At 34.6% G+C, this 131,344-nt stretch overlaps 8 protein-coding genes, 1 long non-coding RNA gene and 1 pseudogene across 10 annotated transcripts; 7 read left to right on the top strand and 3 right to left on the bottom strand.

Annotated features, from left to right (window-relative positions):
* Positions 1–855: 855 nt before the first annotated feature.
* Positions 856–2,675, bottom strand: LOC122289428 (60S ribosomal protein L24-like). The gene is made up of 5 exons (XM_043096399.1): positions 2,524–2,675; positions 1,800–1,875; positions 1,565–1,666; positions 1,295–1,443; positions 856–1,195 (listed from the first exon to the last, which is right to left on the bottom strand). Exons 1-5 carry the CDS (start codon positions 2,532–2,534, stop codon positions 1,042–1,044), a joined length of 492 nt encoding a protein of 163 aa, XP_042952333.1. The 5' UTR covers positions 2,535–2,675; the 3' UTR covers positions 856–1,041.
* Positions 2,676–6,306: 3,631 nt separating this feature from the next.
* Positions 6,307–18,109, top strand: LOC122289427 (E3 ubiquitin-protein ligase At1g12760-like). The gene is made up of 5 exons (XM_043096397.1): positions 6,307–7,157; positions 8,567–8,689; positions 14,831–14,963; positions 16,952–17,122; positions 17,426–18,109. Exons 1-5 carry the CDS (start codon positions 6,589–6,591, stop codon positions 17,597–17,599), a joined length of 1,170 nt encoding a protein of 389 aa, XP_042952331.1. The 5' UTR covers positions 6,307–6,588; the 3' UTR covers positions 17,600–18,109.
* Positions 18,110–30,323: 12,214 nt separating this feature from the next.
* LOC122288976 (bifunctional UDP-glucose 4-epimerase and UDP-xylose 4-epimerase 1) lies at positions 30,324–33,506 on the bottom strand. The gene is made up of 9 exons (XM_043095820.1): positions 33,040–33,506; positions 32,703–32,752; positions 32,309–32,444; positions 31,909–32,010; positions 31,530–31,757; positions 31,253–31,334; positions 31,016–31,098; positions 30,809–30,900; positions 30,324–30,596 (listed from the first exon to the last, which is right to left on the bottom strand). The coding sequence occupies exons 1-9, from the start codon at positions 33,232–33,234 to the stop codon at positions 30,512–30,514; spliced, it is 1,053 nt and encodes a 350-aa protein (XP_042951754.1). The 5' UTR covers positions 33,235–33,506; the 3' UTR covers positions 30,324–30,511.
* Positions 33,507–36,112: 2,606 nt separating this feature from the next.
* On the bottom strand, positions 36,113–42,869 carry LOC122290209. Of its 2 annotated transcripts, none has more exons than XR_006236328.1 (7): positions 42,592–42,869; positions 42,015–42,151; positions 41,147–41,201; positions 40,757–40,814; positions 40,201–40,295; positions 38,489–38,617; positions 36,113–37,717 (listed from the first exon to the last, which is right to left on the bottom strand). It is a non-coding gene; the product is annotated as an uncharacterized LOC122290209 (long non-coding RNA). The 2 variants fall into 2 exon arrangements; XR_006236327.1 differs by having other exon boundaries at positions 36,113–37,714; positions 42,592–42,867.
* Positions 42,870–54,050: 11,181 nt separating this feature from the next.
* On the top strand, positions 54,051–66,596 carry LOC122289452 (protein P21-like). The gene is made up of 3 exons (XM_043096438.1): positions 54,051–54,457; positions 54,549–54,744; positions 66,146–66,596. Exons 1-3 carry the CDS (start codon positions 54,094–54,096, stop codon positions 66,441–66,443), a joined length of 858 nt encoding a protein of 285 aa, XP_042952372.1. The 5' UTR covers positions 54,051–54,093; the 3' UTR covers positions 66,444–66,596.
* Positions 66,597–78,430: 11,834 nt separating this feature from the next.
* Positions 78,431–79,350, top strand: LOC122288927 (protein P21-like). Its single transcript, XM_043095758.1, has one exon. The coding sequence runs from the start codon at positions 78,457–78,459 to the stop codon at positions 79,138–79,140; it is 684 nt and encodes a 227-aa protein (XP_042951692.1). The 5' UTR covers positions 78,431–78,456; the 3' UTR covers positions 79,141–79,350.
* A 10,509-nt stretch (positions 79,351–89,859) lies between these two features.
* On the top strand, positions 89,860–90,883 carry LOC122290184 (annotated as a pseudogene).
* Positions 90,884–98,225: 7,342 nt separating this feature from the next.
* On the top strand, positions 98,226–99,147 carry LOC122289071 (protein P21-like). The gene has a single exon (XM_043095992.1). The coding sequence runs from the start codon at positions 98,274–98,276 to the stop codon at positions 98,949–98,951; it is 678 nt and encodes a 225-aa protein (XP_042951926.1). The 5' UTR covers positions 98,226–98,273; the 3' UTR covers positions 98,952–99,147.
* A 16,910-nt stretch (positions 99,148–116,057) lies between these two features.
* LOC122289417 (protein P21-like) lies at positions 116,058–117,060 on the top strand. Its single transcript, XM_043096385.1, has one exon. The coding sequence runs from the start codon at positions 116,113–116,115 to the stop codon at positions 116,794–116,796; it is 684 nt and encodes a 227-aa protein (XP_042952319.1). The 5' UTR covers positions 116,058–116,112; the 3' UTR covers positions 116,797–117,060.
* Positions 117,061–129,379: 12,319 nt separating this feature from the next.
* On the top strand, positions 129,380–130,282 carry LOC122288950 (protein P21-like). The gene has a single exon (XM_043095788.1). It carries the CDS (start codon positions 129,433–129,435, stop codon positions 130,114–130,116), a length of 684 nt encoding a protein of 227 aa, XP_042951722.1. The 5' UTR covers positions 129,380–129,432; the 3' UTR covers positions 130,117–130,282.
* Positions 130,283–131,344: the final 1,062 nt, after the last annotated feature.

Here is a 131,344-nt window from a genome sequence, read left to right as displayed (position 1 = left end):
ACAATTTAAAAAAATGAAAAAAAAAAACCTAAATATCAGCCAGTATAGGCTGTTATAATTGGTACAAAACAGATATAATACACAGTATGGTACAGTACGGTATTAAAAATGGTGGTTGAAAAGGCACGAGGCTGCAATTCGATTGAATTTACATAGTTTTTATGGGGCTTTAGTCCACATAAGAAACTTATTGGATATTCAGGTCAGGTTTTATGAATTATAGTAAGTTAAGAGGGTAAATTAAATTTTCTAAAGTCTATTTAAGATGAATTTAAATATATTTAAATATTAAGATAAATTTAGACATATTTATAAAAAATTAACAAATGTAATAAATTTCACATATAAAAAAAGTGTAAAATTGAAAAAGATTATAAATCCTTCGTGTAAAAATATTTTAAATTGAAATAAATTTAATAATTTAAGAGTTGAATTTTTAAATATTAAACTTAACTTAAAATTAAACTAAAATAAATTAATTTCAATTGAATTTAACAACCAAAGGACATAAGGTTCGATCAAATAACACCGGTTTTGCCAGCTCCCACTTGTGTTAGTAACTAGTCGGCAAAACTAAAATGAAATACTTTAGCAAAGGAATTATATAAATTGACATACAAATTTACATAAGTGATATGATACGCTAAATTGTAAAATTATTTTTATTATAAATAATATCTAACTAATTACATAAAATTAAATCAATTTTTAAATTTTGCCTATACTTAATCTCGCGTCTTTAATACTTCACAAACAAAAATCATCCAGGCAAGCTTTAGGGAAGAGGGCAAAAAAAGAACGATCCGCGGAAGCTCACAAAAAAGTAAAATTGAGTCATAGCTGAATACTATGGGATTGCTGAATTTCAAAAATAATAATAATAATAATAATAATTATAGAAGTGCCCTTCTTCCAACGAAATGTCAAGGGAAAAATAATTAAAGCAGCTTTGCCGGCAAGGCAATCGAATCCATACATAAAATGCAGAAAGATGAATACTTGTTATAGGCCTCATAGAAAAAACACGATATAAAAAGGAGATCAACGCTTTCCACCACCACCTCCTAGTTTGGGGCCCTTTGGTGCAGCACCCTTAATGTTACCCTTGCCTTGTGTCTTCTGTGTCTTAGCCGTCAACTCTGCTTTCTTTGCCTTCTTTTCGTCCTTGGTCTTCTTAATCCTCTCTTTGATCTCACTGAAATTTTCGAAAGTTATCAAGCACAGGGGGAGAGAGATAAAACACTAAACCCATTGTGCCAAAATTTAAGTACAATGTAAAGATTGAAACTAATACCGGAGAGCAGCTTCACGTGCAGCATCCCTGACTTCTGGCTTCTCAGCTCGCTTCTTTTGTATGACTTCCAGGGTGGCACCTACAATGGACCTTGAATATGGCTTCTTGGCAGCACGGCGCTTCTTCTTCACAGCCTCAGCAGCGATATCCTATCGAGGAACAAAATCCATATGATTGAATCAATAAGTAGAACATCAAAAGCCTTGCACCCAAGAATCAAAAATAAAATGGTTCAAAAATGTTGGAAGAGGAACATCTCATCAAATTCACCTTCTTATGCTGTTTCCTGTACATGGCTGTCCATGTAAGCTTCGATGGCTTCAGCCGGTTGTGGAAATACCTCTTGCATTTTGAATTGGCAAAGAGAAAAACCTTCAACAATCAACAAAGAGTTTGTTTCAGTACAAATACATCTTAGGAGACAGAAAATTAGAACTGCAAATAAAAGAAATCGAAGATTTAGAACTTAGAAAACCAAAGCTAGAGACCACCAAAATAAACTTGCCTGAGAATCAGAACGGACAAATCTGATACCCTTACCAGGGTATATCTTGGCACCACTGAAGCGGCAAAGTTCAGTCCTAAAATACCAAAATCACATACTGAATCAACACATGTTGAAAGATTTAAAAATGCATCCATAACATACTCGATTGAATAAAAGAATATATTCAATTCATATTAAGTAACCCTCGAATATGAAACAATTAGCATAGGCCACACGAAGTGAACATGAGTCACAACCAACCACCAAGTACAGAAGGCTTCACGGAAATGGGTTTCGTCGGGCAACGCCTTTACAGCACAATTGCAACTTTTGCAAGTCGCTGGCCTCCTCACTGGCCTCCGCAAAAAAGCTACATGATTAAATTAAAAATCGAAAGATCACAAGAAGCCTATCTTTTCTATTTCAGCTTCTATAGCTTGATTCATAAGTGACTTTTCGTTATTAGCATTCCGAAGGAATTTAAAATTTCCGTCCAATTCTTCATTTTCTAGTCCTTTTTATCTAAAGTCAGGAATTAACGGGTTGAATATCCTACAAAGTTTACGCGTATAAGTTTTCTAATTTTCATGTAGAGCTGTTATCGAGTTGTAAAGTTTCATACTTTTCGGATCTGTAGGGTTCAAGGGACATTAAATTTCGTATACAAGACTCATTCATTTGAATAAAACCATGGATAAAATCATAAAAATCAAAATTAGTAGATAGAGCAAGAGAGACGTACTTGAGAACCATGGCGGCAGCTTGACAAACCCCGTTGAGTTGCAGAAACCCTAGCAATAAGTACCAAGCACCAATTTAAAGGGAGAGAATTCTGAAGGGATCAAAACGACGACGGCTTTAGTTGTGGGACCTTTTTAATAGTTTTCCAGTTTTTTGGTAAGAAGAAAAAACCATTTGGGTCTATGGGCACATTTTTATTTCCAAGGAATTCTGAATTCGCTCGAGACCCTTCTTGCCGGGGAAAAATCTTCCAAGCACATTTGTTGCACTAAATCAACTACCGATATTAATATATAAAATATATATTTAATAAAATGATGTAAATTAAAAATAAAAATAATTTTTTTAAGATAAAAAATTTTCTTCTTCTTTTAAATTTTATTTTATATTCTTTAAAATAAAAAATAAAAAATAAAAAAATCATTAGTATCCGAATTGATGTATGAAGTGTGCTTATATCAAGCAAAATTCGCTTGCCAGTAACTTAGGTAATCAAGTCAAATGTATTTTTGTAATGATTTGTAAGTGCTTAAGCGCGTAAGTTCTGTCAGACATTTTTTTTTTAAAAGTAATTTTTTAAAATAAAAATAGGTATAAGTTTTAAATAAACAAATCTCATATAACTATTTTTTTTTTTTTAAAAAGCAAGTTTACTAATGAAACTGTACAGTGACATCTTCAAAAATTGAGCTAATTAACTGCATTTGTAAAGATAAGTGAATGGTCCTCGAATGACTTCGTCAAGCATTTCTAGCATATGTTCTCAACTCACACCATAAGATAGACCAAGTATCTCTTGATCAGATAATCTTGAAAATGGAACAAGAGCACATCTACTCTGAATAGGCTCGGTAATTTTAGAACAAGTATTCCATGCAAAATCATAAATATTTCCGTTGTCCTCCTCAATGGCTTGCTCATGTGCTCCTGATGTCATATGCTTGATTAAGAAAACATCATCAACATAATACAATATCCAAGACTTGCCTTCGGATGGAAAGAAGAAAAAAGAATAAAAGAGTATACATTTTCATATCAGCAACGAATTATAATAATATCGAATACAACAACTTTTTTTCAATGGTCGGAGATTATTGACCAATTTCAAGAAGCAAGATTGGGACTTGCCTATCAACTTCGTCCAAAATTACCATCGACTTGTGGCAACTTGGTTACACGAACTAAACAGCCTAACTTCATCTCATTTTATATCTTAATTATAATTTTTCCAATCTTCCACATAAAATATAATAAATCATTTAATTTTTTTAAATTTTAAAATAAAAATTATATTATAATAATATTTCAATTAATTTTAAACTTTTATCTCATCTGTATAACTAAACGATATCTTTATCTTGCTCCCCACAACACCAATTCCCTCAAACAATGAAACAACATACAATACATCAGATGCCAAACAAAGAGCCTCCTTAAAATTTGGCTCCAAGAGCTCGTGCGCAAGTTCCAGCATGCTCGTGGTTGAGGTTTTTACCAGTTTCAGGAGGCCCCTGAATATATAAACACATATACAGTGAACTGGTGACAAGTTCCTTTGGTTGTCTTGTGCTGGTGCGAAACAACTCTTAGCACAAACTGATGAGTGGCAAATTATACATGTAAAGAGATAGACTAACATGGTAACTCACCTTTTGGCTAAAGATGCAGTCACAAACCTGCAGGAAGTTGTTGATGTTGGTTTTGTTGACCAATGCATCAATTCAGTTGTAATGGCAGATTGCCAGTTGTTGTTTTAATTAATAAAGTATGTGTTTTATTCAAAAAAAAAAAAAAGAAAAATATATTTATAAGGCAAATAATACATTTAATAAAATATTTACATGTTATAATATAATTTTAAAAATAAATTTTAAAATCTTAATGTTAAGCGATGTGGATAATATGGATAATAACTCAACAAAATATTATTATCTTTTTTTTTTCTCATAATTTGGCCCCTCCATATTAAATCAGAACTGCTACATACCCCCGGGGAATAACCCCGCCGCGGCCCCGGGGTTGACGTGGCAATTAAAATAATAATAAAAAATAATAAGCTTAAAACAGAAACAAGCTGCGCGAGGAAGAAAATTATTTTGATGAAACATTGCAGAGAAATCATGAAAAGCAGAGACATCGAACGCCGTCGCTAACGTGCCGTCTTCCATTGCTTAAACCATCTGATTGTTGAGGTCGCCGTCATCACGTACCCATTGCTCTAAGTCGCAACAGGGTGGGTGAGAGATTTAGTCGGCATTTCTTCTGGGTATTTTTTGGGTCTTTATCAGTATTATTGGGTCTTCATCGGCATTTCTCCTGGGTACATATACGATCATTTTCTTGTTTGTGGGTCTTCTTTGATGGATTTCACAGTAGCTAGTCTTTTGTTCTTCTTTAATGGATTTCTTGTTTCTGGGCACACTTCAATGAGAAGTATTAAGTATTTTTATGTTTAGTTTAAGTATCTTTATTTTTATTACAAAAATGTATGTTTTTAGTTCTTGGGATATTGATTGATAGAGATTTTTTTAATAAATAAATTAATCTTCTAGCCATTCGATGGTTTTGGAAATTTGCTGAATAAAGCGAGCACAAACTAAGCAGTGAGTTCCTATGAAGAAGATGAACTCATGGGCTTCACAGTTCACATTATAGTAGAAGCCTACATATCTAGAACCTTGAACTAAAAGCTCCTGAAATACTCTCAAGATTGAAAATGCTACTGAAGTCAATAAACCGTATCAAGATTCAATAAAAACACACCGAAGAAACGGGTCCCTTCCAACTCCAAGGCCTAGACCAACTTATCGACCTCCACAAGAAACTTCCCAGATATTGTCCTCATCCTTAGAAAAATCCCTTCAAGAAAAATCCATAATTTTTTTTTTTGTTCATTCTTTTTCGACAAATTTATGAATCCCATTTCAGAATGTCCTTCACTGAGGCGTTAATTCTATCGTCTTCAATCTCGCGATTTCGGCCCCAATGGGTTAGTCTCTTTACTATTGACCCAGATAAAACAAATCCATGGTTTTTTACTCCACTGGGTTTTGGGTTTTGGATTTTCTTGGTTAATACACAAGAAAATATTGTTCTTTACTCCACTGGCCATGTCCTGCAGCTGGGCGACGGTGAACATACGGCAAGAGGAGGATGGGCAGCTTGCCAAGAAGTTGCTTAATGTAAAAGCTGCTCTGCTTTTTACCAGTAAAAACAGAGTTAATTGGTCATGTTCTGTCTTACCGTGGAGGAGCAGTTGGCATGAAGATCAATGGTAGATGGTTGATTTCAGGCGGTGGTCCATGGCGTTAGCTTCCATGTGTGATGGTGGCATTGGCTTCGCCTGCGGCTGAGGAAGGAAAACGTGGAGGCTACTGGAAAGTTGGCAAGCTCTCGGTGGTTGACATGAGGCTAGGCAGCGAGGTTGTTGTGATGCGACGAAACAACAAGCAAAAAATTGAAGGAGAAGGATGAGAGAATAGGGAGGGATTTTGTACGAAAGAATGCATCATTTTCTTTATGCCACGTAGACGCGAGGCCGCGAAGGGGATATCTTGCGGTTGCATATAGACTTTTCCATATTAAATATTTGAATCTATTTAAATTTATAAATTTAAAATTATAAAATCTATTTTATAACTAGAGCATAGAATGAATAATTGAACGCGTAAATACATTATCGACTTACAAGAGATCCATTCTGATCGTAATAGCTAAGGAATGTCGATTTATGTCGTACCATCTGTTACCGCGGTTGGATAAAACCGTAAGTATCGGAACTACCGTACCCGAGACAAAACAGAACAAAAAACAAAGAAACAGAAACAAAACCCTCTGGAGCATCATCGACATCATCAAATCATTCTAATGTTGATGGCCCTCTCCATTTTCCCAAAGACCTCAAAACAACCCTTTCTTTATTTTCTTCCATTTCTGTAAATAAATCTCATCATTTTTCTTCATCCAAAAGACGAAATTTCCGATTTCGGCATGGGCTGACGACTCGACAAAACGAGTTAGGGTTACAAACTCCTGAAAAAAATCCCAGGCTTTATCCTCCTCACTAATGGCTTCGATAAGGTCCTCCAACCGTTCCTCCTCAAGCTCCGACATCGTCGATACGACGCCGTTGCTCAACAACTCGAGCGGGTCAGGCGATGAGACAAATCCGAGCCGTCGATTTGTTCAGCGGCAGAGCCTGCGCCAGGCAGCTCGGTTTCTGAGGCAAGCCAGCAGCGGCCACCGGATGATGCGAGAGCCGTCGATGCTGGTGCGCGAGACCGCGGCGGAGCAGTTGGAGGAGAGGCAAAGTGACTGGGCGTACTCGAAACCCGTGGTGGTCCTTGACATCATCTGGAACTTCGCCTTCGTGGTAGTTGCTGCAACGGTCATGGTCCTCAGCCGGGACGAGTCGCCAAGCATGCCTCTCAGGCTCTGGATCGTGGGCTACGCTTTGCAATGCGTGCTACACATGGTTTGCGTCTGCGTCGAGTATCGGAAGCGCCAGAGAAGGCGGCGGAGCCGGTTGGCGGCATTTAATTCTGTGGAAAGTGGTGGAAATTTGAGCACGGGGTCGAGAGACGATTCGGGGCAATACGTAACATTGGCGGAGCATCTGGATGAGGACGGCACCGGGTAATTTGGTCTTAGATAAATTTCCAAGTTTTATGGTTAATTTGATTGTTATTTGATAAATTCCTTCCGGTCTCTTGTATTATCTGCGATAGAATACACTATTGAGCTCTTGTATATTTCCTTTGCATTCTGGTTGTGCCCATTGTGCTTTTAATTATTTTTTTTGGCCAAACCACGAAACTTTTCATTTACCCCAAGTTGCGAAATTGAGGCAGTTTATTTATTGGATTATGTGGATGAAAATGTTTTTGGTTATACTTGGAAACTATGGTATACTTGTTTAAACATTCGGCATCCTTCAGCTATCATCATTTCATGATTAATAAACAATATATTATTTTTTTACTTATCTGCCAATCCTATGTTACCACATAAGGAGAAAAAGATTAAAAGGGTGTTTTATTGTCAATATCTTTTGTACACGTAAAAATATTTCTCGATGTATAATTATAAGGGCTGATTATTAGGTAATCCAAAAACACGGATGTGATAGTACTACCTTATGACAAGATACTTTGTCATTAAGATTGCTTATATAGTCATGTGTTTTCAATGACATGGTTTCCAATAATAGGGAACCCCTAGGGTTTGGCTCAAGGGGTAAAGGCCTTGGTCTTGGTGGTATGCTCTCTCTAGGTCTAAGGTTCAAATTCTTGTGGGTGCAAACAATTTCTAGTAGCCATCAAACTGGGGAACTTCCCCTTGAATTACCTATGGTGCACTTGTGGGAAACTTGTGCACCCTCAGGATTAGTCATGACTTTGTTCTCGGACATCCAATGCCAATAAAAATAAATAAATAGGCTGGGAGTTCCTAATAATTACTTCTTCTTTTTTATAAGTAGTTCCTAATAATTACTTAGGTTCGGTTTGGTAAACAAAAATTTTCATCTCAAACTCAAAATTCTCATCTCATCATTACAACTTTTCCAAATCTCCATACAAAATATAATAAATAATTTAACTTTTTCTTAACTTTTTCAAATTCCAAAACAATAATAATATTAAAATATCATATTTTAATATTTCATCTTAAACTTAAAATTTTTATCTCACTTACCAAGCAGAAAAGTAATGTTTACCATATATATATAATTTCTACCACAGACATTTCTGCGTTATGGTTTGCTATGTTGAAATTTAAAGAGACTGTGGTTTTGACATTTTTTCTTGATTTATTTGCTCTTGGATCAGGATTGTGTTGTTTGTGTATGAACTTACATTCACTTATCAAAAAAGTGAATGAACTTATATTTTTGAGATTGCAGAGCACATGCTCGTATTCATAACATCAAATATTATGAGCTTCATCATATTCAGTATTGACTTGTCTATTATTTGATTCTCTATATGGAACATTTCATATGATATTGCACATTATGTACTCATCGGTTTTTCTATCCCTCGCAGAAGTGTTGCAAAGCATCTGGAATCTGCAAACACGATGTTTTCATTTATCTGGTGGATCATTGGATTCTATTGGGTATCTGCAGATGGTCAAGCTTTAGCGCATGGCTCTCCTCAGCTTTACTGGTACTTATTGGCTCTCTCTCTCTCTCTCTCTCTGTGAAGTTGAACCTTTAGGCCCCATTTGGATTGCAAGATCATCCCATCTCATTTCAACATCCAAACACCACAAATACAAACACTTTTCAATTTCAAATCTTCAACTTTTTCATCCAATCATTACCTAATCATTAAAACTTTTTCAAACTTCTAAACAAAACACAATTTTTTTTTTTGATAAGTAAAAGAAGATATATTAGAACAAGAAAAGGGCAAGGCCCGAGTACACAGGGGGTATACAAAGAGCCTTGCTAAAGGCTAAGAGCTGCGAAGGCCAGCATAAAGTTCAGTAAAAGAAGTGCCATTTAGTACAATAGAGGAAGCCCATAAAACTAAAGTATGGTAAAAGAAATCCCTAAAGCCTTCCGGTGAACGCTCCTTATCCTCGAAACAGCGACTATTCCTTTCGTTCCAGGTGCACCACATTTGGCAAAGAGGCACCATTTTCCAAATATCTGCAACCTGCCCTTTGCCCCGGACTCCTCTCCAACAAGCCAACAGATCAATCACCTTTCGAGGCATTACCCATGCCAAGCCTAGTCTTGCGAATATGTCATCCCATAAAACTGTAACTACTTCGCAGTGAAGGAGTAGATGATCCGCTGTCTCACCGTTATGTTTGCACATATAGCACCAATTCGTTAGGTAGAGGCCACGGCTTCTCAGTTTATCAATAGTCAAAATACTCTCATGAGATGCTAGCCATACGAAGAATGCCACTTTTAAGGAGGCCTTAGTCTTCCAAATACACTTCCAAGGGAATGCAGTGTAGGGGTGTGCCGAGAGTGCCTTGTTAAAGGAATGTACTGAGAAACGCTTATTTCCTGTGAGTGACCAAAGCATGTGATCTTCACCATCAGCATGTAAATTCGACGCTTGTAGCGCGCTGTAAAAATCAGCAAAGTCTCCCAATTCCCAGTCTTGTGCATCTCGGGTGAATCTGACTGACCAATGAGTGAAGGTTGAGTTGTTGTCCAAATTGTCAGCAACTGTGGCCTCTTTATCAGACGCGATCCTGTATAGGGATGGAAAAGTGAGCTTCAAAGCAAGCTCGCCGCACCAAGTGTCATGCCAGAAGCTAACTTGGTTGCCCCTTCCTACCACCATTCTGCAGTTAACAAAAAAGGCTTCCCAACCGTTGTGTATGAACTTCCACAAACCTACTCCATAGGCCCCTCTTACTGCGTTGGAACACCAACCCCCCCGTAGGCTTCCATATTTGCTGTCGATAATTCCCTCCAAAGAGCATTTTGTTCCCTGTGGTATCTCCACAGCCATTTACCGAGAAGAGCCTTGTTGAGAATTCTCAAACTGCGGAGCCCAAACCTCCATTAGCCATGGGTGTGCATACTTTTTCCCATTTGATCAAGTGGAATTTTTTTACGTCCTCCGAGCTACCCCATAGGAAGTCGCGAAAGATCTTCTCCAATTTGTGCGCCACACTTGCAGGCAAGGGGAATAGGGAGAGAAAATATGTGGGGAGATTAGATAGAGTGCTCTTAATAAGAGTGACTCTGCCCCCTTTGGATAGGTAGAGTCGCTTCCAACCTGCAAGTTTACGTTCAATTTTCTCGACCACCCCGTCCCACATAGTCTTGGATTTATAAGAGGCCCCCAGAGGGAGACCAAGATATTTCATGGGCAAGGATGACACCTTGCAGCCCAGAAGGTCCGCCAAAGCACTTAGATTATCAACCTCTCCGACTTGTACCATTTCCGATTTTGCAAGATTGACCTTGAGTCCTGAGACGGCTTCGAAACAAAGTAAAATGGCCCTTAGGGAGCGAATCTGATCCGGAACTGGCTCGTAAAAGATCAAAGTGTCGTCAGCAAAAAGAAGATGAGAAATTGAAATGTTACCATGGGTGGGGCTGCCCACTGAGAAACCCGAGATGTAACCACGCTCCACCATTCCATTCAACATTTTGCTTAAGACCTCCATTACTAGGATGAAAAGAAGAGGTGATAAAGGGTCCCCTTGTCGTAGACCCCGGGAGCTATTGAAGAAGCCTTCTGGAGTGCCATTCACCAAAACAGAAAATCTGACGGTTGTGATACAATGTTTCATCCATTGGCACCACCTGTTCCCAAAACCGTACCTGCCAAGTACGTGTAACAAGAAATCCCAGTTTACATGATCAAAAGCTTTCTCCATATCCAACTTGCATAGGATACTTGGAGTACCGGCTTTAACCAGACTTTCCAGGCATTCGTTAGCAATAAGAACGGAATCAAGAATCTGCCTTCCTTTCACAAAGGCGTTTTGGGACTTCGATATGATCTCCCCCATGACTGTGCTCATCCTCTGGGCTAAGACCTTGGAAATGAGTTTGTAGACCCCACCCACCAAACTAATGGGACGAAAATCCTGCACCTCTACCGAGTTTACCCTTTTTGGGATAAGAGCAATAAAGGTGGCGTTGAGACTTTTCTCAAATTTCAAAAAAGAGTGAAATTCGAGAAATACCTTCATAATATCCTCTTTGACGATGTCCCAGCTAGCTTGAAAGAAAGCCATAGGGAAACCATCGGGGCCCGGGGCCTTGTCTTTTACCATCCCTTTTAGGACCTTAAGCACTTCCTCTTCTTCGAACGATCTTTCTAGCCACGTTGCACTTGCTGCATCGATAGAGTCGAAGACAACCCATCTACCTTAGGCCGCCAAGAGTGTTGCTCTTTAAGCAACTGGTCGTAAAAAAGGACAATGTGTTCCTTGATGGCTGTCCTGTTAGAGATAATCCTCCTGTTGGAGTGTAGGACCTCAATGGCGTTGGTTCGTCGATGAGAATTAGCGACACGATGGAAGAATTTGGTACACTTGTCCCCTTCTTTTAGCCAAAGGGCCCGTGATTTTTGTCTACAAGATATCTCCTCCAACAGCGTGATTTTTTCCAATTCAGCTATTACCACCGTTTTCCTTTCTTTCTCATCAGCTGTAAGAGCCCAAGTCGTCTCTTTATCCTCAAAGCATTGCAGTTCCTGAAAAAGAGTGCATCTTTGGTCATTTAGGTTCCCGAAAGTTTCTATGTTCCATGTTTTCAAATCATTTTTTAAGGCTTTAAGTTTTCCGGCTAATACAAAACTGGGGGTGTCCAGAATCTGATAGGAGGACCACCAAGATCTGATTTTGTCCAAAAAACCCTCCGTCTTCAGCCACATATTCTCGAATTTGAAGTATTTACGTCCCTCATGTAGACCCCCACAGTCCAGCATGAGTGGGAAGTGATCTGAGCAAAGCCTGGGAAGGCGTTTCTGACAAAGGGTGGGGAAATGTGTCTCCCACGATGGAGAGACAATAAATCTATCCACGTGAGACCATGCCCTCCCATTAGACCAAGTATAGTCGCCACCCCCTAGGGGAAGGTCAAGCAAGTCCAGCTCAAAAATTAGGGCTGAAAAATCAGTCATGGCTGATCCTGTGTTTGAGTCCCCCGACCTTTCACTCGAGAACCGAGTGGTGTTAAAATCACCTCCAATGCACCAAGGGCCCTCCCACCAACTGCACAAACCAGCAATCTCGTCCCAAAGGAGTTTCCTGTGGTTGTCATTGTTCGGACCATAAATGCCTGCAAAGCCCCATCCGAACCCGTCCTCCAAAGACTTGAAGGAACATGCGACCACGAACTCACCAATGGATTCTTCCACCAACTCAATGACTCTCTTATCCCACATCACAATAATGCCCCCTGATGCGCCCTTTGAGGGCAAGCTAGCCCATCCCGCATAGACACAGCTCCATAAGCTTCTAATGATGCTCCGGTCAACATGCTTCAATTTGGTCTCCTGTAAACAAATGATGTCAGCCTTCCAATCCCGGATTAAGTTCTTCACTCTAAGGCGTTTATTCGGGCTGTTTAAACCCCGAACATTCCATGAAAGGATCTTGGGCTTCATGGATTACCTAAATTCACCCTATCGGTCAACCTTTCCCTACTAGTGCTTCCTTCTCGACCATAGTTTAAGGTGCATGATAGTCTCTTTAATTCCCTTTCTTTTTTGCTGGCGGATCGGAGGGTGTGAGATTGTTCTGCTGCAATGGCTGTGAAGAGAGCTGTCAGTTGGTCCACCAATGCAAGAAATCCCCGCACAGTGGCGAATGTCTTCTACCTTCTTCAACACCCAATCTGTTTGAGGATCTGACCACGGCAATGCTGGTGGCAGGGTACAAATTGGACTGAAATCTTCCCCTTGGTTCCCCTTGTCCTTCCCTTCATTCTCCATATCAGAGAAGGGCACCAAAAGATCTGTCCCTGAAAAAGCCTCCTCTTCTACCTCTACTTCGGAACCAGACTCTTCCTCTACCTCTTCCTCAACGGTGCAGAGGACCCTTGAAGTGTGCTCGGACGTTTCCAACAGAGAGGGGGCTGCGCAAATAGCTGGAAAGGAGTGGGCTTCAAACCGGGAGAGAAGATGGCAGCCCAGGGGTTCCGAAGGCCCAGTCGGAGTTGTCTGTGCAGGCATCAGATTCTCGAAAGCAAGAGGAACGACGGTGACGTCGTTTTCCTCTCCTAACGACACTGTTTGGGGCGAAACGGCCGCCGTCGTGCCCTTAGACCGCGCTTCGTCGGTGCCGGAAGGATCGCCGGAGTCAGACGGCGAGGTTTGTGACGCCGGCAGGGTTGTCGGCAAACGCGACGGCTGGAGATGGCTGCTCGTGCCTGTGGGATGGGCTCGTGGCCGAGTTGAAAGAGACCCGCGAGTTAGGTTGGCGGGTTGTCAGGTCGCCTGCCCAACCCGAGTGGGAGAACCGGATTGTGGCAAGGCCAAAGGCCTTGGGCTTGAGGCCCGAGGTTGTGGGCTCGATGCCCATGGGAGAGCCCGCTGAGAGTTATCTGAAAGGATGGGGAGAGTGGGCTGCAGCTGGGGCCTTTTAACCCTTATCGGGCTTGGGGGCACATTGAGCCCGTGTTCAGCCAAAGGCCCGTTTGGCCGGAATACACTTAAGGCTCCATTAGACTCTCTCTTTTCAGTGTTGACCGAGACCTTCACCCCTATATTATTAAAATCTGCAACGGCTAACAGGAGTGTGGCAGACGCAATCCCCTTGCCCTGTCCCATCGCCATGCTCAGACCCATATCCACTTTATTCATCAGAAAGGCAACTTCTTGTAGGACACAGGAAAGTTTGGCTTTAATATCCCAGAACACCCCCTCTATTTCTCCTAGCTTTGTGCCTCTGTCAGAAGACTCCTCCAAATCCGCCGGGTAGGAATACGGTTTGTCATCTGTCAACTTCACGGCAGAGCTGCACTCTGCCGTTGCACCAGACAAGGCCGCGGCGTAAGAAACCGAGGGCCTGAAACCAGACTCCCCAACCCGATACGTATCCGCAGAAGGCACCGCCGCACGCTCAGCCACCTTTTTGAGGTTGTATGCAAATCCCTCCCATCCGCAACTGTTAACTCCTTCAGGGATGATCAGAGATCCTCTTCTGCTTCCATTAATGAACTCCTCCAGATGAAGGTAGCAGCCCCTAGTGTTGCTTAGGAGATGAAGGGCGAGCACCCCATTACCGGCCCTCATTTTTCTAAAGAAATTCTAACGCCACCTAGTCACGGTGGCTTCCTCCACCATTTTCACCACCCAAGACGCCGCCGCCTTATTGATTAAAAGATAAAAGAGCCATACACCTGTTTTTCTCCAGGATACGAAAGCAGTCAAAACCCACTTTTGAGAAAACAAAAGTTTTGGACTCCACCTTGAATTGCCTAAAGCTCTCCATCTCAAGGGAAGAAAAAGATAGGGGGAGGGGAGAGAGGAGAGGGAAGGGGGAGGGAGTGGAAGGAAAGATGGTAGGGAAAGGAGTCAAACCGGCACTACACAAAACACAAATAATAATTCAACTTTTTCAAATCTCAAAACTAAAATTATATTCTAACAATATTTCAACTTTATAATATTTTTATTTAACTTTTTCTCTCTTCTTTTCCAAGACCCCATAAAACATCTAAACTCAAATCATTTTACTACTATTCACAAATTTCTCATCTCATCTCAACATTCAATTGGGGCCTTAGTTGTAGTTGCATCTTCGTTTTTTTTTTTTTTTTTTTTTTTTTTTTAATGTCCATTTGAATCTTATATTGGACAATCCGATGTGTTGTGCAGGTTATGTATAATTTTCTTGGGTTTTGATGTGTTCTTTGTCGTTTTCTGTGTTGCACTGGCATGTGTCATCGGTATTGCTGTTTGCTGCTGTCTTCCATGTATCATAGCACTTTTATATGCTGTGGCAGACCAGGTACTTTGCATATGCTGCTTTCTTGCCATAAGCACCTTATTTTACCACCTTATACGCTTCTTTAGTTTTTCATCTCACACAAGTTACATATGCTACTAATTTATGTTTGGTTTGCGAATAATATTCAATTCTAGTACCTTACAAGTTACATCAGTTTAATGCGGGATCAAAAATTGAAACCAGAAAGAGAATCATACCCAGAACTTCCAATTGATCGTGTCCTTATTTAATTCTAAGCTCTGATTAAATATTGGTAATGAATGATTGTATCAACACTCACTAAGCATGTTACTTTTGAATCAGAGTAAATGGAGGTTAGATATGAGAAGCCTGCTATGATGGAGTGGATTCTGTAATTATTATCCTGGCAGAGCATCTAAAATCTGTTTATTTTGGTGGGTTGGCAGGGCCGACCCAAATTTTGTTTATGGCAGAAATAAAGAAAAATACTTGATCACCTTGGGAAGGTCTCCAGTTGAGTGGATGAGTACTGTGGTGATAAATAGTCATCCCTGAAAAGATTTTGGTGCTGGTTTGTGGAAATAGGGGGAATGCTAGTCTCTGCCCAAATTTTGGTTTGAGACTCTGGTTTTATTCTGCCACTTGTAGGTTTTTGTCGTATGTTGTTGATTTCTTTTCAAGTGTTTTTGGTTGAGATCTTTGATATTTGACAACTTTTATGGGTGAATATATAGAAATTGTTGTTTGGATCCACTTCTATTCTAGTCCCACTATGAATTGAATATCTACACACTTTAGAAAGCAAGTGGAATCCTCAGGACAGATATGACAGTTATATATGACTGTATTCTTCTTGATGTAGCTAATGAGGGAACATTAACCCAACATAGTTATTTCTGGCCAGGTTTGTGATTTATTTTCATTAGAGCCCAACTTTCCCATATTGAAGGCTTGTTTGGGATTGCAGTGGGAGGTCTAAAAAGTGCGATAGAACGGTTTAAAGTACTTAAGTGAGAAAATTTGTCCGTTTGGTAATTTTAAATCAAAGTATTTCTAAACCAAGAAAAAGTAGAAAACCACATTTCAACAAAAGCATTAAAGTGATGCTTTTTGTACGTTACAAAATGACCCACATTATATTAACATAATGACAAAATGACCCTCAGAAGCACTAAAAGTTTATTTATTTATTTATTTCCAAACAAATATAATATGTTTGAAAGTGCTTTAGACATACGGATTTCAAACAGTAAATAACTTTCTAATAGTAGAGCTTATGACGTTAAGCTCTAAGCTATAAGCCTTAAGTTCAAAGCAATATTTTCCACCATAACCCCAAACATGCATTGAGTAGATTTTAAATGACAAGAAAAACTTTTTCCCCCCGCATGCCATCTTCTTCAAAAACATCTTAAACTAATATTGTTGGGGAGGTTTGGATAGTGAGCTAAGTTAAGATAAGATAAGATGAGAGTTGAAAGTTGAATAAAATATCGTTAGAATATAATTTTTTAATATTATTTTTGTTTTGGATTTGAAAAGGTTGAAATGTTTATTATATTTTATTTGAAAGTTTGGAAAAGTTGTGATGATTAGATGAAATGAGATTAGTTGAGATAGTTTTTAAATTCAAAGGCTTCAGGTAAATGGAGCTTACAGTACATTTTTTGGTTTCACGAGTCATACAGATATGACCCCCTGAACTTTCCAATTTTCTAAAGATAGAGCTCATAGTTTTTTCAGTGTTTATTTTTCATGGAGCTTTTGAAACCCAGTTGCATGAAGGTCCCAACTTCAATAAGTTAATGCAGTTGCCTCACAGGGGGAGGAAGTGTCAGAAACTACAGCTGATTGCCCCATATTTTATGTTTCTTCTGTGGTGTATCACTTGGGATAATACATAACTGTTAGTTCTAAACTTGTGCTTTATGAATAGTGTAACTTCTATTGATGTTCTTCCGCCTGTACCACTTATCTTTTTATTTTTTATTTTTTTATTCTGATCTGATCACCTATACCCAAAACAGGAAGGTGCTACAAGAGAAGATATTGAGCAGCTCTCAAAATACAAATTCCGAAAGATTGGAGATAATGAGAAACTTGCTGGTGATGTACAAGGACTTCATGGAGGAATAATGACTGAATGTGGCACTGATACTGATTCTCCCTCCGAACATGTTCTTTTACCGGAGGATGCAGTATGTAGTTAACTAATTTTTTTTTTTTTTTTTGGGGGGTGGGGGATAACTTTCTTTCTTTTCTTCTCATATTGTCTTATTATTATTGCCATTATTCTCCTTACTATCTTTCTTTTTTGGCAAAATGAAATTTAACATATTCGTTTTTTAGAAACACATGCTACAACCTTTTTCTACAACTAATCAAGCATAATTCATTATAAAGCTGAGTTCTATTCAACATTTTGGTGGTTTATAAGAACCTTGTGCCCACGTTAAGATTGGTTGCATATTTGACATTATGCTAATGACAATTATTTGTAGGAGTGTTGCATCTGCCTCTGTGCTTATGACAATGGGGTTGAGCTTAGAGAACTTCCTTGCGGTCATCATTTCCACTGTGCCTGTGTTGATAAGTGGCTATACATTAATGCTACCTGTCCGCTCTGCAAGTACAATATTTTGAAGAGTAGCAGCCATGCTCAAGAGGAAGTATAGTAGACTTCTCTCTCTCAGGATGTCATGCATGGCATGCCGGCCAGCAATGCGTAGTGTATCTTTATGTGCAGCGTGTCAATAGACTACACAACCTCTTTAAATCCGTTGCTGTTACTGTGGTGGTTTTGTTCTCTGTGTTAGATGTAGTTGCAGGTTTACTTTCGTCATCGTCGTGGCGGTGGTTCAACATTGCAGATCTCTTTGTCCTTGCCTTGGAATCTGTCTGGGAGTGCTCGTGCTCGTCTGCAAGGGTGTTTGCCAATGGATCGATCACCACATTAGTTGTCTTCAAAATCTGTTGGGCGTTTCCTTTCCAAATGTTATTTGTTTGGGGCAAATATACAACTTGATATTTCCTACAGTCAATGGCTCTTCTATGTCCCTATTTACTCGCTTGTTGAGGTTCAGTACCCCCTGATTGAAACGAACTGCGTATTTGAACTCAAAACATTGTAAGAGCTTGTTGGTATTGAGGGTGGTAATAAGAAAAAATTGTCATTGGGAATCTCAGTTTGGGAAGGATCCGTTGGTGTTCAAGGTGATTTCAAGGTAAGTTCTCCAATGCTATAAACTTATCTGGCAAACCTAATTTGATCTGTCCTGATTACGACAATAGAATAATTCTTCTTGATGTGGACTGCTTTGCAAGCCTCACTAAGACGGAAGGGTTTCATTTATAAATGAAATAGAGTTAGGGGTGTCAAATTGTATTAACGGATCATGTTTGTGTCGTGTCAAGGCATGTGTATTATAGTTAATGGGTCAACTCAAATACGACCCGTTAAGGGTTTCGTATCGAAATTCTAAACACTAATACGATCTATTAAGATAATAGGTTGACACTAGGGGTGCTACCCGCCCCATACGGTGCGGGGTAGCCCCCTCCCCCCACCCCGCCTCGCATGGTGCGGGGGTGGGGTTTTCCTCCCCGCCACCCGCCACCGCATCCCCGGGGCAGGGTGCGGGGCGGATTGGGATTTTCACTTCGAATATTAACTATATTTTATTATTTTAAAAAATTATTTTTAGATCTAAAAGTATTAAAAAAAATATTTTTAGATCTAAATTGTAAATTTAAATTTTGTAAATATGACTATAATTTAAAATTTATGTAATTTTTAAATTTGCTAATACATATTTTGTGTAAGTTGTAATGTAATAGTTTTTAAAATATATAGTTTTTAAATTTGCTAATACATAATTTGTGAACAAGTATAACAAATTATAATATATATATTTATATATACACAATTTGTAAAATATAAATATATATTTATATATATAAACATATATTTATGTTTTTGTATATATAAATATTTATGTTTATATATATAATATATATATATATATATAGGTGAGGGGTCCCTGCCCCCTGCCCCCGCTAGGGGGACTAGAATCTAGATGCGGGGCGGTGTACCCCGCCCCGTCGTGCGGGAGCGGGGCGAATGGGGGTGGGGTGCGGAGCCCCGCTGCCCACCCCTAATTGACACGACACGACCCGTTAGTGAATCTTACAAAAAAGTTAACATGACATGATATATTTTAACTCGTTTATATTAATGGACATGAACACATTCTGTTAACTCATTTGACCTGATTAATTTTATATAAATATTAAAATCAGAATGTCTATAAAAAAATATAAAATTAACCACAGTTACAAAATTACAATCCAATAATAAATATATCGAAATTAAAATGAAAATCTCAATAATTTAAGATATGATAAAAAATTAAACAAAATAACAAACTTACAAAGTCATGCATAGTGCATGGTGCATTGTAAATATTAATATTACAATTTCAAATATGATAATACACATACAAATTTAAACCAATTATGAACTCAGAAGATGGTGTAACGTCCTCATTGCTCTTGTTGATGTTTAACTCCATTATATTTTCAGTTAACTTGTCTAAATTTATTTTTTGCGCTCATATAAACCAAATTATCTATAATTTTATTATCCCATAACCAAATCCTTTTGTTTATCCAAAGTCCTCACTATTTACAAATAGCATTATAATATGTGTGAGGATACAAACCAATCATAAAAGTTTTTTGTTCTGTCTTTTTATGTTCTTAGATAGAAAGACAGAAGTGTACTTTTTATTTTCTTAACGGGTCATAACGAGTTGATTCGTTAGTAGCCCGTTAAACAATCATGTCTTAATGGGTCAACTGGTTATTACCTAAATCCAATAAGGCTAAACTCAAACCCGCTTATATCGTGTCGTGTTCGTATTGGGTTAACAGGTCGTGTCACATATTACCACCCATAAACAGAGCGTTTCATCAAAGAGAAATTTATTCCGTACCTCTGATTCCCAGAGCAACCAAGGGGTAAAATCCATTCTTTGATGAAATGTCGCCTGTTGCCCTCTCCCTCTTGTCGTCACCGTCAACATAGTCGTTGTTGTAGCCATCACTTGCACAGCAACCCATTGGCATTGACATCGCCATCTCCTTCCTCAAGAGAGGATCCTCTTCGTCGAGTACCCAATCAGCCCAGGTTGTAATTCCAATCAGCTTCAATTCGAGTACCCAGGTTGCAATTCCAATCAGCTTCAATTCAAGTACCCAGGTTGCAATTCCATCCCCTTCCTCGAGTACCCATTTGGCTTCAAATTCTCTCATATTCTATTTTCAACAGCTTCTCTCTCTCTCTCTCTCTCTCTCTCTCTCTCTCTATGCATCAACACTAATACCAACCTAAAACCCCTTCTGATATTCTTCTCTCTCTGCACATTCCAAGAATAGAGCAACGTCAATGGCTACCAACAAGTTTGCAACCATGTTGCATAGAATCATAATTGTTCTCATCTATGCCATCCTAAAATATATTGGAGCCTGGAAAGAGTAAAACTTCTTATAGAGATCTTTTTGGTGAAGCTCATTCCTCCAAGATTTCCAAATTGGATTATTGCTCAAATTATCGAAAACTTGTCCAATCGCAAGATATGTGCGAGGGTTGCTCATCCCCATCGCAACTTGACTATCTAGAATTGTCAAAGAGGTTTGCTTTTTTTACATGGATGAATAAGATTGGTTTCATTAGTGGTGGCGAAAATGGGGAGGAGAATTTGAAGTGCTCTTACTGTGATGTGAGCTAGGGCAGCAAATTCTACTCTCCTTGTATATTGATTAAGCCTTTTTGGGTGGATTTCGATTACTCCAAGAAACAGAACATGTTATAGAAACACCCGTTGATACTCAAACTAATAAAGGCAATCCTTCAGATTGAAGTAGATCATATTCCGAAATTAATTTTTAGATTTCAGACTAATTTTTTATTTAAAAATAAAAAGTATTCTCGTCAAGTTAATGATAAAATGAGGATAATTTTATCTATTAAAAGAGTCCATTTTGGTGAACCGTACGTGTCACCGCCCATGACAATAATGAATGATGCGGCTTGTCTGAGGAGGTTAAGAAAATGTGAATAAATGCATTTGGAAACACAAATAATGTTCGGGTAGTAATCCAACAAGAGAATGCAAAAGTGAACACATGGCTGAAATTGGATAAAAGTTGAACTAGGAAAAACATTCATTTAGCAAGCCAATCAAACGCAACAGTACACCCCATCAAATCATAAACAACTAAATGGCTGAGAAGTTGTTTTGTCTTTAGTAAAGGGTCAAGCTTTTTCTCGACTAGGGACAAAAGAAAATGACGCCATTGCGCAGCAATCAGACTTCACCCCCAAATCATTGACACGGTATGTTTGGTACCACGCAGAAAAATTATTTTCTTTCACATTTTCCACTCATAAACCACTCAAACATCTTTTCAACTAGGATCTAACTTGTGGTGACACTTGACACACACATAATGCCCTCACACTCACCCATGCGTGTGAACAACGTTGCCGGTATTCCAATTACCGTTCGAGACGTGTCGTTTGTCGGTGACCCCACCGAAGCTACAACACTTTGTCCTGCAACGGAGGCTAAACTTTCTAACTTTATGGCAAGGTTGACAATCCCATGGCATCTTGAACCGTCTCGAACCCGCAGCCGGTAACTCAAGTACCGGACGGGCCCAACCGGCGGCGACCCAATATCGTAGACCGGAATCTGACACCAACCGAGTTGGACCTGACCCACAATGAGCCTCTTGGTGTATAACCGGAGATAAATGGCGGAGTATCTGTTTGCTAAGAAAGTGGCGTCCAGAGGGATACGGAACTTGTCACCCCAGCTGGGGTTGGTCCCTCCTTCATCGTCCACCCTTGTTTTGTACACGCGACACTTCTTCGGACCGGGTGGTACCATGGTGAAGGCGACGAAGGGTCTGATACGGGGTGAAAAGAGAGTAAAAGAAGAGGCCGTTGTCTCCAGTCCCTCCGCTGAAAGCACAACGATCTCCAGGATGAACTGCGGTTGATTTTCTCTCGCCATGTTGGGTTAGTAGCGATCGAGGAGGACGAAAGAGTTATGGATTTATATTAATTACATTTGATGGATTTCTTGGGAATTTCAGAGGTTACTCGCACTGCAGCTTCCCCGTGGAATGGAAATGGAAATGGTCCAGTTGGAAATTTAAACCCAAAGCCTTTGCCTTTTCACGCTTACTAATGAAGTCAATTGGGACGAGGGACATGTGACGACAACATTTAGTTGGGACCTGAGAGTATTGCTTATTTTTCTCAATATTTTGTCGAGCAACATTATTTTAAAGGTTGCTCAAATCGGCTCCGTGTCTGTCTTTTCCCTGCCTATCAACATCATTCATTACAACACTATCACCCAGACAAGTTTTAATATACCAAAAAGCTTCAAGGCATCTTTAACATTTTAAAGTAGCACGGAATGACTCTATTTTATTCATTTTTATTGATAAACACTTTTGAGTTTTAGATATAATATTATAATAAAAGTTAATTTTATCAATTTTTTTTTTATTTTTTACTTAAGTTTTAAATTTTATAACTTTTAATTTTTAAAAAATAAAAACCGAGGGGTGCAAGACTTTTCAGGAGGTTACTCATCTTAATACTACTCTCACCCAAACACGTAATTATAAAATTATGATGGAATCCGATGCATTAGTACGGGTAAAAGAGCAACTTATCACTTTCAACTTACGTCAGATATCCTTTCAAAAAAAAAAAACTTACGTCATATATGGAATAAAAAAAAAAAAACTTACGTCAGATATGCATACGTGATTAGAAATGGTAAGAAAAGTGTGGCTGATTAAACGCCCGTGGCTCATCTTGCACGCGTTATTTTAATAGGCGCTGCATACTTTTCCTTTTGGTCATCATTTTCCACAAAATTGGCGGTATACGTGGATTGTCAGGAGCCTTTTTCTATCCATACGTTAGGAAAATGATAATATTATTATTAAATGAATATATTTGTTAATATATTAATATATTTTATTTTTTTAATAATAAAAAATATTAAAAAAATAAGAAAAGAAAAAACTCATTTCCACTTACGAGGAATGAGCATATTTGGAGACTGAGTGCTTGTAATGTCCCCATGCATTATTACGTTTGCCACGTTTCCTCTGTGATCTTCTTTTTCTATTTTTCATTGGGTCTTAAGATTGCGATCTTCAGGAAATTTCCCTATACTTTCACCCATAAATATATATATATATATATGTGTGTGTGTGTATATATATACGTGTGTGTGTCTTTTTGGCGTCGAGAGAAAATTGTGATAAGAGATAGAACACAAAACAAAGGTCGGCACTCGGATAAAAAGAAAAAATATTTGTACGGTCTTGACTTGATAAATTTTATCAACTCTCTTTAAAAAAAAAAGATAAATTTGATATTAGTAAGAAAAAAAACTGTTTTTTAATAATAAATTCTATTTTGTTTAATGAAAATGTTCGGAACTTACACACTATAAAATTGTATATAATATTATTTTAAATAAATAAAAGATTTTGATCATAATCAACCGTACCAAGCTATATACTCCTTTCACAGAGTAATATTTGTAGCACTTTTTCATCAATTTTAAATACTTTTTTATCTTAAAATAAAAACTAAATTGAATGGATAATGCCATGTCATCAATACTAATAAGATAATGATGTAATATTGAAGGAGAAACATGAGAATCCGATTCGAATTAAATCCAATCCCCAAAGTCTTTTTAAAACAGGATTGAAAAGGAAATGTGTCTCAATTTTACCAAGTCAGAACTAGAACTGGACGTGTGAGCTAAAATAGCCAGCTGTCTTCGGTTTTGTGGGCTAACTGGATTGGTCCAAAAACCGGGTGCTTGACGTGGCAAGCTTTTTATTTTTTCTAGCATGTAGAAAAAAGGCAGGCAAAAGATCCTTTCATTAGATATTGCCCTTCGCAATACTTGGTGTCCACTTTGTGGAACCCATGAGGGAGAAGTTCATGGATTTTTTTAGCGAGAAATAATTTGTATACGCTCCAATGGATAAGATCGGCGTAAGTTGATAGTTAATAGTTATCATTGTGTTTTGTACATTTTTGAATTGGACTCTCATCAAATAAGATGTTATAAATTGATCTGTATAACTATTCTTAGTCATTATAATTGCCTATTTTTAGCCGTTATAATTGACCGTCCATAGTCGTCAATTATGACTGTCTGTAGTTGTCATAATTAATCATTCTTAACTGTTATAATTGACTATTCATAGCCGTCAATTATGACTGTCTGTAGTCGTCATAATTGACCGTCCTTAACCCTCAATTATAACCGCATGTAACCGTCATAATTGATTGTCCTTAACCATCAATTATGATGGCTAAGACCTCATTTGTATTCATATATATATATATACAGATATCTTTCAAGATTTTCAATATTAAATTCTACACATTCTTTCATCTCTCTCTCTCTCTCTCTCTCTCTCTCTCTCTCTCTCTCTCTCTCTCTCTCTCTCTCTCTATATATATATATTAGTTTCATAACAGATATTTGGTTTTGGGCTTATTAAAACCGAAAAAAAAAACACTACAAGACGATGGCAAGGAAGTCTATACTGTTAAAATTAAAATCGTCTTAATGTTTTGTATAAGAGAATTGAAAGTTCAGAGAATCCAACCATTTTTTTGTATCTGAGGGTGGCCTTATATACCTGGTTCCTTGAAATCGACTACACATGCTCAGTGTCGGAAGAATGCATCTCCTTAACAGTTCATACAGTCAGATTTTTTTAATAAGGCATGGCATTCGGCGTAGCATAATTAATACGGCGTGACTCTGTGCCCCCGCTTATCCTGTGGATGCATGTCACAGGCTCTATTTTTCCCATCCGTTAGAAGATCAATGACTCCTTATGATCTGCGTCCAGTTGTCTGCTCAAGGTTACGCGAGGTGGCTTGTTCTTTATTTATGTACATCATGGTGGATTTTCCGTGCAATCAAGGCCCTGTATCGAGTCCTGATGGGTCGGGAGGTCACCCAACTGAGTCGAGCTTACCTTGTTCAAGCCTACCTTCTGGGCATTTGGCCTAAGGGAAAAATATTCTTACATTCATTGTACAAAAAAAAAAAAAAAATGAATTTCACTATGAAAAAGTATTAAAAAAATACTTTTAGAATGAGGCTCACATTTTTACAAAGAAAAATGTTAAATGTACTTGAGAAAAACTTACAAAAAATTTATTTCTCTATATATCGATTATTAATATGCTGAAAATCATGAAATTTGAAATTCAAAATAAAACTAACAAAATGAGTCTTATAAGTACATGTAGTATTAAGCTTTTACAAAAGACCTACACAGAACTTATCTATTTAAAACTTATATCTAACATTATTCTTCTCAATATGGGTTGCAACTTGGAGGCTTTATTTATTTATTTTGGGTGAAATACAAACGAGATTGGTGCATTTATAATTTTTTTTTATAATCAAACATTCGTTTAATATGTATTTAGAAAAGGTTAATTAATTTCCAAATAAGGATGCCAAAAATTGTCATCATCCAATCATGTTACAAGCATTTTCCTGGAATTTATGCAACTTGCTGATGAATTCATGAGGACTTGCAGTCTTGCATGCCCTCTTTGGAAATGAGATCCTTCTAGAGCAAAATGTTAAATTATTTTTTACCATACTAGATAATTAAAAGAGTAATGTCATATAATTTTAAGATAATGAAAGTCTTGTAAATTCTATTCTTTAAAAAAATAACGAGATATATTATTAAAGACATGATTTTTATTATATAAATATCAAATTTATTTATTTTTTTAAATGAATATACGAGACTTACAAAATCTAGAATTCTAAACATCATTTCTCCATATTCATTGCATCCAATACATAGAACACTTGAAAAGGAAAAAAAAAAAAAAAAGTAACTAAGAAAAAACTTAGTAAAAATATTGAAGACGTCAACCAAAGTAAAGTTGAGGGAAGCAAGTTTTCAAAAAATAAAAATAAAAAATAAAATTTTTTTTTGAAGAAAGAATGGACAAGAAAGTTGACTCCTGTGTTTGATAAGTACAAAAGTCGACATTTTTTAGTTGAGGAAACAGCAAATCACTGTCTCAACTGGAAAAAGAATGATTAGAAAAAAAAAGTGCTGGAAGAAGAATAAAGTCACCGACAATTCTTTAGAGAGTGTATACTGATTTGTATTTTTTTAATATTTTATAATTAAGAAATTATTGTTTGAATAAATTTACGAATTTTTTTAATATTTAAAGTCATTTAAAAAATAATTAAAAAAAACACATGAAATATTGCTTGGAAAAAAGTGGATATGTTTTTTTTTTTAATAATACTGAATAGTCAAGAAAGTATATTTTAATGAGTTTATGAAATTTTTTTAAAAATATTTAACGTGACTTTAAAATACTTAAAAAATTATATAAAATAAAAAAATAAAAATTGCCTTGTCGGTCAGAACCGTCGGGAGCCCTAGCAATTGCCTTAGAAAAACTACTATTTTCCCTGAGTAGCGCTTCTCCATTTGACCACTAACATATTTTGATATTTTTATTTTTGGATTATTTTTTTCACATTTTTAATATATTTAAATATTTTAAATGAAATAAAGAAAAACACCAATACGTGCTAAAATTTTTTCCCTTAATTATTAAATAAAAAATAAAATAAAATAATTTTTTTTTGACAAGCGGTCAAATGGAGTGATCACTTTTAAGAGACAAAGTAGTATTTTCTTAGAAAAAAATACTGCTTAGAAGTTAGAGGGAAGAGTAGTGCTAGGCTGCTGCCTACCATTCGGTACCACCTAGCACATTTGAGTTTTTTAATTATTTTTGTTCTTTTTAATATTTTTTAATATAATTAAATATTTTTAAAAGATAAAAAATACACTAAAAATTAATTTATTAATTATGTATATAATTTTTTAATTTTATTTTGTACTTAATTATTAAGAAATTGTCTTTTAGTGTATTGGTGTATTTTTTAAAATTTTTGAAAATATTTAAATATGTAAAAAAAATGAAAAGAAAAAAAAGAAAAAGATAAACTTGCCAAATTATAAGGAGGGAAAGAGAAATAATGTAGACGACCGATTGTTTTAAAGTGTATTATTATTATTATTATTATTTTTTTTTTTACTTTGAACTTTGAAGACTTCTTTTGTGAGATAATATCAAATTCAATAACATTTGAATTTTGATGTTATATTATTTTTAATAATATTTGATTTGTAAGATTTAAATTTTAATATATAAATACTTTAATAGAAATATTCTTCACATCAACTTGAGAATAAAATCTTTATTGATATTATGATAATCATATGATTTGATTTTCATAACAAACAGATTATATATCTTCTTCAAAAGTGTCTATCTCGTATTGTCTTTCTTTCCGTCTCCATTTCTATATTTATATATTGATCAGTTTGAACTCGAGAGAGATGATGAAAGAGAAAGCGATTCAAGATATTTACCCATTTTTTGAGGTAGGGTTCGAAAAATCAATGTTATATGGATATTAAGGGGGAAAAAGAGATCCTAATTAAAAACCATATAATGGAGAAAAATGTGACGCACGCCATAGTTTGACGAAACAAATTAAAGCTCCGTACTTTAATAATATATCCGTAATCTCGTGTCAAAAGTCGACATAAAACTTAAAAATTGAAACCGCTTACCACTATTTGTGTATTTTTGGCTAATGTAACTCATACACTCCTAGCTAGTGTGTCCTCAGATGAAGATCATGTGCACAACTAATACACTCGGGTTAATTTGAACTCAGAAATGAGATGAGATGATTTTAATTAAATATTTAAAAATTAAATAAAATATTGTTAATTTTTTTTAATATTATTATTATTTTAAAATTTAAAAAAATTAAATTGAAATATGAAAAAATTGAATAATTTATTATATTTTATGTAAAAATTTAAAAGATATATAATAATAAGATGAGATTAGATAAAATACCATCTGAATCTAAATGAGCCTATAAATTACTCATGCATCCAAGCAATAGTTATTAGTTAGAACTTGTCCTTGACAAAAAATGATATAAGCGTAAAATGTGTAAGTTTTGTGAAAGTCTTTTATAAAATAATAGTTTACTGTAAAGAAAACTTAAAATAATTATTTTTTTCTTAATAAAACACACTTTTATAAAAAAAAAAAAAATTATATGTTTAAAATTTGTATCTAGATTATTCGCCACTTGACATGTTCTCTTCATGGTCAACTGCTACGGACAACCAGCGTTTGCAACTGCTGTGTAATCGGCTGATTGTATCACTCCAGTATCTGTCAGAAAAAGTAAAAAACATGAAAAATATTTTTTACAGTCGAAAAATACAGTCGACGTACAGTCGTAAAAAAAAAAAAATTAATACGGGACCTACATGAAAAAAAAATTTATAATTTTTTTTATTCATGTAAGTCTTCTTAAATATAAAATAATTTTTTTATAATTTTTTTTATTCATTCTGTACAGTTAACTACACACCACCAACTGTATTTATCGGCTGTATCTAGCAAAGCCCAAAAAAACATTCTGCATTTTCACCTTCTGAGCTATCTGTCCAAAAACTCTCTCCAGAAACTTCTTCATTTTCACCTTCTAGCTCTTCAAGCTCTCTTTGAGCTTCTTGTTTGTGCATGGCAGCGAGCATATTTTCCTGCGTCTACTTTTTCTCCCAACCCAAAGCTCTTACTTTTTCTCCCACCCAATGCGCTTATTTTTTCTCCAATTATTGGGGCAGCAATGGTGATGCATAGTTGTATACGAGCAGAGTGCCAACCCCAAATTCAACCAGTTCACTTGCTGTTATATTCTCCATCTAAATCCAACTATAAAAAAAACAAAAAGACGAAAACAACACGAGATGACGAAAGAAGCAGATTTGTAGTCGTGATTTGTCTTCGCGGGTAGGAGAAAAAGCAGAGGTCTGTGGTCGTCTGGGTAGGAGAAAAATCATAGTTCGTGAGTAGGAGAAAAAGCACAGCTTTTGGGACATGGACACCCATTCTCCATGAATTTCTTTAATTTTCTTTGCATCCAAACACGATAGTCTCCCTCTCATTAAATTTCAAGATCCCGTCTTCTACAAACAATCTATGATGAATACTTATCTTGGGCTCTGCTAATAAATATATTCTTTGAAGTAATATCTTTCACAATGAAGCAGTCCGTGGGAAAGTACAAAATAAATGCAACACTAGGTCCAGAAGCCGCCCAATCTTCCACCATGCAGATCAATATAAAACCTGAGCTTGGGGAAGACGAAGGAACCGTTGTGCTCATTTTTGTTTGAACGATGGAAATGGGAAGATTGAATACGCTGAGACAAAGACCGACTGTGTAGAAGGCGTAAGGGCTTCGTGGGATAGAAATGGCATCGTTTCTAATTTGCCACATCGAACTCGATGCCGCGGGGGTTTCCCCAATCGGTTGCGAGTAGAGTTTTTCTTCACCGATGTTCTATCCCTCGGGACCAATTGAGTGTAAAACCGGTAAGTGACTTTCATTCCTCATGTGTTTTTTAATATTTTTCATTTTTTAAATTTTATTATAATTTTTTCTATTTCAAAATTTTAATTTATTTTTCTAATCATTACTTAAATAAAAAAATTAACAAAATTTTTATAAATTTTAAAACAAAAAATAATCTAAAAAAATTATATTTCTAACAATTTTTCAACTTTATCTATTCATTTTCACAAATTCAAATATAATAATTATTTGTAACAAAAAAATTATTCAAAATTTCATCTATCATTTCTCAAAACCTAGTATCAAACAAATTCTCAAAATTTTCAAATATTTCCAAATAATTTTTATGACCAAACATTACCATTCGACTAAAATAACTTGACCCAAAAGAGTAGTACAAAAAAGTCGAAATAAATGATCTTGTAATTCTAAATGTGAATTTTCAACCTGTTTGTCTCTATATAAATTGTAATCTCACATCCAAGGTCATAACTTTTAGTCATTCTATGGTATAAATGTAGTCGTTTAAAAATATATATATATATATTTATTTATTTATTTTATTGCAAAACTAAGAGCAGGAGAAAAGCAACTATGGACAATATGGAATGATACCAGCTCGTGAGTTCACAGACGCCATTGATCCACAATCAATCACTTTCTGCTTTCCTTCTACCAAAAACCGAAATACCATTGATTTGTTTCCTTGGACAGGATGCAAAGTTCTACCCAATATTTAAGTTACTCGTGAGATTTCAGTGGTTGACAGGAGCAAGGACCAGCATGCCCCCAACTGAAAGGCATGCTGATTCACAAGACAACAATATATATAATGAACGACTTTGGATATTCATTTTCTGTTTTTCTTAAATATGAGTTGCAGAAACAAGTTTACAAATCTTATTTTTCTTGATGGAAAAGGCAGGTAGCTTAAAAAAATGTGGGATGTGGTCGGGTAGAATGTGATCCGAAGGGTTTTTACATCCTTGTATATTACGCACTTAAGCATGCCATTCAGGGTTTGGACTGGTACCCCCATGGATTGTTGCTTGCCCAATTCCATTGGTCCCTGCACATCTCCTCAATACCATATCTCGCCCTGGAAAAAGGCACCAACTTAGTTGCTAATAGACAAACATTATCAGCCATATATCAGGCTTTGTAACTCAGTCCACAGAAATCATAGTACATTCAAGTATGTTATGTTAGAAAGGATCCATCTCATTGTTGAAAGTTGTATCATAGCAAATATGAAAGAATATCAATGTCATGCAACTTGGAATGCATAAGAAGTATAGAATAACCACATACTTCCATCCAAGTTCTTTCTCAGCTTTTTCTGTAGAAGCATAAACAGCCGTAGCATCTCCTGGCCTCCTTGGACATAGTTTGATGGGGATTTTCTGAAGTAAAAAATTCGAGTTTTGCTTAGTGCACAAGTGTGCTTGCAACTAGACTTTTTCAAAAAATTCAGCATGTATTCAATATCTCTGAGAGAGAGAGAGAGAGAACACTCACCTTGCCGGAAGCTTTCTCAAATGCAGTGACCATTTCAAGTACTGATGTACCGCATCCTGTCCCCAAGTTGTAGGCTGTGCAACCTAAGAGAGTAAACTATTGGTTAATTTACTTTTGCCTCACCCAAATGCTAAAATGAGATTCTAATAGTAACCCCAAGATGATGCCTAACAAACAGTTAACATGCAACAGCAGATTCCTTAGCATCTAAATATGTGATTAGGAAGAAATGATTACCGGTATTCTCTGTTGTGAAAAGCTTCCGCAGAGCAACAATGTGTCCATCTGCCAAGTCCATGACATGGATGTAGTCTCGTACCTGTTCATCAGAAACAAAGAAACTTAATAACCAAAAAATAATACTCTGTCATCTCTATTGAAATCCAGTGATGACAGAAAGTCAAACGAGGCTTACAAAGGATTGTAACTGGAATATATAACCATTCATGGTCTAGGTCAAACAGGCCCATCCTATCCAATCCTACTCAAAATTCTTTACTAGAAAATAACATACCGCAGTACCATCCTTTGTTGGATAATCATGGCCATATACGTTAAGTTCAGGCAATCTGCCAACAGCTACTTGTTGTATGTATGGCATGAGATTGTTTGGGATACCCTTTGGGTCTTCACCAATTCTACCACTCTCATGAGCCCCAACAGGGTTGAAGTACCTAAGTAATATAATTCTCCAATCTGGCTCTGCTTTCTGAATATCTCGAGCAATTTCCTCAAGGAAAAGCTAGAAAGATCGAATAAATTGAATGTCAGGTAAATAAAGAACCCATACTCCTCTGATTGCAAGAAATAGCAAATGGGATTACTTAATTAATCTGAAAGGTGATAAAGAAAGAAGTGCCAAAGAAACATTATTAAGGACGCAAAATACGTACCTTAGTCCGTCCATACGGATTCATAGCTTGCAACTCGAAATCCTCAATACAGGGTATTTTTTCAGGTTGGCCATAAACAGTTGCAGATGATGAGAAAACCATCTACATTCCCACATGAAAACATTCTTTGTTTCATTAGGGGCAGAACATGACAACATGTGATGAAATTTATGCAAAAAGGTGCACGTGCAAAAAGTTCACCGGGAGATTAATGCTATAACTACCGAGGGCAGGGAAAAGAACTACACACTGAAGATTACAAACCTTCACAATTTAGCAGTTAGATATCTTATTCACTTCCAGATATACACTATTCCTCTTTGGCATCAAATAATGGGCGCACAGGTATAAGATTAAAAAACAAGACAGATAAGCTCAAGAAATTAAATCTGAGGCGCACCTTTTTGCAATTGTATTTTGCCATAACCTCATAAAGATTGATGGTGCCAACCAGATTGTTGTCAAAATAACGGCGAGGATATGCAACACTCTCCGCGACAGCTTTTAGGCCAGCAAAATGGATCACAGCATCAAATCTGTCTCATACGTTGATACAAGACCCAATGCCAAAAAATTAAGCGACAGTGAATTCACATAACAAACCAAGAAAAGACTCAAATTTCGTTTTCTTCAACAGAAAACGACTCTTAGCAAAATTTTCCCGGAAAGAAAAATTTTATATTTAAAGAGCCATATATCTCTGAAGATATTTTTTTACATTAAATTTTCGAAACCAGGAAATGATGGTGTAAAAGTCTATTAAGAAAAGCGAGAAAAAAAACGCATCTCAGTACCGTGTTTGGGAAAAGAGTTTCTCCAAGTCGTCCTTATTCCTAAGATCACCCTGCAACCACACCACCACGTAGTATTATAATGAAAGCAAGCCAAAACCCCAAACCCACAGTTTGGTTGCCAATAAACCTTTAAAAAATGGATAAAAACACGAATGTACGGTGTACCAATTCATTTGATCCTGATACTACTTAATTGAATTCTAATTTTAGAAATCAAAACCAGCACCAGCATTGGCCAAAAATATCCCACTAATATTGAGTAATTTTTTCCCCTCATTTTCTCAGCTGCAAAAACACGAGAAATTCCAGAGAGTCAAACAGGCGGGAAATGTGGTACCAGATGGAATTCTAGTTGCTGAGAAAGCTGGGGCCCCACCAAATCCCGAACCCTATCAACCGCCTCCTTGACGGAATTGTCGAGATTGTCTATGATGGAAACCCTAAACCCTTCATTGAGAAGCTGGACAACGGTGTGAGAGCCAATGAACCCGGCCCCGCCGGTTACCAAAATAGTTTTCTCCGACGACATCATTTAAGACGCAAACTCACCAAACAGAATATTTTTCTCGAGAAAATGAACAGATCGGAATGGAGCCAATGGAGAGACTTTATAGGAATTTGGATAAGAAGATGCGAGTAAGGGGGAGAGATAGAGAGAGAGACAGCGAAGAAAGCAACGAATCGGGTTGGTTTGGATTCTGCTTTTGGTTAGTTTTGGCCGCTTTAATCGGCGTACTTTATCGTTCCATTGATTAGGCTCAAAAGAGCAAGTAAGACCGTGTGACTGTGACCGGTCAAAAGTACGGAGCAACAATGGATCCTTTTATAGTATCGTTTAGCCACGTTGTCTCTTGCAGCCAGCAGTTTTTCCAATTAATTCCAGATGATATAAGAATAATGATTGGTTCATTACTTCTATATATTTTTTTAATTTAATAATTAAAGAAGTCAATATTAATAAAATTATTTTTTTTTTAAATTTTCTTTAATAATTAAATATGTTTAAAAAATATTTTAAAAAAATAAAAATAAAATTTTAAATAGTAATAAAGCTATCATTATCCATGATATATTAGTTCATGACAGAAAATGAAAGCTAATGTTTTCAGCTCAATTTATTAGCAATTTGGTGTTTTTCATTTAAAGTTATGGCACCTTCTTCCAATCTTCCCCACTTAAAATTATAAATTTTCGCCTATAATAAAAAATATAACTTATCACATTTTGAGAGATAGCATATATTTTTTTAAAAATAAATTATTATATTTTTAAGTTCGTGCATAGAGATCATTATTTATATTATTTAAATTATAAGATTTGATTTAAAATATTTAAATTTTAAAATTTATCTTTTAAATTAAATTATATTATGTAAATATTTTATTAGATGTGTAACCTATCAGCTTATAAATAGATTTTTTGATTTTTTTTTTTCTAATAAGTTGGTGTATTATCTATTTCAAGCAAAACGGTGATAAGAATAAGACTTATTTTAATGTGTTGGGATGTACTTTCTTTTTTAAAAAAAATGGAATCATTCAAGATTGGGTACCTGCAAAACTTTTTTTTTTTTTTGAAAGGGTACCTGCAAAACTTGAACAGTTCAACTGGCTGATCGAACTAAAAGGGTGTAGAAAACGCAAATGTAGCCGCTTCGTTATCCACGAAAACGCACATCTGGGCTGGCTACTCTCACCGACATGCTTCCCGTTCAAAATTTACAACTATGTGAAAGGGCCCAAAAAAGAGAGATGTTCGGTGACTTCGTCTAAGGCCTAGGTTGTCTTGAATTTATTAACCGAGGTATCTGATCAATGACAGATTCGTCAAACAATCAGAATTATGAACTCTTTTTTTTTTTTTTTTCAAAATTATGACCTGCAATAGCCAATATATGTATATATATATATATATATATGGGTCGGGTTACTGTGGTGCCAGCTCTTACCGAGTTTATTTTTTTTAAATTTTTTTAATATTATTTTAATATTTTTAAAAAATAAAAAAATATTTTAATACATTTAAAATCACTTCCTTAATCACTAAAAAAAAAAAAATTAACCAAAGGTCAACTAGAACAATCAACCCCATTCGGCAAACAAGTTTTTCCCTATATATATATCAACAAAGTTTGTATGCTGTCTCCACTTGACTGATCACTCAAAGTGACAGTAGGTCTTTTATTTTTTTATTTTTTATTTTTTAAAATTTTAAAATTTATTTTTTACTTAGTGATTAAAGAATTGATTTAAGTGTATTGGTATTTTTTTTATTTTTTAAAAATATTTAAATCCATTGAAAAAATATAAAAAGAAAAAAAGAAGTGACTAGTGGTCACTTTGAGCGGTGCTGGTCACTTTGAAAGGTGCTACTCAGGCGGTAGAGTAGCACCACTTGGTACAACTCAAATGTACCGTTCAGTATTTTTAATTTTTTTATTTAATAATTAAGAAAATAATTTTTAATGTATTGATGTATTTTTTATTTTTTAAAAATATTTAAAAATATTTAAAAAATATGAAAAATAAATAAATAAATAATTGAATTTGACTGGGATGGCATGCCCAGCGGTTACCGGCATAGTGTATATATATATAGAGAGAGAGAGAGAGAGAGAGAGAGAGAGAGAGAGAGAGAGAGAGGGGAAAAAGAAAAAAAAAAAAACAGCGTAATTTATGGGCAATCAATGGATGGGAAGAAAAGAAATAAACCAAGGGGGTTTCAATGTATTATGAACAATTTAATCTCGTTGAGATTTAGAAAGAATTTTATCTCATCTTATCATATTATTATAATTTTTTTAAATTCTTATATAAAATATAATAAAAAATTCAATATTTTTAAATTTTAAAATAATAATAATATTATAATAATATTTTATTCAACTTTTTAACTTTCATTTAAAATTATCTCATCTCATCTTTAAATCCAAACAAGCTCGTGTCTTTTGATCCATATATATCAGTAGGGGCGGGCTGCTTTACTGGATATTGCTGCATAAAATCACCTTACCTTCTTTTGAAGAAGAGTAATGATACATTTACAATTCATTTTATAATTTTTAATATAATCATATTCTAAAACCAAGATATATATGTAAAGTGATATTACTTTTATACATTACTTTCCAAAAATTTAGTTGTAAAAAAAATTGTAAAAAGTGTTATATGTCTATCATTTTCCTTTGAAGAAATCTACAAGTAATGGCATTCAAACTAATATTAGTCCAGGTGACACTTTTAACAACTGCCTAGTTTTGTAGTCATTATTCACTCGAAGAACAAATGCAACGAATGCCACTTTACATTCATTCCTCTCCATTGAATTAAGTTCCCAAGCATGTGATAGCTTAAGAGGGTATAATATGCACACTAGAAAATCCCTACCAAGAATAATAAAACAATTCAACATCAAAAACTTATAATTGAATTTTTATTCAACCTTCATGGTACAACTCTTGTGATTTAATCACATAGGGGACATTAAGAACAGAAGTTAGGATGAACAACTAGAAACACAGATTTCCAATTTGACACAGATGTAGGGCCGGTAACAAGACGAAGGCATCAATTGATCAAGAGATCTATTGTGCACAATACAGTCACCCCTACCTAACAGAATGTAATTTGATGAGATGATGTTGTGTACATAGAAACAAACTAGGAAAATTTTAATGTGATCAGATCTTAGTTACTCTGTCCCTGGTAATGGAAGTACATCTTTGCAATACAGGTTTTAGGCTCAAGTTTGATAGCCGAGAAATGGGTAAAAATCCAAAGAAAAAGTAATCACTTACAATCCAATCATTTTAAGGTATCAACATTGTATTTGCACCAATATCAGGATTTTGAGATGCACTTGCAGATACTAATTGGCAACATTTAGCAGGGACTGAATCCTTTTCCAAGTCAAATGCATATTCCAGGCATCTCCCTAGAGACACAAAACCAACTGAAGTCTCAGGTCTATGAAAGAAAGAGCTGAAACCCTGCTTCATGTTTAGGAAGTCTGTACTATTGACATCTCGTCCACCACGACTAGAGACTAGATGAGACTCGACGCTCAGGTGTGCAGGTGACATTTGGAATGTTGGCATTACCAGCTTTAGTGGAACTCTTTTTTCCTTATTATTGAAGGTGTATTTTCAAAGGTCATTGCTGAGTTCCGTAATATGGATTCTGGGCTGCTACCAGATGCATACATACCTTGTTGAAGGGAACCTGGAGTAGAATAACAAAATGGAGTCATCGGATGCCTCAAATCATCTGAATTTGGAAATCCACCAGTTTCTATAGCATTAACCAAATCATTCAGCAAAGGTGGCTCAGAAGGTGAGCAGCCATGATTTGTATCTACATCATGCAGCAAATCCCTATGGACTTTGTTTTTAATGTAGACATGGCTCATGTCCTCATCAAGTTCCAACGTTATCGAAGTTGTATATAGGTTGTCAGATTTATTGCCCACTCCTGTATTCATAACACCTAAGGCATAATCCCCTGACCTTTTTGGAGATTCAAATATTTTACCAGCAACAGGAAGAACTTCAACATAATTACAACATGGTTTAGTGTAAGAAGATGCATCAAAGGATCTAGTGATGATACCAGCTGCAGCAGTTCCTGTTCCATCAAATAGTGTCCCATTTAGTGGATCCAATGGTTCACTTTCCCCTCTTTCTGAAATTTCACCAGTTACAGATTTTGCCACTGAACAAATCTCTCTTCCATAAGGATTTCCAAGAACCAAATCTGTAGGACAAGTGTCAACACTGTTCCCCAAACCCATATTGTGATTAAGAGGGAAGATTTTTCCAAACCTCTATCCCTCTACATTAATCTTCATGCATTCAACTTTAGTTTTCGAACTGAAGAAATCTGAAGATGTAGGTTTTGATTCAGGACTGCAGAAACCAGGAGAGATTCATATCCAATCGACAAACATCGCTAGATTGTAAATTGAGTTTCTTCTTCATCGAGCAATTCCAATGATTCTTAATTGCATTGTCCGTCCTGCTGATTTTTACATTAATGAACTATGAGAAGATTATAATGCGTCCATTAAAAGGTATGGATTACTCTATTTGATAATTGCACGCAAACATATGATCTGATAGATGGTACAAATGCACACACACATGCGGCATTTTCCCATTTTTCAATTGAACAAGACAATACTTAATTTTTGCCCAAACATCTGAGTAACAAACATTTAGGAATAAGATTTCATCAATAATCAAATGAGATGAATGTGGTAACTTTTTTGAAGCTTGCTGCAGATGGGGAGCCAAACAACATCATTTGGTAATCCCTACCCAGAAGATAACTCATTCAGTTATTTTTCTCTCTCTGCACCTTATCAATATATTTTGGCAGATACCTGTCTTGCTCAGTCCCTAAACAAGGACAATCTCATATCCAAGAAACCAAAAGGTTACGCTCCCACAAATTTCCAACCCAAACTGGCTAACTTGCAAACAAGAGTCCCTCGCCACACAGAGTTGTTTCAGAAATTTTTTTTGTCATAATTTACTTTTAGCATGACTGCAAAAATTATATAAACTGAATTGTTTCCCTTTGTTAAAGAAATGCGTCCAAAACAGTTTGCTTTCGAAACTCCACAAAATACAGTAAGTCAATCTCAATTGGGATCTTTTGACCGCATTGTTACAATTATATAATAGGTATTCCAAGAATGATACTATTCTATGAGTAGTAATCTATATCGATAAATTGATCTTAGACATAGTAGTAATCTATATCGATAAATTGATCTTAGACACATACCTTCCAGGTAGAAACCTCGCTATTTCTGCCCACCTGTTACCATAGATTTGGTGGTAATTACCAAGAATTGACTCCTCCTCATCCGTCCATGCATCTTTCTTTATATCTGGGTCTAAATGATTGTGCCACCTAAAATATTAATATATAATACTATTAGCTAATACACAACACTACATGCAGACATGCTAGATACTAAACATTTGGCCCATTTAGCTGCTTGTAGACTTGAACTGGGAGATACCATCGTGAAGTTTTTATTACAGTATCTGGAAAACTAACCAATCGCACATGAAAGATATAATGGGAACTTAAGTACAGGAAATATGCACAGCAATTAGAATGCCTTCCAAAACTGATTTCCTAACTAGAAACATACAACACCTACCTTTCTTTGCATTGCTTGTGTTGAGGGAAAAATGAGCGTATTGGCATATTCTTGTGAAAACCTGTGTAAAATAGTGTTGTAACAAGTATTGTGGCGGAAAGGCTTGAAGCGTGCTTGAAGTGTGCCCGTTATTGGTCAGAACACGTGACTTCGCTCGACCCTCGCTCAACAGGGCGCTCGAGCGAACTCAGGCAGATTGCACCGCTCGACACTCGCTCGACATGCAGCTCGAGCGAACTCAAGCAGATTGCACCGCTCGACCCTCGCTCGACACTGAGTTCTAGCGAACCCAGGCAGAGTGAACTGCTCGACCCTCGCTCGACACTGAGCTCGAGCAAACCCAGGCAAAGTGTGTCGCTCGACACTCGCTCGACTCTGAGCTTGAGCGAACTCAGGCAGATTGTGCCACTCGACCTTCGCTCGATACTTCGCTCGAGCCAATGTTCCAGATTTCTTACAATTTAGGGTTTGAAGCGCCTCATTTGATTGGAACTATAAATAGAACAACTTAACCTCTGTTCTAGGCGTGGAGAATCAGAGCAAAAACCCTAAGGGTCTCCAAGAACTTCTTAGAGCAACCTCTCCCCCATTTGGTTGATTCTCTCTTGGATAAACACTTTTCTACCACAAAACACTCAAAATCAACTCTTACTTGAGTCCATTGAAGTGGACATATTTGTTGGCCGGAAGAGTCCGAAGCTGCTATTGATGCAGAGATCAAGAGGTTCTCGTGGGAAGCTATAGGAAAGTCGGAGTTCCGACACTACATGCGTGTAGAGATCGAGTGGGTCACTCGTGGTATTGCAAGCCAAGTTTAGCTACTACAAAAGTTTTGTGAGTGTCTCTAAATTGGTTGTAACAAACTAAAATTTCTATAGTGGATTTGAGGTGGTGTCTTACACCCGGAGTGATTTTAGATTTTGAAGATGTTCTTCAAATGAGTTTTCACTCTGTGATTAAGATCATGTGTTGATTATGTGTGCTATTTGATTTATTTATTAACTGTTTGTTTGACTAATTTTCAAAAGGCCATAGAAATTGGATTACACCTATTCACCCCCCTCTAGGTGTAGTGTTGTGTAGAACCACTGCTTTTTCAGCTTGCCTATACGACCTGATTAGAACTTAGCCATAAGGGACCACCTCTTACAACCATGCTTTTTGACAAACTCTATTATACAGTCATCTTCCTGAAAGTCCCAAGACGAAAAGGAAAAATGGACCATGATCGCATATCAATGACATTGAAAATATAAATGAATTAATTAATTCTTCTCGCCAGCAAAAACATGCTAAAATACTTGATGTTTAATTATTTGATTGGTACCTCCTTTGTCCAAGATCCCTTGACAAGTTTAGGATTCAGAACCTTTTGCCAGTGGTGCAAGCACTAAATATCTGAGCGACCTGGGAGATATGCAGCTGTACAAGAAATTGAAACATTTATATGATCGGCTTGGCAGAAGAAAATGAAAATTTATGCATTCTACTTCTGCATGCATACTATCTCAAAGATATCAATTTATTCAACAATAACATCCATCAAGGAAGTTCCAGCAAACTGGAAATCGACATGGGACACTTTGCACCAAAAAGAATAACCCTAATTACACTTATCCAATGATGAAACAAAGAACTTCAGGAGGATGATTGCAAAACCTCCGATGCTACTAACATGCAGAGTATTCAGGGTCATGAACAGATCAAACCAACTGAAACCAGATGAATAGTCAGTCATGACTATCTCTTATAATATTCTTCCTCATAGATAAATGATTTTTGGCTGGCATCCAAAAAGAAGCAGTAGACTGTAGATAGTGCACTTAAAATACTACAAGCCCAAAGTTGAAAGCAAGGGAAAAGCCTAATATGCATGCCAATACCTATTTTCTTCCAATTCTTTCCATTGTACTTTTTGATTGCTTCAAATAGAACATTATCCTGTCCATCAAAATTCCAATGGTATTTTCGTTAGAAAACCTTTAAAAGCTGCAGAGGGAGAGAGGGAGAGAGAGCAATGATCGGAGTAAGTGCACTCATCAAAAGTATTAAATGCTATGCTCTCGAATCCTAACAACTACTGGCAATGTATTTATAAACCTGCAAACTTTGAATTACAATTCCTCCAAAAAGTGAAAGCCCTGATCTAATATTCTCAAAGTTATTATTACAAAGTTTATATGGATATCTGTAACATCTGACAATATATTTTGCAGACAAAAATAAAAACAAAAAACAAAAAGAAACTTCAACTAGAATATCCGGTGGTTGACCTCTTTTTCTGTCCAGCCTCCTCTTCTTGAACGTTTAGTTGGACCAGTCCGCCTCCTTCAATAACAGAACAACTCACATCAAGATACGAATTGGAGTGATTTCACCCAGAAAAAAGCACATTGATGACTAATAATCAAAATTAATTCCACTATAATGCACTAGTCAAATTAACTTCCTTATCTGCTTTGCATCCCAATGGTTTTTATTGCCTGGCAACAAGCAGACATCCATATCATAAGTTGCTTTGCTTCATTTTACATGTGATAGAAGATAGTCTCCATGCGAAAATCTCTAAACAACAGAATCATGGCCTGACTAGCATTTTTCAAGTTTTGACTATTGCCTCGGGCGTGTTCAATAAAAAGAATTTAATATTCACAATTCAACATCAGAAAATCACTCAAGGAATTTATTCCTAAATGGTATGTGGAAGGAATATTTAGGGCATCAAAGGAATAAGCTCATGTGTTGAATGGCCCAAGTCTGAGACATCGGGGCTGATCTACAAGCCCAAGGATTGACCCTATTGATATGTGTTGGATAATAGAGAATAGATAACACATTCAATTGTCAATCCACTTTATTCGTAGAGTCTCCAGAATAAACTCTGGAAACTAGTTGTTATCACTATCATCACACTCTTATAAATAACACAAAAAGGTAACGTATTCACTGACTCACAAACTTATATTGAGACCACTTCTCTCTAACTTAGACATCGAAATTTCACTAGGCACCCCGTGCAACCCTCTCATTTCATTGCAGGTCATCTGTGCAGTGGTGGTGTGGAATACGTCCTTTAATAGCATGGCAGCTAGATAATCCATTCAGAAATCACTACAAGGAACTATAGTAAGAAAAGCATACCCTACAACAGATCTTCTTCTTAGAACAGGGGTATCAGAATTGCCATCAGATAAGGAAGAACAAGAAGCGACTCTAAATTCTTTATCTGAATCCATAGAAAACTCCTCCTCATTCTAATCTCTACCATGATCTTTCTCCTGAGTCAGTGAGCCAAACACTCAAAATTAAAGCGGGATCTCGAACATCAAACAAACAATCCAGCAGCATGTAAGGAATATGAAAATAAATTACCAAGCAATCCAACTGAAACCTAAAGCAAGACACATTTAACAAAAATTCAGACCAGATTTCTTCGATATAATGTTTGCTTCCCGGGGAAACCGAGTAACCGAAACCGAAAAGCAAGTAAAGCTAAGTTTGAATAATTGACTTCCTCGAGACTCAAAAAAAAAAAAAAAAAAAAACCTAGAAAACGAAAGATTAAAAACTCTCATTTTCCTACGTTTCTCGGAAAGTCGAAACCAAACATCAACCAAAAAAATGGAAAGATAAAGATCATAAACAAGTCCAATTATGAATAGCACAAAGCAGAAATCAACAACATAACGTGATCATGCATAAAAGTGAACAAATCAACCTGAGAGTAGAAAGCTTGAAAAGTCTCTCAGAGCGGTTTCTCCTCCTTAAATGAGACTCCGAATCGGTAACCGTCTTCCGCCAGAGCCAATGAGACACCGGATATATAATAACAAAAGTACAAGAAAAGGAAGTGACAGAAATGCAAGAAGTTCTGAGATGTTAGAATAAAGCAGCGACGTCGTTAAGGAGGAAGCAAGCCACGAAGTAGCAGAGACCGAGGCTCTGAGGCTGATCAGAGAGCCCGTGAATGTGCATGGATACTCATGGAGGAGGTTCTGCCTTTTTAAACTCGCCCCAGGAGCTTCATTATTTGGGATACGGGTCGGTCTGGTCCAGAATCTAGATGCTGGACTCGAATCATGCGAATCATGCTGGGAAGAATCGAGCCTGACCCATAAGCAGGCTTGATTTGATCTGGGCCCTTTAGTTTCAGGCTTGGATAACAAACCCAAAGAAAAATAAGATAAATATATGCATTGGATCACTTTTTGTCTCACTTTCTTTTATCCACCACAGATACAAAGCCTGTTTGCAATTACAAATCCAGACAATACTTTATAGGTCCTTCAAAGTTTTCCAAGCCGAAGAAAAATATTATCCAAATTTTCTAATAATTAAGATTTATGTAAAGAGACGTGTTATAACTATAAAATTTTTTTATAAAAATAAATTTATAAATTGATATGATTTTATATAATAAATTATAATAAAATTTTTTTACAATTTAACATACTATATCAAGTCATATCAATTTGTCAGTTTATTTTTATAAAAAAATTTTATAATTAAAATATTTCTCCTTTATAAAATGTAGAGCATATATAATACAGTAGGTTTTATTGTAAAAAACTTATTTTATTTTTTATGAGATTCACATTTTTATAAAAAAAATTGTACAAAATTTATACATTTCAAACCTGTACCTATCATTGCTTGAGGAAATCAATTAGTGACAGGCAAGCGCACATGCAAGATTGTACAAAATTATTCAGTTCTATTGTGGTAGATCCCTTTTGAGACTATACTAGTGGCATTGATATTCTTGGCCATGGGACCACTGGTTCATGTGTCGGTTCATTCCCCCCGGTAGAGGCGTAATCGGTGGGGACCGGTTTGGAAAGAGTCATTGATTGAAAATTTTGATATATCATTTTCACCGGTAGCTATCAATCTGGTTCGGTTCATGAATATTGTTGCTTAGATGACTAACACAAGAGGGAGGTGAATTGAGTTGTATTAAAAAAATAACAATTATAAATCAAATATATAATATAAAATATAAACAAAATATAAAATAAAAATAAATATAAAGAGTAAGGGTAAGAGAGAAGCAAACTCAGTATGTTAACGAGGTTCGACCCCACTGCCTACGTCCTCGCCTTAAGCTATCCCTTGAGGATTTCCAAATTTACTATTCAATCTCCTTCAGGTGGAGATATAAACCTATTACACTTTTGAACAACACCACTACAAAGGATCCGTGTAGAACACCCTTTACACTTGCAATCACCTTACACATGATGATTCAACTATTCCCCGTGTAGAATACTTTATACACGCACAAGGGTTATACACACCATTTTTCTGATACAAGAGCTGATAGTGGGTAGGTTATCAGAAAACACTCCTCAATGAGTGAAATAAGAACAATACAGCGCAAACCATATCTCTCAAAATGAATAAGGATTAAAGCTCAATGCTTAGAGAAGAGAGAATGAAAGCTTTGAATGAATGTTGTATGCTCTTGGTGTTGTGAATGTGAAACTCCCAAATGATCTATTTATAGGCATATGAGACTTCATATTCAAATTTAAAAAGATTTACATGTTAAAGACAACATCATTCACTTTTTCAAAAAAATCAAACCTAATCTTTTACTTTTGGCATGTGACAAAATGAGCACACTTTCGTTTTTAAAAAATTCAAACCTAATCTTTTACTTTTTGCATATGACAAAAGGAGCACACTTTCTTTTTCAAAAAATTCAAACAAAATCATTTACTTTTTGTATAAGTCTAAAAAAAGCATTAATCACTTTTGAAAATATTCAAATAAAACATGCACATGTGAAAGATGACAATCAATCATCTTTAATATTTTCAAAATTCAACCCTTTAATCAAGGCATACACATATAAAAGATGACAATCAATCATCTTTAATATTTTCAAAATTCAACCTTTTAATCAAGGCATGCACATGTAAAAGATGACAATCAATCATCTTTCAAAATTTTCAAATTTAATTTTTAAAAAAATTTCATGCACATGTGGAAAATGTATTTTAATGTTTTATGATAAAATATTAATTTTGAGCATTAATCCTAATTTCGAATTTTAAGAGATTTACAACATTACTCTATGACTTTAATGTGAACTTGTTTCCTTCTTGCTCATGCTTGGTTTTTTGATGTGCTTGACTCCATTGTGTGGACAACTCGAGCTTGAAACTCCTTTATTCTTTGAATTCATTTGTTATCATCAAAATCCATGTGTAGATTTATAATCACATAAAACTTGAAACCTTGGGTTCAACAATCTCTCCCTTTTTGATAATGACAAATACTTGATAGAATTTGAAACCTGTATTAATACTTAAGCTCTCCCTGAAAATATGCGTTAGTTTTTCAAGCAAAAGTATAAATATAATTCCAAGCATATATAACAAGTTTAGCAATTTAAACAATGTTAATATTCTAGTCTAAAACTTCTCTCCCTTTTGGTATCATTAAAAAGGATCGGCAGCAAGTAAATGGATTGAAAAAAATGATGCATTTAATAGTCAGTGTAGATAGTTGAAAAAGGAGCTGTCCGTGACCCGACAAATGCTGCAAAGTCTCAAGGCCTAATTCTATGAATTTAGTGCGGCTGGAAATTTAAACAATCGCCTGATGTTGTTGACAAACGTGATTGAAGGCTCTGAATTTCTATAAAAAAAATGAGCATTTTCATCTATCGGATGCCAAAAAAAATACATCGCTTCTTGACTTGAGTTCTGTTTTTCCATAACGATAGAATGGCTGAGCAATTCTCTTCCACTAAGGTTCCAGACTTGAATCAAGAACTCTTGACGCATCAATCATCAATCTTCTCTCATGAGGCCGTTAATACCATGATAGGAGCAGAGAACCGTTTTTCTAGTAAGGCTGATTCTGAGATTATTGCAGAATCAAGAATGCTCAGTAGTCAATATGCTGCCTCTGTTACGATCATGTCTCGGAGGTTAATGGCGAGGGTGAGTGAGATTGATCATCTTAACATGCAAATATCTGAGTTACGACAGAAGCTTGCTAATAAGGATAGTGAGAATAAAAAGCTAAAGCAAGAAAACCAAGAGTTGAAAAAATTTGCAAATTGGTATGCTTATGATCTGCAACTACGAATAGAGGAGCTGGAACGAGAAAGGGTTCAGATACAAGGTCAACATCGGTAGATAACAGCAGAGGTTTATCGTTTACTAGAAAAATAGGGACAATCTACTGTTAATCTCGCTGGCTTAGTAAGAAAACATTTGACAATGTGTGTCCAGCATATCTTGTATTTCTTTTGACTAAATAAGATTTGAAGAGACAATAGTTTGTCTTATTCTTTATGCTATCTCTATAAAATCAGTCCTGAAGTTTATCCAATCCGCATCAAGTTTTCTTCTCATCTCTATAACTCATCTGCATTCTTTCAACATTCTCATTTTAAGCCTTCTATTCTTTTCTCAATGGCTCATTCTTCTAACATTTCTGTATATCCATCCATGAGACATTCTGCATCTCAACCTCCTGTCCTTTCTGCAGCTGCCATTGATGCCATGTTGCAGCAGGAAAATAATAATCTGACTAATAAGTTAGATTCTGATGCTATTTATGACTTGGTGAGTCTTGAGACTCGCTACTTTTCCTCTATTGTTGCTTTTTCTCAGCGGCTGCAAGCCAAAAATCATGAAGTTGAAAAACTCAAAGAACAAATTGTTGTACTTCAACGAATTGTTCAAGAGTCTCACACAAGGGAATGAATCATTCGGCAGAAGAATAAATAGTTGAAATTTTTATTAGATTCTTCATTCCGCTTGCCGGTTCCCATGGATAAGAATGACATGATATTGTATGAAGAGAATGAGTGTCTCAAACATGAGGCTAAGAATCTCAAGTTTATGTAAAAATATTTAAAAAATCTATCTCTATTTTTATTGACTTTAGTCTATCTTTTAAGAGATATTCATAGCATGCATCATACCTATTTCTCTTCTGATCATACATAATCTATCTTGATCATACATAATCTATCTTCTGATAAAGGTTTTGTGAAAATATCTGCTAACTGATCGTGTGTGTTTGTGAATTCTAGTACTATATCGCCTTTTTGCACATGATCTCGAAGAAAATGATATCTTATTTCAATATGCTTTGTTCTAGAATGTTGTATTGGGTTCTTTGAAAGATTTATAGTACTTGTATTATCACATTTGATTGGAATGTGATTATACATGAGTTTAAAATCTTCAAATTGTTGCTTCATGTAGAGAACTTGAGCACAACAACTACCTGCAGCAACATATTCTGCCTCAGCAGTAGATAGTGTAACAGAATTTTATTTTTTACTAAATCAGGAAACTAGTGCATAACCTAAGAAATGGCATGCTCCACTAGTGCTTTTTCGATCTATCTTACAGCCAGCATAATCTGCATCTGTGTAGCTGATTAGATCGAAAGATGTGTGCTTAGGGTACCATAACCCTAGGTTAATTGTACCACTAAGATATCTAAAAATGCGCTTAACTGTAATTAAATGTGATTCTTTTGGAGATGATTGAAAGCGTGCACATAAGCACACACTAAACATAATATTTGGTCTACTGGCTGTTAAATATAATAAGCTACCAATCATACCTCGATATATCTTCGAGTCAACTGGCTTACCGGATTCATATTTATCAAGTTTAGTTGATGGGCTCATTGGTGTTCCAATTTCCTTAGCATTTTCCATCCCAAACTTCTTCAGTAATTCCTTAATATATTTTGATTGATTGATGAATGTCACACTTTTTGCTTGCTTAATTTGCAATCCGAGAAAGAATGTAAGTTCTCCCATCATGCTCATCTCAAATTCTTCCTGCATAGTCTTAGCAAAAACTTGACACATATTTTCATTAGTGGTACCAAATATTATATCATCAACATAAATCTGAATCAAAAGAATATCATCATTTTCATATTTAATGAAAAGAGTTGTGTCGATTTTTCCTCTTGAAAAACATTTTTCAATCAAGAAACCACTGAGTCTCTCGTACCAAACTCTAGGAGATTGTTTAAGTCCATATCTTTTATGAGTTTGAAAACATGATTTGGGAAAATATGATTTTCAAAATCTGGAGGTTGCTCAACATATACCTCTTCATTTATAAAACCATTTAAGAAAGCACTTTTAACATCCATTTGAAAAAGTTTGAAATTTTTATAATAAGCATATGCAAGTAGCATTCGAATAGCTTCTAATCTTGCGACATGTGCATATATCTCATCATAATCGATTCATTCTTCTTGATTAAAACCTTGGGCTACAAGTCGAGCTTTATTTCTAGTAATGACTCCGGACTCATCTTTCTTGTTTCTAAAAACCCATTTTGTTCCAATAATAGTATGATTTTTGGGTCTAGGAACAAGTGTCCAAACATCATTTATTTCAAATCCTCTAAGAGAGAAGCAAACTCAGTATATTAACGAGGTTCGGCCCCACTGCCTACGTCCTCGCCTTAAGCTACCCCTTGAGGATTCCTAAATTCACTATTCAACCTCATTCAGGTGGAGATAGAAACCTATTACACCTTTGAACAACATCGCTACAAAGGATCCGTGTAGAACACCATCTACACTTGCAATCACCTTACAAGTGGTGATTCAACTATTCCCCGTCTAGAATACTTTCTACACGCATAAAGGTTATACGCACCATTTTTTCTGATACAAAAGCTGATAGTGGGTAGGTTATCAGAAAACACTCCTCAATGAGTGAAATAAGAACAATACAACGCAAACTATATCTCTCAAAATGAATAAGGATTAAGGCTCAATGCTTAGAGAAGAGAGAATGAAAGCTTTGAATGAATGTTGTATGCTCTTGGTGTTGTGAATGTGAAGCTCTCAAATGATCTATTTATAGGCATATGAGACTTCATATTCAAATTTAAAAAGATTCACATGTCAAAGACAACATCATTCACTTTTTCAAAAAATTCAAATAAAAGGTTCTTCTTTTTCAATTGTCAAAGACAACATCATTCATTTTTTCAAAAAAATCAAACCTAATCTTTTACTTTTTGTATATGACAAAATGAGCACACTTTACTTTTTAAAATTTTCAAACAAAATCATCTACCTTTTGTATAAGTCTAAAAAAGTATCAATCACTTTTGAAAATATTCATATAAAACATGCACATGTGAAAGATGACAATCAATCATCTTTAATATTTTCAAAGTTCAACCCTTTAATCAAGGCATGCACATGCAAAATATGAGAATCAATCATCTTTCAAAATTTTCAAATTTAATTTTCAAAAATATTCATGCACATGTGGAAAATGTATTTTAATGCTTTATGATAAAATATTAATTTTGACCATTAATCCTAATTTCGAATTTTAAGAGATTTACAACATTACTCTATGACTTTAATGTGAACTTGTTTCCTTCTTGCTCATACTTGGTTCTTTGATGTGTTTGATTCCATTGTGTGAACAATTTGAGTTTGAAACTCCTTTATTCTTTGAATTCATTTTTTATCATCAAAATCCATGTGTAGATTTATAATCACATGAAACTTGAAACCTTGGGTTCAACACCCCTCTCTCTCTCATCCTTTCAGCGCCAGCTTTTGTTTTGTCCGAAACCGGAAATTGATCACGCGGCTAACCGATCATCTCCTTTTTTCCTCAATCCCTCATCTCTCCGGTGTGCTTCTGTTTGGGTATGTTTTCTTTCTTCCCTCTATTGTGTTATCCATTTGTTGATTTTGGATTTTTTTTCACTGCTGTGTTTGTCTCGATTGCCGATGACCAATGTGAACGATGAATGTAAATGTGGTAGATCTAGTGATTGGGTGAACTGGGTCTCTCTGTGCTTGGATAGATTTGGTAGATCTAGTGATTGGGTAGATCTGGTAGATTGATAGGCCAATTACAGAGACATTTTTCTTGCCCCATCATTTGTGCAACTATTTTGTTTCAATTTATGTTGTCATTCTTATATTGATATGTTGGTTTAGGGCATAATGCTCAACTGCACCCTTACAAGAAAAATGCTTATTCGTAGTACTTAGGTACGTATATTTGTGACAAAAATGATAATTTATTATGAAAATATTATGGCCTTGTAATTTCCAGTTAGCTTCAATCGTTCACCTATAAGGACATGGAAGGAGAATATATATAGATCATCATGTAGTAATAGCAACAATATTACTTGAAAAAAAAATTCTCGGAGTTAGGCAAACTTTAAGACTATTAGACTTTAAGACTATTCTTTTATCTGCTTTATGTGTTTATCGTTCTTGATCTTTAACATGGTATGTAAAATGGGTTAATAATAATTCTGTTTAGTTTTATGGGATATTTTATATTTTTGCTATATTTTTTTTTTCATTTTCTGTTTATCATGTTCTCTTGATCTTTGCTCTTTAATTTGCAGAGCTTACTGGATATGTGTACTTCTCGAAAAGCAGTCTTTCTTGTGTTGGGTGTTCCTATTATTATTTTGTTTTCTATTATTTTGTTGTCATGCATGTTATTAACTCTATCGAATAAATATTGTGATTGTAAATTGTAATTGTGTATGTAGTTAAATTGGTGTTTTGACTTGTTAATTTGAAATGTTTGAAGTTTTTGAAACTATAGACTTGACAATTTAAAATGTAATAGATTTGGGAATAGAAGATGTTTTCTGTGAAAATTATTTAGGCACGAGATTATGTTGTACTTCTCTTTTGCACATTGACATCATTATATCAATGGACATAGTTATGTGATGATGGATCAGCAGATTAGTATGGGCATCTTTCATTCTCATGAATCTTGCAGTACATGATACATTGTTGAAAATAGTTCTCAAGCATGTTTTTCTTGCTAACATTACGTGAAAATTGCGGAGATTGTGACATGATTTGTAATTGTAGTCTATGATTGGTGATGGGAGTTAGAGATGATTAATTTTGGATAACATGAGCACACAGTCTTGGTCAGTACCATAGACACTCTTTGGCTTCCAGTTACTGATGCCTCTTTTTTGTTGTTTTGAATGCTGGACTGGAAGTTTGGGCGGTATAGTATTACTGACTACTGAGATTTGGAATGGCTGTACCATGCCTTGGGTTGTGAGTGTAGGGAAAAGCAGTAGCCAAACTTCTGATGTTGTTGGTTTTTATGGGAGCTCAAGCTCATATTTTTTAGTTCGCTTTTTGATTGGATGAAAGTTTTGGCATATTATCTTTTTCTGGATTGCAGGTCCTTGGGTTTTACTGTTTTATACCCGTGCATTGTAGACATGCATTTTCTATTTTCTTTTCTGTTTCATGCTATCTTTACTACTAACAAGATCGCTTAATGTTTTCTTAATAAGCAATTAGATCTCTAAATGCTGGGGCTTGGGAAGTGTATAACATGGCAAACTAGCATTTCTTGTGTTTGCTTGTTATTGTTGTGTTTTAATTAGTGCTTTGAGAAGCACAATGGCAACATATTAGTCTTTGAAGGAACATGTGAACATTGGGCTTGAAAAACATTTAGCCTGCATATGCATGTATATTTGCCTTAATCATTGTCAAGTGTCTAAACATGCAGGATGGAGATTTTTGCAGGCTCACTTTCAATAGATTACTTGAAGTTGTTACTTGGTGTGAGATTAAATCATTGATAAAAGACCACGCCAATGATGTTGTAGTTCATATTTTATATTTTGTAGTGTAACGTGTAAATAACAAAATAATGTAATATTTAGTTGGCTTGCATGCATTTTATTTTTTCATTTTTATATATTTTTATTATTATGGAAAATGTTAGTATTATGTTTTTTAGTGATTTAGAAAAGCTGTTCACATAATATAGGCTTTTATAAAAAAGTATGATTTTCAATAATTTTTTTAATTTTTAAAATAAATATAGCAAAATTATGCTTTGCAACATTTTGTATAAATATGGGTTTTTATTAATATTAGATTAGATGTTTGAAGAAAAAATACTAGGCTTTTATTTTTAAAAAAATAAGTTTTAAAAACTGACTTCTATAAGAGGGAGAAGGGGGGAGGAAAAAAAAAAAAAAAAGGGTAAAAGCCAGTACCCGGATTTCCGGATTTTTGAAACCCGGATTCACCCGGGTTTCGGCCCGGGTCCAAAACCGTGTATACCTGAGCTGAAATCTGGACCGGTTTTAACATCCGGGTTTTGGGCCGGATATACCCAGATTTCCGGTCTGAAACCCGGATGAATAATCCTAATCTCTGTCCCGTTTCATTCAAAAAAACCACATCTCGAAACCGATTAGGGCTTGTTTGAATAGTATGATGAGATTAGATGGTTTTAGATAAAAATAGAATAAAATATTAAATATTATTAAAATATTTTTTTTAGATTTGAAAAAATTGAATTGAGATTTGAAAAGTTAAATTGTTAATTATATTTTTAATAAAAATTTAAAAAATTTATAATAATAAGATGAGATAAAATTCTTTTTTAATCTGAATTTTTTTCCATCTGGTTAGTTTTTTAGATCCGGTGTGGTCCTCTTACAGCCCAATGTATCATCCGATTACTTAAATACTTCTTATAGAAAAGAGCAAGGTGAAAGGTGAATCCGCCATTTTTTTTTTTTGGTCTCTCTCTTCGGCTTTTCTTCCTGTGTTTGCTAGAAAATCCACACATCTCATTTTTTTGCCTTCTTCGTCAATCGACTATATATCAGCTTTCACATGATGGCACATGCGCCACATATTCCACTTCTTTACTTTTTTTTTCTTACTTTACTTTGTTTTTCTTTTTCTTTCAATTCATATAATTAATTTATAATTTATTTTTTATTTTTTAATATTAATATTAAGACATTTTATTTTATTGTATAGGCTAATATTTTTACATAAAACTGAAGCTCATTTACTAAATTAGATTCTATTGTTCTATATTAATATTTATTTATTCTAAGATACTCGTACGCATAATAAGATCTCATATAATAGATACTGTTATTTTCTATTAGAAAATACGTCTAATTGAACATATGCATCTGAATATGAGAAACTTAAAAAAGAAGAAGAATAAGAGAAAGAATAAAAAAAAAAAAATTTGAATTGCAAAAAGGATCATTAAATAAATTTGTTACTAGTAGTAAACAAAATATAGCAGAAAATTAGTAAAATATTTATAGATGATCAAGAAATATATCAAAACATAAAAAAACAAATTAAGAAATACAACAAAATGGTTATGGAGATAATGTAACAATACAACAAATCCAACAAAAGAGATATGAGAGTAGTGTTCAAACATGTACTACTACACTTCTTGTTGGAGATATTATCAATTGATCAAAGGGAGATATTAGAAAATTTTGAATATATATATATATATATATAAATTTAACTGACAATTTTGCAACTCAAAAAGCAAGAAGATCAAGAATTTTTAAATGAAAATATATTTTAAACAGAACATTTTTTATGCGTATTTTGTTTATTTATTTCGGGAAGATAATAATATGATGTTTCCACAGTCATACGCACGCAAAATTATTCTTGATCGTACGTGATGCGCAGTATCGTTCACATGACTTGAGATACATATGGCCTTTTGTTTCCAGGCTAACTATTTGTTGACTTGTCTTCGAAACAAGCCAAATATAATTAAATAGGGTGTATACTAACAAGACTTAATAAAAAAGCAAAATAGGGGATTGTATTTTCCATGAAAATAAGTTGTCTCAAAGAACAAACTTGAGTCTTGACTGGGCCAAAAGCGCCGTGGCTCTTACGAAACTGATGACCGGTCGCTATCTCTTCGCAAGCACCCAGCTCAAACCAGTTATTAAGCTTAGCCTATGTATGTAATGACGTATCCTCCCTTCTCAAAATGATCAGCCCTTCCAAAAACCTCTCCATCAATTCCTACTACCTTTATATCACCCTCTGCTTTGCCCTAATCCATGGGGCCAGCTTTATCATAACAAACAATTGCAGTTACACGGTTTGGGCTGCGGCTGTACCCGATGGTGGCATGGAGCTCAACCCAGGGGGTGGAACATGGACCCTTGACGTTAATCCCTTTTTGAAACAAGCCAATGACAAAACAGATTAACAAGACTTTTAATAAAAAAAAAAAAGCAAAATAGAGGATTGCATTTTCCATGAAAATAACATCGGTAGGTCTGTACACCATTCGATCAACAACTAGCACCGAGCTTGCCCTATATAAACCCACCACCTCGCAAGCACGTCCAAGTACTCAAACAAATATATCTTTTCACTCTCCAAAATGATTTTTTACAAGAACTTGTCCACTTTCAGCTTCCTTTACGCTCTCTGCTTTTCCCTTGCCCATGCAGCTACATTTGTCATAACAAACAATTGTCCCTACACGGTTTGGGCTGGGGCTGTACCCGGTGGTGGAATGCGGCTCAACCCAAGGGGTGGAATTTGGAACCTTGATGTTAGTGCAGGCACCAAAGGGGCTCGCATCTGGCCACGAACTGGGTGCAGTTTTGACGAAGCTGGGCGTGGCAGATGCCAAACAGGTGACTGCGATGGGCTTCTCCAATGCCAAGCCTATGGTGCACCCCCAAACACCCTGGCAGAATACGCACTAAACCAAACCGTTCGCTGTGACAATTGGGAAAAAGGTAAATTATTTAATTCTTGTTTCATCCTTTTCTTTTATTCACTTTAGTTTGTTTTTTATTGAAAAAAACAAAGGATTTTAACATTTTCCAGCTACTGCTACTAGAAGAAAATTGTACCCAGCAGCATATTCCATCTCCTTCGAATCGGGTCCTCCCCATGTTGGAATCCTAGCATCGACAATGTGCAACAATGGCGGTCTTCTCCGATGCCAAGCCTTTGGTGCACCCCCAAACACCCTAGCAGAATATGCACAAAACCAGTTTATATACTTGGATTTTTTTAATATTTCCACTTCAAGAAATTTGGCATTTCCCCAAAGAGGCTATTCGTGGGGAAAAATCCATGTTTTGTGGCTAATATTATTTTTCCACAAATTCTACCCGTGGGGCTCTCGTGGCGTATACTTCGCCGCAAATAGTTGTATTTGCCATGATGACTTTAATTGGTGGGGACTCTCTCTTTTTAACCACGACATATTCCATGTCAAAAAATTGTATTCTCGTGCGAAATATTGATTGTAATGGTACACAATTTGGTTGGTAAAAGGGATAATGCCATGACTGAAAACCGTGGCTAATGTGAGGAATTCTCATCATATGTTCTCGTGGTTAAAGGTATCACTTCCACCACACCAACTCATGTGCAATGTAACAATATGCCACCATGGCAACTCCTGGATAGAGCGGTTTCTTCTACCAGTGGGACTCGTGGGTAAAGGAGCAAGCACCAACCACCATGGAACAAGTCCCACCATAGCAACTCATGGGAATATCTATTTTATTCCACTAGAGGAGATCGTGGGTAAAGATGCTAAACACCACCATAGCATGCCTTGTGGGTATAAGTATTAGCCACTACTCATTTGGTGAGAAATAATATATAACTGTTTTCCACTTGATCCCTTGCCCACTATCCATGATAGTGACGGTGGGAATTAGTTAACTGCCATGAGTAGAGCTTGTGGCTACTTAGTCGAATACCAGGCATAAACCGGATGGTTCCCCACAACTCTGAACCCATAGGAACAATGTTTTTTCCATGAAGTGGCCCTGTAGGAGATGTGTATTAAATCAACCCTGCATGACTTTTTCCCCACAACCGAGTTCATATAGAAATCCCATTATTTACATGGAATGGTCCCTGTGGCATCTGCTGATCCAAACATGGTAGTCAACCTAATACTGATTCCCACAATTATTCATGTTACCCATGATGATCGAGATAGCCAGCAAAATTAGAATAAAAGAATCTCACAACCATATAACATAATTCCCATATATATATTGACAACATTCAGGCCTTAGTTCCCATATTCATTGATGGAAATAGAAATTATACATTAATGTCAACTGTAGTGGGAAGGAGAAGAGGGTCATCAGCATGATTACAACTACATACATTTACACAACCAGCTAACAATTCCTGTTCTACATGCATACATTTTCAGGTTCAACTTCCTCCAAATTAAAAACAATCAGCAAAGGTGCAGGATATGATACTCACCGTTGTGTTGTGTTTTTAAAGAGGAATGACTACAGCAACACCCTGTAAAGCCAAAAAAGTTCAGGCATTAAATGACAACCCAAGAATATTTGAGTGCAGACCAAGTTGGAAAGACAGCAACATGCTATATCAAAACTCAGTTAACAATCCAATCAGTTGTAGCTAAATTTAGGTTAATATCATGTGTAACGAAAAAAGTTATAAGTGAGATGGATAAAATGATAACTACTTTCAGATGCCTGAGATGCAATTAGTTAAAGAGCCGTTAGTTTTGGCAATGTACAATTTTGTAAGTGATATCCAAAACTTCAATTGGGAGATGAATTAAGAGAGTGGTCAGTGCTAGCGATAGTGGGATATAGTTTTCTTGGCCAGCAGAAAGGTCATTCATGATAAAGTGTAGAACAAATAACATTTTAACTATGCAACAAAACTGTGATAATAATTGGCATAGACCAATCTAATGACGATATTAAATTGGATACCCCAACTGAGAGCAGTAACCAAACGTATCACTAACATAAATGTTTTATGTTAAAGGAGCCTACTAAGTAAAAAATCTATAAACAACCGTGGTTCATGGAGCAATAATAACAGGCATAAATTGCTGTGGACAACTGTAATTCATTAATTCCCACAAAATTGTGGCCAATTATGAATGATACTAGAACAGTTAGTCGAATACACTCAAATTCTGAAGGTACTGTAACAGCCCGCAAGAAATTCAATTGTAAAATTTCTATTAAGTTTAGGAACCTCGTGAAAACCCCATAAGTTTTCACGAATCCATTAATCGTATAGGTTTTTGTCTAACTACATAGTTAGTGTTATTATTTACTATGGTATCAGAAGTGTGTTTTTGATTATTGGAGATAGTTAGAAGTGTCAAAATGTATTATGATTTGTGCCATTAGATTCGGAGGGTTATTTAAAGTCTTATGGCGCAATAACATTTTTTCATATTTTCGGACAAAACGTCTGTTCAAAACTGTAGATATTATTGGATAAAAAGAAATATCTTGAGGTAATTTTCATGAATATTATTGGGTAAAAATATTTTGAGTTGATTTTTATAGATATTATTAGATAAAAATATCTTAAGTTGATTTTTTGTAGATACTATTGGATAGAATATTATGAGATAATCTTTTATAGATATTTTGGGTAGGAGAAAACTACACTCAACTCTCAAATCCAGCCTCATCTCTTCCATATCTCATCTATAAGTATCTCCAGCCACCTCTTCCCATGAAATTATCTTCATTTACACTTTCCATTGAAAGAATATCAAACACTCTCTCTCGGACAGCTTTTAGGAGGTCTTTTGCATACCCATTTCGAAGATTTTGTAAGTATTTTATCATAAAGTCTCCTTCATATAAGTTGTTCCTTTTTGAGTCTAGTTTACATGGATATCTTATTTTCCCCATTTGAAGATCATTTAGTCAGTCAAATATTATGTAAACTATAGAAAGGTCATTCTGGGAGATAAACTGAAGAATATGTTATAGTTTGGAGTTTTTGACCAAGCTAATGGATAGATATTGGTCCGAAATTTTTATGGAGTATTGTTAACATGTATATGTGACTATTGGTTGAGGATTTTTGCATGATTGAAGGTTTTTATGAAAGATTTTCTTAGATTTAGAAACTTAGAAACTGGAAGAAGAAAAACAGTTTCGGTTTTGAGAAAGTTTAACTCTTTGGTGGTCTAAACCTATTCCAATGACTTTGATAATTTTATTGGAGGATCCTAAGCATCTTATATACATGTTATATTATTATTTTGAAGATATTTAGTGTTAGTTTCAAAGATATGAAATTTTATGCAAAGAGATATTCAAATAAGCCAAAGTGTGGATATTCTTGGCTAAATTTATGTTTTGGTTAATTTCTAACCATGTGATCTTGAATTAGAAGCTTATATATGTTTTAGGACATCTTTTTAAACCATGTGATGGTTTAGTTTGAAAATCATATATTTATAAGTCATAGATCAAGAGATTTATCAAAACTAGTTGAGGAAAAAGTTTCTGTTTTTGGACTAAGTGTAAAACCAAAAACTCCAAATGTTATTTTGTGATTTTGGTGACTTTAGTTTGATGATTTAAAGCATGGTTGATGTTAGGATGATATTATGAATATGTTAGAAGTAAGATTTGACTTTTGAAATTCTTGGAGATGTTTTGATTTAAGGTCAAAACTTGTGATTCAAGTGCTTGGATCTTTTTACAAAAAAAAAAGTTTGGTGTTAATTATTAGCTTTTTCTAAATGGATGTTTTAAGTATGGTTTTGAACTTAGGATTGGAAGATGTTTGTTGCAAAATTTTGGTTTAAGCATGAGTTTTGAAGTTAGAAGGAATTGCAACAAAAATCAAGGGAAATGACCTATGGATGTTTCGGCCATAGTGTGTTCTTCATAATTGTGTTTTATTTTAAATTTTTCTGAGTTGATATTTAAGTTTAGGACAAAATTTACATGAGGAATGTAAATTTTGGAAACTTTTGGAGTTAGTATGCAAAATCCTTAAGTTATGGGTAAAACAGTCATTTTCCCACATGTAGAGAGTAAAATGAAAATTTTACTCTTTAAGTTAGTATTTTCCATATTTCAAATTATTAGTGATTTAGTTCTAACTTTTAGAATCACTAATTACAGTTCCTCGTGATCGCACTTGAAGTTTTATAAGAAAGGCGGAGATCGAGGTAAGTTAGCTTTTAACTTACTAGCAGTCTACTATGTATGTGTGCTATGTAAAGGAACTACAATGTATGTATGTATGTTATCATATATGTCATGCCATGCCAAGTTATCACGTAATTGTCTATTATACAGAATTTATTTTGTCATCAATTTTTATCTGTTACATAATATATTCTGTCATGTATTACTGTACATTACAAGTATGTCATGTTAAATATGTTGTCTATTATATGTTATGCCATGTTACAAAATGTTTCTATCTCAAGTTGGTCATGTATTTCAAGTTATGTTCAAATCACGTTATGTTACGTCAGGGCTCCAGTCTTTTCGTTTTCCAGTCATGTTTCATTTTGAGTACATTCAGTATGTGTAGAATACATGGGGCCACAACAACTGTGGAGTATGTATTTAACTGCATTGTGATGTGTAGAATACATGGGGCCACAACAACTATGGAGTATGTATTTACACGTAGAATACATGGGGCCACAACAACTATGGAGTATGTATTTTTCATGTTAAGTCAAGTTTGTGTAGAAAACATGGGGCCACAACAACTGTGGAGTATGTATTTACACGTAAAATACATGGGGTCACAACAACTGTGGAGTATGTATTTTTCATGTTAAGTCAAGTTTGTGTAGAATACATGGGGCCACAACAACTGTGGAGTATGTATTTACACGTAGAATACATGGGGCCACAACAACTGTGGAGTATGTATTTTTCATGTTAAGTCAAGTTTCAGATCAAGTTCATATCAAGTCAAGTTCAGTTCATGTTTCAATTTAAGTTATGTCAATTATGCTATGTTGTACGTCAAGTTATGCTTTAATTACTTATGAACTTGATTATGCATTTATGCTTTTACTGTCATGCATGCATCATTAGCTTGTGTGGAAGTTTTTTATTAACTTACTGAGATTTGTAATCAAATCTTACTTTGGTAGTCCCAACTACCATTCCCCTCGAATGGTAGATCTTGTTACAGGACCTGAAGGAGAATCAGGAGCTGATTAACTAGACACAGTTGACTAAGCGATGGTGCGACGTCAATGTTAATATAGTAGTTAACGTAAATTACTACTTGTACAATGGAGTTGCATCTTTAGTATTTTTTGGATCATAACCATTTTGGACTAGTGTTGTGATCTACTCAATGGGTCTTTATGTATGAAGTATGTTTTAAGCATTTAGGATATTTTCAATTTGGTGCATAGTATTGCTAAAGAAAAAAAAATTATCCGCTGCGAATATTGCATAATGTTAGATGCATGTTAGGAACATTGCATCTTATATGTCATGAACGGGGGCAGGTAACCTTGTGTTGCATGTCTCGACGCTTAAATGTCCATCCGATCCCAAACGGAATTTGGGGGCGTCACAGATACACCAAACAGTATTGAAGAACTTTTAGAATAACATAAAACCGGTACATTACAAACAATCAAATATAAGCATATGAGATAGAGAATATAGAACTGAGTTCATAATTATGTAAATTAACATAGTGTTGCTAACCTGCTGTATAAAGTGGTTGAAAAAAATATTTTGCTAACCAAAACTAGGTCTGTGTATTTTCAGATTTTTAAACCCAAAAATTTGTAGCATACCACATGGTTAATAGGGGAAAAGAGTTATCATAAACAGGATAGAATCACATTAAGTTAGTCCAACGCCCTTTTTTCACTATCCCCCAAGAAAAAAATGACAAAGACAATCATATGCATGCACAGAGACATTTTTGCTATAACAAAATCTGAAGAGATTACAAACATGATGACAGCCATAAATATTGTTATACTTCTATGCAATAGATAAAGGAAACATGCATGAAAAAGCTAGTTATTTACCGTAATAATCGATAATTAGTACATGGCCATAATTAATACACAATCGTGTGCGTATTCAAACAACCCAATGTCATACCCTTATATTGCCAAACACCAAGCCAAGACCACAGTATATAGTTTACAGTTAACATTTAATAAATAGATATATATATATATATATATATATATATTATCAATGTATATACATGGACAACCATTAATGATGGTGACAGGCTGGCAAACGGCATATAAGGTTTATCAATATTGAAAGTTATAGCAAAGATAATGTACATGCCATGGTGGGGAATGGATGTTCCTTGGTAAATGAGACAAAATTCGGCTGCATCAGTTAACATGCATGGTTGACAAATACCATGCGTAGATACCAATAAGATCACACAGGCTTATGATTTTTACCAAGACCAACAGACATTCTGAGCATCTACAGATGTCGTGTTGCTAAATGTTTGATTAAACTCATATGCATGCATGTTTTCCAGCTTAGCAGTGAAGTTGGACGTAATGTAAAAGCAGAGATGAGGAAGCTCACCTAATATAGGCTATGGAAATTCAGCTTTCTTTTGATTAAAAGAGTGAATGATTGGGACTATTTGGATGAAAAGAGGCAAGATTAATCAAGTGTGGCACAATTGGTCAATTCACAATATGGAAAGACATGGAGGCTCATTGCCTCCCAACTCAAAGAAATATGCACTGTTTTATATAGAACTTGATACTTTGTAAAATTACACAACCAGCTTTCAACTAAAATGCAATAAATTAAACAGGTTATTGTGGTTTAAATATCATACCCAGATGATGTTAGACAGCATTATAAACCTTGTTTGGCATATGTGCCTACCTGTTTTCTCAATTAATGGACTGTTCAGGTTGCTGGGAGCACAGTAAACATTTGACTATGGGATACTGTTGGTAATTAGTAAAAAGTAATGGTACAAATGATTCTTTCCATCAGCCTAGCAAATTCTCTGTAGTTGACATAACATATATTATTAAATACATATTTGGGTTTACACAGGGCTGAAATACTTATTCGAACATCTAAACTTTGAGTTCAAGGGTCTACACTGTTTTCTTGCTGGCCAAAATACTCATGGGAAAAAGTCAGATAAGCCACTATGTAACAGCCCGCTAGAAATTCAATTGTGAAATTTCTATTAACTTTAGGAATCTCGTGAAAAACCCATAAGTTTTCACGAATCCATTAATCGTATAGGTTTTTGTCTAACTACATAGTTAGTGTTATTATTTACTATGGTATCAGAAGTGTATTTTTGATTATTGGAGATAGTTAGAAGTGTCAAAATGTATTATGATTTGTGCCATTAGACTCGGAGGGTTATTTAAAGTCTTATGGCGCAATAACATTTTTTCATATTTTCGGACAAAACGTCTGTTAAAAAACTGTAGATATTATTGGATAAAAAGAAATATCTTGAGGTAATTTTCGTGAATATTATTGGGTAAAAATATTTTGAGTTGATTTTTATAGATATTATTAGATAAAAATATCTTAAGTTGATTTTTGTAGATATTATTGGATAGAATATTATGAGATAATCTTTTATAGATATTTTGGGTAGGAGAAAACCACACTCAACTCTCAACTCCAGCCTTATCACCTCCCTTATCTCGTCCATAAATGTGTCCAGCTAGCACCCATGAACTTATCTTCAATTACTCCTTCTAATAAAAGATTATCAAACACTCTCTCTCGGACAGATTTTAGGAGATCTTTTGCACGCCCATTTCAAAGCTGTTGTAAGTATTTTATCATAAAGTCTCCTTCATATAAGTTGTTCCTTTTTGAGTCTAGTTTACATGGATATCTTATTTGCCCCATTTGAAAATCATTTGGTCAGTCAAATATTATGTAAACTATAAAAAGGTCATTCTGGGAGATAAACTGGAGAATATGTTATAGTTTGGAGTTTTTGACCAAGCTAATGGATAGATATTGGTCCGAAATTTTTATGGAGTATTTTTAACATGTATATGTGACTATTGGTTGAGGATTTTTGCATGATTAAAGGTTTTGATGAAAGGTGTTTTTAGATTTAGAAACTTAGAAACTGGAAGAGGAAAAACAGTTTCTGTTTTGAGAAAATTTAACTCTTTGGTGGTCTAAACCTATTCTAATGACTTTGATAATTTTATTGGAGGATCCTAAACATCTTATATACATGTTATATTATTATTTTGAAGATATTTGATGTTAGTTTTAAAGATATGAAATTTTATGCAAAGAGATATTCAGATAAGCCAAAGTGTGGATATTCTTGGCTAAATTTATGTTTTGGTTAATTTCTAACCATGTGATCTTGAATTAGAAGCTTGTATATGTTTTAGGACATCTTTTTAAACCATGTAATGGTTTGGTTTGAAGATCATATATTTATAAGTCATAGATCAAGAGATTTATCAAAACTAGTTGAGGAAAAAGTTTCTGTTTTTGGACTAAGTGTAAAACCAAAAACTCCAAATGTTATTTTGTGATTTTGGTGACTTTAGTTTGATGATTTAAAGCATGGTTGATGTTAGGATGATATTATGAATATGTTAGAAGTAAGATTTGATTTTTGAAATTCTTGGAGATGTTTTGATTTAAGGTCAAAACTTGTGATTCAAGTGCTTGGATCTTTTTACAAAAAAGTTTGGTGTTGATTATTAGCTTTTTCTAAATGGATGTTTTAAGTATAGTTTTGAACTTAGGATTGGAAGATGTTTGTTGCAAAATTTTGGTTTAAGCATGAGTTTTGAAGTTGGAAGGAATTGCAACAAAAATAAAGGGAAATGGCCTATGGATGTTTCGACCATAGTGTGTTCTTCATAGTTGTGTTTTGTTTTAAATTTTTCTGAGTTAATATTTAAGTTTAGGACAAAATTTACATGAGGAATGTAAATTTTGAAAACTTTTAGAGTTAGTATGCAAAATCCTTAAGTTATGGGTAAAACGGTCATTTTCCCACATATAGAGAGTAAAATGAAAATTTTACTCTTTAAGTTAGTATTTTCCATATTTCAAATTATTAGTGATTTAGTTCTAACTTTTAGAATCACTAATTACAGTTCCTCGTGATCGCACTTGAAGTTTTATAAGAAACGCAGAGATCGAGGTAAGTTAGCTTTTAACTTACTAGCAGTCTACTGTGTATGTGTGCTAAGTAAAGGAACTATAGTGTATGTATCTATGTTATCATATATGTCATGCCATGCCAAGTTATCACGTAATTATCTATTATACAGAATTTATTCTGTCATCAATTTTTATCTGTTACATAATATATTCTGTCATGTATTACTGTACATTACAAGTATGTCATGTTAAATATGTTGTCTATTATATGTTATGCCATGTTACGAAATGTTTCTATCTCAAGTTGGTCATGTATTTCAAGTTATGTTCAAATCAAGTTATGTTACATCAGGGCTCCAGTCCGTTACTTTTCTAATCACGTTTCATCTTGAGTACATTCAGTTTGTGTAGAATACATGGGGCCACAACAACTGTGGAGTATGTATTTAACAGCATTGTGATGTGTAGAATACATGGGGCCACAACAACTGTGGAGTATGTATTTACACGTAGAATACATGGGGCCACAACAACTGTGGAGTATGTATTTTTCATGTTAATTCAAGTTTCAGATCAAGTTCATGTCAAGTCAAGTTCAGTTCATGTTTCAATTTAAGTTATGTCAATTATGCTATGTTGTACGCTAAATTATGCTTTAATGATTTATGAATTTGATTATACATTTATGCTTTTACTGTCATCCATGCATCATTAACATGTGTGGAAGTTTTTTGTTAACTTGCTGAGATTTGAAATCAAATCTCACTGTGGTAGTCCCAACTACCATTCCCCTCGAATGGTAGATCTTGTTACAGGACCTGAAGGAGGATCAGGAGCTGACCAACTAGACACAGTCGATTGAACGACGGTGCGTCGTTAATGTTAATATAGTAGTTAAATTACTACTTGTACGATGGAGTTGCATCTCCAGTACTTTTGGATCATAACTATTTTGGACTAGTGTTGTGATTTTAGTTGTTCAATAGGTTTTTATGTATGGAGTATGTTTTAAGCATTTGGGATATTTTCAATTTGGTGCATAGTATTGCTAAAGAAAAAAAAAATTATCCGCTGCGAATATTGCATATTGTTAGATGCATGTTAGGAACATTGCATCTTATATGTCATGAACGGGGGCAGGTAACCTTGTGTTGCATGTCTCGATGCTTCAAATTTCCGTTCGATCCCAAATGGAATTTGGGGGCGTCACACACTATATCTAAGAAGGTTTCCCATTTAAAACCCAAAATGGGTAAAAATTGTGTTCTAGAACTGAATTTTTCCATTCTATGCATTATGATTAAAGTTCTGAATTAAGATCTCAGTGGAGTAATTAGAAGTGATAGATTTCTTGGCTAAATAAACATGCACAAAAAACTGACCTGAGGCATTACGCCCGGAAAACTGTATAGATATAGTCCGTGTTGGAACCAACTTGTCCCACCTATTACATATACACATATAGCCACATATATATGTGTATATGTAATAATATATATGTATATGTAATAACAAACATGTTATTGCACTTAATGTAAACATGCAAGGTAATTTGGATCAACATCCCTACAGATCTAAGGGAAGACAATGACAATATTTTTTCTCATCCAGTTTATGCATCAGTCTCAACTGCTCCTACCAATCTCAATAGACTTAATACATGTTTCTAGCTCCAAAAACTTCATTAATTTGCTAATTAATGAAGTTTTCCTCGTCTGTAACAAGGAATTCATGAGAGATTTTGGGAAAAAACTGGCCTTTGCAGGGTGAAGACCTCAAGAAGGCTACCGGCAACAGGTGTTTACATAGATTGAAAAATTTAGGACAACTAGGGAATATTTACCACAATTAATTAGCTGATCATGATGGGTTCTTCAAACACGTTTCTAGCATGCGGATAGATCTAGCTAAAAGAAAGGTAATCTAATTTTCGATTTTGCATGAAACCTCGACCTAATTATGTCTATTTGGGGCTAAACAAATACAATTAAAAATTGTGAAGATGAAACCGGGCTCAATCACCAGAGATACTTTAACACAGAGAAGAGTCAGAAATAGGCAAGGGATTTACCAAGGGGAGAGGGAGAGATGCTCGATTTCAAGAAGAGACATAAACGCCTTACTCGTTACTGGCGGTAGTGAGGAACGTACCGGCAACTGTGGGCAGCTCGTGGACGCCGAAGGGGGGCGGCGCAAGGAAACCACCGTCAATTGTATGGACAATCTGAGAGTATTCGACCTTCCACCAAAAATCGCAGGTCCCAACTCGGCGTGTATGTGGTAAACGAAGGAGCAACACATTGACCGTGCGAAAATTTTTTGTTTAATGGCCACTGCTCTAAAAGGTAATTTGCAAAACCTTTTAACACGACAGAGAACTCGTCGTTGAAGGCAACTGTTTGACACGGTTTAATGCTCGCCGCACGGAATCTCGGGACATTTCATTAATTTTATTGCGTTGATGACTTTTTGTGCCATAAGCCATCTATTCCCCACCAGTGGTTGTCATGGGAAGGAAAATCGTGGCTAAATTCGAAATTTCTTGTAGTGATCCCTTGTTGACGGGTTTAATGTTCTCATGAAATTTAGTCTCATCTCTAATGGGTGCACTCGTGGGATAAGTTGTATTGCTGATATCAACGGGCAATGCCCCGATGAGTTGAATGCTCCCGATGGATGTAATAATCCATGCACTGTATTCAAGACCGATCAATACTGTTGCAATTCTGGGAGTTGCGGACTCACAGACTTTTCCAAATTTTTCAAGGATCGTTGTCCCGATGCTTACAGTTACCCTAAGGATGACCAAACCAACACATTTACATGCAATGGTGGGACTAACTACTAGGTTACCTTCTGCCCTTGAAGCAGTGCTGGTGCCATAGATCATTTAGTACTTACCTACGTAGTATTTATGTGATGATGTAATAAAAACTTTAAGGTTGCTTGGTGAGCATACCTTGTCGCGTGCAAAATGCAAATGCCAACCTTCGTACTCAAATATCATGAGGTCGCACTAAAACACATATGCATTTTAGCAAAATATATATTTCCACCAAATTTCATTGCAGGTGAAACGCGCCGGTGCCATAGATCAATTAGTACCTACCTACGTAGATCGTATTAATAATATCTCCACAAAAGACTAAAATATATAAAATAATGTTTCTAAACTCGTTACCATTTTGTAGCTTAACCTAGCTAGCAAGCGCTAAAATTGAACTTTCAACTGTGATCTAAGTCGGTGCTTTTATATATATTTAATTCTTAGCTGTGGTTGAGGAGGAAGCAAGTCATCCATATTGATTAATGCGGATCGAGTAAATGAACGCGTAAATCTTATCCATAAATGGGGCCACAATGGTTACAAGGAATAAAGCAAGTCATGTTGTTTAATGGGAAGTAAATGAACGTGTGACTAATTTGAACTATAAATGGACACACAAGGATAACTTTAGAGATCAAGCTAATTAACTTTTGGTCAGTTAGGTCAAATATTTCTGCTTCCTGATAAATTTGAGCTAGCACTCATTCGATAGTTTTCTTCTTTTTTCCCGAACAAAGATAATATTTTTATTCGAACTTTTTGTTTTCAAAATCTCATAAAATATTTTAAATCAAATGATTTTTAATTCATCTCATTCTGATTTGAATATCTCATTTTTATTCATAAAACATCTCAATTCATTTATCTCTAATGTACAAATGAGGTCAACATCATGGAATGGCCACTGGGGACCCGAAATCAATTACTAGAGTCAGGCAAGCGCGCATGAAAGACCCGAGATCATGACGCGAGCCGAGGTGTCACGGACTTAGAATTTCTTCACTCGACCCGTGCGGCCTTAGGAGGCTTTCTCTCCACAAAGCTCCTAAGTAAGCCTTCTAAAGGACTTAAGACAATAGAGAACAAACTAGAGAGAGAAGATAGAGAGATGCTCTAGAGAACTTGTTTCTCTTATTGCTTGGTGATTTACACAAATGAGAGCCCCTCTATTTATAGTGAACTCTTGGTACAAAGAATGGTTAGGATTGTGATACTTGTCATCAATCCAAGGGTAAAGAACTTTCTAGATCACTACTCTAGAATTGTCTATTAAGCCATTTCTAGAACACTACTCTAGAATTGTCTATAACGCCCCTTCTAGATGACTCTACACAATTCCACAAGATTACAAAGGACTAGGAGGCTTCTAGAAGGTTAGGAAATTCTCTAAAAAAATCTAGGTGGTGACATTCTCCCCCACCAAGTTTCGCGACGTCCTCGACGCGGTGTCTTCATGGAACTTTCGGATGTGATCTTCAAACTGCCACAATGACTCCTTTGGTTCCCAAGTTGTCTCACTTTCGGGCAATCCCTTCCACTTGATCAAGTATTCTTGGCGTGGCATATGACTCTTTCGCCTGATGACACGGTCCGCCAAGATTTCTTCTACTTCTTTGTCGAAAATGGTAGTTATGCCCAATGGTGCACGCTTGGACTCTCCTCGTGTTGGCTCCTCTTCATCACCATGGTAAGGCTTCAAGCAGCTTACATGGAAGACTGGATGAAGTTTGAACTTGGAGGGTAAGTCTAGCTTGTAGGAGACCTTCCCTATTTTCTTGATGATTGGGAATGGTCCCTCATAACGTCATACAAGCCCCTTGTGTAGCTTTCTTGTGAACTTGTGTTGGCTCGACAAGATCTTTACTAACACCAAGTCGCCTATACGATATTCCGTGTGCCTCATTCTCTGATCAGCCCACTTCTTCATCTTCTTGGTTGCTTTGTCTAAGTAGGAATGGGTCACATCCAATTGCTCGTTCCAAGACTTAGCAACCTTGAAGGCTGTCGGACAATTCCCCGCGTAGCTTGTCTCCAATGACTGGGGAGTAAGTGGCTGCTGTCCCATTACAATCTCAAATGGACTTTTGTTTGTGGATTCGCTCCTTTGTAAATTATAGGAGAATTGAGCGACATCCAATAACTTAGCCCAATCGGATTGGTTGGTACTTACAAAGTGCCTCAAGTATAGCTCCAACAAGGCATTCACCCTCTCAGTTTGCCCATCTGTTTGAGGGTGAAAACTGGTAGAGAAATGTAGGGCAGACCCCATAAGCTTGAATAGCCCTGACCAGAACTTTCCTGTGAAGCAAGGGTCTCAATCACTAATGATGCTCCATGGTAAGCCCCAATACTTCACCACATGCTTGAAGAATAATTTTGCAGTTTCTTCAGTTGAGCAATCTTTAGGAGCCGCGATGAAGGTGGCATACTTGGAGAATCGATCTACCACCACAATGAGGGTACCGCAACCCTCGGATTTAGGTAGAGCCACTATAAAATCCATGCTCACACTTTCCCATGGGTGAGAAGGAATGGGTAGTGGTTCTAGTAATCCCGCAGGACTTTGATTCTCCACCTTGTCTTGTTGACACACAAGACAAGTCTTCACGTAGAGTTCCACCTCATCTCTCAATTGAGGCCAATAGTAGGAAGCTTCCAACAAAGCTCGAGTACGTCGTTGGCCCGGATGTCCAGCCCACAAGGAATCATGGCATTCCTTGATAAGGTTCCTCCGTAGGTTTCCCCACTTTGGAACATAGATTCTCCGCCTGATGGTGTAGAGAAGACCGTCCTCTACCCAGAATCTCTTGGTTTTCCCTTCCTTAGCCATGTTCACCAAGTTCTTGGCTAAGGGATCATGCTCCATGCCTTCACGGATCACATCAAGTAGCTTCCCTTGAGCTTGAGTGATAGCAGAGAGTTCACCCTTCCTACTTAGTGCATCAGCAACGAGGTTGGCCTTGCCCGGTTTGTACTCCAAGACAAAGTCAAATTCTGCCAAGAAGTCTTGCCACCTAACTTGCTTTGGGCTTAGTTTCTTCTGACTCTGGAAGTAACTAGTGGCAATGTTGTCTGTCTTGACCACAAAATGGGAGCCAAGCAGATAGTGTCGCCAAACTCTGAGGCAGTGGATGATAGCCGTCATCTCCTTCTCTTGTACGGTGTATCTCCTCTCAGTCTCGTTGAGTTTGCGACTCTCATATGTAATGGGATGTCCCTCTTGCATGAGAACTCCCCCTATGCCAAAATCCGATGCATCCGATTGTACCTCAAAAGGCTTGGTACAATCAGGTAAGGCCAAGACCGGTTCCTCCGTGATGGCTGTCTTCAGATCGTCAAAGGCTTCCTGACACCTTGATGACCACTCCCAGGCCCAGTTCTTCTTGAGCAAGTCGGTGAGGGGGGATGCTCTTGTGGAGTATCCCTTTATAAATCTCCTGTAATAGTTGACAAGCCCAAGGAAGGATCGAAGCTCGGTAACCTTAGTGGGAGGCTCCCACTTCTTGATTGCCTCAATTTTCCCCTCTTCCATGCTGAGTTTTCCACCTTGGATTTTATAGCCAAGGAAATGGACTTCGTTTAGAGCAAATGAGCACTTCTCCTTCTTGACATAGAGTTGGTTTTCCTTTAGGACACGGAAAACAACCCTTAAATGCTCCACATGTTCTTCAAGGGTAGAACTATAGATGACGATATCATCTAAATAGACTACCACAAATTGATCAAGATAGGGATGTAAGATCTTGTTCATGAGCGTGCAGAAGGTAGCTGGAGCATTTGTGAGGCCAAAGGGCATCACTAGGAACTCGTATGCCCCATAGCGAGTTACACAAGTTGTTTTGACTTCATCTCCTTCCGCAATCCTTACTTGATAATATCCTGATCTTAGATCAAGCTTGGAGAAGTATTTTGCATGGCCCAATTGATCAAACAAATCATCAATTAAAGGAATAGGGTATTTGTTTTTTATGGTTACCTTATTTAGAGCCCGGTAGTCAATGCACAGCCGCAAAGACCCATCATGCTTCCTTTGAAACAACACGGGTGCCCCGTATGGTGCCTTGGAGGGTTGGATGAATCCGGCATCAAGTAGCTCCTTAAGTTGCCTCCTTAGTTCTTCAAGCTCTGGAGGTGACATGCGATAAGGGGCTTTGGCGGGTGGTTTGGCGCCGGGTTCCATCTCGATCTGATGATCCACCTCTCTCCTAGGTGGTAGTTGCTTGGGCAACTCGGGAGGCATCACATCCTCATAGTCCCTGAGGACCTTTTGGATCTCCTTGGGTGGAGGGGAGGAAATCTTCACTTCATCCTCCTCCATAGAGGCCAAGTAAGACACCTCTCCCTTCTTCCATCCTTTCTTGAATTGCATGGCGAATAGAAGTTGGGTGGTGTTTGGCTTGGACACGGTGGGTATCATGCATGGACCCCCTTCCAAGATGCACACCGAGTTATAGTGGGGAAGAGACACTACATTGAATTGTCTCAAGAATTCCATCCCCAACACGATATCGAAATCATCCATAGGAGCGACCGAGAAATCCATCGTACCTTTCCACGTGCCAAGTTGTAGCTCCACCCCGTGAGCTACGCCATCAAGGGGTTTGGCTTCAGAATTCACAGTCTTCAGCCATCCTTGACCCTTCTTAAGAGGAATCCCTAGCCGTGTGACCTCTTCCTTCTTAATGAAGTTATGAGAAGCTCCTGAGTCGACCATGGTGTGACTCTTCTTCCCATTAACGAGCACCTCTACAAACATCAAAGACCCATCCTTAGTGGTTGGCTTTGTGCTTGCCTTTAGGGAGTTGAGAAGTTGTAGACACCCCAGGTGCGACTTCTCTTGAACTTCCTTCTCCTCCAACATAGCGTTGAGGGCCTTCCTTTTGGGACAATCTCTAGCCCAATGTGGTCCGTTACAAAGGAAGCAAGCATCCTTTGGCTTCTTGTCCTTAGAGTAGTCCCTCTTGCCCTCCTTTGATGTTGAAGGTTTGTCACCTCGGTCTTTATACTGTGGAGGCTTGAACCCCTTTGCTCCCCCACCCTTAGTGTGATTTTCCTTTGAAGACTTGGGTTTTGAAGAGTTGTCACTCTTATGATACTCAAATTCTTCTAAGGTTTCCGCCACGGTCAGGGCGGTGGAGATGTCGTTGACTGCACGACGCTTGAGTTCTTGAGCCACCCAAGACTTGAGACCATCGGTGAAGTTGAAGAGGAGATCTTCTTCACTCATGTTTGTAATTTGAAGCATGAGGGCAGAAAATTCCTCAACATAGTTGCGGATAGAAGAAGTGTGCTTCAACTCCTTCATTCTCTTCCGCGCATGAATAGCCACATTCTCGGGATAGAATTGCCTCTTGAGTTCTCGCTTGAACTCTTCCCAAGAATCAATAGTGCAAGTACCCTTCTCTATCTCACTATGCTTACGACGCCACCAAGTACCAGCAAGATTAGTAAGATAGAGAGAGGCAGTACGTACCTTGACATGCTCGTCTTGCATGTTCAATGCTTCGAAGTAGCGCTCCATGTGCCACATATAGTTGTCTAATTCTTTGGCATCCCGCTTGCCATCGAACTCTTTCGGTTTGGGGGTATCCACCCTTGGTGTCGCCATCATTCCAGCTCCGACGGCGCCCCCATTAGCCACTGCCCACTTGCATATGGCCCAATCCGCCTTGGTCTCCTCTAGACCGACGCGGTATTCCTCCATTTGCCCATGGAGTTTCGTTAGCTCCCCCAAGACCCGGTCTTGGAAAGCAACGTTCTTAACACGTTGTGCCTCGATGGTGGGGCGGATGGTGCTCAGAATGGACTCCTTGAGCGATTCGGATTGTCCCTCCAATCCTAGCTCCTCCAAACCTTGCTCCACGATGTCAAGTCGGTCCCTGACATCCGCTACCGCCACCTCCATCCCGGTCACCGTGTTGTCGAGGGTGCTCACCTCCCTGTGAGACTGATCTCATTCCTCGATCTTGGCCAATATCTTGGCCATGGCCCTCTCGATGCCATCGAGACGAGACTCCATAGATGAACTTGAGTCCTTCGACCTCTTGCTCTTTCTTGTCTCCTGGACCTCCATGGTGATCTCACTTGGATCTGCCATCCTAACCTGGATAGCTCTGATACCAACTGTCACAGACTTAGAATTTCTTCACTCGACCCGTGCGGCCTTAGGAGGCTTTCTCTCTACAAAGCTCCTAAGTAAGCCTTCTAAAGGACTCAAGACAATAGAGAACAAACTAGAGAAAGAAGATAGAGAGAGATGCTTTAGAGAACTTGTTTCTCTTATTGCTTGGTGATTACACAAATAAGAGCCCCTCTATTTATAGGGAACTCTTGGTATAAGGAATGGTTAGGATTGTGACACTTGTCATCAATCCAAGGGTAAAGAACTTTTTAGATCACTATTCTAGACTTGTCTATTAAGCCCTTTCTAGAACACTACTCTAGAATTGTCTATAACGCCCCTTCTAGATGACTCTACCCAATTCCATAAGATTACAAAGGACTAAGAAGCTTCTAAAAAATTAAGAAATTCTTTAAAAAAATCTAGATGGTGACAGAGGGCTTCGGCCTTTGTACTTATGATACTATTGATGGGCCGATGGCAGTAGAGGGAAAAGTCTCAAAAATTAAGAAATCTACGACAATGGAACAGAATATTTAATTCTAAGGCCCAGCGTCGATCGCGATAATGGGACCTACTTTGGAATAAGAAAATCTTCTCCACCGCACAAAAGCAAAAATTATGCTGGTCTTCTTCGTTCGCTTTCTAGTTCAGAACATTTTTTAAATTTCTTTGTGGTGGTTGATGAGGAAGCAAGTCATGCATATTGATTAATGGGGAGTATATGAACGTGTAAATTTTATCCATAAATGGACCCACGATGGTTACGATGAAGCAAGTCATGTGCATTGATTAATGGGAAGTAAATGAAATTGTAACTTTTATCCATAAATGGACCCCACGAGGTGGCGTTGGACATAATTTAAATTAATTCTAATGGTTAGTTTTAACATAGAGCATTGTTATTCATAAATCTCATACACTATACACTTCATTTTTTTTTTTATTTTTTTCAATTTTTTAAATTTTTTTTAAATTTATTCTTTTTAAACTAATTCAATTTTTCTATTCATTATTCATACACCAAACATTTGATAAAAGAAAAAAAATTAAAAAAATAGATGGTGCGTGATGTATGGGCTTATGTTTAGAATTTTTTTTTAACATATAACCATCAAAGAAAAGATAAGAGATTTGTTAAAAAATATAAAGAAAATTCTAAAAATTATTGATTAATAATAAAATTTAAAATTATGAAGATTTTGTTTTAATAAAAAAATCTAAATTATTGTATCATAAATAAATATAAATAAATAAGAATTCTACTAAAAATTCGGCCAAAATTTAAATCAGAATTACTTTTAAAACTTGAAACTAAATATTTTCTAATAAGGCAAAAATGAGTATAAATATATGATTTAAGGAAAAAAATAACTAATATTACCCTTATACCAAGGAAGATATTAAGCTTTTCCTTTCATATTTGTATATATTCATCTTTTTAAAGTATTATTTCAACGTAATCAATATAGAATTTGGACCGAAATATCCTGTATCAATTTATATTTGCATCACAAGGGTAAGGATCCCCCAATTCCAATAGATATATATATATATATAAATGAACTCGAACAACTTTAGGGTCATGATGGTTTTCTCTATTACCATGTTTGACTATATATGTACGTATATATTTGTTAGAAAAATTAGATCAAAGTACACAGCACAAACAATATTATCTAGTCAGAAATATCTTAGATCTAGTGCAATTGTTTTACAAATTCTCCTATGTTGTTGATCATCCAAAATCTTCACGTATCGATGATGGTATGTGTTATGTTGTAATTTATTAGCGTAACACCTACATATTCCATAACCTAGTTGTCGAGATTAGAGAAAACCTTTTTGAGAGAGTGAGAGAGAGAGAGAGAGAGAGAGAGAGAGAGAGAGAGAGAGAGAGATCGTTTTCTATTTTATTTCATCACACACACATTCTTGCACCACTCTAAGTGTAACCTTCGGCTGGCCATTAAAGAGCCAGCCATCAAGGCTAATGAAGTAGGTTAAGAGCCATTTCATAACCCTCGAGAAAAAGTGAAGGGGTGCTCACTATGGGTGCCCGTTTCTTACAATACCTAAGGCACATAATTAATGTAGCACTGGATTAGAACAAGTACATATTGCATCCATGAGGGCTCGGCACCATGTATTCAAACCCACATATTCATAAGATCATTAGGTTGACCAAGAAAGAAGTGAAAGAAGTATGACTTAATTGTGATGATCTACATTTGAGTTTGACTATCAGAGCTAGTACTCGGCATAGTGAAGATAAATTGACTGCAAGAAAAATGAGTATCTGTCATAGATTATTTACGAAGATAATGATTATTTGTGACGAAATAGACTTATTTTAATATAAAATAATTATTTTTACAGAAAATAGTTAATCACAAATAAATAATTTTCTTATAATGATTTTAGAAACTATCGAAAAGACAATCGGTATTGCCATTCTCTATATACTGTAGATCGATGCATTCAATTAAAACAATCAGAGAGGTGATTGGTCATGGTCTATTTCGGACTCTTAAGTCTCATATCATACCCTTGAAATCGATATCTAAGTACTGCATTCTTTTGTGGATGATGATCATCTAGTGCGTGCAACGCTCTTAGATATCATATATACCGTAACCGTTGAAATCAAACTTGAATTGTGAGCAAATCAAGTTTGCCGAAGTCTAAGATAACGACCTCACGGAACCCAACACTTGTATAATCAGCTACATAAATAGTAAAGTCTACACAAATTTCTTGATCGTCAAAAGTGCATGTAATTATTTTTTAAGATACGTTAAAGGCCGACCGAGTTTGTTTAAACTATAAAATTACATCAAAATGTCTACAAGATTTGTAATATTTGAAAGGTTCAAGCGAGCTTGTAACAAGTGATGGTATATGATTAATTTGTACGTAATATTTCTTTTCAAGTAATATTATTTATAATCGTGAATTATGTAAGTGTCGTGTCGTTATTTTGAAAAAGAGCAAAATTTATTATTAAAAAATTAATTTTTTTTATATGGGTCTCTTATTTATTCATTTTTCTCAAAGAGATTGCCTGATACTTGTGTACTCATAACTGTAAATATAATTTTTTTTTTTTTAAAAAATCTTAATTTTCAAGTACAATGTGAGTTTAGAAAACTTAAAAAAAAAAAAAAAAAAAAAAAAAAAAAAAAAAAAAAAAAGAAAAAGAAAAAAAGGCCCAACGTGACACAAGACGGTGGTTGGACTTAAAGGAAAAAAAAGGCCTCGATGATCTTCTTCTTCCTTGTTTTTTCTTTTTTTATCCAAAAAGCATGTTACAATGTTGAAAAAATATAATTGCAAGCACAATTATGTATTAATCTGTATATCAATATGATGTAATTAGTCAAAAAATAAATTTTATTGAAAACAGTATTAATTTAAATTTTAAATATGAATAAATCAATATTGATACACAGATTAGTACGTAACTGTACTTATATATAACAAAACTCTATAATGTTACATCTACTTGTATTTTAAAAACTGAAAAAGGTACATATTATCCGTACTGTTCCTATATAAAATGTTTGAACTAAAGCCCTACGGGAATTTGACCAATGGGCTATACGGCCCAAACATATCAGCCTTATTATCCTTTTATATAATAAGTTGTAATAAATTTTTTTTACAATTTAACATACTATATCAAGTTATATTAATTTATCAGTTTATTTTTATAAAAAAATTTATAATTAAAATATTTCTCTTTCATAAAATGTAGACCATATATAATACGGTAGATTTTATTGTAAAAAACTTATTTTATTTCTTTTATGAGATTCACATTTTTATAAAAATATTGTACAAAATTTATACATTTCAAACCTGTACGTATCAGTGCTCGAGGAAATCAATTAGTGACAGGCAAGCGCACATGCAAGATTGTACAAAATTATTCAGTTCTATTGTGGTAGATCCCTTTTGAGACTATACTAGTGGCATTGATATTCTTGGCCATGGGACCATTGATTCATGTGTCGGTTCATTCACCCCGGTAGAGGCGGAATCGGTGGGGACCGGTTTGGAAAGAGTCATTGATTGAAAATTTTGATATATCATTTTCACCGGAATAGACCGTAGCTATCAATCCGGTTCGGTTCATGAAATTTTTTTTTATTGAATATATCTATAATGAATGAAATTCAGTGATGTTTTTAATATTTTATATATAGTTAATAAATATTAAATAATTTTATTATATATATAATCAATAGTGATCTCTTGAATGAATTACAAAATTAACTTATATAATTATAATATAAAATAATATTATATATAATATTTAAAAATATATATTCGGTTTCTTTTAAAAAAATCACATCTCAAAACCGATTAGCGCTTGTTTGAATAGTGAGACGAGATTAGATGGTTTTAGATAAAAATTAAACAAAATATTGTTAAAATATTTTTTTTTAAATTTGAAAAAATTGAATTGAGATTCAAAAAAAGTTGAATTGTTAATTATATTTTTTGTAAAAATTTAAAAAATTTATAATATTGAGATGAGACAAGAATTTTTCTTAATCTAAACATTTTTCCATCAGGTCAATTTTTTTGATCCGGTATGGTCCTCTTACAGCCCAATGAATCATCCGATTACTTAAATACTTCTTATAGAAAAGAGCAAGGTGAACGGTGAATCCGCCATTTTATTTTATTTTTTTTGGTCTCTCTCTTCGGCTTTTCTTCCTGTGTTTGCTAGAAAATCCATACATTTCATTTTTTTGCCTTCTTCTTCAATCGACTATATATCAGCTTTCACATGATGGCACATGCGCCACATATTCCACTTCTTTACTTTTTTTCTTACTTTACTTTGTTTTTCTTTTTCTTTCAATTCCTATAATTGATTTATAATTTATTTTTTTGATATTTAATATTAATATTAAGACATTTTATTTTATTGTATAGGCTAATATTTTTACATAAAAGTGAAGCTAATTTACCAAATTAGATTCTATTGTTCTATATTAATATTTATTTATTCGAAGATCCTCGTAGGCATAATAAGATTTCATATAATAGATACTGTTATTTTTTATTAGAAAATATGTCTAATTGAACATATACATCTAAAATGAGAAACTTAAAAAGAAGAAGAAAAAGAAAAAGAATAAAAGAAAATTTGAATTGCAAAAAGGATTATTTAATAAATTTGTTACTAGTAGTAAACAAAATATAGTAAAATAATAGTAAAATATTAATAGATGATCAAGAAATACATCAAAACATGAAAAAAAAAAACAAACTAAACAAATCAAGAAATACAACAAAAGAGATATGAGGATAATGTAACAATACAACAAGTCCAACAAAAGAGATATGAGAGTAGTGTTCAAACATGTACTACTGCACTTCTTGTTGGAGATATTATCAATTAATCAAAGGGAGATATTAGAAAATTTTGAATATATATATATATATATATAAATTTAATTGATAATTTTGCATCTTAAAAAGCAAGAAGATCAATAATTTTTAAATGAAAATATATTTTAAACAGAACATTTTTTATTCGTATTTTGTTTATTTATTTTGGGAAGATAATAATATGAGATGTTTCCATACTCATGCGCACGCAAAATTATTCTCGATCGTACGCCATGAGCAATATCGTTCACATGACTTGAGATATATATGGCCTTTCGTTTCCAGGCTAACTTTTTGTTGACTTGTCTTCGAAACAAGCCGAAGATAATTAAATAGGGTGTCAGATTGAGACTTTAAATAAAACAGCAAAATAGGGGATTGTATTTTCCAAGAAAATAATGTCGGTAGGCCCATACGCAATTCAAGTTTTCAACAACTAGCACCGAGCTTGCCCTATATAAACCCACCAACAAGCCACTAAACCACTATATCTTTTCACTCTTCAAAATGATTCTGATCTCCAAAAACGTATTGTACACTTTCTGTTTCCTTTATGCTCTCTGCTTTTCCCTTGCCCATGCAGCTAGATTTGTCATAACAAATAATTGTCCCTACACGGTTTGGGCTGGGGCTGTACCTGGTGGTGGCATGCAGCTCAACCCACAGGGTGGAACTTGGAACCTTGATGTTGGTGCAGGCACCAAAGGGGCTCGCATCTGGCCACGAACTGGGTGCAATTTCGATGGGGCTGGGCGCGGCAGATGCCAAACCGGTGATTGCGGTGGGCTTCTCCAATGCCAAGCCTATGGTGCACCCCCAAACACCCTAGCAGAATATGCACTAAACCAGTTTAACAATTTGGATTTCTTTGATATCTCACTTGTTGACGGGTTTAATGTTCCCATGGAATTTAGCCCCATCTCTAATGGGTGCACCCGTGGGATAAGATGTACTGCTGATATCAATGGGCAGTGCCCCAATGAGTTGAGGGCTCCCGGTGGATGTAACAATCCATGCACTGTATTTAAGACCGATCAATATTGTTGCAATTCTGGGAGTTGCATGCCAACAAGCTATTCTAGATTTTTCAAGGATCGTTGCCCTGATGCTTACAGTTACCCTAAGGATGACCAAACTAGCACATTTACATGCAATGGTGGGACTAACTACAAGGTTGTGTTCTGCCCTTGATGCAGTGCCCCTCAGAACTAGTACCAACCGACGTATGTAGTATTTATGTGATGATGTAATAAAAGCTTTAAGGTTGCTTGGTGAGCACACCTTGTAGTGTGCAAAATGCAAACGCCAACCTTCGTACTAGAGATGATGATCTCGTAACGTTTCTAAACTAGTTACCATTTTGTAGTTTAACCTATCAAGCGCTAAAATTCAAACTTTCAACTGTGATCTATGTCGGTGCTTCTATATATATTTGATTATTTGTTGTGGTTGATGAGGAAGCAAGTCATGCATATTGATTGATGGGGGGTAAATGAACGTGTAAATTTTATCCATAAATGGACCCGCAATGGTCAACGAGGAAGCAAGTCATGTGCGTTGATTAATGGGAAGTAGATGAACTTGTAACTTTTATCCATAAATCGACCCACAAGGTGACGCCGGACAGAATGCATGGTTAGTTTTAACATAGGATTTAGAGAAGACAAGATATTTGTCTAAAAATATAGAAATTTTTTTGAAAATTATTGATTAATAATAAAATTTGAAATTATGTTTTTTTTAAATAAAAAAATCTAAATTATTAAATGAGAAATAAATACATAAATAAATAAAAATACTATAAAAAATTTGACCAAAATCTAAATCAGAATTATTTTCAAAACTTGAAATTAACTAAATATTTACTAATAAGATAAAAATAAGTATATATATATGATTTAAGAAAAAATAACTAATATTACGTTAGTCTAAAGAAGATATTAATTTCTTTTTATATTTATACAAATTCATCTTCTTAAAATAATATTTCAACATAATCAATACAAAATCTGGACCTTAATACGTGTATTAATTTGGATGATTTGCATCCCAAGGGTAAGGATCCCCCAATTCCAATAGCTATATATAGCAATCAACTCGAACAACTTTAGGGTCATTATGATTTTCCCTGCTACCGTGTTTGACTAAATATGTACATATATATATATATATATATATATATAGAGGAATGCTATACATCATTTTACATCACATATTTTATATATTTAATATTATTATTTATTTATTTATTTATTTTTATTTTTATTAAACTAATTAAATTGTTCTATTTATTATTCATACACTACATATACTACAGGAAATAAGATCTTTTCTGACGACCAAAGTCGTCGAAAATACTACTAAATCTAGTCGCTATTACTTATTACCGGCTATTCATAGTTGCCACATAGTAGCCGCTACTAAAGAGCCAAGTAAAAATTTTTCTGGCTACTTTGAAAATTGCTAGAAATACAGATTATTTCCGACAATAATAATAGCCGCAAATGTAAAAAAATTTTGTCTCAAAAATTTTTGCCAAGATCCATGATCCATGGCCAAATTTATTTCCGGCTATATATTTTTCGCCGGAAATTAAAATTTTCGGCTACTTTTTCAAAGCCGAAAATAGAGTAGGAAGTGGCCAAATTTATTTCAGGCTATATATTTTTTGCCGGAAATATATATTTGCGGCTACTTTTTCAAAATCGAAAATAGAGTTGACGCGTTTGCTGGAAGTGGCCAAAGTTATTTCCGGCTATATGTTTTTTGCTGGAAATAAGAGTTTGCAGCTATTATTTATAGCCGGAAATATATGCTGGCTTGGTTAATTGGCCAAAATTTTATTCCGACGAAAATGTTCGAAACCTGAATATGTTTTTTTGGTTCATACGTTGTTTTTTCATGATATTTATTTCTTTTATGACAGGTACTTGGTTGTTAATAAATTAAAAAATGCTATATTTGGAGAAATTCATTTAGTTAAAGCTTGAAACATCATTCATTTAACCTCAGAGTACAAATTTGAAATTCACCACTGTCATTGTTTTAAGTTTTACATAATTATACCATCCAACATATCACAATGGAATATAAATTTACAAGTGAAATTTTTCCTAGCTGGATTTAACTTTGATTCCATCAATTTTTGACAGCTTCTGAAATGTTTTTGCTCTATATTTCTTGATATCTTGATTCAATCTTGTGAGAAACAAGAACAAAAAATAGATAATGAGGTTTTAGATTTATATTAACTACCATAAACAAAAAAGTTACAGGAATTAAGACCATCACTTTTAGATTATGTTCTTGCAGTAAGAAACAACTAAGCAGTAAGAACCTTTAGATTATGTTCTTCAATAAGTGGGTTTACTTGGGTATAACATATATATATATATATAGACCATATTGTATATAGTTGCCAACCCCAAACATATATGAAATTCTAAGCAGACATAAACCTAATATGAATGGCGAAAGGAGATTAAGCTTACAAGTAAGCTATGAGCACCCCTCAATCATAAAATCACGCTACATGCTACACTCCAAGCAATATTAATTAAAAGCTGGTTTTTGTAAACCTGAATAAGGACACATAGATATAGACATATATATATATATATATATATATAATCAGTCTTATATATATAACAAAATAAGATGTGGATCTTATAAATATTTGACTAACTCAAGAAATATTGTACTTCCTATCAGGCTGTACTATACACAATTAAGATTGCGTAAAACAAACGTTCAGATGGATGATATGGTAAATTGGAGCAATTGAATTATTAGGTACAGTCGTATAAATATTGTAAGGGGGGGTTGCAGTTACTAAATCCATCAAAACAACCCCATTTAAAAAGAAAAATGACAAAAAAAGAATTGATATGAACATTTAGTCTGATCATCTGTGATCATGTCTATATCAAGGGTGATTGAAAAGAATTGCTTGGTGAGTAGGCATGGGCAGGTGAGGATCTATAGGACCAGTAGTTGGTGCAATGGCAATTGCCACGATCAGTTAATGACCTAATTATTTACCAAATCAGATGAAATTTTGTGGGTTTTTGTTTTTCTTGATTTGCCATCACTGCCTGAATCACTCAACTGAAGCCCATTGTCATTTTTTATTTTTATTTTGTGGTATGTGGGAATCACTGGGGATTGTAATTCTGTCAGGCGCATAAAAGCTTCAACTTTTTCGTTTGTTTGTTTGTTTTGGATGGTGCATAAAAGCATGCTACCTACTTTCAGTGATAGTGGTAAGGCCACTAATCCAAATGATTAGTGGCATTTGGATTAAGCCATGCATGCACCTTTTAGTTTTCTTCCTTATCTTGGTCATGATATTCAAGATATCATATATCCCACGGACTGGAAATTCAATTTCTATGATTCGAGCATTCATTCTACAGTAGAGAGATCTCTGTACTAGCATGAGTTAGGTCAACATATTCTCATCCATCAATCAATACTGGCACATGATTACTGAAAGAAAACCTAATCATCGCCGGTAAACATGGTACAAAAGCTTCTAATAGAAGTGATTCAATGCTATTATATATATATATATATATATATGAATAATGATATACTTATCACTCTTTCACCACTATTTTACCATTTTTTTTAATTTTTTTAACATTTTTCTTTTACTTAATAATTAAGCAAGTGACTATCACTAAAATTATATATTTTTTAAATTTTTTCTTAATGGCTAAGGATGTTAAAAAAATATTTAAAATAAAAAAATAAAAAAATAAATACATTATAAGTGATAAAATAGTGATAAAAGAGTAGTAAGTATATCATTACCCTATATGAATATACCAGAATATTACGTACAAGGATACATACGTATATATATTGTGAATAAACAACATACCAATTAAGCTCATTCTGACAAATTAATTCATGATCAGTAATAATTATTAATCCATGCAGTAAGTACTCATGAGATCATGTATATATGGTTAATTTTGTCAGAATAAACAACACCATCCACTTTCAACCACCATGCAGTATATTATACGTACTGAATATGCATATCGTACTGAATATGCAACAACCTCATGTACACACATACATGCTACCTACACTGAAACTTAATAACAAGCAATTGGGAATTAAAAGAACCTATTGTTATTCAATTAGATGGATCTTAAGAGAATGGCGTCAGATTATTATGACTTCTTGGTCTAATACTATTAATTATAGCTAGCCATAGATAAAGCTTGTAAAATGTGGGAAAATAGGACTCGGGTCTGATAAAAAAACTAGTCATCAACCCATTAATTTATGCCTGCATAAATCAAACAACTGGTCGCCTCTACCTTCATAAAGTTGGACTGTTGTGATAATGAAGGTGCAAAAATCGAAAACATGTACGTACAGAAAAAAAAAAAAATACCAGAAACTCGCATGGAAAGAAGATTAAGCTTTAAATCCAACATTAGTCACAAATAGCTAGCTGTTCACAATAGCTTTGAGTTAAGCCAAAAAACGTGACTCTAACAAGCAATGTTATAGAAAAAATGAAAAAAATATATATAATAAATGTGATGTGTGAAGTGTGGGGATAATAAGTATAATTTTTCATATATCTAAGGCACGTAATTAATATACTGCATTAGATCAAGTACGTACTGTCATGCATGCGCGCTCAGCGCCATGCATTAAAACGTATAGATTCATAAGATCATCAGGTTATGTAGAATTTGTAAATGAAACAGAGGATTTGATAAAAAAGAAACTGAACTCATTCTCATTATCAAAAATGCTTAATGGATATATCTGTACAAAAGACTCTATTTATAGACTTGTGATGGATCATTATGACTATACAATTCTTGATATCTGACTGTACAATTCTTGATATTTGGCTAACTTTACTTGCCTACCCTTGTAACTAACTTAACTAACTATATTTAGATGAAGCCTTTTGTTTGGCTTCTCAGGACTTCAATTCTAATTCTTCTATATAACTCTATACATTCCAACACCCCCCCTCAAGATGAGAATGGATGTTAATCATTCCCATCTTGCAAAGAAGATGATGAAAGTTAAGAGATCCGAGAGGTTTGGTTAAGATGTCTGCTAGCTGATGCTTGGAAGGAATATGGATAATCTTGATGAGGCCTTCTTGTAGTTTTTCTCGAACCAAATGGCAATCCAATTGGATATGTTTTGTTCTTTCATGATGAACAGGATTTGAGGCAATATCAGAGGCAGGTTTGCTGTCAGTGTAAAGTAGTGCAGCTTGAGAATGAACTATGTTGAAGTCAGCCAAAAGATAAGCCAGCCATTGAAGTTCACAAGTTGTAGAAGCTAGGGCTCTATATTCAAATTCTGCTGGGATCTACTAACAGTAGGTTGTTTCTTTGACTTCCAAGAGATAAGAGAGTCACCTATGAAAACTGTAAATCCAGTGACACTTCTTCTAGTGTCTAAACAGCCCCCCCAGTCACTATCTGAATAGGCCTTTAGGTGCAAGGTAGATGCTGCAGATAGAAAAATGCCTTGACCTGGTGTAGCCTTTATGTATCTCAGAACCCTTTCAGTAGCTTGAAGGTGCATGGTGCTAGGATTAGACATAAACTGACTAAGTGCTTGTACTGAATAAGCCAGGTCAGGTCTTGTGATTGTGAGGTAGAGTAGTCTGCCAATTAGTTTTCTGTAAGAGGCAGGATCAGATAAAGGAGGAGTAGAGTCATTTGCAGTGAGCTTTAAAGTTGATTCCATAGGAAACGCCACGGGTTTGCAACCAGAGAAGCCACTATCTTGGAGAATATCTAGAGCATACTTTCTTTGACAGAGAGTGATGCCCTTGGCTAATCTAGCCACCTCAATACCCAAGAAATATTTCAACTCACCCAAGTCTTTGATGGTAAAGGAATCATGTAAAAATTTCTTTACAGTAGCTATTTGCTCAAGATTATCAGAGAAAATTATAACATCATCCACATATATCAATAAGGCCATGAAACTAGTTGAAGTTTGTTTTATGAAAAGGCTTGAATCTGACTTGCCTTGAGTAAAACCAAACTGAAGTAAGGATGAAGACAGTTTAGAAAACCACTGTCTTGAGGCCTGTTTCAGACCATATAAGCTCTTTCTGAGTTTGCAAACTCGAGGATCATTAGGGGCTGAAAAACCTGGTGGTAATTGCATGTACACTTCTTCATTCAAGTCACCATGCAAGAAGGCATTATTTACATCAAGTTGATGTAAATGCCATTATTTTATGGCAGCAACAGCAAGTAAGACATGCACAGTTGTCATTTTTGCAACATGAGAGTAAGTGTCAAAAAAATCTAGGCCTTCTTGTTGAGTATACCCATTTGCTACTAATCTAGCTTTGTATCTCTCAACTGTACCATTAGCTTTAAATTTCACACGATATACCCATTTGCAACCTATTGCAATTTTATTTGGAGGTAAAATGGCAAGATCCCAAGTTTTATTAAGTTCAAGAGCTTTTATTTCATCTGCCATAGCAACTTGCCATTGAGGGTGTGGAATGGCTTGTTTGAAAGTTTTGGGCTCAAAGATAGAAGAAACAGCAGAGACAAAAGCTTTGTGGTTAGGAGATAATTTGGAAGTAGAAAGAAAAGAGAGAATAGAATGAGGCTTACCAGGAGAACAACTGGGAGATACTTGAGCTGCTGAAGCAATCTTGGTCATGTTACCACAATAGTAATTCTGCAAATATGTAGGTGGATGCTTAACTCTTTCAGATCTTCTAAGAGTGTTAGTCTCAGTATTAGCAGAAGTATTGGAGGAAATATTTGAGAGAATTGATAGAGAAGAAGTATTTGGGACTGTTGAGTCATAGATTTGAGGAAAATCAGGAAAAACAAAGGATGTATGGATGGTGTTTGGAATAGAAGGAAAGATTGACTCATGGAAGACCACATTTCTAAATACAAAGGTTTTGAGGGTGAGTAGATCAAGAACTTTGTATCCTTTTATATGAGGTGGGTAGCCAAGGAATATACATTTGGAAGCTCTTGGTTGAAACTTGTCTCGATTGCTTGTAATTGTGCTTGCAAAACACAAGCATCCAAAGACTTTGAGATGCTTATAATCTGGTAGTTTTTGAAATAAGAGGTAATATGGGGTCTGGTTATTGAGTATGGAGGAAGGAGTACGACTAATAAGATGTGTGGCAGTTAAGACACAATCTGTCCAGTAAGGCAAAGGTAGTTTTGACTGAAACAAAAGAGCACTAGCTACATTCAATAGATGTTGGTGTTTTCTTTCAACCCTACCATTTTGCTGAGGTGTTTCAACACATGATAATTGATGTATAATGCCATGCTCTTAATAAAAAACAGGCATATTAAGCTCTTGACCATTATCTGTTCTAAGAGTTTGAATGTTTGTGTTAAATTGAGTATGAACATAGGTAATAAAGCTATTGAGTAGAAACCGAGTGTCTGTTTTTGCTTTCATAAGAAACAACCAAGTAAACCTTGTGTAATCATCTATGTTGGTTAGAAAGTATTTATAACCAGAATATGATGTAGTGGAGAAGGGACCCCAAATATCACAATGAACTAATTGAAAAGCTTTATTGGAATAACTGTTTGATACAGGAAATGATAGCTTCTTTTGTCTAGCTAAGGGGCAAATCTCACAGACATGATTGTGAGCAACTTTTATAGAAGAATCAAATGAACTAATGATTTGCATTCTTGCAGATGGAATGTGTCCTAATCGAAAATGCCATACATCAGAATTGATATTACAAGTTTCAGCTAAAGAAGTAGAAGAAATAACAGAATCAGGCATTGTATTGTTTGTTTCAGCAGAGAAGTTTTGTAGATGGTATAGACTAGATTTCTCTTCAGCAAGCCCAATCATCTTCCATTTGCTGAGATCCTGCAGAATACATTTGGATTGAAGAAAGAACAATCCAATTGAATTATCTTTAGTCAATCTTGAAGCTGAAATAAGATTGATATTGAAAGCAGGAACATAAAGGGCATTATGCAGAATTATGTTGGGTGAAAATTTCACATTTACAGTAAAGATAATAGGAACAGATTGACCATTAGGTAAATGAACTGTGGAAGGTGTACTGGGAATAGTAATGGAATAGAAAAGATGAGGGGAACAGATCAAATGATATGTTGCCCCAGTATCAAGAATCCAAGTGGAATGATTCTTTGATGATGAAACTGTGTTACAAGAGAATAAATTACCTGAGGTAGAGGCAACATTAGCTGTTGCAGTAGGATTAATATTTGAGTTTGATAGGCTATTGGTAAGTATAAGTAAATTTTGAATTTGCTCTTGAGAAAAAATCATGTTGGAAATACTTGGATTCTGCTCCAAAGAAGAAACATTGTTAGCAATGGGCAATCTTGGAACAACACCTCCAGATGATGTAGAGAAAGATCTTTTGCCTCGTGGACCCTTCCATCCAGGTGGATAACCAATTAGCTGAAAACACTTGTCTGCAAGGTGGCCAGAATAACCACAATGAGATTATATCACATCTGTTTTTCCTTTTGGCTTTGTGAATCTAACTCCATTTGTTGATGCTTGTCTTGATGGTTGTGCAGCAATCATAGCATGAGAGTTAAGAGTGATGCCAACTGCATTAGTCAAGGATCTTTGGCTTTCTTCTTGAAGCAACAAAGAAAAAACCTTGCTCATGGAAGGTAATGGGGATTGAAGCAATAATTGACTTCTCATGGCTGAGTAAGAATCATGTAAGCCAATTAAGAACTTCATTACATAATCAGATTGTTGACGATCAGTGAGATTCTTTAAAATGTTACATGAACATCTAACCAGATTTCCACACTTATAGGATGGAATAGGACGAAAGCTAATATACTCATCCCATAAAGCCTTGAATTCACTGAAATATTCAGTAACAGATTTTGAGCCTTGAGAAATGGAACTAAGAGACTTTTCTAAAGTGAAAACTCTTGGACCATCACTTCTAAGATATCGGGTTTTGAGTTCTTCCCAAATATCAAATGCACTTGTGAAGTAGAGGAGACTGCCACGAAACTCTTTGGCAATTGAATTCATCAACCATGATAACACCAGATTATTAGCTCTCAGCCAAGCCACTTGAAGGCTAGAATTATCAGGATTAGGTTGAGCCAAGCTTCCATCAATGAAAGCTATCTTGTTCTTCATAGTGAGAGCAATGGAAATAGATCTACTCCATGCAATGCAGTTCTCACTCGTGAAGATTTCAGAAACAAGAAGGGCACCAGGATTGTCAGATGGATGCAGATAATAGTGACTCGATGAATCATCAGAAGGATTTGTCACAGTAGGAGAATTTGCCATAAAACCAGAGGAATTTTCCATAGAAGAAAGCAAGAAAAGATCAAGAAAAAATCAAGAAGAGCAGCGGAAGAATATTTATTTTCTCGATGATACCATGTAGAATTTGTAAATGAAACAGAGGATTTGATAAAAAAGAAACTGAACTCATTCTCATTATCAAAAATGCTTAATGGATATATCTGTACAAAAGACTCTATTTATAAACTTGTGATGGATCATTATGACTATACAATTCTTGATATCTGACTGTACAATTCTTGATATTTGGCCAACTTTATTTGCCTACCCTTGTAACTAACTTAACTAACTATCTTTAGATGAAGCCTTTTGTTTGGCTTCTCGGGACTTCAATTCTAATTCTTCTATGTAACTCTGTACATTCCAACAGGTTGAACAAGAAAGAAGTGAAAGCTGTATCACTTAATTGTGATGATCTTCATTTGAGTTTGACTATCAGAGTCATTCATTTAAAAAAAAATTTATCCCATCTCATCTAATTATTATAATTTTTTTAAAATTTTCATATAAAATAAAATAAATAATTCAACTTTTTTAAATACAAAAATAAAAATAATATTAAAAAATATATTCAAATAATATTTTATTCAACTTTTAATTTTTATATCAATTCATCGAATCTCATCTATAAAAAGAAACGAGTACTCGGCACTGTCAAGATAAATCGACTATAAGAAAAATAAATATTTTTTATAGATTTTTTATGATGATAATAATTATTTGTAACGAAAATAGACTCATTTTAATATAAAATAATTATTTTTACAAAAACTAACTAATTACAAATAAATAATTTTTTTATATTGATTTTAGAAACTGTCGAAAAGACAATTCGTATTACTATTCTCTATATACTGTAGATCGGTGGATTCAATTGAAACTATCGAAGAGACGATTGGTCATGATCTAGTTCATACTCTTAAGTCTTATATCATATCCTTGAAATCGATATCTAAGTACTGCATGCTTTGTGGTAGGGGTGTCAAATCGTGTAAACGGGTTGTGTTTGTATCGTGTCAAAGCATGTATATTATATTATATAGGTCAATCTTAACCCGACCCATTAAGCTTATCGTGTCAAGATCTCAAACCCTAACAAGGCCCATTAGCATAACGGGTCGTGTCGTGTCAATCCATTTTGACCTATTAGTAAATATTATTAAATAGATTAACACGACACAATACAATCTGTTTCAAAATGGGTACATATTATCCATACTGTTCCTATATAAAATGTTTGAACTAAAGCCCTACGGGTAGTTGACCAATGGGCTGGCTGTACGACCCAAACATATCAGCCTCACTGTCCTTTCAAAACAAATTGAAGACCTTACAAAGTATTGCACTATAGCTCAATACAACAATTTTTCTTTTTAAAAACAAAAGAATAATTGTTGTTTTATTTTTCCTATCTGTTGAATTATATCCGAGTAAAGTCCGACCGAGACAAAATAGCTAGACCGAGAAAGTTGCCCAAAAGAACACCTTGAGTCTTGACTGGGCCAAAAGCGTCGTGGCTCTTACGAAACAGATGACCGGTTGCTATCTCTTAGCAAGCACACACAGCTCAAACCACTCATTAAGCTTAGCCTGTGTATGTAATGACGTATCGTCCCTCCTCAAAATGATCAGCCCTTCCAAAAACCTCTCCATCAATTCCTACTACCTTTATATCACCCTCTGCTTTGCCCTAACCCATGGGGCCAGATTTGTCATAACAAACAATTGCAGTTACACAGTTTGGGCTGCGGCTATACCCGGTGGTGGCATGGAGCTCAACCCAGGGGGTGGAACATGGACCATTGACGTTAGTCCCGGAACCACGAGGGGTCGAATCTAGCCGTGAACTGGTTGCAGCTTCAATGGAGCTGGGCATGGCAGATGTCTAACCGGCGACTGTGGCGGCGAAGGTAAGTATAATTTGACCGCCTGAACTTATATATCTTGTTTCAGTATATTTTTCCATTACTTTCTCATTTTTTAGCATTTTCCAGCTAGTGCTGCTCAAAGAAATTTGAACCGAGTAGGTGCATATTCCATCTCACAAGAATCGAGTCATCCCCTTATTGGAATCTTGGGGTTTGCACTATGTGGCGTTGGTGGGCCACTCCAATGCCAAGCCTATGGTGCACCCCCAAATACCTTAGCGGAATATGCACTAAACCAATTTAACAATTTGGATTTCTTTGATATCCCCCTTGTTGATGGGTTTAATGTTCCCATGGAATTTAGTCCCACCTTTAATGGGTGCACCCGTGGGATAAGATGTACTGCCGATATCAATGGGCAGTGCCCCAATGAGTTGAAGGCTCCCGGTGGATGTAATAATCCATGCACTATATTCAAGACCGATCAATATTGTTGCAATTCTGGAAGTTGCAGGCCTACAAACTATTCCAAATTTTTCAAGACTCGTTGCCCTGATGCTTATAGTTACCCGGATGACCAAAACGGGACATTTACATGCAATGGTGGGACTAACTACAAGGTTACCTTCTGCCCTTGAAGAACCGGCATAGGACTAGCTTGCCGTATGAAAATGATGATGTAATGAGAGCTTAAGCTGGCTTATGCTATCCCATGTTGTAATGATATTTCTTTGCTCGGTTTGGATATAAGAGTTTCTATAATTCAACTCATCTCATTTAATTATTATAATTTTTTAAAATTTTAAAAAATATAATAAACAATTCAATTTTTTAAAATTTTAAAATAATAATAATATTATAAAATAATATCCTAATAATATTTTATTCAACTTTCATCTCAACTCACTATCCAAACCTACCTAAATGTATTTGAAAATATGAAATTATTAAGCTGAATTATTTTCCTTCTAGCCATCATTTTTTTCAGGCCTCTCTTTCCTTCATGCTTGCTTCAGTGCTTGTGCTAACTTTCATCCCTATTTTAAGTGCGGCAAGAAATCTATGTAAAAGCAGCAAATGGGCCTAATAAATAAAGGACCTGATCTAATAATTGAAGTTTGTTACTTAATTAAGCATTGCTTGAAACTCGTTATCAGGCATGAGTTGTGCTATATGTAATACTTTTTATTATTTAAAAAAAAATTAAATATTTTTGAGTTTATTATTTATAAATTAATTCAATTCTTCTACTCGTTATTTATATATTAAATAATTAAAAAAATTAAAATAAATATAGGGTGCGGAGTTATATTTAAAATTTTTCATTGAACATTGTTGCCTGCGTGAACTGTCATAAAGATTTCGGGCTCGCTACCAGATTTCTGTGCATGCGTCTGACTATCAATGCAACCGATCGATGATCACACCAAGTCAGCCGCCAAAATAGCCTTCACGAGTCCTGACAGAAAATCTCAGAATTAGTCTTGCCTATACAGTATGAAGTCCAGCCAAACACGCATCAAGGCTGGACTCTTGAAGCTATTTTGACACCCCTACATCCAGCCGAATATCACTCAGAACATCTCCATCATCTCATAATGTTGAACAGCCAAGGTTGTAAGCCGTTTGGTGCAATAATAAAATAAAATATTCTTTCTGTAACTCTATTACTCACGACCAAGAACACGTACTCCCAAATGGAGTGCTCTTGTTCTTATTCCAGATTAATCTCTAGTAAACTTTTAGAAGCAGCTTCGTTTGGAAGATTTTTTTTGCTCTCCATGTAATGCATGGCAAAGGTCTGTAAAGCCAGGAATCATGGTCTACTAGGATCTTACTATTAGGAAACATGGTCTGTTTCGTAGCTTGGTGTTAAAGTTAGGTTTCAGAATCTGTTTTCAAAATTCTGACATCTCTTTGTCAATGGGTTTAATGTTCCTATGGAATTTAGCCACATTTCTAATAGGTGCACTCGTAGGATAAGATGTACTGCTGATATCAACGGCCAGTGTCTCAATACGTTTGATTGAGATTAGAATGGCATATGGCAGATAACAAGGATCCTTGTGTTATGATAAAAGTAGGGCGATATAAACAGCATTTTGTCACTTACGAGCCGTTCGCATATGTCCAAGATCGGACAAAAATTGTTTTAAGAAGTTGATTTTGTGCTCTTGTGGATTGTACTCCCAGGAATCATGGCCTGTTTTGGTAGCTTAGGGTTAAAATTAAGTGCCTAAAATTCTCTTTTCAGACATAATTGACGAGCTCAAATTTTCCACCGAATTGATCATCTACCAATTTTGGCAGGAAAACACAGAAGCAAAGAAATAATCAATCTTACAACAGTTATCTGACTGAAATCTCTCTCTATCTTCCCCCACTATATCTTTTAACCGGATGATACAGAGCTTCAAGCTCTGATTACAAATATTACAAGAGATAAATAGTAAAAGCGTCATGCTAGGGATTTTAACAGTAGATTACTACTGATTATCCCAGACAACTAGCTGCCTTATCCTCCACAGCTCGGCAACCTCACATTTCCTGGGGCCAGGATTGAAGAACTCCGGGATGGTTGATGTCCTGCCTGCATAGACTTTTCTGGTAAATCAAAATGGGATGAAATATCATTTTGGAAAAAGCTGTGTAAGCCAAAATCTGGCAATGCCAAACTACCATCCCTATGTCTGTGCGAGATGTCAAGTTCTTCCTGGAAGCTTCCTTGAACTGCCAAATTATCTTCCACTGGCATTACACCGGCTCGTAAGTGTCTTGAATGCAAATTCTAGGCATGGGTCTGGCCAAGAATCCCCAAAAGGAAAGGCAAGCTGTGGTTCTGGCATTATTTCAGTTTCAGGAAAATGCGGTTTCTCTTTGGGAACACTTCGGACTCAGAAGTTTCTAATAATAAAAATAATTTTAAAATTTGACATATCATAACAAATCACATCAGTTTACCAATTTATTTTTATAAAATCTCTTTATAGTTAAAGTATTTATCTTTCGTAAAATATAGAGCATATATATAAAGGCTTAATGAGCGAGATTCTTATTTATGCTTATGGGTAGTGTTACTATACCCTCTCAATTTTGTTCACTTGGTATGCCCCTAGTGCAAATTGCACTTTTATTTTTTATTTGTTGCCTTTTATTTCAAACATTTTTTTAACTTGTTTAAAAGTTTTTAAAAAATTAAAAATAAATCGCCAATACACTAATGGCCACTTTAAGCACAAAACAATTTCTTTTAAAAAAAATTAAATACATGAACAATCAAAATAAAAAGACAAAATAAGAGAGGATACTAATTATTCTTTTACTAATATATGATCTCTGGCTATAAACCGAGCGAGTAGCACAGTACTCGGCTTGATTATTTGCTAACAGGCTTTCGTTATTCTGGGTTTGATGCTTGCTTAATTAGCAGCTTCTATGCATACTTGACTCTTTATCCTGCTAGCTAGATGAACAAATTATATTCTACGGTACTTTTCTTTAAAGAATTTTTTTACTCATCATTCTTATATTACACACCATATTTATTTTTTTTATTTTATTTTTAATAAAATAAAATATTTCTTCTACTCATAATCTATACACCTAATCCGGGATGGAGAAAAAGAATTTTTCCCTACCCGATCTGAAATCTGGTTTTAGGGATTCCGGTTTAGGTTTTGGTTCCAAGTTTTGGCCTAGATCAAACCCAGGCCGAAACTCGAACCTACCCGGTTCGGGTACCCCGGAACCTTTTTTTTTTTTTTTTAAATGTTTTGAATATTAATGCAAGACTTTTAAATTGATCATTGACCATGAAAATAAATTAATATATATTATATATTTGTGTGTACATTTATATACTAGGAGATAGAAGAAATGGTTGTATATATATATATATGTGACATGCATGTATATATATTGTATGTGCTTTTAACATCTCATGATCAACACGTGAAAACATGCAAAGCATCGAATCGCGGCCTATGCATGCGTGTGAATGTATGCATGCATGGTACATATATATGACTTTGACATCAACATATATAGGGATTCAAGAGGGCTAAAAATAGGACAGTGATAGAGGAGAGATGGATGAATGAGATTTCACGTTCTATGCGAGGAAGGAGAAGGTTTAATACAGTTTGGTGTAAGTACCCAGAAGCCTGCCCCTCCAATATTCCAACATGTTTGGTCTCAAACTATCCCAAGTTAACAAAAAAATAAAAACCGGATTGAACTTGGAATCCGAATTTTTAAAAATTAGAATTTATCCAAGTTTAAAATTTGGATTCCAGTCTGAGTATACCCGAATTCTTAAATTGGAATTTAGATGAAACAGTCTTTTATACACCACATATTTAATAAAGAAAAAAATAAAAAAAATAATAAGAAATCATGTATAATGTATAATATAGGAATGAGAAATAAAAATTTTATTCTCTAAATGAGGTAAAAACCATTGCAGTACTGATATTGAATTTCTTCCGGTCTCTTGACACTTGTCTCTCCAATCCAAACGCGCCCAAAAAGATAAAATAAATATTTATTATGAGTTATTTGTCAAGAATACGACTAATTTCATCTAGAACTAATTCATTCTAACAAATAATAATAATTTTCGTAATAAATAATAGATCGTAAAAATATAAAATATAAAATATTTTTGGCCTTGTGCATTTATTACACCATGATTGCACGAACAACATGCAGCAGCTACATACAGGGATTTATTCCGTTCAGTACTGTCTTATTTCCCCTCAATGCAAAGTAGATTTTATTATAAAAAATATAAAAATCTCATTTTATTTTTTTTATGAGATTCACATTTTTATGAAATGATTATATAAAATTTATACATTTCAACCTTTACCTACATTACTCGAGGAAATCAATTAGGGGCAGGCTGGTGCGCATGCAGGATTCATCCGCCATTACTTTGAGATCATGACGCGAGCCGAGGGCTTTGTGGGGATGCTGAAGCTATGCTGGGAATTATTGGGTTCCATTGTCGTAGATCCCTTTTGAGACTAGACTACTGGCATTGATATTCTAGGCCATAGGACCACTAATTTATGTGTCGGTTAATTCATCTGTAGGGTATAATCGGTCCAGTCCAAAATTTTGGATTCATCATTTTTATTAAATCGGATTGTTAATTATCAGTCCGGTCCATCAAATTTTTTCATGGGCCCTTCTACAGCTACTGCTGGAAGTTTTTGTTAGGTTTAAAAAAAATTTTACATTATTTTTTAATATTTAAAAAAAATAAAAAAATTTATAATAATATTAAATAATTTTTTTCTTAATCACTAAGAAAAAGAAGAAAAAAAAAAAAAAACTGGGATCCCTATCTTTATTCTTTTTTCATTGTATATACTTATAGGTCTGATGATATTAGTCTAGTCAAAAGCTGGTTGGAAGCTAAGCAACAGTACCAACTTTGGAAAAAGGAAAACCCCAATTCCTCAACTGCACCGAAGAAAAAATTGCGGTCTTCTTGGTGGCTCTCTCTCTTCCACTAGCTAGCACAATGCATGGAAGAAGACCTAAAAACTTTAAAAAAACAATTAATAAGAAATTTCTAAAAAGAATTGAAAAAATGAATTATCTCAACTTTTCAAGAGACAACACTGAAAAAAAAAACAATTAAATTATCTCAACTTTAACCTAAAAATAAGCCAAAGAGTCGTGAACAAATGTAAAAAAAAATGTAAATTATTTTCAGAATCGCCTCTGTCTTCAATTAAAAAAGCCAAAAGTAAGAATAATGACAATAAATCAAATGACAAATTTCAAAATAATTTTCAACTGAAAATCTCAAAAACTATATGTTGGTATTTTTTCAATAAATATTAGTTGTAACGTTTGTTTATTGTCCACTAGACTACCAATGGTGTTTTTTGAAATTCTTTTAAGCCATTAAGGTTAGGAGTTATCTTGGATTTATTGTTGATCATTGGTTGCGCTTTGGGTGTTAAAGATAGTTGATAAGAGTTTTAAATAGTTGTGAGCATAGATTAAGTGAGTTTGTAGGTCACATTGAGATGAGTTTGATATGTTTTGGATGTATGAAGTATGTTGAGTTGTTGGCTTTTGAATAGGAAGTTAAAAAATTTGTGAATCTATCAATGATTGATTTTATTAATAATGATGGTGAAATATTGATTTTATTTATATGTTGTATTTATAAACACAATTATTATCATAAATTATTCCCAACACCTTTAAAAATTAATTTTTCACAAGTTTTTGTTTAGAGAAATTTATCTAAATCAAAATTGGTAAGAAATATATAATACCAACTAATTATTCATACAATATTCTCATGCCCCCATTTTGTTCCCAACTTTTGCTATATATTATGATCACAACCTGCAGGTGAGTTATTTCACATTTTTTTCACTCCAAAACTTTATTAATTAAAAATATGTATATTATAATAAATATTTTATTGTAATAAATAATTTTTTCCATGCCAATACTTATTTAATTAAAAATTCCCAAATTATGCCAACATGTTGTTCATTTAAAATTCTTCTAGCATGAAAATTATTTAATTCCAAACTTGTAAAAATAATAATTTTATTTCAATTATGAAGATGATATTCTCATGCTGAGCCTATTATCAATTGTTTTTACTGCCAATATGTTCATAAAAGCGGTAAAAGTCAATATTCGATCTTCTACATCAATAATTATTAAAATTTAATTATTATGAGAATAATAATTTGAATAATTATTATGCGACAGCTAGAGCAACCCAAAGTCAAAATGCTGTTAGGCTCAAAAGTTTAATTCTCATTTTATTGTTAAAAAAGAAAATTAAAAGCCTTTCATTTAAACATCTTAAAATTTAATTATTATAATTTTTTTAAATTTTTAAATAAAATACAAAAACTATTCAAAATTTTTAAATTTTAAAATAAAAAAAGTAGCGCTAAAGCTACCGAAAAAACATCACGAAAAAACCTTCCGAATGCACCTTTTTTTTTCATTTTTTATATTCTTAAATATATTTTTTTTTTTAAATTCACACCATCACTTAAAAAAATTTACTTAATCACTAAGTTGAAATGTTTTTTTTAAAAAAAGAATTCAGTAAAAAACAAAAAGCTCCTGAATTCGGGAGCTTTAACAATTCTAAAATAAAAATTATATTAAAAAATTATATTTTAACAATTTTTAACTTTATAATATTTTTATTATACTTTTTTTTTCTCTTCTCAAAACCTCATAAAATATTTTAAATCAAATCATTTCTAACTCATCTAATTTTAATTTAAATATCTCTTTACTATTCACAAAATATTTCAATTCATTTCATCTTATCTGTTAATTATAAAAATCAGGTCTAAATTAAATCACGGAATGCCGCCGGGGACCCGAAATAAATTATTAGCGGCAGGCGACCGCACATGAAATGACTAAATTCCGCCATTACTTAGAGATCATGACGTGAGTCGAGGGTTTCGGCCTTTGCATGTGCTGATGATATTACGGACGGCGGTACTAGAGGGAAAAGTCTCAAAACTTGAGAAATGATCTACGGCAATGGAGCAGAATATTTAATTCCAAGGCCCAGCATCGATCGCTGCTACATCAGCGCGATCCTAAATATTATAACTTCCTCTTGTATTTAATGGTCTGGTGATATTAAGTCTAGTTAAGGTTGGAATTTCATGCACAAACGCAAAAATTATGCCGGTCTTCTTTGATGGCTTTCTAGAACACAACATTTTTTAAACTTGTTTTTATTTTATATTTTCTAATTGGGAAGATAATAATATATATGAGATTATTGCATTGTTATACGCAAGCTAGCTAGTGAAATTTATTCTCGATCGACCAAATAGATGGTTTTTTTGCTTAGAAAAAAAACAAATAATAATAGATGGTTTTTTTTTCCCTAGCTATTTGTTGACTATTTTCGAAACAAGCCAATGATGAAATAGACTAACAAGACTTTGAATAAAAATACAAACTAGAGGATTGTATTTTCGATGGAAATAACGTCTGAAGGTGTGTACACCATTCAACAACTATAGCACCGAGCTTGCCCTATATAAACCCACCACCTCCCAAGCACCAACTACTCAAAACAAATATATCTTTTCACTCTCCAAAATGATTCTCTCCAAAAACTTGTCCACTTTCTGCTTCCTTTACGCTCTCTGCTTTCCCCTTGCCAATGCAGCTACATTTGTTATAACAAACAATTGTCCCTACACGGTTTGGGCTGGGGCTAAACCTGGTGGTGGTATGCAGCTCAACCCAGGGGGTGGAACTTGGACCTTTGATGTTAACGCAGGCACCACAGGGGCTCGTATTTGGCCAAGGACTGGGTGCAATTTCGATGGGGCTGGGCGTGGCAGCTGCCAGACCGGTGACTGCGGTGGGCTTCTACAATGCCAAGCCTATGGTGCACCCCCAAACACCCTAGCAGAATACGCATTAAACCAGTTTAACAACTTGGATTTCTTTGATATCTCTCTTGTGGATGGGTTTAATGTTCCCATGGAATTTAGTCCCACCTCTAATGGGTGCACTCGTGGGATAAGATGTACTGCTGATATCAACGGGCAGTGCCCCAATGAGTTGAAGGCTCCCGGTGGATGTAACAATCCATGCACTGTATTCAAGACCGATCAATATTGTTGCAATTCTGGAAACTGTGGGCCTACAGAATTTTCTAAATTTTTCAAGGATCGTTGTCCCGATGCTTACAGTTACCCTAAAGATGACCAAACTAGCACATTTACATGCAATGGTGGGACTAACTACAAGGTTGTGTTCTGCCCTTGAAGCAGTGCCCCATAGAACTAGTACCTACCTAGGTACGTAGTATTTATGTGATGATGTAATAAAAGCTTTAAGGTTGCTTGGTGAGCACACCTTGTAGTGTGCAAAACGCAAACGCCAACCTTGGTACTGAGAGATGATGATGTCATAATAATATATCCACGAAAGACTAAATATATAAAATAACGTTTCTAAACTAGTTACCATTTTGTAGCTTAACCTATCAAGCGCTAAAATTCAAACTTTCAACTGTGATCTATGTCGGTGCTTCTATATATATTTGATTATTTGTTGTGGTTGATGAGGAAGCAAGTCATGCATATTGATTAATGTGGGGTAAATAAACGTGTACATCTTATCCATAAATGGACCCACAATGGTTACGAGGAAGCAAGTCATGTGCGTTGATTAATGGGAAGTAAATGAACTTGTAACTTTTATCCATAAATGGACCCCACTTGGTGGCGTTGGACATAATTTAAATTAATTCTAATGGGTAGTTTCAACATATAATCAATACTAAAAGATAAGAGATTTGCTAAAAAATGATGCAAACTATTGAGTTGGCATATCATACACATGAAAATGGAGCTGGACATGCTCATCATATCAAAAAATTAGAAAAAATTCTAAAAATTATTTATTAATAGTAAAATTTGAAATTATGAAGAATATTTTAAAAAATGAAAAAATCTAAATTTTTGTACAAGAAATAAATACATAAATAAATAAATCCTATCAAAAATTTAGCCAAAATCTAAATTAGAATGACTTTCAAAACTTAAAACTAAATATTTACTAATAAAGCAAAAGTGAGCATAAATATATGATTTTAGGAAAAATTATTAATATTGCCCCTAGTCAAAGGAAGATATTAAGCTTTTCCTTCTATATTTGTATAGATTCATCTTTTTAAAATAGTATTTCAGTGCAGTCGATACACAATCTGGATCTAGATACCTTATATCAATTTTGATTTGCATCACATGGTAAGGATCTCCTAATTCCAGTAGCCATATATAGCAATGAACTCAAACAAATTTAGGGTCATGATGATTTTCTCTATTACTATGTTTGACTATATATGTACGTATATGTTGGGGGGATTTTTGCTCAGACCAGACATCAAAGAACTCCCACCGTGCCCAGAAGGCCCAAAAAGCCTGACCTAGGCCTGCAAAGCCCGTCTTGGTCCCGAAAGAGACTCGTGGCTCGCATGGGGTCGGCGTGACTAACCGCGTTAGGATGGGACGTTACATAGGGAGCACGGGAAGCCAAACTAGCAGAAATGGAAGGAAACACTTCAAGGAGAAGAGACGGGCCACAAAGCAGCACCAGGAGACTACGTCGCACTAAATGAATTCACCAGACAACCATGACGCATTAATGATTAAACCCAGAAGGTCATATTGCATTAAAGACTGTATGGCGGAGGGAGGTCTAGGAGGACATCCCTTCCTCCCAGGTCGCAAGGTATGGTCCTCTAGCCCTGGGGCTGGGTATATAAGGATCCCCTAGTCTTCAGATAAAGGGGTCAAAACCCAAATCCTTTCAACTAAGCATTCTTATTAATTGTATCCTTGACTTCCCAAAAACATTAAGGAGCTATTAATGACTTAGGCATCAGAGGCTTCCCAAGCCACCCTTTCATGCCATTTCTTTGTCATCACAAAACCAGAAACAGAAGGCCAGGACCGTTGAGGACCTGGTCCTTGGGTGTATGAAACACCTCGTCAATAGTATATATCTAAGAGTATTGGTAATGGCCATTGTCAAGTCCATAATTTGACTAAAATTAGAGATTTGGGCTAAAGTCAAAATCAATAAAGATAAAGATCCACATTGGATTAGCCATCTTAATGTCAAAATAATAATATAATATTATATATTTTAATAATATATTTTTAATTTTTTTTAAAAAATATTTTATAAATAAACTCTATATATTAATTCAAATGACGAAAAATTATCCAGGCTGTGTTTGTATATTCCGTGTAATTTTGGTTTGCCCCATTGGTTTCGTCATAGCATATTCAAAATTTTAGAATGACATCGACCGCTTTATCCAATCTTGAATAGTCATGTGGTGCCTGCACTCCGAACACTTCCATCACGAGTGATAGAAATGGACCCAGCCTATATACTCAATAAAATATTGTTTAGAAGATGAATAGTGGTGGCCAAATTTGAAGAAATAAATAGAAATATTGTAGCTCAAAGTTCAAGCCATTGAGTTTTGGCTATTCCAATTCAAACCATTTTTGACATAGTTATCTATAATTTGATGAATCATTGGCATTTAGCTAGGCCAATGCTAATAGTCTAAGGAATGCATTAAAACGCACAGATTCATAAGATTATAAGATCATCAAGTTGAACAAGAAAGAAGTGAAAGATGTATGACTTAATTGTGATGATCTTCATTTGAGTTTGACTATCAGAGTTAGTACTCAGCATGGCCAAGATAAATTGACAATGAAAAAAAAATGAGCATTGAAAAAAAAGAAATGATCTTCATTTTAGAATGACATCGACTGCTTTATCCAATCTTGAATAGTCATGTGGTGCCTGCACTTCAAACACTTCCATCACGAGTGATAGAAATGGACCCGGCCTATATTCTCAATAAAATATTATTTAGAAGATGAATAGTGGTGGCCGAATTTGAAGAAATAAATAGAAATATTGTAGCTCAAAGTTCAAGCCATTGAGTTTTGGCTATTCCAATGCAAACCATTTTTGACATAGTTATCTATAATTTGATGAATCATTGGCATTTAGCTAGGTCAATGCTAATAGTCTAAGAAATGCATTAAAACACACAGATTCATAAGATTATAAGATCATCAAGTTGAACAAGAAAGAAGTGAAAGATGTATGACTTAATTGTGATGAACTTCATTTGAGTTTGACTATCAGAGTTAGTACTCAGCATGGCCAAGATAAATTGACTACGAAAAAAAAAATGAGCATCTGTCATAGATTATTTACGACTATAATGATTATTAGTGATGAAAACATATATACTCATTTTAATAGAAAATAACTGATCACAAATAAACATTTTTCTTATCGTGATTTTAGAAACTATTGAAAAGACAATTCGTATTGCCATTCTTTATATACTGTAGATCGGTGCATTCAATTGAAACTATTGAAAAGACAATTGGTCATGGTCTTATATCATATCCTTGAAATTGATATCTAAGTACTGCTTTTTTTGTGGATGATGATCATCTAGTGCATGCAACACTCTTAAATATCATATATACCATGGAAATCTGTAATGTCCGTCTTTGTGGTGAGACCTTTAGAAAATAATTTTAAGAAAAAAGATGAGAATTACCGTTCATTTTAAAATAACTTTTCGTTTCATGCTAGGATACAAAAGACTCAATGTTTATAAAACAAAACGTGTTTCTTAATTTAAAAGGGTTATAGCGGAAAACATTAAACTTTATAAATTAAAATCTTTCATACAAAATGTTATGCCTAGACTTCCGTGCTCTTCCCCTTGGGCCGTATCTGTCCTTATGCATTATGCTCATCTTATCCCTGGGAGAGCACACATAAAACTAAAATGAGTCGATGACTCGTAAGTATTACTTTATACAGTTAAAATATTATAGCATAGGTTTTCAGTCATGCATTCATCATTCCATACATACCATACATAAAACATTCGTTCATTTAAAACATTACGAGGTGGGTTTTTTTCCTTGAAAATGGTTTTTTTTTTTTCGTAAAACATTTCCCCACGCCTTGCTGCCTTCATTTCTTAAAGAGTCTAGCATACATACATTCTCTTATCACTTTTTATTGACCATTGCACACTGTTATGCTTCGTGTGTTAGGGTTAGCGGTCTTTTTTACCTTATTCTGCCTGTGGCCGTGGGTTGGGAGTCCCACAGTCAGAGGGCAGCACTGGGTGCACTACCAGCACCCAGTCCAGTCCTTCAATACCATCATTTGTTCAATCATGGCTATTACGTATTTTCATACAATAAAGCATTCATTCATTCAGTCCTTTCTTTCAGTTCAGTCCTTTTAGTCCTTTCATTCTTCCAACTCGTTTATTTGTAAAAATCATTTAAAAATATGAGTTTAAAACATCATCTTTCGAGGCATCCTTTAAAATGTCAGTTCATGGCATCGTTTAAAACCTCAGTTCATCGGGACATTTTAAAATACTTTCTTCGCATAGTTTAAGACATCGCTTAAAACATAAGGCATAAGCCTAGCATTTCATTTTATAAAAATACGTACAATACTTACTATGTATATCATCCATTTACATGTATACACTTAATACTTTGAGGTGCATTAAAATGGGTTGCCAAGAAGGGACATTACATACTTATACTTGAAAACTTATACCTAGCATGCTTTCGCAAAACATCTTTCATGTTATTTCGTAAAGAAAAGCATTTCATTTTCATTTTCATATCATTTAGAAAACTCTAGAAGAGTATGAACATAATATTTACCTGGACTACATGCCATACTCATTTCATGCATTCTACTCATGTGCGTGTCAGATGGCAACTTACATGCATACATATTACCTTAGCGTCATTCTTTATCTAATGCATAAGCAACTAAACTAGAAATAGAACTACATTTCACATGAAACACTCTCCTTCTATCCCTGTGTTCTTACGTGTTTTTTACTATACTAAAATCTTCGAGATCTACTTACGGTCACTATCTCTTCCAAACTCGGCGTTCTACATCAAGTGCTTATCCACTAAAGTTAACCTCCACAATTCACCTTCAGGTTAAGACACTAAAACATTCATCTTTTTCTTCCTATTAACCACATTCCGACGCATTACTCAGACCAACTAAGTTACACATCCCAATTCTAGACAATACAACCGTCACTACCTTCATGCCTCCTAGCCCCGACTTTATCCTCATTTCCATCCATACACACCACAAGACTTTAAGCTAACTCTAAGGCTTAAGCATCGTGTAACCATTCTTAGGACAAATTACCCATTACATATGATAAATCCGTCTGGCACACGTGTCTCACCAGATGCACAAGTACCCTACTCCCTTATCACCTAAGATCAACATACAGCCTGGTGATCACTTGCTTGTATAAACAAGCGTCATACTCCGATACCAACTTACTTAAACTCGATCAGTAGCACTTTTCTTACTTCTTGAACCTTTTACAAATTCATCCTAACACTTAACATGACAAGACTCCTTTCATGCTACACCTCCATCGCGTTGCATAGTTCGAGACTAATCCCGAGCTACATCGTGACACCTGTCATACCTGTCATTATAACAGAGTCACACCACGACTACTTCAGGATACCGTTCAATAGTTCCCGACACTACACCACATACTCTAAGCTCCTCGGCTACGCCATCTAACTTTCGTGACACATCATCTGGTGTATAATGACTTCCGTATGCGGAGTACACTCCACGTGAACTTCCTTCCATCCACACTATGCCATATACTACAATGACACACGCCACACGGTACATCGCTACACAACATGGAGTATGCACCACGTGTACTCTCTTCACACTATGCTACATCATGTACTATTATGACGCACACCACACTGTACGTCCCTACACGACATGGAGTACACGCACAACACTACGCCACATCACTATTACAACACACACTTTACACCCATATTGTGACGCTCCCAAATTCCGTTTGGGATCGGACGGACATTTGAAGCGTCGAGACATGCAATACAAGGTTACCTGCCCCCGTTCATGACATATAAGATGCAATATTCCTAACATGCATCTAACATTATGCAATATTCGCAGCGGATAATTTTTTTCTTTAGAAATACTATGCACCAAATTAAAAATATCCCAAATACTTAAAACATGCTTCATTTATAAAGATCCATTGAATAATTAAGATTACAGTACTAGTCCAAAATAGTTATGATCCAAAAGTACTGGAGATGCAACTCCATCGTACAAGTAGTAATTTAACTACTATATTAACATTAACGATGCACAGTCATTCAGTTGACTGTGTCTAGTTGGTCAGCTCATGATCCTCTTTCAGATCCTGTAACAGGATCTACCATTCGGGAGAAATGGTAGTTGGAACTACCACAGTGAGATTTGATTACAAATCTCAGCAAGTTAACAAAAAACTTCCACACAGGCTAATGATGCATGGATGATAGTAAAAACATAAATGTATAATCAAATTCATCAGTAATTAAAGCATAAGTTAGCGTACAACATAACATAATTGACATAACTTAAATTGAAACATGAACTGAACTTGACTTGACATGAACTTGATCTGAAACTTGACTTAGCATGAACTTACTCTGAAACTTGAATTAACATGAAAAATACATACTCCATAGTTGTTGTGGCCCCATGTATTCTACGTGTAAATATATACTCCACAGTTGTTGTGGCCCCATGTATTCTACACAAACTTGACTTAACATGAAAAATACATACCCCACAGTTGTTGTGGCCCCATGTATTCTACGTGTAAATACATACTTCACAGTTGTTGTGGCTCCATATATTCTACACAAACTTGACTTAACATGAAAAATACATACTCCACAGTTGTTGTGGCCCTATGTATTCTACGTGAAAATATATACTCCATAATTGTTGTGGCCCCATGTATTCTACACAAACTTGACTTAACATGAAAAATACATACTCCACAGTTGTTGTGGCTCCATGTATTTTATACGTCACAATGTAGTTAAATACATACTCCACAGTTGTTGTGGCCCTATGTATTTTACACAAACTGAATGTACTCAAGATGAAACGTGACTGGAATATGAAAGGACTGAAATCCTGATGTAACATAACGTGACTTGAACATAACTTGAATGACATGACCAACTTGAGATAGAAACATTTCGTAACATGGCATAACATATAATAGACAATATATTTAACATGACATACTTGCAACAATGAATATTACATGACTTGACATACATGTAATAGATGGCATACTTAGCATGACGTACTTGTAATGTACAACAATACATGACAGAACATATTATGTAACAGATAAAAACTGGTGACAGAATAATTTCTGTATAACAGAAAATTACGTAATAACTTGGCATGGCATGACATATATGATAACATACATACATACACTATAGTTCCTTTACTTAGCACACATACAGAGTAGACTGTTAGTAAGTTAAAAACTAACTTACCTCGATCTCCGCGTTTCTTATAAAACCTTAAACGCGATCACGAGGAACTGTAATTAGTGATTCTAAAAGTTAGCATTAAATCACTAATAAATTAAAATATGAAAAATACTAACTTAAAGAGTAAAATTTCCATTTTACTCTCTGCATGTAGGAAAATGACCGTTTTACCCATAACTTAAGGATTTTGCATACTAACTCCAGATGTCACCAAAATTTACATGCCTCATGTAAATTTTATCCTCAACTCAAATATCAATTTAGAGAAATTTAAAACTAATCACAACTATTAAAACTCCATAGGGCCAAAATTCTCATATGCTATTTCCATTGATTTTTGTTTCTAACTTGTTTTGATTAACCTTTTGATCTATGACTTATAAAGATGTGATCTTCAAACCAAACCATCACATGGTTTAAAAAGATGTCCTAAAACATATATAAGCTTCTAATTCAAGATCACATGGTTAAAATTTAACCAAAACATAAATTTAGCCAAGAACATCCACACTTTGGCTTATTTGAATATCTCTTTACATAAAATTTCATATCTTTGAAACTAATATCAAATATATTCAAAATAATAATATAACATGTATATAAGATGATTAGAATCCTCCAATAAAATTATCAAAGTCATTGGAATAGATTTAGACCACCAAAGAGTTAGACTTTCTCAAAACAGAAACTGTTTTTCCTCTTCCAGTTTCTAAGTTTCTAAATCTAAGAAAATCTTTCATCAAAACCTTTAATCATGCAAAAATCCTCAACCAATAGTCATATATACATGTTAACACTACTCCATAAAAATTTCAGACCAATATCTATCCATTAGCTTGGTCAAAAACTCCAAACTATAACATATTCTCCAGTTTATCTCTCAGAATGACCTTTTTATAGTTTACATAATCTTTTACTAACCAAATGATCTTCAAATGGGGAAAATAAGATATCCACGTAAACTAGACTAAAAAAGGAACAACTTATATGAAGGAGATTTTATGATAAAACACTTACAAAAATTTCGAAATGGGCATGCAAAAGAACTCCTAAAAGCTGTCCGAGAGAAAGTGTTTGATATTCTTTGAAAGGAACGTGTAAATGAAGATAAGTTCGTGGATGATGGCTGGAGATACTTATGGACGAGATAAGGAAGATGATAAGGCTGGAGTTGAGAGTTGAGTGTAGTTTTCTTCTACCCAAAATATCTATAAAAGATTATCTCAAAATATTCTATCCAATAATATCTACAAAAATCAGTTTAAGATATTTTCCAAATGTGGAGTAGACTTGGAAGAGTAAGGTGGTTAAAATCTTTCCATGTGTATTTTAAATCTATGTTCTTAAAATATTTTTCAAATGTGTATTTTGCTTAGGTGTCATGATTTCACACCTTGATTTCCTTCACAATTCCATCTAATGGTTTCTCTTTGTGCCAAGTATCTAATACTATTCATTATGTGTGGTTAAGATCTTGTCAAGTGTCCAAATAAAATTTTGCTAACCTAATTTGGACATTTCACACTGTGATTTTGAAAACACTGCGCTTAGTACGTTTACCGAGGTTACTATTCACTCCAAAAATAAACGTAATAAACTTAGTACTGAAAAATCTTAAATATTCAATTAAGCCTAGTGGTGTAGACTATAATGTATTCTGACACTTCTAACTATCTCAAATAATTAAAATCGCATTTCTGGCACCATAGTGAGTGATAACACTAATTATGTTGACAGGCTAAAACCTATGCGATTAGTCGATTCGTGTAAATTTACGGAGTTTTCACGAGATTCTTAAGGTCAAAAGAAATTCCACAATTGAATTTCTAGCGGGCTGTTACACACACTTCACATCACAGTCCACAACACCTCACTATACAGCGAAATCCACAATCAACTAACTAACATTTAACATAAATAATGAGGGATAGAGGGTTAATACGATCGTCGGGGTTAGCCCATGCGTTGCTCATTGTCAAGCATAGTTTGTGGCGTTGGCCAATGGTAGCGGTCACTGTTGTGGCCTTAGAACGGGGCCACTTCAAGTGGACAGATCTAGGGTTTCGGCTACTAGATTTAGGTTGTACGAGGGGGGCCGACATGGTGGGAGTTTATGGGACGGCTAGCACTGCATACAGTGACGGTTAGCCACGTAGAGTGGCTGTTCACAGTGGTTGGGGGCTGTTTGGGCGTACGTGTTGGTGGATCTGAAAGGGGTGGCCATGGGGAGGCTCATGGTGGTCCAGGGTGGTCTCGTGATGGTGCCCAAGGTGGCACATGGTGACTAGAGGCGGTGGATTTGGGCTGCCGTGGTGAGAGATAACCTGTGAGAGAGAGGGAGCTTGATTCAGGTTGTGTGAGGGAGGGAGGAGGTGCTAGGGAGTTCGTGGAACTTGGTGGTGCCTTAAGGAGGTAGTGGGAGGCGTTGTGACGGCGCTAAGCGGCGGTGAGAGATCCCGTTCGTGAAACCCATTTATGGGTTGTGTTCATGTGTGCGACGAAGACGGAGAGGGAGGCTGGGTTTGGTGGAGGGGGTTAACCAGTGACATGGGAAGCCGTCGAGAGATGGCCGGTGGCCTAGATGGCCCTGTACAGAGGAGCAAGGGTGATAAACTTGTGCATTACATGTGTGTGTGTGTGTGATGATTCGATAGAGAGGGAGAGAGTTGCGGCCCGCGGGGAGGGGAGGCCATGGGGATGGTTGTTGGTGAGAGAAGCTGGTCGTGGTGGTTCATCGGTGGTGGCCGTGGCCAAAGGTGGCTAACGGTGGAGGTAGGCTGAGTTGAAGGAGAGAATTGGGTAAGGGGCTTTCCGTTGAGCCGGGAGAAAGGGAGAGGAGAGAGAGAGAGAGAGGGAAAAGGAAAGTGAGGCAAAAGACTAAGGCTAAGGTTTTAATCCAGGCTCTTCATCGTGGGGTTTCCAATCTAATCTAATAGTAAGAATTAAAACACTGATTTGACTTAAAACACTAAGAAGAATTAAGGTAGAATATTATTTAACTAAACTTTAGCTTATAAAATAAAATCTTTCGTCATTAATTAAATGATAAAGTTTTGTTAATTACTTTTAAGAGAATAAAACCATTTAATTAATTTAAAATTTTTAACATAATTTAAATCTCATAATATTTTTAAATGACTAAAATCATTTAATTAAAATGATTTTTTACAATTATAATATTTTTGAAACTCTTTAAAAATATTATAATTGTCTTATTTAAATTTATACTTAGTCTTATAACACTGAAAATATCTCATTTAAAATACTCGTAGCGTTAAAACACCAAGCTAACTTTAGAAATCACTTAATATTTTAAAAAACATGCCATCGAGATTTATAACGCATAACGAGACTCAAGGCCACTAGAAAAAAAAAAAAAATGAGCGGGTTGTTATAAAACCGAACTTAAGTTTGCCGAAGTCTAAGATAAACGAACTAACGGAACCCAACACTTGAGAAAAGTCTAACAGGTACATAATTAGTAAAGTCTACACAAATTTCTTGATCTTGATAAGTGCATGTGCATGTACACACTTTTTATGGTACGTTAAATTAGTTGACCCAGTTTGTTTAAACTATAAAACATCAAAATGTCTACAAGATTTGTAATTTTGATGATATATGATTAATTCGTACGTAATATTTCTTTTTTTTTTTTGCAAAAAAAAAAAAAAAAAAACCTTAATCTCCAAGTACAATGTGAGTTTTGAAAACTTTTATCTGTTTTTTTTTAAAAAGTCCAAATATGACACAAGACCAATTATCCTAAGTGGTTGGACTTAAATGAAAAAAACAGGCCTCAATGATCTTCCTCTTCCTTGTTTTTTTTCAAAAAGCATGTTATAATGTTACATCTACTTGTATTTTAAAAACTAAAAAGGGTACATATTATCCGTACTGTTCCTATATAAAATGTTTGAACTAAAGCCATACGGGAAGTTGACCAATGGGCTGGCTATACGGCCCAAACATATCAGCCTTATTATCCTTTTAAACAAATCGAAGACCTCACAAAGTATTGCACTACAGCCCAATACAACAATTTTTCTTTTTGTTTTATTTTTCCTCTGTTGAATTATCTCCGAGTAAGGTCCGACAGAGACAAAACAGCTAGACCGAGAAAGTTGTCCAAAAGAACAAACTTGAGTCTTGACTGGGCCAAAAGCGTCGTGGCTCTTACGAAATAGATGACCGGTCGCGATCTCTTTGCAAGAACACAGCTCAAACCACTTATTAAGCTTAGCCTGTGTATGTAATGACGTATCGTCCCTTCTCAGAATGATCAGCCTTCCAAAAACCTCTCCATCAATTCATACTACCTTTATATCACCCTCTGCTTTGCCCTAACCCATGCGGCCCGATTTGTCATAACAAACAATTGGTGAAATTATATAATAATAATATAATGAAAATTATAATAAAGTTAAAATTAAAACGAAACCAGTTTAAACTGAGGTACAGAAATCTCACTTTTTTTAAAGAGGTTCAAGTCCTCTGCAGTATACAAAGTCTCAATTTAACCGGTGCAGCAGAACTCCTCTTGACTTGACTGTTCTAGGATATAACAACCCAACTGATCATCGTATAGCCCGAACCAACTTTGTACAAATAATTGAGCCTAAAGCTCCACTCAAAGAACACATCTCTATTGTCTGAAAATTCTCTCAAAAATATATATACAATTTATATATCTTTCTCTTTTTTCCAAAATGAACAACATATTGTTTTTTCGTCCAAAAAATAAATAACATTACTCTAAATTTAAAAAATCTACACTGGACGCCGTGGCTCTTACGAAATAGATGACTTGTCGTGATCTCTTCGCAAGCACAGAGCTCAAACCACTTATTAAGCTTAGCCTATGTATGCAATGATGTATCGTCCCTTCTCAAAATGATCAACCCTTCCAAAAACCTCTTTGTCAATCCCTACTACTTTTATATCACCCTCTGCTTTGCCCTAACCCATGCGGCGAGATTTGTCATAACAAACAGTTGGTGAAATTATACAATAATGTAATGAAAATTACAATAAAGTTAAAATTGAAACGAAGCCAATTTGGACTGAGGCACGAGAATCTCACTTTCTTTAAGGAGATTCAAGCCCTCCGCGGTGTATAAAGTCTCAATTTAACCAGTGCAGCAGAACTCCTCTTAACTTGATTAGTCTAGGATATAACAGTCCAACTAATCATCATATAACCCGAACCAACTTTGCACAAGTAATTGAGCCTAAAGCTCCACTCAAAGAACACATCTCTATTGTCTGAAAAATCTCTTAAAAATATATATACAATTTATATATCTTTCTCTTTTTTCCAAAATGAACAACATACTGTTTTTTCATCCAAAAAAGAAATAACATTACTCTTAATTTAAAAAATCTATACTGGACGCCGTGGCTCCTACGAAATAGATGACCGATCGCAATCTCTTCGCAAGCACGCAGTTCAAACCATTTATTAAGCTTAGCCTGTGTATGTAATGACGTATCGTCCTTTCTCAAAATGATCAACCCTTCCAAAAACCTCTCTATCAATTCCTACTACCTTTATATCACCCTCTGCTTTGCCCTAACCCATGCGGCCAGATTTGTCATAACAAACAGTTGGTGAAATTATACAATAATATAATAAAAATTACAATAAAGTTAAAATTGAAATGTAGCCAGTTTGGACTGAAGCATGAAAATTTCGCTTTCTTTAAAGATATTCATGCCCTCTGTAGTGTACAAAGTTTCAATTTAACCGGTGCAATTGAACTCTTCTTGACTTGACTATTCTAGGATATAACAACCAAACTGATCTTTGTATAACCCAAACCAACTTTGCGCAAGTAATTGAGTCTAAAGCTCCACTCAAAGAACACATTTCTGTTGTCTGAAAATCTCTCAAAAATTTATATACAATTTATATATCTTTCTCTTTTTTCCAAAATGAACAACATACTGTTTTTTCATCCAAACAAGAAATAACATTACTCTTAATTTAAAAACTCTACATTGGACTCTTTTAAAGGAAGATAGACGTTAATAGCAAGAGATTCGCCCACTGGCAATTCAAGAGAATAGAGGTAATAAGGTTTTAGCAATAAAGCTCATAACGACTAATAACTTAAAGAGTTTATAACCGTAGATTTTTCAAAAGGCTCGGCTAAGCAATTGAATAAAAAGTAGGGGTGGGCAACGGGGGCCCGGCCCCCTCTACCCCGCCCAGCCCCCGCATGGGCGGACAGGGTACCTCGCACCACACATGCAGACCCCGCCCCGCATGAAATACACTAAGCGGGGCAGACAGGGCTCAACCCCACCCCGTACTTTATTTTATATTTATAAATATATATTTATATTTTACAAATTGTATATATATAAATATATATTACAATTTGTTATACTTGTTCACAAGAGTCATAAAAGAGTGAGACTTGTTTACAATATTGCAAATGGCATGAGCACCCTAAGCCACCTTATATAGAACTCCAAGACCATACAAAAGTCTTAGTTGAGCAATATGAGACTTACTTCTGGGGGCGGGGTGCAGGATGGAATTTCCATCCCCCGCATATGCGGGGAAAGGATGTCCCCACCCCCATATATGCGGATAACACCCTTAATAAAAAGATAAATAAAATGAATAGTAAATGAGGATACTTTTTAGGGTGAGGCTACTCTGCCGCCTCACCCTTACCGCTGGGCTTACCGCCCAGTGTAAATTTTCTTTTTTTTTATCATTTTTCATTTCACATTTTTTTAATCACTTTCTTAATCATTAAGTAAAAAAAAATATATACCAATACACTTAAAATCACTTTCTTAATCACTAAGTAAAAAAAAACAAAAAAAAAAAAAAATTTGCCAACCGCAAGCGGCAAAATAGCTTTTTCCTACTTTTTATAACCGCAAGCCAATAAAAGCAGCCAACGTCAATATTAAAAGTCAAAGTTAATGGAAGAAAAACAATGGTAATAACCTGTTTGAAAAGAATAGTTTATAAAGAAAAACTAATTATTAAAAAACACCGACATTTTTCCACTATTTTATAATAATAATAAATAATATAAATGAGAAAGATATTTTGAGACAAAGAATGATCATTATGCATTATGAAGATGTGCTTTACAAAATAAGTAATAGTTATCAAAAAAATATTTTAGTAACAAAATAATTATATAAAAATAAATCATAAAATGATATGAATTGATATAATAAATTTGATTATAAAATTATTTTTATTATAAAATAAATCTAATAAATCATGATAATTTATAAATTTACCTTCACGTTATATTTGCTTGTACGTATCAATTGTCTTGCCAAAATAAGAGAAAGGAGACAACCAATAAAAAACAGAGAGAGAGAGAGAGAAGGTGAAACGACGAGATTCAATAATTTTATTTACTTTGGAATAAGAAAATCTTCTTCGTTCTCTTTCTAGAACAAAACATTTTTTAAAGTTATTTTATTTTATATTTTCATGGGAAGATAACATATATGAGGTGTTTGCATTGTTATAGGCAAGCTACCGAACTTTATTCTAGATGAGATGGATCGACGTTCACACTTGACAGATAGTTATGGCCCATTTTTTCCTAGCTATTTCTTGACTAGCTTTCGAAACAAGCCAGTGATAAAAACAGATTAACAAGACTTTTAATAAAAAAAATCAAAAGAGGATTGTATTTTCCATGTAAATAACATCGGTAGGTCTGTACACCATTCAACAACTAGCACCGAGCTTGTCCCATATAAACACACCACCTTGCAAGCACCAAGTACTCAAACAAATATATCTTCTCACTCTCCAAAATGATTCTCTCCAAAAACTTGTCCATGTGTAATCATGGTCCATGCTCTTAATTTCTTACTTTGCTTTCAGCAGACTCTTTCAAACTCCTGGTGGTTTTTTTTTAAAATAAAAAAATTTATTGATTAACGAAGTGACTATTAACGTATTGATATTTTCTTATTATTTTTTAAAAATATTTAAACATGTTTAAAAAATCTTTGAAATAAGAAGCTAAAAAGAAAAAGAAAAATACTATTTTCACTAGGGGCATATTAAGTGGGTAAATTGAATAATGCTAGTATACTTTCTAATTTTGTCTCCTCATTTTGACCACTTATACATTTAATTTTTCTTTTATTTTTTTATTATTAATTAAGAAAGTGACTATTAATGTATTGGTATTTTTTTCTTAATTTTTAAAATTTTTTTAAACATATTTAAAAAATGTTTGAAATAAAAAACAGAAAGAAAAAGAAAAATGCAATTTGCACTAAAGGGTTTGTTTTTACAAAACTCTCATCTCATCTTAATCATTATAATTTTTTCAAATTTTCATACAAAATAAAATAAACAATTCATTTTTTTTCAAATCTCAATAAAAAAATAATATATTTTAATAATATTTTATTTAATTTATCTAATCTCATATCTAAAAACAAACGAGGCAGTGGGCAAATTGAAGGGGCATTGTAACGCTACCCTATGTATTAACATTGGCTTCTCAATCATTTTGTTGCTAGTCTTTTACTACTGTTCACAAACTATTTAATTATTATTTATAAATTATTTTATTATTATTTACAAACTATTTTATTACTATTTATAAAATTTTCATTTCATTCTCATCTCAATTGCCAAACAAACTATTTAAATGAACATTGAAGGGGCATTGTAACGCTACCCTATGTATTAACATTGGCTTCTCAATCATTTTGTTGCCAGTCTTTTACTACTGTTCATAAACTATTCAACTATTATTTATAAATTATTTTATTATTATTTACAAACTATTTAATTATTATTTACAAACTATTTTATTACTATTTATAAAATTTTCATCTCATCTCATCTCAATTGTTAAACAAACTATTTAAATGAACATTTCTCGTTTGGCATTAATTCCTCATAGCTGGAATATTGGTCTTCGGAAACTCTCTACGTGAGTGTCTATTTTTCAAACAAATAGTAAAAACCAATTTTAAGGCCTCTTGTACGTTTCTATCACTAATTACTCATAATTCCTTGCAGCTCTATTGAGGTTTTAATTACTTGACAATTAGTTCTTGTATTTGAAAAAGATCACCTAGAGGGGTTAACACGTATGGCTAATATATTTATATAAAAGGAAAGCTTATTTGTTAATATTTATTTTATTCTAAAATATTCATAGGCAGATGGATATAAGAAATAAATCTGTTGTTTTCTATTAAAAAATATTTCAAATTGAAAGTATGCATATGGATATAAGAAATTTTAAGGGAAAAAGAAGAAGAAGAATAGAAGAATTAAAAAAAAAAAAAAATGATTGAATTGCAAAAAGATTCTTAAATAAATTTGTTACTAGCAGTTAACAAAATATAACAAAAAACTTATAGGAAATACAACAAAAAAGATATCAGGATAATGTAACAACGCAACAATCCAATAAAAGAGACGTGAGAATAGTGTTCAAACATGTAATATTACACTTCTTGTTGGAGATATGAAATATTAAAATAGCTTGAATATAAAAGCTTAATTGACAATTTTGCATATGATCGATCAAAAAGTTAGAAGAATAATTTTTAAATGAAAATATATTTTAAACATAACATCTTTTAAACGTATTTTGTTTATTTCTTTTGGGAAGATAATAATATGTGATGTTTCCATTGTCATACTACGCACGAAAAATTATTCTCGATCAAACACATCATGCTCAATATCGTTCACGTGCACTTGAGATGCATATGGCCTTTTCTTTCCTGGCTAGCGCTATTTGTAGACTTGTCTTCACAACGAGCCAAAGATAATTAAATAGAGTGAGACTATCAATTATTAAAAAAGGCAAAATAACGTCAGTACGTAGCTCTATACGGCATTCAACAACTAGCACCGAGCTTCCCCTACATAAACCCACCACCTTGCAAGCACCAAGTACTCAAACCACTAAATCACTTTATCTTTTCACTCTCCAAAAATGATTCTGATCTCCAAAAACGTCCTTTCTACTTTCTGCTTCCTTTACGCTCTCTGTTTTTCCCTTACCCATGCAGCTAGATTTGTCATAACAAACAATTGTCCCTACCCGATTTGGGCTGGGGCTGTACCAGGTGGTGGCATGCAGCTTAACCCACGCGGTGGAATTTGGAACCTTGATGTTAGTGCAGGCACCAAAGGAGCTCGCATCTGGCCACGAACTGGGTGCAGTTTTGATGGAGCTGGGCGCGGCAAATGCCAAACTGGTGACTGCGGGGGGCTTCTCCGATGCCAAGCCTATGGTGCACCTCCAAACACCCTAGCAGAATACGCACTAAACCAGTTTAATAACATGGATTTCTTTGATATCTCCCTTGTTGACGGGTTTAATGTTCCCATGGAATTTAGTCCCACCTCTAATGGGTGCACCCGTGGGATAAAATGTACTGCTGATATCAACGGGCAATGTCCCAATGAGTTAAAGGCTCCCGGTGGATGTAACAATCCATGCACTGTATTCAAGACCAATCAATATTGTTGTAATTCTGGGAGTTGTGGGCCTACAAACTATTCCAAATTTTTCAAGACTCGTTGCCCTGATGCTTATAGTTATCCTAAGGATGACCCAACCAGCACATTTACATGCAAAGGTGGGACTAACTACAAGGTTACCTTCTGCCCTTGAAGAGGTGCTTGTGTCATAGATCAACTAGTACTTATCTACACAGTATTTATGTGATGATGTAATAAAAGCACAAGGTTACCTTCTGCCCTTGAAGCAGTGCTTGTGTCATAGATCAACTAGTACTTATCTACATAGTATTTATGTGATGATGTAATAAAAGCTTTAAGGTTGCTTGGTGAGCATACCTTGTAGCCTGCAAAGTGCAAACTCCAATCTTCGTACTCAAATATCATGAGGTCGCACTACAACACATATGTATTTTTACCGCGAGCCCAACTCATGGCAAATTATATATTAAAAACTATAGTAAAATGTATATTTCCACCTAATTCCATTGTAGGTGAAACGCGCCGGTGCCATAGATCAATTACTACCTACCTACGTAGATTGTATTAATAATATCTCCACAAAAGACTAAAATATATAAAATAACATTTCTAAACTCGTTAACATTTTTTAGCTTAACCTAGCTAGCAAGAGCTAAAAGTTGAACTCTCAACTGTGATCCAAGTCGGTGCTTTTATATATATATAATTCTTTGTTGTGGTTGAGGAGGAAGCAAGTCACCCATATTAATTAATGGGGATAGAGTAATTGAACGTGTAAATCTTATCCATAAATGTGGCGACAATGGTTACGAGGAATAAAGCAAGTCATGTTGTTTAATGGGAAGTAAATGAACGTGTGACTAATTTGAACTATAAATGGACACACAAGGATAACTTTAGAGATCAAGCTAATTAACTTTTGGTCAGTTAGGTCAAATATTTCTTCTTCCTGATCAACTTGAGCTAGCACTCATTCTATAGTTTTCTTCTTTTTTTCCAGACCATAGATAAGGATCCCCCAACTTCAATAGCTGTAGCAATGAACTCGGATAACTTTAGGGATACGATTTTTTCTATTATCGTGTTTGACTATATATATACACACACATGCAAGGGCACAACATTCGATCATGTGCCCAGTCGCCAAACGACATGTTTATTTATCCTGATTATGTCAGATGCAGTAATGAATTGTGTGAGTCGTGCACTATTTTTAAAAATGAGTAAATTTATTATTAAAAAATTATTTTTTTATGTAGATCTCTTATTTAATTATTTTTTTAAAAAAGTATGTAATGCTTGCAGATTCTATGATTGCAAATATTATTTTTAAATCAAATAAATAAATAATAATGATTATCAAAAGGAAAATATTTTAACAACAAAAAAATTATATAAAAGAAAATCATAAAATAATGTGGATTAATATAATAAGTTTGATTGTAAAGTTATTTTTAATATAAAATAAATCTAATAAATTCTATAAAAATAGATCAATTTATAAATTTACTTTCAACTTATAAATTTACTTTCAATGTAATATTTGTATGTACCTAACAATTGTCTTGCCAAAATAACAAAAAGGCGCGGAGACAGCCAAGAAAACGGAAAGAAGAAGAGGAGCAGTAGGAGGAGAAATGAGGCAAAATAACGAGACTCTACAGGTTTGGTTTTTCATGGAGGCCCCAGTCCCGATGCGAGACCCTTTCTTTGGGTTGCTAAAGGGGAAAGACAACTATTCAATAATTATTATAATTTTATTTAAAAAATATTATTATTTGAATTAAATATTTTATGAAAAATTTAAATTAAAAAATAAATAATATTTTATTCAAATAATTGTACAAAAACTGTTTAATAATTATTTTTATATATTTTTAACTTGCCACTAGACCCTTCTCATCTCGTGTATAAAATAAAGGGAAATACTACACATCATCACACACCATACTTTATATATTAAAATAATATTTTTTATTTTTTTTATTTCATTTTATTCTTATTAAACTAATTAAATTATTCTATTTATCATCTACACATTACATATTTATTATAGAAAAAATGAAAAAAAAAATTAAAATAAGTGTGGTGTGTGAAGTGTGAGGATGATAAGAAGAATTTTCCTAAAATAAAAGAGTGACCGACAGTGAGAGCCTCAAAAAGCTGTGGGGCCCAAAAACTCATTTCTTTTTTTTTTTTAATTATAAAAGCATTTTATTTAAATAACTTAAAATTTAATTATTATAATTTTTTTAAAACTTTTAAATAAAAAAAAAATTATTCAATTTTTCAAATTTTAAAATAAAAATAATATTATAAAAAATAATATTTTAACAAAATTTTAATTTTATAATATTTTTATATAACTTTTTTTTCTCTTTTTTCAAAATTTCATAAAATATTTTAAATCAAATCTCTTTTAGTTCATCTCATTTTAACTTGAATATCTCGTTTTTATTTATAAAACATGTCAATTTATTTCATCTCTACTGTACAAATGAGGTCTACATCATTCAATGGTCCCCGAGGGACCCGAAATCAATTATTAGAGTCAGGCAAGCGCGCATGAAAGACCCGAGATCATGGTGCGAGCGCCCGAGGGCTTCGGCCTTTGTACTGATGATATTATTGATGGCAGTAGAGGGAAAAAGTCTCAAAACTTAAGAAAGCAACGAAAATGGAACGGAATATTTAATTACAAGGCCCAGCATCGATCGCCACCATGGGACCTCTAATTCATCCGATCCTAATTATTATTACTTCATCTTGTATTTAATGGACTGGTGATATTAGTCTAGTCAAGGTTGGAAACTAACCAACATTTACTTTGGAATAAGAAAATCTTCTCCACCGCACAAAAGCAAAAATTATGGTGGTTGATGAGGAAGCAAGTCATGCATATTGATTAATGGGGAGTATATGAACCTGTAAATTTTATCCATAAATGGACCCACGATGGTTACGATGAAGCAAGTCATGTGCGTTAATTAATGGGAAGTAAATGAACTTGTAAGTTGTAAATTTTATCCATAAATAGACCCCGCAAGGTGACGCGTATATAATTTAAATTAATTCCACGATTAGTTTTAATAAATAATTAACACATAAAAGATAAGAGTTTTGTTAAAAAATATAGAGAAAACTCTAAAAATTATTGATAATAGGAAAATTCGAAATTATGAAGAATTTTTTTTAAAAAAATCTAAATTATTGTATAGAAATAAATATAAAAATAAACAAGAATTCTACTAAAAATTCAGCCAAAATTTAAATCAGAATTACTTTTAAAACTTGAAATCAAATATTTCCTAATAAGGTAAAAATGAGTATAAATATATGATTTGAGAAAAAAAAAAAAAAAACTAATATTACCCTTATTCCAAGGAAGATAGTAAGCTTTTCCTTCCATATTTGTATAGATTCATTTTTTTTAAATATTATTTCAACGCAATTAATATAAAATCTGAACCGAAATATCCTGTACCAATTTATATTTGCATCACAAGGGTAATGATCCCCCAATTCCAATAGATATAGATAAAAATGAACTCGAACAACTTTAGGGTCATGATGATTTTCTCTATTACCATGTTTGACTATATATGTACGTATATATCTGTTAGAAAAATTAGATTAAAGTACACAGCAGAAGCAATATTACCTAATCGTAAATATCTTAGATCTAATGCAGTTGTTTTACAGATTCTCCGATGTTGTTGATCAACCAAAATCTTCATGTATCAATCACGGTATGTGCTACGTTGTAATATACTAGAGCAACACCCACATATTCCATAACCTAGTTGTCGAGACTAGAGAGAACTTTTTTGAGAGAGAGATCGTTTTCTATTTTGATTCACCACACACATTCTTACACCCCTCTAAGTGTAACCTTCAGCTGGCTATTAAAGAGCTAGCCATCAAGACTCATGAAGTAGCTTAAAAGCCATTTCATAACCTTCAAGAGAAGGTGAATGGGTACTCACTATGGGTGCCCATTTCTTACAATATATAAGGCACATAATTAATGAAGCACTGCATAAGAACAAGTAAATACTGTCATGCATGCACGCTCGGCACCATGTATTAAAACACATAGATTCATGAGATCATCTGGTTGAAAAAGAAAGAAGTGAAAGCAGTATGACTTAATTGTGATGATCTACATTCGAGTTTGACTATCAGAGTCAGTACTCGGCATAATCAAAATAAATTGACTGCAAGGAAAATGATTATTTGTCATAGATTATTTACGAATATAATGATTATTTGTGACGAAACATACTCATTTTAATAGAAAATAATCATTTTTACATAAAATAGTTAATCACAAATAAATAATTTTCTTATAATGATTTTAGAAACTATCAAAAAGACAAATGGTATTGCCATTCTCTATATACTGTAGATCGATGCATTCAATTGAAACAATCAAAGAGACGATTGGTCATGGTCTAGTTCAGACTCTTTAGTCTTTTATCATACCCTTGAAATCGATATCTAAGTATTGCATGCTTTTGTGGATGATGATCATCTAGTGCGTGCAACACTTAGATATCATATATACCGTTGAAATCGAACTTGAATTGTGAGCAAATCAAGTTTGCCGAAGTCTAAGATAACGACCTCACGGAACCCAACACTTATATAATCAGGTACGTAAATAGTAAAGTCTACACAAATTTTTTGATCTTGAGAAGTGCATGTACGTACTTTTTAAGATACGTTAAACGTCGACCGAGTTTGTTTAAACTATAAAATTACTTCAAAATGTCTACAAAATTTGTACTATTTGAAAGGTTCATGCGAGCTTGTAACAAGTGATGATATATGATTAATTTGTATGTAATATTTCTTTTTAAGTAATGCTATATATAATCGTGAAATGTGCAAGTAATATGCTGTCGCTTTGAAAAATAGTAAAATTTATTATTAAAAATTAATTTTTTTTTTATATGGATCTCTTATTTATTCATTTTTCTCAAAGAGATTATTTGATGCTTGTATACTCATAACTGTAAATATAATTTCTCTTTTTTTTCTAATAAAAAAAAAACCCTTAATTTCCAAGTACAAAGTGAGTTTAGAAAACTTTTATCTTATTTTTTTGTCAAAAAGGCCTAACATGACACAAGACGGTGGTTGGACTTTAATTGAAAAGGCCTTTTTTTTTCTCTTTTTTTTTTTTTTCAAAAAGGATGTTACAATGTTACATCTACTTGTATTTTAAAAACTTAAAAAGGGACATCTTTTCCGTACTGTTCCAATATAAAATGTTTGAACTAAAGCCCTACGGGAAGTTGACCAATGGGCTGGCTATACGGCCCAAACATATCAGCCTTATTATCCTTTTAAAACAAATCGAAGACCTCCCAAAGTATTGCACTAAAGCTCAATACAACAAATTTTTTTTTTTTTTTTTGAAAACATTTTTTAAAAAGAAAAGTTGTTAATTTATTTTGCGAATTGCTTCTCCTACAGAAGGTGGTCACCGACTATAGGTTTAATTTTATTTTTATTTTTTACTTAATAGTTAAGTAAATATTTTTTAATGAATTTACTATGAGTATTTATGGAAAAAGGTAAATTTAATTACTTAAATTATATCTTCATTAAGGCCTTACTATTTTTAAGAATGTTATTCCTTTCATATGACCACAGATATTCAACAATTAGTAATGTTCTTTAGACGTACGAGTACTATTTCAAATGATAAGCTTGCTTGGTTCATGTTTGGTTGCAGAAAGTTACAATGTCAAAAAATCTCATCATTTTGGGTGGAAATATCAAAACGGAATCAACAACATTCGGGTTGGGTCGGGTCGAGTGATCAGTCCTAGCTTAGCCTAGCAAGCTGCCCTAAAAATTATTTGTTTTGGTTGAGTTGAGGAGGAAGCAAGTCATGCATGTTGCTTAATGGGGAGTAAATGAAGATGTGACTTTTATCCACATATATATGGACCCGATCCACAAGGAAAACTTGAGAGATCGAGCTAACATTTGGTTAGATGAGGTCAATGGCAGTGAACTTGGACAACTTTAGGATCAAATGGCATGTACCATGTTGTAATTTAAATTGCCATGCCATTAAAATTCAAAACAGACAGATTCATGATGGAGGTTGAACAAGAAAGAAGCAAAAGTTTTATAATTTGATGATCACAAACCTGATCATCCAATCGGTATGACCAAAATAATTAGAAAATATTCAAGAGCTAGCTAGACGTAGAATTCATAGTGCCATTCCCCATCCACATGGTGCGTGCATTAAATGCTGCAGCAGCAGCTTCGTAGATGATCTTGTAGCGCAAGACTTTTAGACATCATACTGTTGAAATCAAACTTGTGAGCGAAACAGATTCGCCTATATATGTACTCTACCATAACTATATTAATCAAAGAAATCAAAATGTACTACAAGGTTTGATACTTGGAATCGAATTCCATTCGACTTTCAGAATTATTAAAGATAATATGGGCCGGGCTTAATGACAGAGAAGGATTACTACTGGACATAATAATTGTCCAACTTCCTGTAAGATTTTGGATGACAGCATTGCGAAAATAATATGGGCTTAGAGGCTGAGCAGGTGTCTCCTCTAGGGCTTCCCATTGTAGATTGCCTTTGAAAGAGAAGTTTGTCACTGGGCTATAAAGCCCAAATATATCGGCCTCAATATCCTACACAATTTAGGCCGGTGGTAATAGTCCATGTGACCGGGAATCTTTTTTCTTCAAAAGCCCGAAACAATTTTTTCTTCAAAATCATGTTTGACATCCAATGAAATTATAAATAGAATTTTTCTTCATTCCTGTCTCTTAACACTTTGTCCCTCCAATCCTAACGCGCCCAAAAAGAATTATGCGCCCAAAAAGATAAAATAATTATTTATTACGAGTTCTTTGTCAAGAAGACGACTAATTTCATCTAGAACTAATTCATTTTAATAAATAATAATAATTTTTTTAATTTTTTTTAATGATTAAAGATATTAAGAAAATACTTAAAAAAAAATTAAAAAATAAAAAATTTCTAATACCTTATAAGTGTAAATGAGTAGTAATATAACAATAACCCTATCATGAGTAGAACATGACACGAGCCGATGGCTTTGTGCAGATGCTGAAGCGATGCTAGGAATTATTGGGTTCCATTGTCATACATCCCCTTTAAGACTAGACTACTAAGGACGAGTTTGGTTATTCAAAATCAAATTATCTTGTCTCATTTTATCTCATATAATTATTATAATTTTTTAAAAATTTTATGTAAAATATAATAAACAATTTAACTTTTTCAAATCTCAAAAAAAAAAAATTTAAAAAATTATATTATAATAATATTTTATTCAACTTTTAACAAAATATCTCATCACATTTTATCTAAATTGTGTAACCAAACGAGACCTATTCATGTGTCGGTTCATTCATCTGTAGAGGTATAATTAGTCCAGTCCAATTCGGAGGAGTAATGGATCAAAAATTTTGATCTAGCATTTTTGTCGGATCGAACCATTGGCTATCAGTCCGGTTGTTCTATGAACATTTTTTTTCATTGTATATATAGTTGATGAAATTAAGTAACATCTTTAATATTTTATATATAATTAATAAATATTAAATAATTTCAGTATGTAAATGGTCTATGGTGATATATTGAATGAAAATTACATAATTAACTTATAAAACTACTATATAAAAGAATATATTATATATTTAAAAGTATATATATTGGTCTCGATCCGACCCGATCCAGTCCAAACCGAACCATTTGATCAATCAACTTTTCTAATCTGGTCCTCTTACAGTCCCTTAAGAATAGATTTGGATGTTGAGATGAGAATTTTCAGTTTGAGATGAGAGTTAAAAGTTGAATAAAATATTATTTTTTAATATTATTATTATTTTAAAATTTGAAAAAGTTGAATTAGAATTTGAAAAAATTTAATTATTTATTATATTTTATGTAAAAATTTAAAAAAATTATAATGATTAGATAAGATGAAAATGTTATGTTTGAAAAAACTTCCAAACACTTAAAAAAAAAAAAAAGTTGTAATCATCCGATTCCTTAAATACTTCTTATAGTAGTTATTGGTCTGATGATATTAGTCAAGACAAAAGCTGGTTGGAAACCAAGCAACGGTACTAACTTTGGAATGAGAAAATTTCCTCCACTGAACAGAGGAAAAAATTGCGGTCTTCTTCGCTTTCTGGTTTGGAAACTAAGCAACAGTACTAGCCAGCACAATGGAAGAAGACCTAAAAAAAATTTAATAAGAAAATTATAAAAAGAATTATGTCAACTTTCAAAGAGACAACACTGAAAATAAAACAATTGAATTATTTCAACTTCACCCTAAAAATAAGCCAAAGAGTCGTGAACAACTGAAAAAAAAGAAGTTGAATAATGATCATAAATCAAATAACAAATTTCAAAATAATTTTCAACTGAAAATTTCAAAAACTATCTACTGGCATTTTTTAATAAATATTAGTTGTCGCGTTTGTCTATTGTCTACCAACGGTGTTTTTTGAAATTCTTTTAAGCCATTGAGGTTAGGAGTTACCTTGGATTTATTGTTGACCATTGAGGTTAGGTTTAGATAGTGAGTTAAGATGAGATTAATTAAGATAAAAGTTGAAAGTTAAATAAAATATTATTAGAATATTATTTTTTAATATTATTAATATTTTAGAATTTGAAATTTTTTTTATTATTTATTATATTTTATGTGAGAATTTATAAAATTTGTTATGATGATACGAGATGAGATTGTTTCAGCCCGAGTGTCTTAAGTTGATCAAATTTTTGTTTTTTTTTTTTTTTTTTCAATTATGGTTGATAACGTTCGTCAATGTGTAACCGTGGTCCATGCTCTTTAATTTCTTACTTTGCTTTCAGCATACTCTTTCAAACTCCAGGTTTTTTTATTGATTAACAAAGTGGCTATTAATGTATTGGTATTTTTTTATTATTTTTTAAAAATATTTAAACGTGTTTAAAAATGTTTGAAATAAAAAGCAAAAAAGAAAAAGAAAAATACAATTTTCACTAAAGGCACATTAAGTGGGCAAATTGAATAATGTTAGTGTGCCTTCTCATTTTGTCTCCTCATTTTGATCGTTTATACGTTTAATTTTTCTTTTATTTTTTTATTACTGATTAAGAAAATGACTATTAATGTATCAGTATTTTTTACAAAAATTTAAACATATTTAAAAAATATTTGAAATAAAAAAGAAAAAGAAAAATACAATTTGCACTAGAGACATACTAAGTGGGCAAATTGAAGAGACATAGTAGCACTACCCTATGTATTAACCTTGGCTTCTCAATTATTTTGTTGCCGTTGTTTTTTATTATTGTTCATAAATTATTTAATTATTATTTACAAATTATTTAATTATTATTTATAAATTATTTTATTATTACTCATAAAATTCTTATCTTATCTCATTTTATCTTCCTTTCAAGACAAACTATTTAAATGAATGTTTCTCGTTTGGCATTAATTCCTCGTAGCTGGAAGATTAGTCTTCGGAAACTCTTTACGTGAGTGTCTATTTTTCAAACAAATAGTAAAAACTAATTTTATGGCCTCAGTACGTTTCTATCACTAGCTACTCATAATTCCTTGTAGCTTTATTGAGGTTTTAATAACTTGGCAATTAGTTCTTATATTTGAAAAAGATCACCTAGAGGGGTTAACACGTATGCTTAATATTTTTATATAAAAGGGAAGCTCATTTGCTAATATTTATTTTATTCTAAAATATTAATAGGCGTAATAAGATTTCATATACTAGATACTGTTGTTTTCTATTAAAAAATATATCAAATTGAAAATATGCATATGGAAATGAGAAATTTTTAGGGAAAAGAAGAAGAAGAAGATACTGTTGTTTTCTATTAAAAAATATATCAAATTGAAAATATGCGTATAGATATGAGAAATTTTAAGGAAGAAGAAGAAGAAATTGATTGAATTGCAAAAAGATTCTTAAATAAAATATAACAGAAAATTTATAAGAAATACAACAAAAAGAATATAAAGATGAGCAATGCTACATACAATTTCCTTTTAGAGATTGCAATTCATGTACAGACCCTTTATTAAATGAGAAAAATTATCAATTTAGGAAGGATATTTTTGTAATTTTAAAAATTTTTTAAGATAAAATTGCCTAAGCCTGCATAGGGGTGTCAAATCGTGTTAACGGATCGTGTTAGTGTCGTGTCAAAACATGTATATTATATTATATAGGTCAACCCTAAGCCGACACGTTAAACTTATCGTGTCAAAATCTCAAACCTTAACACGACCCGTTAACATAACGGGTCGTGTCGTGTCAACCCGTTTTGACCCATTAATAAATATTACGAAATATGATAACACAACACAATACGACTCGTTTCAAACTGTTTATGTAAATGGGTTGAATATGCCCTAAATTAACCCTTTTGACCTGATTAAATTTAGTAAAATTTTATATAAATATTAAAATCACAATATATACAAAAATTATAAAACTAACTAAAAGTCTAAAATTACAATCTAGATAATAAAAATATCGAAATTGAAATTCTAACAATTTTACTTTTAGGTATAAGGGTATAATTGTAACTTTAACTTTCTTAACGTGTCATAACGGGTTATAACGTGTCAAAACGGGTTGACTTATTATCAACCCGTTAATTAATCGTGTCTTAAATGGTCAACCCGTTTTGATCCAAACCCATTAAGACCAAATCCTAACCCGCTATTATCGTGTCGTGTTTGTGTTGAGTTAACGGATCATGTAATATATTGCCTGTTGCCCAGATGACTAACACAAGAGGAAGGGTGAATTGAGTTGTATTAAAAAAAATAACAATTATAAATTAAATATACAATATAAAATATAAACAAAATACGAAATAATAATAAATATAAAGAGTAAGGGTAAGAGAGAAGCAAACTCAGTATGTTAACGAGGTTCGGCCCCATTGCCTACGTCCTCGCCTCAAACTACCCCTTAAGGATTCCCAAATTCACTATTTAACCTCCTTCAGGTGGAGATAGAAATCTATTACACTTTTAAACAACACCGCTACAAAGGATCCGTGTAGAACACCCTCTACACTTACAATCACCTTACACGTAGTGATTCAACTATTCCTTGTGTAAATCACTTTCTGCACGCACAAGGGTTATACACACCCTTTTACTGATAGAAGAGCTGATAGTGGGTAGGTTATCAGAAAACACTCATCAATGAGTGGAATAAGAACAATACAACGCAAACCATATCTTCAAAATGAATAAGAATTAAGGCTCAATGCTTAGAGAAGAGAGAATGAAAATTTTGAATGAATGTTGTATGCTCTTAGTGTTGTAAATGTGAAACTCTCAAATAATCTATTTATAGGCATATAAGACTTCATATTCAAATTTAAAAAGATTCATATGTCAAAGACAATATCATTCACTTTTTCAAAAGAATTCAAATAAGAGGTTCTTCTTTTTTAATTGTCAAAGACAACATCATTCATTTTTCAAATACTTCAAACCTAATCTTTTACTTTTGGCATATGACAAAATGAGCACATTTTACTTTTCAAAAAATTCAAACCTAATCTTTTACTTTTTGCATATGATAAAAGGAGGACATTTTACTTTTCAAAATTTTCAAATAAAATCATCTACCTTTTGTATAAGTCAAAAAAAGCATCAATCACTTTTGAAAATATTCAAATAAAACATGCACATGTGAAAGATGATAATCAATCATCTTTAATATTTTCAAAATTCAAACCTTTAATTAAGGCATGTACATGTAAAAGATAATCAATCATCTTTCAAAATTTTCAAATTTAATTTTCAAAATATTCATGCACATGTGAAAAATGTATTTTAATACTTTATGATAAAATATTAATTTTGAGCCTTAATCTTAATTTTAAATTTTTAAGAGATTTACAATATTACTCTATGACTTTAATGTGAACTTGTTCCCTTCTTGCTCATGCTTATTTTTTCGATGTGCTTGACTCCATTGTATAGACAACTTGAACTTGAGACTTCTTTATTCTTTGAACTCATTTGTTATCATCAAAATCTATATATAGATATATAATTACACAAAACTTGAAATTTTGGATTCAACATTGTCACTTCTAGACTTGCATTGCAATCCTTAAAAAAGAACTGTACGAAAGATTGCTCATAAATATGATGTCACAACACAACAATCCAATAAAAGAGATAGGAGAATAGTGTTCAAACAAGTAATATTACACTTATTGTTGGAGATATGAAATATTAGAAAAGTTTGAATATAAAAATTTAATTGACAATTTTGCATGTGAATAAAAAGCAAGAAGAATAATTTTTAAATGAAAATATATTTTAAACATAACGTCTTTTAAAAGTATTTTGTTTATTTCTTTTGGAAAGATAATAATATGTGATGTTTCCACGGTCATACTACGCACGAAAAATTTATTCTCGATCAAACATGTCATGCTCAATATCGTTCACATGCACTTGAGATGCGTATGGCCTTTTCTTTCCTGGCTAGCGCTATTTGTTGACTTCTCTTGCAACAAGCCAAAGATAATTAAACAGAGTGAGACTATTAATTATTAAAAAAAAAAAAAAAAAAAAAGCAAAACGGTGGATTGCATTTTCCATGGAAATAACGTCAGTACGTAGGTCTATACGCCATTCAACAACTAGCACCGTGCTTGCCCTATATAAACCCACCGCCTCGCAAGCACCAAGTACTCAAACCACTAAACCACTTTATCTTTTCACCCTCCAAAATGATTCTGATCTTCAAAAACGTCTTTTCCACTCTCTGCTTCCTTTACGCTCTTTGTTTTTCCCTTGCCCATGCAGCTAGATTTGTCATAACAAACAATTGTCCCTACACGGTTTGGGCTGGGGCTGTACCCGGTGGTGGCATGCGGCTCAACCCAAGGGGTGGAATTTGGAACCTTGATGTTAGTGCAGGCACCAAAGGGGCTCGCATCTGGCCACGAACCGGGTGCAGTTTTGATGGAGCTGGGCGTGGCAGATGCCAAACAGGTGATTGCGGGGGGCTTCTCCGATGCCAAGCCTATGGTGTACCTCCAAACACCCTAGCAGAATACGCACTAAACCAGTTTAACAACTTGGATTTCTTTGATATTTCTCTTGTTGACGGGTTTAATGTTCCCATGGAATTTAGTCCCACCTCTAATGGGTGCACTCGTGGGATAAGATGTACTGCTGATATCAACGGACAATGTCCCAATGAGTTGAAGGCTCCCGGTGGATGTAACAATCCATGCACTGTATTCAAAACCGATCAATATTGTTGCAATTCTGGGAGTTGCGGGCCTACAAACTATTCCAGATTTTTCAAGACTCGTTGTCCTGATGCTTATAGTTACCCTAAGGATGACCAAACCAGCACATTTACATGCAATGGTGGGACTAACTACAAGGTTACCTTCTGCCCTTGAAGCAGTGCTGGTGCCATAGATCAACTAGTACTTATCTATGTAGTATTTATGTGATGATGTAATAAAAACAAGGTTGCTGGTGAGCATACCTTGTAGCATGCAAAATGCAAATGCCAACCTTCGTACTCAAATATCATGAGGTCACACTACAAAAGATGCATTTTTACCGCGAGTCCAACTCAAGGGAAATATATTAAAAACTGTAAAAATGTATTTTTCCACTAAATTCCATTGTAGGTGAAATATGCCGGTGCCTTAGATCAATTAATACCTACCTACGTAGATCATATTAATAATATGATCTCCACGAAAGACTAAAATATATAAAATAACATTTCTAAACTCGTTACCATTTTGTAGCTTAACCTAGCTAGCAAGTGCTAAAAATTGAACTTTCAACTGTGATGTGATAGTTTTTGCTTTTCCTAACTAAAGATCAAGTAAAAGTGGATGTGATAGTTCTTTCTAGTTAGTCCAGACCAACACGTTGCAGCACAACCCTCTTCACTGCGGCTTCCAGCTGCAGTTTTATAGTCTGTTTATCAGACTATTTAAAAACCGTCACCAAGTGGTTTTCCCCTTGTAGGAATTGGGTGGGAGCCATTTGTTTGGTTCCGATCACCTCTTTTGTTTTTTCTTTTTGTGTTATAATGTGTGTTGGTTTTGGGAAGACTGTAGGAGACTCCCACCCCATCAAACTTGTATCTTGTTTCCGTTAGTTTATCTATAAATGTTTTACTTTTTAAGGGAAAAAAAAACTGTGATCTAAGTCAGTGCTTTTGTATATATTTAATTCTTTGCTGTGGTCGAGGAGGAAGCAAGTCATCCATATTGATTAATGGGGATCGAGTAAATGAACGTGTAAATCTTATCCATAAATGGGGCCACAATGGTTACGAGGAATTGAGCAAGTCATGTTGTTTAATGGGAAGTAAATGAACGTGTGACTAATTTGAACTATAAATGGACACACAAGGATAACTTTAGAGATCAAGCCAATTGACTTTTGGTCAGTTAGGTCAAATATTTCTGCTTCCTGATCAACTCGAGCTGGCACTCATTCTATAGTTTTCTTCGTTTTTCCATAACATAGATAAGGATCCTTATCCCCCAACTTCAATAGCTATAGCAATGAACTAAGATAACTTTAGGGTTACGATTTTTTCTATTATCGTGTTTGACTATATATATATATATATATACATACACATATATACACAAGTAAGGG

Source organism: Carya illinoinensis, chromosome 12 (genome assembly GCF_018687715.1).
Source record: "Carya illinoinensis cultivar Pawnee chromosome 12, C.illinoinensisPawnee_v1, whole genome shotgun sequence".
Classification (NCBI taxonomy): Eukaryota; Viridiplantae; Streptophyta; class Magnoliopsida; order Fagales; family Juglandaceae; genus Carya; species Carya illinoinensis.
This window is presented reverse-complemented; position numbering and strand designations above follow the sequence as displayed.

What these genes read in the sequence shown, in the direction of transcription:
- LOC122289428 (XM_043096399.1), bottom strand. An exon ending in TTGTCCGTTCTGATTCTCAG is followed by an intron (nt 1,667 to 1,799) that starts GCAAGTTTATTT and finishes TGATTGTTGAAG; the next exon opens with GTTTTTCTCTTTGCCAATTC. An exon ending in ACAGGAAACAGCATAAGAAG is followed by an intron (nt 1,444 to 1,564) that starts GTGAATTTGATG and finishes GTTCCTCGATAG; the next exon opens with GATATCGCTGCTGAGGCTGT.
- LOC122289427 (XM_043096397.1), top strand. Translation starts at nt 6,589, where the DNA reads ATGGCTTCGATAAGGTCCTCCAACCGTTCCTCCTCAAGCTCCGACATC. An exon ending in CTGGATGAGGACGGCACCGG is followed by an intron (nt 7,158 to 8,566) that starts GTAATTTGGTCT and finishes TATCCCTCGCAG; the next exon opens with AAGTGTTGCAAAGCATCTGG. An exon ending in GGCTCTCCTCAGCTTTACTG is followed by an intron (nt 8,690 to 14,830) that starts GTACTTATTGGC and finishes TGTGTTGTGCAG; the next exon opens with GTTATGTATAATTTTCTTGG.
- LOC122288976 (XM_043095820.1), bottom strand. Translation starts at nt 33,234, where the DNA reads ATGATGTCGTCGGAGAAAACTATTTTGGTAACCGGCGGGGCCGGGTTC. An exon ending in AAACTCTTTTCCCAAACACG is followed by an intron (nt 32,445 to 32,702) that starts GTACTGAGATGC and finishes CGTATGAGACAG; the next exon opens with ATTTGATGCTGTGATCCATT. An exon ending in TTTCACAACAGAGAATACCG is followed by an intron (nt 31,099 to 31,252) that starts GTAATCATTTCT and finishes TTACTCTCTTAG; the next exon opens with GTTGCACAGCCTACAACTTG.
- LOC122289452 (XM_043096438.1), top strand. Translation starts at nt 54,094, where the DNA reads ATGATTTTTTACAAGAACTTGTCCACTTTCAGCTTCCTTTACGCTCTC. An exon ending in CTGTGACAATTGGGAAAAAG is followed by an intron (nt 54,458 to 54,548) that starts GTAAATTATTTA and finishes AACATTTTCCAG; the next exon opens with CTACTGCTACTAGAAGAAAA. An exon ending in TACTTGGATTTTTTTAATAT is followed by an intron (nt 54,745 to 66,145) that starts TTCCACTTCAAG and finishes TTTCTTGTAGTG; the next exon opens with ATCCCTTGTTGACGGGTTTA.
- LOC122288927 (XM_043095758.1), top strand. Translation starts at nt 78,457, where the DNA reads ATGATTCTGATCTCCAAAAACGTATTGTACACTTTCTGTTTCCTTTAT.
- LOC122289071 (XM_043095992.1), top strand. Translation starts at nt 98,274, where the DNA reads ATGATTCTCTCCAAAAACTTGTCCACTTTCTGCTTCCTTTACGCTCTC.
- LOC122289417 (XM_043096385.1), top strand. Translation starts at nt 116,113, where the DNA reads ATGATTCTGATCTCCAAAAACGTCCTTTCTACTTTCTGCTTCCTTTAC.
- LOC122288950 (XM_043095788.1), top strand. Translation starts at nt 129,433, where the DNA reads ATGATTCTGATCTTCAAAAACGTCTTTTCCACTCTCTGCTTCCTTTAC.